Genomic DNA, 144,179 nt, shown 5'->3' with positions numbered 1-144,179 from the left:
TTTGCTGGACTGCAACTGCTGGACCAGCCCTACAAATGTCTTTACATGACTGATTGATGGTCTAAATGAGTAGCTGAGTGATGAAGTTACACCATTGGTTGGCTGACGAAATGCTGGAGATTCCACGTTGGCTGTCCTCTTTCAAAATGTATTGGCCCGCACATTATTTACAGCATTTCCACTCATTGATTGCAACTCATTAAAAATGTATCACACACTAAAAGAGGAATGAAATCAAACATCTGGTTACATAGTGTAACAGTCCAGCATAGAGCAGAGCTGTAGAGAAAATGGCTCTCCATGCGCCAAGAGGGAGAACACACAGTTATATCCCACATAATGCTGCTTCACATACAGTAGATTCAGGAAGGCGGTAGACGTCAAACCGGATATCATTTTTGTCGAAGAGAGCAGGACAGTAAAATTAGGTGAGGCCAAAAGAAAATTCCAGTAGCAGTAACAGTAGATGACATTGCAGGTCAAAGGTTAAAATATTGAAACTTTTTGCAGACCTCTGCGAGAGAATTTACAACCAGATGTTACCTAACTCCCGCACAAAAGAAGAAAACATGGGCAATCTGGAAAACGAGATGCTAGTAATTTTGGTACAACAACACTCCGAATTATGCGATCAGACCTTGAAATCCCACCAAGATATAGTTGTTGTGTTGTAAAAGTCCTTTATAGAGCAGAGTAGGAAACAAAATAGCTGTCCATGAGCCAAAATGCATGAGGGAGAATGCACAGTTGAAGCTAATAACAATCACTCTGACAAAACACTCTGGGGCAAATTCACAAAGGATGGATTGTGGCCGTCAATAGCACAATGGACTGTGCACCATTTGCAGTCGCTATCTACCCTGTCTCAGGTGTGATTCAGAAAAGATACTGCTCTAATGATATGCTAGCTGGACAAACCCATAAAGTTTTGCAGCTGAGTGCAATTTGCCCTTGTTTTATGTCTGATTGACTGAGTGGAGTGGGTTCCATGTAGTGTTTCAGGCTTTTCTTTACATTTCGTCCATAATGAATGTCGACTGGTCCATAATGAAAACTGCAGAGAGCATAATCCTCAAATTGCGTTTCTTTTATGAATAGAGATGTGCACACAGCTCTCCACAATCACCAACCAACTGTCATGAATGCAGAGCTGTATTTTGACATTGGAAATCAAAATGTGCCTGAATCACATTAATAGCTCTATTAATGTGATTGTCTGAATCTTACAATAATGTTGTACAGGTGTCACTGAATATATCCAGGATTTCACAGAAACATCAGTCTACTGTTGCTCACAGCTGGCTGCCGCATCACGCAGCATCTAAAATGATAAGTACATCGCCAGACTAAGAAAGAAGCTGTGCGCATTTACGCACGTGGCACAACAGCCCTATCTTCATTAACACTGGATCAGTCGGTAACTGACAGTAATTAATATACTGTGTTCTGCTGCACAGTTACACAGGTCAGCTGTTACACACAGATTCCAGGTTTATACAGTGCGATTGTTTGTAATAAAGCAGCCATTATGCATGAATCTTGAGCTTCATCAACGCTGTCAGGACATGTCAGAGAGAGAGAGAGTATATATTTGCTTCAGTTACCACCAACTCACTGAAGATGCTAATAATTTCACTCTAACTGTGTGTGGCTATTAGTGTTACCCCTAAATTCCACCAGATGCGTCTGTGATCCATCTCCACTCCGGCACGGATCCGTTCTAGTCAATGTGTGTACTTACACTGGCTGCGGAACGGCTCCGGCAGTCCGGAGGCCTCCGGAGGACATACGCAGAGCTTCTATTTTTGCTGGATGCCGGATCACGGCGCAGCACAGAGCAGATCGTGCGGAACAGGAAGTCGAGCACAAATACAAAATAGAAACATCCAGTTTTCAAAATGAAATACACCGTGTTCATGGCGGATCATATTTCCCAGCACTATACCTTGAAAACGACAAGGCAGATCAACAGGTCAGCACCCCTACTATTTCTCCGAATGGATGTGTTGGTTTTGTGGTTATCTATATAGAAAGTGCATCCCGCTATACCGCGCGATTATCCGTGAACACGGGAGATCTCGTGGGTACTCACGGCTCCCACTGCCCACCGGAGCCGCAACACAGACGGAGGCAGTGGGTGTTGACAGACGGTGGAGGACGGATCCGGAGGAATTTAGGGGTTAGTCGTGCATTTCACCCTTTGCGGCTGCTTTGTGAATTACAGGGTTACTTTTTTAGTCTGTGTTCATCTGCAGAACGTCAAAGTTTTGAACATTAACCATACTGTACATGGTCCAGCTATATATTAGGTGTTGACTTGGTTTTGTTTCTCCTGCCACTGGCTCAGAAAACATTAAAAAAAATGAATTGTTTTGCTTGATGCATTTTACCTGTGTACATGCGATTGCTGTTTATTTTATTTACAGAAAAGCAACATGGGTGTTTTTTCCAAGAGCCTTTAAATTCGCATTTACTTAAGAAAAAATATCTATATCTGCTATCCTGTTACATAATAATTAACAAAGAAAAGTAACTCATTACTCCTTTTTAAGGAAATGGCACAGACAACACAAACACTGCAACAAGCAAATATTTATAACCTACTACACGTCTACTCTTGTTGGGAAGACCATATTGTATTCAACTGAGAATGAACTGTATTCAATCACAGTTGGCTGTATCTATTCATATACATGATCCAGTCTTTTTATAAACTATCTAGAATTGTCCAGCTTACAGACATGCAAGACTGATTAATCCTCTGCCATAGCTTAATCCTCACTCCCACCTCAACCAGGCATTAATTTCCCCTGGAAATGGGGGAATAAGAGCTGAATATATGGCTATTTAGGAGGGAGTGTGTGTTGCGAGAGAGACAGAGAGTGAGGGAAAGGAGATAAATGAAAAAAGAAAAAAAATGTTGAAGCTGGGGTAGATTAATTGCTTTGGACACCCAGCTTTTCTCATCTGTACCTCTCTGAATCCCCTACTAGCTGAACAGATTTCAGAACCAGTCAGCTTTGTTAGATTATCAGTACAACAAGATGGTTTTTTAAAAAGTATTAACTCTGCTCTCAGGGGTCACCCAATCAGGAACATAGACCCCCACCAGCCAGGTGATGGGTTTCCCCTGCAAGGATTTGGGGCCTGAAATCCGAAATTAGACTTTCAACTGAACCTACTGTACATGTGAAAAAGGTTTGGAGGGAGAAAAAAGAACATATCTACCATTTTCTTATCGAAACAAGAACTAAATGTTCAAATAGCATTGGATTAAAATAGATATAGATATATGGTTTGCTATATTTAGCTTAATAGAGTCAAACAATTGTATTATTATTTGTCAGTTACTTTGGCAAAAACATTTGACCAGTCCAAGAAGAAGGAAATGATTAGGTAATGATTTTTTGTCAATCATCTCTTTTTTCACACATTGTTTTCCTTTGGTATTTGGATCAGAGATGAAACTTGCAAAAGAGCGGCAGAAGATACATTTGAATTTTAATGACAGGTAGAGAGTGTTATTGTGCAATCACAACTTCTTTGCTTTAGAAGTAGATTTAATAGTGTGCTTTGTAGAAAGTCAATTACCGTCATGGAGGGGAGGAGGTTTGACACGGATGCCTCAACAGTAAACCTTAGTCCTCCACCCACATGTATAATTACTCTTCACAAGACTCCTTACAAACCTCTGAAACCTCTCTATTCGTACTTGTTGTTAATGTTAAGAATGGACATGTGGGCATTCATTAATAATTCAGCACTAGTGCTGAGCCATCAACCTCTGCACCTCTCTCTGTTACTGGTGAACAATTTGTTCAGATTTAAGAAGGAACACAGGCAATTAAAACAAGATACCTTTTTTAAATCCTGTGAAGAAAGGATGGATTCATTATTACATTTATGCTGTAGCTGCATTACCTTTGATATGGTTGAGTTTTTGTAGTTAGAAGTATGGGTGTGCGATATGATGATATCAGATCATGAACGATTGAAATGTCTCTACGATCTACTTTCACAGAGATCGTTTGGATCGTTCTACCATGCACATTTTATCAGTTCAACTCATAGACTGTATAAAAGAAATGGATGTAATGTCCGGTACGTCACCCATTGGTTTGTGGACTGCTGCTCGGAAGCCAATATTCTCGAATATAGGCAGCGCCATCTTGAAAATTTGAGGTTGGTGAATTCTCCATTGACTTGTATTGAGATGGAAGTCCTTTTGACACCAAAATGGTCGCCCCCTGGTGGTCTTTTGCTAGAATGCAGTTCTAAGTTACTTCCGCATTGGCCTCATTTCAGAGGACCTGAACTCCCCGCCTGGTTCAGCTCCATGATGCAGCGCAGTCTGCTAGCAGGAGGCTAACGGATAACAGCGCCGACATGGCGAAAGCCTCATACTGCATATCCAGTTTGGTGGTGAAATCCACAGCAGTTTTAATGTCCTGCTAGGGAGCTCAACTACTGCACATGATGTTAATCTGACAGCTGGGCTGCAGTTAAATACCACCGTTTAACTGTTAGCTTGCCTGCTAACTGGTAGCACTAACTTCTGTCATGGTGCTAGCTAGCTGTGCTGTGTTGGGCAAATTGTCAACTTCTACACAACATCAACTGTTTTACTTCAGCTATGAAATAAGTTTGTTTTTTATTGTTTCACTGCAATATCCATGTTAAACCGAGTTATTTCTTTCGTTCTCAGAATTGTTTTATGCTGTGTTGTTTAATGCTGCTCCAATCCGCTAACATTAGCCTTTGAGTGCCGGTGTAGAAAATATTCACAATACACATCACATTATTTCTCCCAGCTAATCATTTAGTCTTACATCAAAAAATGCTTGCAAACGCTACCTTTTGAGAAGATGAATTCAAGGGTGTGCTCACTGTAGACTGTCCGGGTGGTGTACTGCCCTTGCAGTTGAGGTCTGCCTTTTCATTTCCGTGAAAAATCATGTTATTAACTAACTTTTATAAAAAAATGTGCGTTTTGAAAATCAATTAGAAATTGTTGACGGTTGCGTTGTGATGCAACTAAGAATCTATTCCCGCACCCCCACCCCTAGGCTCCCTGTACATATGGAATATGTAGGGTAGCAAGAGTCAGAGAGAGCCTGGCCACTCAGAGAATCTGGGTTACACATGTAACCCTTACGTTCCTCATTCTGTTAGGTCTGTTAGTTGAGTTTGTTTTGTTAGCCTTATATTTTATTAGAGTTATGCTTTGTTGAACTTTTAAGGGCCCTTAAACCTGTTTCCTTGCGCCTTAACTGCTTGGTTCATACCAGCACACAGACTTGTGAAACACACATGTGATGTGAAGAACTTGTATTAAGCCTCAAGTTCCAATTTAATACAAAACACTCTATGACTTTGCAATGCTTTAAAACACGTTTGTTAGAATTAATACCAAGAGTCTGTTATATGAATACAAGTATGTTGACATTGAAAATCTTAATAAATTATTGAGCTTAGTATTGATGAATTCTTGAATAGACTTACAGTTACAGTGGAAATGTTGCTGCTGCCAAGACTAGTTTTATGAAATGAATGAAAGACATGTTTAGTGATATTGCCACAATAAAAAAGCAACCACAACTCAGGAAGGATGGACGATGTAACAACATCCCTAACTGGGGATGGTGTATTTGCTTGGCACAAGTCACAGACTACTGACCCACATGAACAGACACAACAGTTCTAATATTATGTTTATGACAAAATTCCTATGATAAAAAATTGTTTGCTGGTTTTTTTGTACTTCCTTCCATCTGTCATTGGGTAATGTCCCCTTGTCCTCTGTCTACCCTTGCCTCTGGGTTTGGTATGCAAGAAGCTTTGCTAAAGCGAGTTTGACTTCACCGTTACTGTCGGACAATGTCTCCTCCTCTGCTGGCTCTGTGTTTGGGTGTGTGTATGTGGATGTAGGTGTCTGAGTTTTTGTGTTATGATCAGACTATTGTGTGTGTGTGTGTGTGTGTGTGTGTGTGTGTGTGTGTGTGTGTGTGTGTGTGTGTGTTTCCATTAGTCTTATGGCTTATGGCTGTCCTTGGGGAGTTAGATGAAGCTCTCCATCACTATTGGAACAAGGACTGAGAGGAGAGAAAAAGGGAAACAGCAAAGGAGAGAGAGGATATATGAGAGGAAAATGGGAAGGGATGATGAGGCCCTCATATTGCCTGATTTCCCACTGGTGATTGCATGAGTCACAATATGATTTTCAACACATAAGTTAGAGAGATTTTTTTGTTTTTTTGTCTCTATGTAAAGACTATGTGAAGACACATTAATCTACTATGAATTTCTGGGATGTTCTTTTCAATTCATTAAATTGTTTTCTTAATGAAAGGATTAGTCATTTAGTTGATAACATTTCCAAAAATAGTGAAAAGCAAACAAATACCAAAGGCCCAAGGTGAAATCTCCAAATATTTTGGTTTGTCTAATAGTCCCAACCACAAAGGTTCAGTTTACAATGGTGTAAGACAGACATTTTTTTGTATTTAAAATATTTTTATTATTAAATTATTTATTAATTATCACAACCGTCAGCAATAGATTTGCTGTCAACAAAGTGAACAACAATTAATTATTGCAGCTTTACAATATTCACCAAAACTAATAATTTTAAGATATCACCTTCAGGTCAGGGATATTGTGATGACCATTTTATAGGCCAAACAACTCATTTATCATCAAATAATCAGCCGATGAATCAATGATAACAAGACTGTTTATTGCCACTCTAAAATATTGACATTGCCATTATATAAATTAATGGGAGACCCCTGTGTCATCATAAAAAGTAATGTTTTCTTATAGCTGTAATCTGGAAGTGGTTTGGTGGTGCTATGGTAGATAATAGGGGTGCAACGGTACAGGTAACCCACAGGTAACCGTACCTCGGTTTTTGGGCCACAGTTTCAGTTTGGTTCCGTGAGTGTTTTGTACATAAACAGAGCAACTTTTTTCTCTCCCAAAATGATCTCTTTATTTTGCTTGTCAGCAAAAACTGCATTTCACAGTAACAATTCCAGTATCAATGGTGTACTGAATAACACTTTCAAATGGTAAACTGCCTCTTATTCCTTGACTACTTGTATACACTATACAGTAGTATAAAATATGTAGAAAAACACTGGGTTGGGGAAGGGGGTGCGCGATCGGTGTTGGTCCGCAGGTCCAGTTGTGGGGGGGGGGTGTGATTGGTCTAATAAGCTGCAACACACAGCTATAAGGACGTTGTGCTCTCATACGCGCTGCATTGATAGTCACACAAACACAGACATGCGCGTAGTCACTCGCTAGCGCACACTCTTGCTTAATGTGACTAGATTAGTGATTTGTTTAGCTGAAATGCTGTACATCAGCAGTCCCCAACCACCAGGCCGCAAAGCATTTGCTACCAGACGGCAAGGAAACAATATGATCAGGCAAATAAATAAACATAAAATTATAGGATATTTGTGCAGTAATTGCATTGAACTCGGTCTGTCTGTGCTGCACCTTTCTTACCTAGAGTCACTGAAACTCACGGGCCAGGCCCAGAGTGCTGGGGGTTCCGGGTTTGGGTGAAATATTGTTCCCCACCCCCGCCGGGGACAGCACGTCCCTGCGTAGTGGGAGTTGCCACGGCTGTCTGCACAGCAGTTGATAAATCTCTGCCAGCCAGTGCATTGCCGGCCAGTGCAGGGCTATTAGAATCAGCGTGTAGCGGTGCTCCCTTACTCTGGACAGAGTAGGTGGTATCAGAGCCAAAGGAGGAAATGTGTACAGGAGGATGGGTGGCCAGATGCAAGAGCGAGTCCACACTGAGAGGCGTGCCTAACTGTCACATTGACACGAACAGATCCACCTCAGCCTGGTCATAATGCATCTACACGTATTCCACAGTTGCTGGGTGCAGAGTCTATTCTCTGTATAGTGTCATGCCCCTGGACAGCAGATCCACCCCCAGGTTTAGAAGTGTGTATAATATCCTGATGTTACTTCAGTGTTATGATACCAATAAACTTACAAACCTAATCTATGTTCCAGTCGTGATTAAATTGGTCTGGAAAACAAAAGATTACATGGAAGTTAACCATATAAAGGAACATGCTATAAAGCTAAGATTAGCTGCTTTTCAGTTAAGTGAGACAATAACATCCACATTTGTTGAGTCTTTCAAAAACACCTTTTCAACACTCAGATTATGATTTTAGCATATTACTTAAGTCTTCAAAACTTTATGAGATTATTGCTACAAGGAAGTATAAACATGCAGCACGTGAGTTACATATTAGATAAGAAGGATGGTGTGTGATTGTGACCTCTCAGAGAAAGGTTAAAGACCTCTGGGAGTCATCTCATTCATGTCATGCTTGTGTGTGGATGCCCGCACACATCCAGTACATGGTCTTATATTACTACTGCTTTCAGGAGATGGTCTAAGTCTTCCGCAATTAATAAGGCTAATGGTTATTGGCTGGTGGCTAGTGATCAGGATATGAGATCTCTGATTGACCCGAGGTAAGCATGGCACTTCATGGGTTAACAGATCCCTTCTGGAAGGGAAATTGAGCTTTTACGAGAGGGAGCAAAGAGGCCATTTATAGACAGAAGGACAGAGAGGATGAGGAGCATCATACTAATGTGTCTAATAGGCTTCTTGAATGACTGGCATTTAATTAAGATGGATGGCATAAATTGCTCTTAAGCTAAATGTGTGTGTGTGTGTGTGTGTGTGCGTGTGTGTGTGTGTGTTTTCTTTGGTGCTAACGGGTACCTGAAGAATTTGTTAAAAATTAGCCTACCTGCAGTATTATAATTTCCAGTAAAAACAGAGATGTGGCATTGTACGTTTTTAGCAAGAGGGCTGTGCAACAGAATCTCTGTGAACATATGAGGGAGTTACCAAACTGCCTCAGTTTTTATTTAAGCATTGGCTTAAATAATTGTAGAGGTGAGGTCAAGGAGGAGAGCCAAACAAGGGGCGATGTCATGATGTGTGAGGATTCATGTGGGCAGCGCAGGACAGTGAGAGGTTGTGTGGATGGACTGGTGTATATGACTGGTACCTCCAGGCTTTGGCTGCTTGTGAAGCTATTGTCCTCTTTCTTACAGGTTTTGGTGCACTGCAGCCCTGAATTATCTCAGACATGCTGCATTGATATTCAAGGCCTGTTTCTGATCCCCATCACTGCTCTCTCTCGTTCACTCTCTCTGTATGGCTTCCTCCCTTACAAAATCTCCCTTTCTCTGCCTTGTCTAAGATAAATGGTCTTAAGTTATTCTTTAAAACTTATATTTTATACACCTCATCATTGGCTACCTCACTAAATGAACTAATCGCATACAAATGAATGCTCGATGCTCAAACTAATAATACTCAAAGTTAGTGAGAAATTATCGAGCCACCACAAATAGCATAAAGGTTTCATACAATTTTTGGCACTGGCAGTCCTGTTAAACAGCTGCACTTCTATCTGTGTTTACCTGCATTGCTGCAGCTGCTGTAGAATCCTCCTGTTCATGCTGGAGTCAATGTGTCACTTGATGACTAATCTCCTTTTTATCCAGCCTCCCTAAACTGATCCTAATTTGAATTTGTATCTTATCAGATTAGATCACAAATGTGCACAGTGTCCTTAATTAACCAAATCGACCTACACAGTATATATGCAGAATATATAGAGGATTTAACCATTAGCAAACATCCAAAAAGCAACATCAACAGCAGGTAAGCTACAGTAGTTTCAGTTAACAACTCTGGTCAGTTAGTTGAAGTACAGGTTTCTTTGAAATGAGCCCCTGCAGTAGTCCAGTGCAAGACATGGTCTCTCATATCAATGCCAGCCATAGCGGGATGTTTGCAGTAGTTGAGGTTTGCTCAGCAACTGAACCAAGCCTGATCACTTGACATTAACCTTGACAAAGCCAAACATTAGACCTCCCCTCCTTTTTTCTTTTTTGAAAGCATTATCCCGAAGGCTTCATTTAGTGTTACTGTACAGCAAGCAGTAACATCTTAGTGCTGTTTATTGTATGAACTGTCCCTTTATGTGCAGAGAGAGAGAGAGAGAGAGAGAGACCAATGTGCGAAACTGTGGCCAATTTGTTACAGGGATAGTCAGTGGTAATGTCTGTGAATTCCTGGACATTAAATGTTCATCATTCATTTTCTGTTGTGGTCCCAGTGATATCTATTGTTAAAGTACAGTGCGGTAGCACATCACTTGACATGGTTAACCATGTAGCGCAGAGCTTTGACATATAAATGAATGTCCTTTGCCAAACAATTTCACACAGTGAAGTTTAAGCTTATCACTGCCAGACAAATCTCTCGATTTGACCAGAGTTTTTAATCTGGTGTTGGGTTTGACAGTCCTTTGCTGGCTGGATGAATACATGAATGCAGACTTCTGCTGGTTAAGCTAGCTAATTTCCAATTAACTCTCTGCTAACTTGAAGGGTGATAAAATAATAATAATAATAATAATACTGTAATCATGCAGCTCTCGTAGACTGAATGTATCAAATTGATTGATATAAAAACAAGTAATTTTACAGGGGTCGTGTAAAGCTTAAAACTATTTATCCACCATTTTACAGCTGCAACAGTAGTGACAGAGCAGTTCATGATGTACAATAATTGAGGAGCATGTTGACTGCGTTTTTCAAATAACTCTCTCTGCCAAAAGGGGGAGACAAAAGTCCTGCACTCCAGTTTTAAGAATTTGATTAGAAAAAAGATACAAATGCAGTTACGAGAACAATACTTTCCACTCATATCTTGAGATGGTTGATCTGATGTGAACAACTTTTTTCATTATAACAGTTCTAATTATCTGTTAACTCCCCCTGCTCTTTCATGTTTCTATCTGCGGATGTTTGTAAACATCTGATTTCATCCATACGTTACATAGGATTAGCTTGCTAGGCTAACAGTCTGTCATGTGTTTGACTTAGTTTCTATCCTGTGTCTTTCAGAGCAACAAAACACTGTAAACACATCTACCCTGCACTGTTGCTATGGTGGGCTATGGGCCACACACAGCATGGCACGACTATACTGACAAGCCATGCTAGCTATGCTAACTAGCTGCTAGCTGCCATGCAGGTTGGTAAAATGGATCCCTCACATTTGTATCTACAGGTTGGTGCTCCTGTCAGTGTTGGAGCCTCCATGTGAGACACTTCAGTAGGTAAATGTGTGTTTTAAGACTTATTTCGGGACAGTGCACACTCTGAGAGCTGGCCGTGTTCTGGGCTCCGCTGTAAACGCCCCCTATGAACTTAATGGAAACGGCACCAATTAATTTTGAAAGAGCAATGGCCAATGGGGAAACTCCAACACTGGGCCAGCTGACCAACGGTGTAACTTCAGCACTTAGTGAATCAGTCAGTCAGTCAGTGATGGACAGACATTGGGGGTTTTGGGGCTGGTCCGTGGCTGGTCCAGCCAAAAATAGATACTGACAAAACAGAGAAAAATAACATGAAGAGAAATAAGAGAGAGCGAAGGGTAGCAATTTGACACACTGAAGCTCTCCCGGCCCTCCTCCTCCCCTTCTCTCTCTGCAAGATGTGACAGGATGAGATGTGGGATACTGACGTGACAGCAACACGACACAAAGCTGTTATCCTCTCCTGTCGTGGCTGGCTGGCTGGCTGACTGGATAGCTGGATGACTGGAACAGAACAGGTGTGTTTGTGTGAATGTGTGTGTCAGTGGTGGCTGACACACACAAACACACACATGCACACAAAAGCATTATGTCCTGCAGCCTCCATGTCCAGTGGAGTGAGCTGTATGCATGTTTATGTGTGTTGTACTGTATGGATATCCGGATCTGCTGAAAACAAGAATGAGCCTGACAACAATGTATGTCCTTGAAAGTTACTCTTCCCTCCTCCTCTTCCTTCTCTTCCCTCTCTGTTTTCCACTCAAGTACTCACTCTTTCTTCTGCTGCTGCTTTCTTTCCTTTGTACTGCCATCACTGCCTGTACTGTTCTCTAGAATCACTCTTTTCTCTCCTTTTTCTTGCTCCTTTCTCCACTCTTGCACTCCAGTGCTTCCCTTCATCTTCTCCTTTAAATATATCTATTCCTTCTGTCTCCTTTGGTCTTTTTGCCCCTCTCTTCCTTCTACAGTCATTTCCATTTGAGGTTGTGTGCGTGTGTACAGTGGACTTCCTGCTCTGCTCTGGGGGCAAAATGTCAAAGGGAGGGAATAAGAGAGTCATAAAGAGAGAGAGGAGAGAGAGATGTAGGGAAAAGATAGACACTGATTTGTTCTTCTCTTTTCTTTTTCCAGGTTGCCAACCTTTACTGTCTTTCTATCTTGATTTTTCCATCCATTTATTTTCTTATCTATATATCTTGATCTCTGTAACGAGTCAGGAAAAAACCTTGTCAAGTGAAGAGCAGCCTTTCTGCTATGCAGCACTGTTTACACACACACGGACACACACACACACACACACACGCCCACCCCTGCCGCCTGCCGACATGGTACAGGCTGTGCATTGAGACAGCCCCAGCTGAGGCAGTAACAGTGAGAGTGCAGCTTAGCAAGTCTCCACACACACATACACACACACACACACACCTACACTCACTCACACACACATACTGCACACCGCTGTGGTGGTTAGTCCACTGCTGCATGTGCTATTGCAATATAATTTCTAGGTGGGAGGATTTTCACATCACGGTGATGGTGGTAATAACCTTGCTAGCATGTAAGTATACACTGCCCTTGCGTAAAATGTGAATGAATGAACAGCTTAACTGTGTTTTCTAGTGTTGTTTCTTATGATTCTGTTGGCGTAAATCATCTGCATGTCAGAAGGCTGTGATGTGAGAATTAATCTGTATGTAGATTTTTCCATGTGAGTCTGAGGTTTATGGGTGTACAGAACATGGATAGTATTGTATCACTGTATCGGTAGGCAAGGTGGTTAAGAAGCAGGTGTTCTGTTAGAGAAGAGGGGAAGGAGGATGAACAGTACTCTTTGCTAGAAATAAGTCTCCTGCAATGTGCAGTCATGTTTGAGGATCTTGATCCTATATGTGTTTATTCTATATAAATATATATGTGCATGTGGATGTATATTTATAGATATTTACATGCACATACTGTATATACAGTATATCATGCATGTTGAGTAGGTGGCTGCACTATGTCAAATTCTGACTTTTACAATAAATCAAATCCTCTTGTCTTGTCATTTGTCAAGATGAAGATGTTTTATTACACACCTCTTCACTCAGTCAGGCCATCTGTTGGCAGCATGAAGTCTGCAGTTTCTCTTCTTTGTCACACTTACTGACTGCTTCTGTCATAGCAGGAGGTTTCGCTGCTGTAACTGATCATGTGTGTTTGCTGGCTTGCTGTCTCCACCGCATTAGCTAACTATCTGGCATGGGTACTGAATTAATAGGGAACATTGTCACCTCTCCTCCTTTATCTGTTGGCTGACTGCTTTTCTAGATGACTGGTTGCCTGACTGGCTCTGTGGATGACTACTGTTGCTGGCAGATGAATTGGTAATTTAAGTATCCGGTTACTTGAATGTTTTGTTTCATGTCTGATCAACTGAGTGGGGTGGGGGGTTGGAGGGGTGTCACTGGCTTATCTGGTTGACTGACTTTTCAGTTGGTTAGTGGACAGCCAGTTTGTCAGTGTGTACACTAAAACATTTTTGAGAAACGTCAGTTGTTAGATAAGTCAGTCAGACAACCAGTCAGCCATTTGCTTAGACACCAATTTATTCATTCAAGTCATTCATGTATTCATTTAGTCAACCAGTCATTTGTCAGTTCATTCAGTCATTCAGTAAGTCAGCCACACTGTTAGACAGGCTGTCATAGGAAATTGATTGTGCCTCTGTTGGGGCTGGGATGACTGTGTGACCTCAACCATCAGCTCCACTGCACCAAGACAGTCAGACAGCTCAGAAGTAGCGTGTCTGTCCTCTTTCAGCACAATTTTTCCTCTGCCTTTCTCTTCTACCTGTCATTCTATGTCTTTATGTCCCTTTCTAAAGCACACAAAATATACAGTTGATGAGACTTTCATGAACAACAGCGCTAATAAATATTCACAGCGCACAGTTTGAAAATGGAAGACAGAAGGACTTGTAGCAAAAAAGAGAAGAAAAATATATGTGCCCGCTGTTTTCTTATATACTGAACCTTTATGTCCTTACATACTTTTTCTTAGTAGATCGAGTGAAGTTTGCATTTCCAAATCAGCCGAGGGGTAAACCTAATATATATTGTGCAAGTAACTTTGCAGTCTTATTATTCCCTCTATGAAGGCCCATTTTGCATACTCCTACTCAGAAATGCATATATTTATTATACATTTATGCTCCTGAATTCATCATGACATTTTACATGTGATTTAAGTAAAATGAAAAAGTACATTTTTATAAGAAAAAACAGCCAGCAGTGGAAATCCATATGTTGCCCGGCCGTGTCATATCTTATATAGTCCAGAGAGAATCATTCTGTTCACGTCGCAGTGCGTTCAGTTTTGCTGTGTCATCACCACCTCTGTGTCACATAGCGACAAACATAGAACTAAAGCAGACTTGACTGTCATTTTTCTACAAATTACTTCTGGATAGAAGACTTGAGCCAAGGACAGGTACACTAAATATTAATGTACAGTATCTCTCCTTGTCTTGTTGGTACAGTAATAAGAAATGACAGAAAATGATAGATGACAAGCATTATAAATAGGTCATTTTGATTTTGTAAGCTTGTCTGCCAGTGAAAAATTTCTTAGAGAGCAGATGAGAGGGAATAAAAGGAGAGGAGGGTGAGTATAGCAGTCAGCTAAGAGGGAGGCAGGGAAGTCATTAAATCTGAAGGCAGTTTAATACAACTCTTATTCCTTTAAGTCAGCCCAATATTGAAATGCAGTGAGGTGGGCCTCAGTTCTGCGTGAAAGTATTCCAAGTCTTGAATAATGTGGTCCTTAAAACTGATCAGCATTTTTAATAATCATGTATGCTGTGTTAATTCACCTACACGTCTACAAATCAAATCAATGACCTATGATTTGGCAGAGTTAAGGCAGTTAATGTTAATAATTCCTCACAAATTTGGTAACCAGTTATCCAAATATGGTATGTACCAAATTTGGTAATGATTTAATTTTCAACATTTCTAGTCAATGTCGGTAGTGGTTTATACTATGCTCTCTATCTTGATTCAAGGAATACCCAGAAAAAAAATAATAAAAGTTGTTTTCTCCTACACTGTATTGTTTCAGAGTAATAAAAATGGCCTTTAACTGGCTACATTGGGACACTAATGGGGCCATTTTTAATAGACTGAGAGCAAAATTATAGAACTTTGTGTATGATGTCTTTAGTTATTGTAGTTTTTAGATATATTGGACAGGAAAGGCCTACATATTTGCATTTTCTGTTGTTACTTGTTTTTATAGCACACAGATCTCCATTGCAGCCACCAATTTTAGAGAGTTTCTGTGTAACTAGTCCAACATATCCTCATAATTAAACAAAAGTATAGGTCTGAAATTCATCCAGGAAAAAGCGATCCATAGTTACATTTACGTCATCTTGTGACCTGAGTAATGCACTCCAGAGTGACCCATTGGACTGCAATGTGCCACTCTGTGCACAAAAGTGACAACTCTGTGGTAAACTTCTGGTTAGGTTTAGGCACAAAAACCACTTGGTTATTTGGTTTAAAAATGACCACTCGAAATTACCCAACTGTTGTCATGGCAACAGTAAACACCACTATGTTGCGCTTCTTTAAAAAAATGTCCCGACTTGCAGTTCGAAACATGACTATTCTGGTTGGAAACAGGCAGCGAACATTTGCCATCAATTCCATCCATCCAACCTGAAAATCATCTTATCAAGTAAACTTATATTGATGTCCCTTCCCTGGATCATAATTACTAAGGCCACTAGATGACATTAAGGTCAGCCTGAATTTTAGCCTATACTAATGTTTTTCTTGTGAGGACGGGCTTGATTAGTCACACATTAAGGCTACAGCCAAGCGGATGGCTCTGTGACACTGTACTTCACAGCATCTCTTTGGGCTAAATGCAAATCTCAGCATGCTATCATGCTCACAGTGATATTGCTAATATGCTGTTAATTAGCAGGTGTTATATTTACCATGTTCAACATATTATTTTAGTGTTTTAGTATGCTAACATTTGCTAATTAACAATACACAAACACAACACAAAGTACAGTTGAAGCTCATGGCAATGTGATTAGTATTTTAAGTATTCAGTCATAAAACAAAATGTAAGACAAATTAAAATTTTGACCTGATGGTGGTGCTTGATGAAAATTGAGGGAATCCACAAAGTGATTACAAGTCATCTTGAGGATGTCTGAACCAAAGCTCTTGGATATCTATCCAATAGTTATTTCACTAAATCACACAAATATCAACCTCATGGTCGCACAAGAAGAAAATGTCAATGAATCACCAAAGTTGGAGGGTCTCATCATCTGGAGACCACGAATGGTTGTACTAAATGTCACCCCAATCCATCTACCTACTTTTGAGATATTTCAGTCTGGACCCAAAATGGTATTCTGACTAATCAACCGATCAACATTTCTCTCCCTAAAGCCGGGAGGTTATCATGGCTAAAATTTGGTGGAAGAGTAGTTATGAGGAGAAGTATGCATGATTACAATAATCATGTTTTTACAACTGTGGTGTAAGCACCCTTAATTACCTCTTAGTGCCACCTGGAGCATGAAACATGGTTTTAAAGAGAAATTCTGTTGCATATTTAATTAATCAATCTTTTGAAAAATGGAAGCTAAAAGTTTCTTATTACCCCAATTTTCAGTGTTTCTAAGGAAGAAACATTTTAATATATCTAAATTAGAAAGTGTCTATAGCACAGGTTTGCATTGCAGGATTTAAGCGGCTGCATGCATGCACTCGCTTTCAGTGTAATGTCACATCTTCGGGTCCAGAAATAAGCTTGTGCTTTTCTGATTGATTGTATCCAGGTGAAAAGGCTTCAAGCTCCAGTCACCTAGTGTGTGAGAATCTGACAGCATGAAGCATGTTTGTGCACATATTCATTTGTGTGATACAGTGAGTCAGTGACTAAGAGCTTCTATCTGTCTCTATCCTGACCTGACAGTCATTTTTGATGTGTTGTCTAGTGATTGGTTGGAACTATTCACAGTTTATATGATTAGATACTTAAAATGTACTTTTTGTCTTTTTAAAGTTGAGCAAGGACGAAGCTAAAACAGTAATTTTCATTGAGTACACATTTTAATACACATCATAATACAGTTTTTAATGAGATCAAGTCGGAGATTACTGGTTGCATTGCTTTTTTAATGCACCCAGCTGGAAATATACAAATGCTGCAATGCCGTACTCACAAACACATATTTATGTGTTCAGTAAAATGTATTTTTACATGCATAATGATGTGATGTCACTGCACAAATTGCTACTGAATGGCATGAACTTACTTTTTGTATGTCTCCCCTCTCCTCTCCTCTTTCTGTCTTTCGTCCCCCTCTAGACACTTAGCCTGCATGTGTTGAATTTAATTAGACCAATAATTCCCCCATGATTTCAACAGGCTCATCTGGAGCAAGGAGAGGGCCACAGCAGTGTTTTTTTCTTTGTACCTTCCAGTGACCTTGCAGTAGGAAGTTCATTTTTGTATGTGTGCACAGGAATGTGCACACATACAACCTCAGAATACATAAATATACATTTTCAAATATGGATATTTCTATCCCTACATCCCAAAAAATAGACAACATCAAGTTTATGTGGTCTTTAAGTCACCAAAATCATAAAGTCAAAATCAAGACAAACAAACTACAGTATGTGTGTCACATTGAAATTCTCCCATTGAGTTTTGGTTCTATAGCATCAACGACAGAATGCAGCTGGGGCTAATTCAAGCTAAAAATGTGATAAATGTGTGTGAGCTGGTGGACTAAAATGGCTACTGGTGAATCTTTTGTAAGCCCTCTCTTTTGTTCTTTTTGTTCAGTTAGATAGATGTGCTCTACTGCGTGCATACTGCAGCCAATATAACACTGTTTCAATTCCTCCTTATCTCCCTGTAGACAACTGAATTCAAAGCTAGAATAACAGACCTGTGTCTCTATCTTCTATTTCTAGTCTATCTTTCTAGGCCTTATGCCTGTTGTCCTATTTTTCAGTGAAACCTGGATATCGGTTCTTTTCTCCTTGCCCCTGAACTAACAATCATTTAATTATTTAAAACAATTAATTGATTTAAAACAATGGCACACCTCACCAAGACCAGGTGTTTTGCTAGCTAGTATTTTTTAGATGTTAGTAATGCACGCTTGGTGTCACCATTAGACATTAGATTGTTTACAGAAACCAATTCCTCACATGCGCATGTAAACCCCTATCCAGCCCCCATCCAGATCATAACAGATTCCAAATGTCCCCCTGTAGGCAGAGGCTGGCATTATATAATGAACCACTTGCAGGCAAAGAGGCAGGCAGACATGCAGCAGGCAAGCAGGCAAAGCAAAAGTTCAAAGAGAAAACAGGCAGACAGACGGACAGACAGACAGGACGGTTTAACTAAACAGACATTCAAATCCTTAAATGTGTGCCGTGTTTGTGCGCGTGTGTGAAAGATGGAAGAAAAAATGTCAGCATCATTATGTGTGTGAGATTGTGTGTCATCCAGTCTTTTCATAATAATAACAATAATAATAATAATAATAATGATAATAATAATAATAATAATAATGCTTATATTATTATTATTATTAATTATCCTCATTATTATTGTTACTGTAGCCAATCCTATCGTGTTTTATTCTATTGTGTTTTATCCCTTGAAATGACAAAGTAATTAAGAGCCTTGCCGCCTCAAATGTTAGTTGAACATACACATTCTCATTTAGCTGCACAGGAAGGACTTCTGTAAGAAGCAGTATCATGCATTTTGATCCCCGGGTGTTTTCTGGACACAGATTAAGCTGCTTGTCATGGTGAAAAGCAGCAGAGTGCTTCCATGAAAAAAGGCTTATTATAAATCCAGGAACAGATGAGTATTGTGAGGTCAGGATCGCGGCCCACAGAGGAAAACAAATGAGAGAACAGCGGGGTCAAACTCATTTAGTTTTTAACAACTGGGCTCTGTTTTTGTTGACGCAGATAATTGCTCTTACTAATTAGTTTACATAAAGGTAAAACCATGATGAGCAATGTGCTATTTGTGCTTGATTTGAAATGTTCACCCCACTACAAATGTTATCACCATCATTACTATAAATCTTGACTGTTGACATCTGTAATTTCTCCTGAAACACACACACACACACACACACACACACCTTGTGTTTCTGTATATGAATACATGTTTCTGTGCTAATTTATAACTATATACATTTTAGATTTACAGAGTGAAAGGGTTTTCCATACTCTTCTCAACAACACATACTGTAAACAACCTCTTCTGAAATGCTTTCTTTGCAGTTGTATAACAAGCAAAGACTGAAACAAAGTCAACTTCTTTTGGCCTAAACCTCTTTTCATCTGAACCCCTACATACACTCGAGGCTTAGTCTAAGCCTTATTGTCATTATTCATTAGGCAACACAGATTTTTAGCACTTCTCCAAATTCCCACTTGCTCACATTAGTTATCAGAACCACAAAAAAGTACCATTATGTCGTGTACCTCAAGAACAGCAATGGCTCATTATGTTTTGGATGACATTTCTTAGGTTAGAGACCCTTTCGAGCAAACATCAGACTCAGTGCCATTACTAGTCTGTTAGCCATATTACATGTTGACTGCACCATGTGTCATACTGAGAGGCACTGGATGAGTGCCTACCCGCAGGCCACTAGGATCCTAAATAAGGATTCTGTCTAAGACCTCACCCCCATCCAATCATATACATAAACACATTATTACAATTTTTTTATTTATTACTAATCATTACTTGTTTTGTCTATTTTTATTGCACAATTTGAAGGAACTTACAGGATTACATTTCACTGTGATTGCACCTGAATGATTGCATCTGACAAATAAACCAGGAGCACATTCGTCATCCACTTGTTTGATGCATTATTCTCCGATAGTGGCACAGATTAAAACAGACTCATTCTAGGTTCAATTAGGTTCAAGTGGGTAACATTATGATAGCTGGATGTGAGTTTGACTCAAGGCGGGAAAGTTATAATTGTTAGCAAAAGTGAAAAGTTTGATTCTACATTTATCATGTTCTTTGTACTTAGTTTTTTAACAGAGTCTACCAGGCATTGTGTTGACACTGTTCTCTAAATGTTCATAGATTGTTTATTTGATAATGTTTTTTTTATTTGGCACCTGGGATTACAAGACGTAGGTTACAGCCGGGCTAGCGGCTCTGTTGTAAATGCTAATATTAGTGTAAATGTGCAAATGTTGACCATATTCACCGTCTTAGTTTAGATTGTTTAGCAGGTTAAATTCAAGGTGGAGCTTAGGCGGATGGGACAAGGGTAATGATGGTAGACAAGATGCTGACATTGCCATCTCGCGAAAAACATTGATGTAGCTTCTCCGCAATAAGTATTTTGATATTTGTTTTATCACATTGCGTTCTGTTTTGTCGCACAGGTGCTCATTCATTTATCCTTATTTGCACAAAAAGTCTATCTTTCTTTTGATTTGGTGAGCACTGTGTTGTACACATCATTTCCCTGCACATGTCACATGTTTGGCTTCGTTTCATGAATGCTTAAGTGGGCTCTGTGTGATTGTCTCATTGTTCGTAGTTCTAGGAGTTACTGGAAAGGCAGCACCTAGCAGGGTGATATCATCTTCCCAGAAATGAACGCAGCATTATATTGTTTCTCCAAATAGATCAAGTCATCTTTTTGCACCAGAAAATCCTTTTCTTAAACTGTTCATGCCATTTTGTCACCATCTACAATTTTATTCCTTAATTATAAATCAAACTACACAATATCAGCAATCAACTTAAGCAAGGTTTATACAAAAAATATTAAAAATGAGGTGTGTGTGTGTGGGGAGGGGGGGGGGGGGCGTTGGAGATGGTGAATCATTCCAATTCCCTCCTCCTATCTCATAATTTCCCAAAGTTTCACTCCCCTGAGTTCCGGTACAAGATGATTGACAGCAGCATCAGCAGATAGCAAAACTGCTCCTCATTTAGGGGATTGATCGCCAAAAGAGACAAAACCTCAGCCTGTTTAAGCACTAGAGCATCTTCTGCCAGTGCATCCTTCCACTAATACTATACCACAGTTCATCATTAGATCAATTTGTACTTATAATGTTTGGGTTAGTTACTTACTTCAATAATAATACAAATAAAACCATAAGTGTCTTTTCATGCTACATTTGTTTGTTATAGTTTAATATGCTTGGCAATGAAATGCCAGTGTTGATTTGGTTGCTGCACCAGGCAAGATTATACTCTGTATCTCTATATTTCCCTACCTGACAATGTTGCTTGCATTGTATGAAATTTATTTACAAAGTCCACACAGGAGAAGATATTCAGGAGTCCAGGAATACAGTTGAACTCCTTACAACAGGAATAAGGAAAGAGAAAAGAAGGCAGGTATTTGTTGCAAATGATCAAAGAATGAAGTAATATCGATGAAAGGATGTTCTGTTGAAAGAAGACAAGAGTGAGTGCGAGCAAGCAGACTGCAGGTTATGAAAGCAAATCGAGAGGAAAGGTGACATCCGTACAGCAGCCAGGATTGGACTTCAACACCTCAGAAAAAGCAAAGCAAAGGAGGCAGGTAGACATCAGGAAGAGAGTGATGACAAGATGGCACAAATCGACATATGATTGAGGAGTAGAACTAGTTTTAGGAGTGGATATTTCATAGATGTGAAAGACAGGGTCCATTAGGGTTTCTCAATTTAGAGCAAAAGCTTATATCGTTCAGTATCACGTTTTCTGTCTTCTAACCCAGTCATCTCACGGCTTTCGTGTATCATCACCAGTCCTCACTCTCTCGCTTCTAAATCTCACTCAGCAGTGAGACACAGCAAATCATGCAGCTATCAGGGTTGCCTGGCCGACTGCTTTTTTCTTCAAAAGCCCATCTATAAGCCGGCATAGACTAAGCACACATATACGCATGGACGTATTGTATGTATTCGTACGTGTGTGTGTGTGTGTGTGTATGTGTGTGTGTATTTCTCTCTCCCCTACTCTCTGACTCATCCTGCTCTGCCTCTCTTATTTTTTCCTCTCTGCTTTATCTTCTCTTCAGACTCATATGGGTTAGAGCTGCAGTCCTTTTTGAGCATTAGTTTCAAAAATAACCTTTTTCATCATCAGACTCTGTCTGCTGCATTTAGTTAGCATGACAGCTGCTTTTTCAACCCAATTAGAAAGCACTGATGGTGGCTGAAAAGAGGAGCTCCGTGAGACAATGTCACTTAATGTCGCTAGCTCTTTCTGGTTGTGTGTGTGCGCATTGAACTGTAAGAGTTTGTCTGCATGAGAGCGCATGGTTCAGCTGCTTTCTAATGTGTGTGTACAGTACTCGTATGTTTGGGGATTCCCTGAACATTGTGCTGTTGCTTTTGCACTGTACATTTTTTATTCCCCCCATTTTCTTTGTAACTTTAGACAAATTATATTTTATAAATCGTTTTGCTACAGAAAGTGCAGTTTACCCACATCACTAATATACACAGCAAACTACTTTTCCTTTAGAGGTCACTGAGTTTATTTAAATTTTCAAACTTCTGACTCATGATCATTTCCTTTCCAGCTGAGAAAGCAAGAACCAATCAACTAATTCACCTACTAAACCAAAAACTCCTCCTTTGTAGGTTGTAGGAGTGGAGACACTGGCATCAATACATACAATTGTTTTTGTGAAGCTTATTTTGTTGCCCTTTGGTCAAAACTGTTAGTGAGGTGTTATGCAATCATTTTTTAAAGGCTGTACTGTATTTAGTGGTGGCGTTGTGGTGACTGCATTGCATTGTAAGGTATTCACGTTTTTAGTTCATTCCACACAAACACCATGTGTTGTAAAGACTTCATTTGATCAGTGCCTTTGAAATGAAAGTGTCCATGTCATGATTCAAAACACATAAATATTTGTGAATTCTGACATTACAATGTAATACGTTAAAACACGCAGGCATGCAGAGAAGCTTTATCATTAGTGAAGTCTTGTGCACTATTTTTTGTCACAGGCAGGGGGGGCTGTGCGCCAATGCTGCTGCTACTGCTGCTGGTGGTGCAGTGGGCACCGCTCATACCTCAGCCCTGCCTCACCGATCTCAAGGACATTTTGAGACAAACACATAGAGAATGCTCACAGTTTCACTTTAGAGGACAGTAAACTACCCACTGCTCATGAGACCAAGCTCATCTTAGAGAAAGCAGCAGTTATTTTAGAGCACTGTTTCATCATTAACACTTGTTCTTTCTAATTGCAGAGCAGAGCAGAGAGACTTAGCAGACGAAGCAGTTGGCACAATACAGAGAGGAATCCAAAATTAATTATTGATGCTTGGATACAATACACAATACTGCAAATGATAATTTGAATGTGTGAATGAACGTCTCTCCTCAAGATGAATAGAGAAAGAGAGACTGTAGTGATGATAATGATGATGTCATCAAGGCACAATTACATAAAATTGCTTAATGGGATTTGTGCTTAACAGCACAAATTAACTACCGCCTCAAAACTAAAGATGAAGTTGAATTCCCCAAAATCAAATCTTCAGGTCTTTAAAGCCTCAAATACCATCAGACAGTAATTAATTATGAGATAGGATGAACCTGTTACGTAATACAATAAAATATAAATGGAGTGCACATAGGAAAATACAGTGCAAAGTAACAACACTGTAATAATGCTGCAAGGTCGCTTAGTGGGATTTCTGTTGTTGAGCACTAACTATGTATTTTTGCCATTTGAATGAAAAACCTGAAAAAGGTAAAGAAACTAAACGGTGGTTGGATACATTAAGTCAAATAAAAAGACAGAAAAAGATACTTATTATCACAAAACATCACCACTAGTTAGACATTATTCTATGTTGTGCTCCAGATGATTGGCTGTGAAGAGTGATGGAGCTATCTTAGCAATAGGATATTATGCTGTGGTTTTTTCAGTCGTTCATCATGAGGCAAACACCATACAGTATGGTGGTCAGATGGTCTTAGCATCTGGTCACGTTTTAATGTGTATCTCATATGGTGTTCAACTTCACAAAGCTCAATTAATTGTTCTCCCACTTTAGGTAAAAAGCTGTTAATTATTGCAAAATCTGCAGTTTCTCTTTGAGTGTTTGATCATATGCTACTCATTACTCGCTGTCAAGCCATGGGGAGCACGCTGACAATTATGCAGTCAGACTGGCAAGTTGGCAGGCAGGAATAGCACAGTAGGGAAGTGTTTCAGTCAGGTGCAGATAGACAGGTAAGCAAAGAAGACAACACCAAAGATTTTGGTGGTGTGGTATGCAGACAGAAAGACAAGATTGGGAGTGGTAGTCTGTAAATGGAAGTCCTCAAGGCAGAAGGTTTCTGCAAGATGCTAACAAAGTCATGAAATGGCTCCATAACCTCAGCACTTGAGGAAATTCAAGTTGTTCAGTCTTTGATGTTCAAATTATTTAACAGGGAGGAAGAACCGTTCTGACACACTGCCTTCATCAGGGTTTCATCACTGAATGCATATAAAACACCAACAATAGCTCTATTTACAGCTGCCCTCCTTTTCCAAGGATAGAGGAAATCAATTCTTTGTACATATATGCATGGTGCTGTGTCTGTGTTGACATTTAACAAAAATGAGAACATCATTTTCTTTGAAGTTACTCTGCACAGGCATCAGCAGTGCAATTTACTCCTACTTCACACTCTCCCTTCATTTCTCAGTGTTTTTAACCTCGAATCCATCATTCTGCATTGCACTTTCAAACCATTTTCCTCATCTCTGCCTTGCTCCATCTTTCAACTTTTGTCTTCTGCTATCTACGCCCCCCTCCCCCTCTCTTTTATTCTCATTTCTCTCCCTCCCACATCTCAATCCCTCCCACTCTCACACATGTCATCGTAATTTAAAGATAGGCAGCTGCATGCCAGCAGAATATAACACCACCACCACCAGTCACTTACATCACCGACATGATAATGTGAAGCTAGAAATACACAGCCTTACATGGCCGGTGATAAACAGATGTTGTGGAGGGAGCTGCACAGATATTCTGCATTAAATTAGTCAGGAAATACTGCATTGCTATACACAATTTTTTTTCAAAAAAATATTGCAGAGGATGAGAGATTTTTTTTTATTAGCATAAAGGAAGTGATAAAAAAGAAAGTATATAAAAAACTAACATCGCATTGTACAGGACAGGTTCATAAGAAACCCCAAACGTCTTATAGTTAACCTGCCCTCAAGGATTTACAATTCATCCTGATATAGTATTCATAATAATTTAAAAAAGATATACAGAAAAGGTTATCAACTGATTTTACTGCTTTCCCTTTTATATGTTATTATTATGTATTATACAGGTTACTATTGACATATTTTACATTGTTTTGCGGTTGGAACAAAGGTGATCAATGCTCAATACATTTATTTAATTCTGTGTTTGTGATCATCAGCATTACTGGTTTGCACATATGCTGCCAATCTGAAACAGTCAGTGCTTCCTGGCCTCGCCAGCACAGATATTCAACAGCCACAGGCAACTTGGTAGTGATTTTTGATCCAGGATCTACAGGACCCAGAGCCCTGCTGGTTTCCATTTTACCTAGTTATCTGACTGATTAACCGGTTAACTGCGAAAGACAAGCTTGTAGGATAGAAAACCAGCAACACTTCTGATGCCAAGAAAACAGTGAACTTATAACACTGGTATACGTTCTGATGGTGGCAGTGTCTCTTTTTCTGGTAACGAAGAATCCATCTGGTACAATCGAAAATTACCTGTGTGATGTAGTTTCTCTCCTCAGCCAGCCACTTGATTAACCATTCAGGCATATAAACAAATACACGCACACGCACACATGCACACATGCACATATCATTTCCTGGGAGAGCATTTGTTTGCTTTCATTTGACGGTTTTGGAGGATCTGGCCGGCACAGATGTCTGCCTTGGCATGCGGAGAGTACCGCCAACATTGATTGGACCTGATTGGCTGGCGAAGGAGGGGGACAGTAAAAGGTTGGAGAAAAAACAGAGAGAAAGATGCAGTCCTACTTCTTGCTGCCCTTCTTTGTTTCAAAACTGGTAAAACTATATAAAACTAAAGTTAGAATATTAAGTTCTATTAATCTGTGTTACAACACCAAAACATTGCAGAAACATGTTAAGCAGGTTTAATCTGTCCAGGTGACATTGCCAATACTGTCTAACCTTGTCATTTCAGTAAGGGTGGACACTCATTAACAGACAGGACTGGTTCCTGTGGACTTACAGATGTGTATTCACATGTTGGCAGGGTCTCTCAACACTCTGCGACAAGGTCAGGGTTGCGCTGTTCCTGAGAACTATGTCTGGAACTAATCTCATCTGTGTCATCATGCTTGATATTTGCGGCTTGGCACCTTGCTGATTGTGTCACCAGTCTCGACAATTTGAGCAGTTTGCCACCACCACCAAGAATTATTATTATCATTATTATTATAGGTTATTTCCCAACCTGATGTGTTGGGAATGTGAGGTCTATGCTAATTCCCATGCCCATGCGCTAGTTAAAAAGCTGGCAAATAGCTGCATCATGTAAAGCACTGCCCTGTTTTGTTAACTTATCTTTCAGTGTGCCGACCATTTCAGCATCAAGATTTGCTTACAGGTGTAAGCTATGGTCCATTTAATAGAAGCACTGAGAGAATTCAGATTATTATATCGGATTTTATTTGTAAATTTCAGTTCAGCATTAAACACTGCACAGCCACATCTATTAATTAGGAACCTGGATGAACTGTATGTCCACCCTCTCATTATTAGATGGCACCACTTGTTTTTGACCAAACATAAACAGCAGGTCAGTGTAAATGGTATTCTTTTAGTACCCCAAACCTTGAACACAGTGCCCCCCCAAGGTTTGTTAGTTCACCTGTCCTTTTTACTTTATACTTTAGTGAGTGTAGAAACCATAACCCTGATAACTACAGCATTAAATTCTCATATGATACTGCCATCTTAGGTTTAATGAAGAAATACAAATATTTGTAGAGTGGTGTGATGATAACCACCTGGCATTGAATGTTAAAAAGACAGAAGAGATGGTGTTTGATCTCTTGTACCAATACCTTGGTGTTTTTATTGATAGCTCGCTAACCTGGGGCATGCATGTTGACGATCTGTGTAAAAGACTAAAACTACATCTGTGCTTCTTGCAGTAACATAGAGTTAATAGTATTGATCAGTACATTTATGGTAGCATGTTATCAGGCAGTCTAATTAAATATGGAATCATAGCTTGGTTTGGTAACATATCTGTGCAATGAAAGTCCAAACTAGTCCGACTCATGCAGACTGCATGGAAGATAATAGGTGTAATACACCATCTATCCCTGCAGTCTACCAACGAACAGGCTGTTCTGAGGCACGCCAACAAGATAATTACCAACCCATCCAATGTACAAAACACAGAGTACCAGCTACTGCCATCAGGGAGGAGGTTTAGAGTACTCAGATGAAATAAAGATGAAATTTATATACAAACCAGCTGTACTTTATTTTTAATAAAAAAATGCTGGTTGACAATTTTCCAGTTGTGGCACCTTCTGCATTTTTTCCTGTACATTTTTATGTATATGGAATGTCTTTTTATGGATGCAACATGGGTGGAAGCTCGATCCCAAATTTCCTACAATGTGAGACATTAAAGTGTATATTGAATCTGTTGGACAATTCACTGAATGTATTGAGTGTCTTCTGGAGCCTCAAGGATGTCTCTGCAGTATTAATACTCTGTCTCGCACATAGTTGGGAGACAGTATAGACACTCCAGTTTTTGTACTTCAGTGTTGATCAGCATAATACAATACAGTGGCACTTTGATTCTAGGTCTCCCCTCTTAGTGGATGGGTATGGATGACGGGCAACTCTGAGCCAGAGCTTTACTTTGGATAATTATATTAATGATGACTCTCATTTTTGTATATCTAGTTAGGGGGATCAATGTGAGACGTACTGGGGCACCAGTGTCATTGATTGATAATGGAGGTACTCATTTAAGAAGTAGTGATAGATAAATAGTGTTTTGTGCATTGTGTATTGATATTACATGTTTGTGTTTGTGTGGAGGTGACTGGTGACTTTAGAGGGATACAAATGCTGATGTTTTTCTTATTTTTCAACAAATTCCATGAAATTACCAAAACCAGCAATGATCTGATTCTACTACTACTACTGTCAATGAAGCCAAAGCCAGTGTACTGTAGCTTATTTCCCCAGGCCACAGATGTCCATTGTTGTCCAAAAACTATTAAAAACACATGAGTAAGCCTCACATCGTTGCACTGGGTGTATTTATTTTCAGTCCTTGTGCTGTAAAATACTCAGTCAAGCACCAAATGTCTATTAGTTATCTAAGTAATTTTTGCTGGTGTTGCAGCCCTTTTAGAATTAAACTATGTTTTTCAATTTGACATCTTCAGTGGGAACAAACAGGGCTGACAGTGCCACAGACAACATGGGGAAGCCAAAAATATTGAGAGATGCAAAAACAAATAGTCTGTTTTATTCTTTTCCTGGTATCTTATTAACACTAACATGTTTTTTTTTGTTCCATGGTGTTGCTTCACTTGTAATTGCAGTCTGCAGTCTACTGCTCTGACACTGCAGAAGTCACTTCTCTGAGCTTTGTGTAGTTCAAAGGTGAGCGGGTGGGAGACATGGAGCAAAATCATTACTGCCAGATATTTTAAAGACAACAGGCAGAGAGGTATTTATCACTGAGATAGAGTGACTGCAAAGGAGAGGTGACTTACTGTAGAATGAGAAAGAACTAGTGGTGAGACAGCAGAAGCAGCTTTCCAGCTCAGCCCATCCTCCCTGTGACAGTGCAGCGTTACGTGCTGCTTCTCCGCTTTGTCGTCAGAGCAGCCCCAGCCTCCCGCCCGCACACAACTCCTCTCCGCTCTGCACCAGAAAGGAGCATCCTCTTCTCTCCACCCTCCCTCTCTTCCACTCTTCTCTCTCCCTCTCTCTCTTTCTCTCTCTCTCTCTCTCTCTCTCTCTCTCTCTCTCTCTCTCTCTCTCTCTTTCTCTCTCTCTCTCTCTCTGTCAGTCGGCGTGTCCTCAGAATGAGGTTAGCAGCACCAGTAGCAGCAGCAGTAGATAGAGACAGCAGAGCCACAGTTACTGCAGCAGCCAGGAAAGGCTGTCCTTCAGCCGTGCAACATCTACCGCTGCATTCACCCCTGCCCTGAGAACGCCACGCTCATCCTTGTGCTCTCTTCTGTGTCTCCTCTCTCCTCCTCCCTCACCTTCTTTGAATTCATCTCTCGAATTCGTTTCTCTCTCTCTCTCTTCCTCCCTCTCTCTCTCTCTCTTTCTCCCTCCCTCCCTCCGTCTCTCTCTCCCTGTAGCAGTGATGGGGAAGACCACCATGTAGAGACAGAGAGGCAGCGGAGGCAACAGCAGAATAGCAGCAATGGGAAGCCACGCATGGAGCGGGTCTGGACTGCAGCCGTGGTGAGCCTGAGACCTACAGGACTTGCAACCACCATCATTGCACTTCTCAGGACCTGACCACTGGGGCTGTCCAACGCTCACCTGGATGCTCCCAATTTGTGTTTCGTCATCCCCTCCTCTCCTTGTTCTCTGCTGCTCTTTTTCCTCTTCTTCTGTTTCTTCACTTCTCTGATGGTTTTTGGTCTGCTTATATCTGACAATCTCTTCTGAAACAGAGAAGCTGTTCATCAATTAATCCCCCTGGACCCCCCTCCCCTTTTTTTAGTATCTCCATCTGTCCACTTAACCTACAAGTGGCATTCTTTTTCCTTTTTTGGTTGTTGTTGCCTGCTTGATTCCTATTTTGGATTTTTATTTTGGATGAGACTAAGCTCATCTCTCTGTTGTGCAAGCTTTTTGATTGATCTATAAGCAATAACAAACACTAATCTAACTGACCTGACTAGCTGACATCATGGGGGACATGTCGAACAGCGATTTTTATGCCAAGAACCAAAGAAACGAGGGCAACCATGCGGCGGGCTTCGGCTGCTCGGTCATGGATCTGCGCTCGCTCATGGAGCTGCGTGGCACAGAGGCGGTGGTCAAGCTCCAGGAGGACTACGGGGGCGTAGAGGGACTGTGCAAACGACTGAAAACCTCACCCACAGAAGGTGAGTCCCTCTGCTTCTCCGTGTGTGTATGTGCATGGCTGTGTATGTGTATGTGTATGTGAAATGTGTGTGCATTGGTGTGTTTCGTATGCAGGATCTCATCTTGAGGAATGTGTCTTACTATTTTGTACTGTAAATGATATTGATAACAGATTTTTAATGGATTCACTATTGATTTGGGTTTGTTGGATTTACTGCTTTATTTGATAATAAAATCATTGTTAAGAGCACAGACATACACAAAACCTTGTAAAGCACCTGGAGAAATGCGTAAGCACAGCATCCAAACAGCAGACAAGGGAGGGAGTCCCGTTTGAAGCGACTAATGAAAATTCTGCTCAGCCAGCTAGTGTTTGACCTGCTTAGTATGCATAGAAATCTCTCTGGACAGTTTAGCCCCCCCTCACTCTCCCTCCCCCACTCAAGCTCGCCCCCCCCCCCCCCCCCCATCTCCACCCACCTCACCATTCTCCCTTGTCACTCTCCTGTCCCGTCAGCCAATCAGCCATAGCTTTATTAAGGAGCAGGTCTCTGGGGCAACACGGTTGAAGGTTTTGCCCACGTGGGATGTGCTGTGGCATCTGCAAATATGTACTGGGCACAAGTGGAATGAGAAAGCAAAAAATCCAATGTCAAACCTGTTGTTTTTCTAAAATGTATTTTTATTTTGATATATATGGTATATTTTTCCTTTCTGCTGTATGAATGACAAATATCTATATCTACTTTTTCTTCCTAACAATTGTAGGTTAGTTCAGATGATTTGTGCATTTTTATTCATAAAAAATATTTTTGATAGAAATATGTGACAATTACATGACAACATATCATGTAGTGGTGTCAACCCATTCATTTACTACAATACCTTGAATAATCTTTTATCACATACTTACCTTAGCTTTATCATAATATCCTCTTTAGGCAATTCAAACACTTGCACATACATTTATAATTTAAATGCTCCAATCTATCCTATCTACAAATTGCATTTTCTGTTGCCTCATCGCCAGCTGCTATTAAAGGGAGAGCACCTGTGAAGCAGCAGTACCGCAAACATACAAAAACTGGACCTCTCTGATGGTTTCATCTTTTTATTGGAATATTTATAATAGTGTTGAAATCATATCACCTGTATGACATCAGACGTAACCTGTAATCTTATTGGCTGATAGTCACAGAAGATTGTGTTTCCAGGTCTTCACATAAAATAGCACCACTTCTAAATGTTACTTGTTATGCGACATCATCACAGAAATCTAGATGAATTTAGAATAAAGAGTGATTAAAGAACAAATCAAAATGGGATGAAATAGAATAAAATTACTGATGAACACGGACATCTACTGTATAGGGGATACAGTGCCTATTGCTCATCACCACATTTGCAACATCAGAGTGAAACAATGCCTGCAGTGTTACAGCAATACTGAAATGAAACTGAGTGTGAACTAGCAATAAAATTATCATGATGAACATAAAATTATAATTAAATTTTTCTATTGTCATGACCATTCTGATTAGATACATGAATGTTACATTTTATCCACTATACGCTAACAGAGAATCACAGCCTCCAGACTGGCAATAAAACAAAAAATTGAAGTAATTAAACTTTTAAAATATAAACAGGATCATTATAATTATTCACCGGCTTTCAATTACTGGTAAAATTTTACTTTCAGTTACTGATTCATAATTACACGATGCAACTCATTTCAAACATTTAAAATACTTATATTCTGAAAACAATCATTTTTCTATTGCAGATTAGGACTACCATGCTTAAATTATTCTGGATTACAGATTTAAAAAATATTCCTTTTTCTTATGCCCAATGGGAAAAATAATAATAGTAAAAGAAGACATAAGTCAAGCAGGCAAACATAGTTTTAAGGAGCAGTTAAGAAATAAGTAACTTTAATTATATAGCACCTTTCAAGAGCAGAGATGTCATAGAGTGCTTCACAGAGGAAATAAAGCATAAACATTCATAAAGACATAAAACACAAGAAAGCATAAATAGAAAAAAGAAAAATTACACAAAAGGAAGTCTAAATGTATCTTGAGCTGAAAGTTTAGGAACCACAACCTCAAAAGTACATTCTAGGAACAACCAGCAAACCCTTATCAGAAGATGAGTAGACCATGCTCTTCCAGCTGGATTTTAGACATATACAAATTGTGTTCCATTAATTATGTTCAGATATGTGACATTTGTTGAATTAGAAGGTTTTGACCTTAACAAGTCTCTATGTTTTGTCAAGATATTTCTCCACTTCTAACCAGCAGGATGCTCCTCTTCTCTCATCCCTGGTTATAACTATTAATTGTTAGAATTAATTATTTTATCTTTCACTGGAACCTGCACTAAGTGGAAACTGAGTAATGTTATCTGGTGCCATTTGCATTAGTGATCCCAGGTGTTTCAATCTTTATGCTGTGTGGGTCCCCTTGTGTGCTGTGTGGTTGCTCCACGGAACATATGTTACCTCAGAAATATGATCATGGTAATTATCCTTGAAGGTATTCTGTATTGCTTGCTGTCATCATGTGTGTTGTGTGTAATGTGTATGTGTCCCAGGGGCTTGCGTTTGATGGTAAGAGGCCATGAGCACGGTTGACCTATTAGCCCCACATAGTGTAGCCTATACCAGCCCTTTCACTTGATACTAGCAGTTCATGCATGGCTATAGTTCATTATGCAGCATAAATACATAATGGCTGTGTAAGTATAGAAATGCAGCCAGTGAAGAGGTTGCGTTCTTGACTATATGCATGTAGGCGCACCAGGCACAGTACTTGTATATTTTTATTTAATAAGAAATTGAAGTTATTAGTATTTTAATACTTATACTCTTAGATTCCTGCCTTGGGATTCAAGTATACATTGCTCAGTATATTTCAAGGCAGATCAGTAAGAGAATACATGAAAAATTGAGGACTGCTACAGCACAATAGCTCCCACACATGACACCTACTGAAATATGTACATGATAATTAGAAAGAAAACAGCATAGCACATACAATGTAAATGCCATGGTTTGGGTTGGGGAAACATGTCTCTATCGTTAATGGTTTAAACCTTTTAATGGTTTGAACTAAAAGAAGCTTCCTGCTACAAAGGGGTATAATGATGTGAATAGATGTACAATTTCTTCAAACCCAAAGAGGAAAAATGTCATACATAAATTAAGATTAAAAAGAAGTAAAATTCCTTTTTTCATGAGTTATCGTGATACATCCTGATGATGCAGCATGCATGGATTCTCTGTGTCTTACCCTTCAACTTTCTCTGTAGTTCCTTGTACTGTCTACCTGCACCCAGGATGTAGTTACCTATGTGTTGCCTTGTAGGTGACTGCAGGGTGAAGAAGGTAGCATTTCCTTCAGGCAGCCAGCGGGTGAATGGTATGAGTCATTCAGGGGCCAGATGGGATGTCAAGCTAAAGCTTAGTTTCCGAGAAGAGACGCCAAGAAGCTGCTCATGGTTTGACCTGCTTCTTGTGAGATAGGAGAAAAAAGACATTTGGTGCTGACAGTACAATTATTTTCTGAAGAGACAGTAGAAAGCTAGAAAGCTTCAGCACATCAGTAGGTCTTCTTGGGTGGGGAGCAAGGAATTATGTGCTATGGACGTTCCTTGAGGGCTGGGAGGATAAAGAGGTGCTTAGGGCATTGATAGTCTGATGTTGTGAGAACGAAAGGGTAGTAGAGTACTTACTGAGATGTTGCAAGAAAGGATAAATAAATATAGGTAGCACATTAGGAACCACATTACAGACAAGGAGTCTGTCTACCTCAAAGCACCTGCAAATTTCACTAAAATAGTTACAATATGCGTTAATACAACATGTATATTCTGTATAATGGATGCAGAGAATTTTTTTTCTCATAAAGGAATATTGATAGTTCTGTGAATTTCTGGCTGTATATAGAATGTCTTATATCATCATTCAAAGTAGACACCCACATACACCCCTACAAGATCAAACTCATAACTATCATACCTTTTTATAATTTCAGTTCACATCTGCAGAGCTGTACTGTATATGCAACCTCTCACACCAAGGTGATGGGATGAAGTGCTATCTTATGATAACTAAATACTAACCGTACAGCAGTATCTTTGAATGGCCAATATGAGTTATGAGTTTTTCTTTTTTAATAACTTTTTATTATAGCCCACCTGGGACTGAGCTATTTTACCTCCAACCAACCAAGATCTCTTAGTTTCATATTTTCATCCTTGCACATTTTCCTTCTAATGTTTTTCTTTGGCCTCTATAAAATCACCAGGCATTGAACAGAACAGCACTGTGAATGCCGTTAATAACTTAAACTTGAAGTGGACCTATTATGCTCATTTCCAGCTCTATAAAATGTATTCTAGGACTCCACTGGTGTAGCTTTGCATGATTTGTAGTTCAAAGCTCCTTATTCATCTAATACTGGACCTTTATGCAGCCCCTAAGTTGAGTCTTTGTCTCTTAACAGGCAGTCTCAGCTTCTGTCTCTTTAAAAGCCCCTCTTCAAATGAGTGCACTCTGTTTCGACTGGCCAACTTTCTGGATGCCTGTTGAGGGACAGCTGTATCAGAGTCTTGTTAAGCTACCGTCAATGCAAACCCAACATTTCCTGCTTAAGTGCTTTGAATTAAAAGCTTTTGGATTACTAAATAACCGGATATTGAAACTAATCAAATAAACATAACGTACAAACAGACATAAACTAATAAAATGAACATACATACAGGCAACATAAGTCTTAAGCATGGTTAAATTACCCAGGAGACTTATGTAGTTTTGTGTAGGAAACATTGGAGATATCATCAAAAGAAAATTTCAAAATGGGAATTTACAGTAGAGGGAATATATTTTCAGAACCAGTAGCTCCTCCCACTTGACAACTCTATTCCTGATGTTTTACTTAAAGCTGGCTAGTAAAGTTTTCTTGTAAATTAACAAAAAATATGTTTACATTGAGTGTTACTCATTAAAGGAGATTTTTGTTAAAAGTTTAAAACTTGCATTGTTTACATCCACATTTACTAGCTTGTAGTCTTTTTCTTCCCTGCCTTTTTGGTGCATTGCTGTATTTCTTGGCACATTAAAGCCACCTACAGATCACTGGAATAGTGTGAAACCATAGGCAGTACTGTGTATCATGTGTACGGAAGACAAACAAAGCAGGGGCCCACTTTTAAATGAACTGCTCCACAGGGTATCTTTAAATTTCTCTCACTTCTTCCTTTCCTTTGTCCCCCTATAACTCTATGTCCTATCCCCTTAAGACCTCCTCCTCATCAACGCTTCCACCTCCCATTTTTCTCTCCCACCACACCTTACTTCTTATCCTACCTCTCTCTCCTCTCCGTCCTCTGCTCCCATTTCTATTTCTGTGTGCTGGTCGGCTGCTGGTATCCCAATGGGCCAGTGTACAGCGTAGCCTAAATAGAACTGCTCTACATCTATAACCTTCATCTTTCTCTTCTACACTCACTTCTAATACACAGTTAGTAACACTGTGAAAAAGTAGCACACCATTTTAAAAGATTGGTGTGTCTTAACTTGTTTGTACCAAAACTGGTGGAAAATGCTATTATCAATATCAATATTAACGACATTTTCTTTGTTGAAATAGAAAACAGAATACTTAAGGATTACTTTATTAAAGATGCAAAAGATATACAAAATACATTTAAATACTTCAATACCTTTTTCTTTTTTTCCTTTTACAATTATTAATGATCTAATTGCAGTAATATTTGGCGCACAGTAGATTTTGACAGGTGGAAAAAGTAGCTTGCAGAAATGCAGGTGACTGTGAGTTGATTGAAGACAGTTGTGTTCATAGCAAGTCCCAGAGGGGAAGGCCCCTGCATTGCCTTTTGTGGCAGTAATGACAGTGGTGGATGGTGGCCAGATGATGCATCATACACAATACTTGTATTTCTCATGGGAGAAGCTTGTCGATGGTACTTGTGTAAACAGTCCACTCACTGAGGTTAACACTTGACTTGTTTATCAGAATTTGATTCAAAACCACACACTCACCAATCCCCAAATGCCTCCGCACTCAAACACACTTACAGCACAACATCATGCCTCACACATAAATCTATTGATCTGTTACCGGTTATTTGGATGTTTACATGTGATAGCTGCCTCTCACAGATGCAGTTCTCCATCTAGTATCATTTTTGTAGTTCCGCTCTTAAATATCTGTACAGTGCTATGCTGCTATTACTCTTCTTATTCCTCCTACATATCTCACTCAGAGTGTTTTGTATTGGTCCCATGACGAGACCTTTATGAGTTCTATACATAACTCAGGAAACTGTTTGTCCCACTCATTTTATCCACCTCTTCTTACCTTCTCCTTTCGAGTTTGGTTTGAACACCCCTGCTGCGCTGTACTTTTCCTTCATTTACACCCATCTTTACCTTTTTAATTTTCTTTCATCCCCCAATTGAAATAAAGTGTGCATTTCAATCTACATGCTTCTGCATTTCTATACGTTATATTCTCAACCTTGTTATTCCTCCTCTACCTTTTGTCCAATCTTCTAGTCTGTTTATCACTCATCCTACCTCTCCTCCTTGCTCCCTTTCTTTTCCTCCCTGATGATCATACTAATCGCATCCTCCAGTCGCAGCACCACGAGCCTGTTCCCCTCTGATGCAGTCTATTTAATCTCTGTCCCACAAGGGATCTCTCACATGGAGCCGCCATCTCTTTAATAAGGACTATTTCTCTTGCTCTGCAACTCCTCTCCTCCTTTCCTCTTCTCCTCCACTTGTTTCTGCCCTCCTCTCTCCTCCCCTCCCCCAGTGATTCTGTAAAAGGGATAGAAGAGGTAGAAAAACAGAGAATGAAATAGGAGGCAATGAAGAAGAGAGGGAGCGATGGCTCTCAGAGGACAGATTATAAATGATACACAGCCATTTTGCTCTGTGAGGGAGCAAAACCACATCGAAGATGGACACACACACACTGACACAAATACACACCACTACTCACACAGGTGTTCTTCTGCAGTGTAGTAGTAGTGACCTTGAGGCAGGCTGAAGCAGTATTATGGCTCATCGGTCAATCACTGTAATGGCACTCTACCGATCAGCCACAGCATTAAAACCACTGACAGGTGAAGTGAATAACATCGATTACATCGTCAAAATTGCAGCTGTCAAAGGATGGGATTTATAAGGAAGCAAGTGATCAGTCAGTTTTTGAAGTTTATGTTTTGGAAATAGGAATAGTAGGCAAGCACCTTAGACAAGAACTAAATTTTAATTGCTGGACAACTGTGTCAGACAATCTCCAAAATGACAGGTGTTGAGGGGTGTTCTTGGTATGTAGTGATCAGTAAATACTAAAAGTGGTCAAATGAAGGACAAGTAAACCAGCAACAGGATCATGGACACCCAAGGCTCTTTATTACACGTCCCTGTCTGGTCCGATCTCACAGATGAGCTTCTATAGCACAAATTGCTGAAAAATTTCATGTTGGCTAAAATAGGCAGGTGTCAGAACACAGTGCATCGCAGCTTGCTGTGTATGAGCTGCAAAGCTGCAGAAAGGTCAGAGTACCCATACTGACTCCTGTCCACTGGCAGAAGCGGCTACAATGGGCACGTGAGCATCAGAATTAGACTGTGGAGCAATGAAAGAAGGTGGCCTGGTCTGATGAATCACGTTTTCCTTTACATGATGTGAACGGCTGGGTGCTTGTACGTTGTTCACCTGGGGAAAAATTGGCACCAGGATGCGCTATGAGAAAAAGGCATTTCTGTGGAGGCAGTGTGATGCTCTTAATGATGTTCTGCTGGGAAACCTTGGATCCTGGCATTCATGTGGATGTTACTTTGATATGAACCACCTTCCTAAACATTGTTACTGACCAAGTACATCCCTTCATGGCAACAGTATTCCAGGATGGCAGTGGCCTCTTTCAGCAGGATAATGTGCCCTGCTATACTGCAGAAAATGTTCATGAATGGTTTGCAGCACATGACAAAGAGTTCAAGGTGTTGCCTTAGCCTCCAAATTCCCTAGATCTCAATCTGATCTGTGGGATGTGCTGAAAGAACAAGTCTAATCCATGGAGGCCCCACCTTTCAACTTACAGGAGTAAAAGGATCTGTTGCTAACGTCTTGGGGCCAGATACCAGAGGACACCTTCAGAGATCTTGTGGTGTTCATGTCTTGCTGGGTCCAAGTTTTTTTAGCGGCATGAGGGGGACTCACACAATATAGAGCAGGTGGTTTTAATGTTGTGACTAATCTGTAATGCAACATGGAAGATATATTGGGGAAAGGAAGTCTTAAGGAGCAGTTCAGTTGATACATTTATTTGGTATGACTTTCCAATACAATGTTAATGCTGTTAATGTTTCTGTACCAGTTACTATAATTCTTAAATGAAAATAATTTATATAAGTGGGTTACCAAAATGTCAGACTCTCTGGTTGGTGTTTATCCTCTGCCAAGACTTTACCTTGTCTTTGTAGTTTGATCTTTAAAGCTGTGGTCCACAACTGTCTGCAGGTTCAAAGTACATAAAGCAAAGATGACAAAGTGTCTAGTGTAGTTTTTTTGGTGTGCAGAAACAACACTTACATGAAAAAAAGAAGATAGTTTGTCATCTTGAAGTTGACAGGTACAAGCAAACAAACCTCATTTTATTTATGCTGACGGTCTTGTAGACTTGTAAACCATAAAACAATGTATTGATTCACATGCATTACAGATTTTAGCTTTAATTATTCACAAAGAACACATCCTACAGAGTACTTCTACCTGCTATCAAAATATGAGTAAATATAACCGTTTTGTGTATGAATGATTACTGTATTATCTGAAAGCTTAATAGCTTGCCTTAAGTTGAAAAGCCTTTCATCCCTAATCAATGATTTTCCAACAATTAAAACTGCAGCATCCACGGCTTGATATAAAACAGAAAACCAAGAAAGCTTTTTCAACCTGTCAACCCCCAAACCCAACCCAACAAACAGGCTTTACCAACCTGTTTATGCATCATTGATAAAGAATGTATTCACTTTTGATGATATTGTTAGTGACAACCTTTGAATCCTGTACATACCTAATGGAAAACACCAATGCCTTTCGGCAAACCTGTGTCAGTGTTTTTTAATGTGGGATATTACAAAAAGATGAGCAGGTGTAGGGAAAAAATAATAATGGCTTGTGAACATTTCCGCTGGGACGTGTTGTGAAGTGCAGTCACTTCTCAGATGCTTAGGCTTTCATATCAGGGTTTGATTACTGTCTCTGGAGAAGTACATTGTGGGCTGGTTTCCCAGATAGGGATTGAACAAAATCTTGGACTAAAAGAAAATCAATTTTTCACTGAAATGCATTTTTAGTCTAGAACTTGGCCTAATCCATGTTCGAGAAAGCCCTGAATATGCAAAATATGAGGAAAGTGTGCCTCTTTTTTTTGAATACTGGTTCATGTCCCCTGAAAAGCCTTATGACAAATACAGATGGAGAATCGGACAGAGCTACAGAGCTTTTACAGGTTGTAAAAGGTAAGTTTTCATATTGGCCAAGGTCAAACAGCAACACAAAGCAAGCAACAATATTATTAATGTACTGCATGTTTTGTGTAGTATAGTAGTTGTTTTATTGAGGCAGTGAGAACTTTCGCCTAATAAATCCCAGCTTGTCAGAGGGACTGTTAGACAGACAGACACACACAAATGCTAGGCATGGCCGGTAGTGAAGTCAGCTGTCCCAAGAGATGCCTGACTGAATTAAGAGGACAGATGCCAAAAACCAGACTCTACTGGCCTGTTCCCATGGAGCCCGCTGCTGACTCACAGCAGTATACAGTATGTCTGCCTGTGTGCGATGCAGACATACTGCATCTCTAGTGTACAGACTGCTATACAGTAGACATGAGTGAAAATGTAAAAATACATGTGGTTGTCTTGGTAAAGTAAGCCAGTGCTGACAAAACAACATACTGCATGTGCCCTGTAAACTTTCCTTGTGTGAATCTTTAACCTATACTTGAATTTTCATTTTATTAGGTCATTAGAGATATTAAACATGGCTTATTCCATGTAAAACAATCCGTTATCACTTCACTTTACACATGAAATTACAGATTATTGTGATGCGACAGGCATTTCACATCTGGTCTGATTGTTTTAAAATCTCATCGTGTTGTTTTGATCATACTTTAAGCATTCAGGAACAGTGACTGACAGTGTAGTGAAATACAGCATTTTTCTCATGGCTGCCCTGGCTTTGTGATAATTGGTGATGTAATGCTAAAAATATTATGTTACCAAGGCCAGAAATTAAATCTGCCCTTTTCACATTTTCTCTGAATTTGCTGTCATTCTTTCTCCATAATAATCATACTTTAAAGTAATTTTAACTCAATTTTAGTTGGAAGTCAGAGCAATTGTGTCTTGCTCAAGGGCACTTGAGGGACAGGTGACTGATGAACCTGTGACCCCCCAGTTCCAAAAAAATGGTTTTCACCATCAGGCAAACCAGACCACCTTATTACTTTTTACCAGCCTGTCTGGAAAATGTCTCATTAGTTAAGTGAGTCACACAAACACTTGGTGCCAGAGTCTGACATCTCAAAATGCTTCTTCGTCCCTGGTTGCTGTCATACATTGAAACTCAGCCCTTGTCCTATGAAATGTCCTGAATCTGAACTGGCTTCTGGATGCAAGCAGTATGGATAGCGAGTTGACAGGCATGGCGATACTTTTAGCTGGATATGCAGAGTCCCAGGCTATAACCGGCTTGTTTCTCTCCGTGTCAGCTCTTTTCCTGAGTTGACCTCTCTCCTCTCTCTTCTCCCGCTGTGGGGCAGAACAAGGGTGGTACCACTGCTGCCAAAACTGACAGACAGTGTTTCCTTCTCAAGGGCACATGAATAGATACAGTCTTGGACCAGGTTCAACCCTGCCTTGCTCAAGGGCAGAGAGCAACTATCTTTCAGCTTTGAGTTTAAACATGCTGTATAGCAGAAGAAATGATCAGGAACATAGATATTGACTTGCTCTTACTTTATCATTTCTGAACCTTTAAAAATCATCCTTGGCAAAGAAATACTCAACACTTGAGGGAAATCTTCCATGCCCTGCCTGATGGCGTCAAGGAAACACAAAATATAAACCTACAGGGATACTGCTACAGAAATAGTTACTCTTACCTAAGGGCACAGGATCAAAGCACCAAAATCAGACACTTCCCAGTATGCCAACACACCATTTCAGCTTCTGCAGTCTCTTGTGACAGTATTATTCAGCTATTGCAGTTTTATCCAGTAAACACATGTGGTGCAACAGGTTAGACTTTAAAGAAGATAGTATAGGGGAATTTAGTACATAACCTTCAGCTTAACACTGTAATTTGGGATGAAAATAATGATGATTTTAATCACAGACAATTGCATAATGCACTTAGGAGTGATAGTTAATTATACATTTTTGTATGCATAGGATAAGTTGAATTTGTGTAATACTGCTGAAGCAAATAATTGGTTAATTGATCGATTAATTTTGGGGGGTTTTGACTATTGAAAAAAAAAATCAAATAAATAATAATAAAAATATCTGTCAAAAAGACTAGTATTTTCAGTTTACTGTACATAAATATAACCATGCCAATACCAAATGACTAGCCTTACATTATTGGCATGTGGAAAAATCCATTGTGTTGAATACTGGGTAAGTACATCTGTTATATGTCAGGAGTATTAAAGGAGATGCATCCATTTGTGCAGTAGATGGAACTTTTTGGATGGGGTTTCATGGGCTCAGTCACATTACAGTTCAATCAATATGCTACTGCATAGCACAAGCACAGTTCAATACTCTTTCAGCTTGCCACTGTAATTTCCGTACAGTGTTGTGCTTGTGAGCTTCTATAGCAAGAGAGTGTTACCAAAATAATTCTAACGTGCTTTTATCCACCATACAATGTGTTTTTTAATACTTTATCGAATAGTAAAAAAAATAAAGACAGACATCATTATCAGTGTTGTTGTTGTTAAATATATGATTCATTATTTAAAAGCATTGTTTTAATTCAGTTGACTGTTCTCTTGACTCCAGTGTATTTTCTCTTCAGCTCCAAACAGTGCAGACAATAAGGGGCACAATAGAGTGTGTAGATTTCCCTTACCTGTCATGACTATTTCATGACTCTCTCAGGTAGTCTGAATTTAAATAGCTGGCCCTATTGTGTCCAGAGCTTATCTGAGCCCCTGGGTGAAACCAGAGACTGACACCCAGATGGAAGACAGGAGATAGACCACTGTCACTCTCCCTTTCACCCTCTTGGCCCTGGTTGCTCTCCCTTTTCACTCCTAAGGGTGAAGGGAGGGGCATCAGTTTGTGTGAGTATGCATATTATTGGCAAGGAAGACTAAAGCCACACAGACGGAATTACAGGGTTAGGGTAATTTTAAAAAGCACTCTTCAAATCTTGATTTGACTCCATGTTATAGAATAGAAAACCATTACAGTCTCCTCAAAAGAATTATTTAGGAGTGGTTAATAACTTGTAATTCTGACAGTCTGACTGGCAAATGCACAGGAATTCATAAGCTCTAAATCCTTATTAATGTTAAAGCTGTCAAAATGTTATATTCCTGCAGCCATGCATACATTACAACAACTCCTGTATAACTCTAGTAACAGCCGGGTCATAAATGAGAGGAGTAGGGATCAGGTGTGTTTTCTGGATGTATGTGTGTGTTTGTAAAAGAGAAAGTGAGATACAGACAAATGAGGAAAGGAAGGTATGAGTTGTTACAGCTACTGGACGATGACAACTCTTTATTGTCTTTGATGATCCTCTTCAGACATTTTTAGGACATATAAAAATCATATCTGTATGCCCCTATGAGTCAGATTCAAGGTAAGAACAGAGACACGTTCTACTCACCAGATGAATGTGAAAGCTTAAACAACCAACTGTAGGATCAAGAAGAAAAACACATTTTTGAATGGAGGGGAAAATAAAGATTCAATACCAATCACATTTTTTATCAATAGATAGGAAGACTGAATTGACAAATTGACTGATTTATTATTAAGCTGACAATTAGTTTTTAAAATAGATGGATGGATGAATAACAGGCAGACTGATGATGGATGGACTCAATGAATGTTTGAACAGTCATTGCAGGATGAAGTTACTGACCCCATTACACCTTGACCTTATCACTAAGCAGTTGTGTCTAAACACGCTTGCACACTGTCCCTTTCTCTTTCATTCTTTCACACACACACACACACACACACACACACACACACACACACACACACACACACACACACACACACGCACACACACACAGACGCACACACACACACACAGACGCACACACACAAACGCACATCTAGCCACACACAGAGGCTGTAAACAGATGTCTCATTAATGTTGTGTCCACATCTAGGGCAGCCGAGCCAGCTAATGTTATAGTGTTTGAGGCTCAGATGGTGGAACTAAATGACTTATGAATTCATATGTTTTTCCTCTTTTAACCACTGACAGTTGATTGAATAAGCACATTTCTACATGTACATGGATGTATGCACACACATTTTGTTTGACTTTGGGTCACACCCAGGACAGAACAGACCAACAGATGTATGGTTGAACTACAGTAGACCTCAATTATAAGTTTCACATAATAAACTGTTACAAGGACCATATGCACTAAAGCACATGAGTCCACATGAGTCACCAAAGCTTGTTTTTCCCCTGCCATGCTGCTCTTTATTACTCGGCAGGCCTGGAAAAAATATTTCAAGGAGGTATAAATTAAACCTTTTGGGTTTTCTGTGTTATGAATTCTGTGATATGAGCAGCATACACCAACCACATCTCCGGGTTTTATGTTGTTGGTTTGTAATTGTGGAGGCCTTTTTTCCCTTGCATAACATTACATAATCAGCTTTTTTCACACCATTTAACTGAAAAAAAACCCCCGGCAAGAAGTATCGTCATAGAAACCAAAGAACCTGTGTACATTGGGTCAGGGCATTTAGCTTATAAAATTATTGTGGGATGCATTATTCAGTCAGTTTTCAGACCAGACGATTTTGTTCATATGACCATTACCATCCAACTATCACTGTACTGTACGAAGTCCCTTGTAACTTTTATGCTGACATGTAATGTAAAGAAGGATTATTAAGTAAAAATCAGTTACATTGTGGAGTGTGTGTGTGTGTGTGTGTGTGTGTGTGTGTGTGTGTGCGTGCGTGTGTGCGTGTGTGTTTGTGTGTGCACATGTCTGCATAAGAGAGAGAGAGAGCGCTGAGTTGTGTTAGCTCACTCCACTCTGCCATTTCTTGCATGAGTCACAATCACGGAGCACAGTGCCTGACAGCTAAACTCACCCACTTGTACATCTGCCCCCACAGACGCACGCATGCATGCATGCAAACACACATACAGTTGCTTTTTTTCATCATCGCAACATACTGTGCATTTAATGTAAAACCTGCTCTGACATATGAGCCCTCTTATAGAAAACACACATATATAGCATCAAAAAAACAAGTTTAGATGCACTAGCTTCTTAGTCTTGATAATAAAATGCCTGAAGAGCATTGAGATGTGCTGAAAGTGTTTTAAAATGACAAATAATTCAGTTTTGGCTGATGTGCACCACATTTTGGCCACTTGTAAAAGCAGCAACCATAACTGCAGCTTGTCTTAGCATGTTTGCTGCTTCAAAAACATCAAACATCCAATCCATTTCATCAAAATCCACCACTGGTCCTGCTCACAGAGTTTGGTTCTCTCAGGTGTAGCACACACTGCCTTATTAGACTGATCTGTTGCACAAGCAGAAGTATACCATAATAGGTAGTAGAATGGTGTCACACAAAATACACACACATACAGTACATACAGTGCCCTCATGATGGAAAAGACATGGTGTCAGAAATTGCTCAGTGTCACTTTCCAGTCCATTACCTTTTAGATGGGGCTGTCCGTAGGGGAATGAATGATAGATCTGCCTCTATCTATGTGTATGTTTGCGTGTGCAAGCAATGTATTCGTGATCGTGTGACCTTGTGACTCCTCATGAAATGAGAGAATGTATTTTCTCAGCTGTTTGTTTACATACAGTACAGTATGCCTGCTTACATGTTTGGCCTGTGAGAATGTGACTGCTCAATGGTCTGTACATAAAAGTGCAAGATTGCATGTGTGTTACTACACTGAGGATATGCCACATCAAGTCGTCCTCACAGAGAGAGCTTGCCTCCTGCCGTGCCCTCTCTCACACTCAATCCTGAAAGCGTGTGGAGCAAACAAAGAGTCAGTGCACGCAAAAACTGCTTTGCAAGAGGAGCAAGGAGGCCAGTCTGTGAAGATAATATAACACCATATTAAACAATGCTAAGAAAAAACTGTTCTTTAAACCCTCCCTGAATATGGGACGGAAGTTGAAAAAACTCATTTCCACTGCTTTAAATATGCAAAGTGCCAATCTAATTACAATTGAATTTAGTTAAAAAAACTAAACTATAGTCTTTGTATAGGTGTTTGGATTTCAATCAACATTTCCTTCAGACATTGACACATTGACATGTGTTTTTTGCTTTACAGTATAGATAATATAGATTTGGGGTAAATCAATAGGAGAGCAGTGGCGATGTGGCATGGAGCTGAAGTTCTCCTTTGCAGTTTACAATGTTGTGTGTAAATCAGGTTTTTACTTAAAGTATTATTAATATATTTATTTGGTTAGTTGAGGGCAGCAGAACAAGCTGCACAGCACACAGCACTAACTTAGTTACCCAGTCACACATCCAGTAACAAGCAGCAACATTAGCGTAAGGTAGCATACGATGGTGTATCAGCTGAGTGCTGCTGCTGGAAACAGGGTTGATAAGACCAATGACAGTGAACAGAAAGGTGGTAGGTTGTTGGCTACAAAACCAAAAAAAGAAAGAAAAAAAGAGCTGTATAGTGCTGAATGACATTAATTAGAATGAATGAATGAGAAGAATTGCAGAGTTTCAAGATAATCATCCTGGTTTTCATCACTACAAGCCACACCTTTCATAATACATGATGATGATTGCTTAATATTAATACATTGAATAGTGCAGCTTTAATTCTGTCTTTTCCCTAATTTGCTTGTGATTGTTTACAGCTAATTATTTTGTGTTCTTTATTTGATAGAATTTAGGTTATAATGCCTATTTCTGCAGAGTAAACTGTTGAAAATGTATCACTTTGGAAACTGTAGTTTGGGTTAATACACAGTAGCCTATAGTAAACATGTTCAGTAAACTGTGAGATATTTAGCAACAATGTTACACTTGTATTGCTATGAAATAGAAACAGATGCAACTTAATGGTCTTAGGGCCTGATTTACTAAAATCCCAGAAAAAGGTTACTAAATTGCTTGTTCTTAGTGATCTACTAAGAATAACTGCACACACGACAGCAAGTGCAGACAGCAGTATTTAAATTAAGGTTTTGCGTTTCATAATGGAGAACTTGAAATGAAACCTGATCACATGGAATTAGACGTTCTAGTGGAAGAGGTTAACAAATATATTGAGTTATAGTAAAGAAATATTACCAGAAAAAACAACATATGGGAGAATATTTGTGACAAAGTCAATGCTGTTAGTAAAACCAAAATATTCCACTCCAAAAATAAATATTAACACGGGTGTATTCTGTCATTGTGCATCCGTCTCCTCCTCACCACAGTGACAGCAATCACAGTGCTAATACCTCTTCTTCAAAGGTATTATTAATAGGCACAGTTACCGTCAACAAAATTACCTTCAGGTTTGGTAAATCACAATGCGTGTGCTAAATGACATATTTGCATTTTCTCCTCCCTGTATTTTACACACTGGGGTAAAAAATTGTATATCCATTATGGCAAACGTACTAAATGGACAGCGCGCATTATCTTTCACATTTGAAAGACGGAAGCCTCAGTGCACTGCGTTAGTAGATCAGCTTGCATATTCTTTGCGGGTGATGTCAAGTTTGCACACGTTTTTACACATGCAGACCTTTAATAAATCAGGCCCATATATTTACACATAATAGGAACTTGACTCCAATTTATAGTGGCTGTCAATGCCACACACAGTACAGTGTCAGCAACAAAAGTGCATAGACATGTAGAACAAGGACAACAAGTGAATCCTTAATTTAAAAGCTTTATACATCACCTGACCTAGCACCACAGTTATTTAAAAAATGCCTTTCTATGTAAGAAGTTGTAATCTTCCACCTTGTCCTACATAATGGACACAAGCCCACCATCTTCTTAGGATGATCCAAGAAGGAGTAAACGGTTTCTCTGTTTGCATTTTCTTTTCTTGTCTTTGAGTGCATCTTCCTGTTATTGTCTGAACCTTTTCACCCTCCTTTCCATCCCACTCCCTCCTCCTATTTATGTCTTTCACTTTACACATACCATTATTTTTTAATTCTAGCTTTAGCAACATCTGCCCTTTTAGACTGTTTCTCATATTTTCTGCCTTTGTACGTACATTAACCAACCTCTCCTCTTTTATGGCATAAAATGGTGTCATTATTATGGAGGTCATTCTCAAGGACATTGTGACACATTTCTCCATCACTCCATCTTCTAATAAGAGGATGATAATTATCCACCTTTTAGCCGCTGATGGGTTATTATTCATAGAGTTACTCTACATCCAGCCTACTCTCATTCTCTGTCTCTCTCTCTTGTGCTCTGTGAGTCACACTTCAGCCCTCTGTCTTCCCTCTTTATTCCTCCTCTCTCTTTTTAAAATGGTGAAAGCTGAGAATACATGTTGAAACTATTGATCTGCTGCAGAAAAAAAAGCATCAATATTTTGCATCGTTATTATGATGATCATCATCGTACAACCCTGTTGCCATGGTGACTTGTTTTGGACACTGTGGCAGACAGTATTGTCAGGGGGGAAAGTTTAGATATAACAGGCAGGAAAATGTAAAACCAGAATGGGGGTGAAATGGATATTGCTAGGACTCAACAACTATACACATTCAAAATTGATGTTGTTCCATCCGTCATGTAAGATTTAAAAACATTACTTGCTAGTCTACTAAGACGTTTTTTTTGTGTTTTTTTTTACAAGGACATTTAGAGGTCATCACATTTTTTCATTCTTCAGGGTCTTTTCTTTGATGGAAAATACCTGTGCACACACATACATATGCATGCATGCTCTTGTACACAAACGCTCATCAAAAAAAGGCACACACAGACACACACATACACACACACATACACACACACACACACACACACACAGACACACACTTTATTCACACATTCTCCAAGGTTCAGAGTCGCGGGTATTTCCGCACAACGAGTGGGATGCATAGTGTTTCCATGGAGATCTATTTTTAGCCACTGACAAAAAAAGGGCCAACTGTTAAAATATGCCATCATGTTCCCTTTGAGTGAAAAAAAAAATCCCATTTCCTCTCACACAGAAAGGATGGAATAAAGTTTTTTTTCTTTTTTTCTTTTTCTATGTCCTTGTCTTCTTGTCTATCTGGAAACTGGATTTTAGGCAGGTACCATTTGTTGAAGCAGATTTGAATCATAGACCCTCCTGCATTTGACTGATCAGTGCCTTACTAGCCAAAGAGTAAGAACAGCACAGAAGAAGGAGAGACACATTAAAAGTTGTATCCTTATCATGCTTATAAAAATCTTTGGTTATTCTGTAATATTTTTGTAATCAGTAATCAAAACTTTTGAGCTGTCAGTCATGCAACGCAAGCAAAAAGTCTCAATTTTTCACTTTTTCCTGACATTTTATAGACTAAATGCTAATTTGGAAAAATAATTAACAGATGAATCGATTGAAAAAACTAGCATTAGTTTCATCATAAATGTAATATTTATCTTTATAATGAAATAGTATCTTATTATGATTACATAAGATTAGATTGTTGTCAATATGCCAAATTTTATGGTCAGTTTCATAAATGATCAAAGAGTATAGAGGCTGCTTTTAGGTTCATTACATTACAGAGGCTGGGGCAGCTTTTCTTGGCTCTGAACCCAGAGGGCCAAAGAAGCCCATGTTGATCATTTATGTCACAGTCTTCTTCATTATTAATAGCGTAATCATATTGTTTCTCATAGGCATTAAATGATAACTGTAACCCCCTAATGTACACAATGTGAGAAGGCCAAATGTGGTTTATTATGAAGCATGCTTACTTAATTTTCCAGTATTTAGTGGAAAGTGGCCGAAAATAGTGTAGAGTGATTTGATGGCATGCAACCAAATTCATAAATAAGATTAAAACACTAGATGCATTGCTGGTACAATAAATGGCTTTTGCCTTAATCAGCTGAGTCATCAGGATGTCCACTGTTTGATTTTAAGTCCATCAGTTGACAATCTAAAAAGAAACTTCAGACCATCGCTAATGATTGTTAGTGCTCATTTCTCATTTTTTATTGGTGGACTCAAATTCCCTTTAAACCTTCATTACAATAAGTGCAATGCCCTTTACTAAAATAAACTACCCATTATACCAGGAGTTCCATATCCATTCTCATCTGTTGTTGATTTACCTTCGGTGTGTATTACTATAGATCTGCCCAGACTACACTTCTTGGTAATGAACCCCAGCAGAAAGAATCATCTTTACTCCTTTTTGAGATTACTGTGACTCATCTGTGTATCACCCCAGTTTTCTGCCCTCACTGCCTCCTCAAAATCCACTACCAGAGCATTTAGGTGGGCTGACAGTATTTAGCCTACAATATTTCATAATCGGTCAAATGAATCTTTTGCAGTAAGCAGCCATCAGTGATCCAGGAAGGAATTATAATCTGGCATAGGATTTTCCAGGAAGCAATAAGTATTTAATGATTAGGGAGATTGATTACAGCATAGCTCACATCTCAAGGGCATTTAAGGAGAACACAGTTAAAACATTTAACACGGTTAAATGTCATTCTGTACTGATGCTCCATCTCATGCAGTCGTGTCTATCACATAGCAGTAAGAGTATGCAGTATGTTGTCTTTAACGTGAAATTATTGCTGACCTTATGCAGAATTGTGCATTTGCATGCTATAACTAGCTCTCTGCCTCTGGACGGATTCAAGCAATGTGGAGTAGAAATGTTAGAATATGTAGTTGTTGTTCTTACCATAACAGAAAAAAAAAATCTATGGAGATGTAGATATGTAAAAATATGTGCATCTGTGCTTGTGTGTATATATATATATACATATATATATATGTATATATATATATACATACATATATGTGTGTGTGTGTGTGTGTGTGTGTGTGTGTGTATATCTAATCACCTGGAATAAAGCTAAAGCCTCATTATATTAACTCTACTTTTACCGTGTGATGGTGCAAGCCAATGCAGGCATGCTTGGCCAGCCTTCTTACACACATAAACACACACACAAAGCACGTGCCAGTGGTTACGGCTCATGGAGAAATGCACACACAAACACACATATGTGCACACAGATATGTTTGTGTGTGATGTGCTGTGGAGATCAGTGGGAGAGCATGCTAGGTCCTCTCGCAGAGACAATTAAAAGTGAATGGATAATGAGGCTATTTATAGACTGATGAGATCTATTTGTAACCAGGGCATTCTCTTGCGTAGGAGCTGGGAATTGTTCTCTTTTCAGCCTGCCCTTCCTCTGTCCTCTTCTTCTCCCTCTCTGTTGCTCCCTCTCCCTTTCTCAAGCACTCAACGGTTGTTTTTACACAGCAGAACTGTAATCCTCCTCCTTTGTTCTTCTTTCTCCAAAGTCAGATTCAGATGCATTCAAAAGTGCATTATCAGTTATTTTCTGCAGATGTTAACAAATCATCACATGTGCAACATACGCATCCACATGTGAAACAGTGTCATGCAGCCGTGATGCTATCAGGTGCAATCCAGGGCCACTCCTGGGAGACCCAGTGACGCACCATGCATGACATAATGCTGTGGTAATGTCTGTGGTTGTGAGACACAGGGGAGTGAGAGAGAGAGACACACACACAGAGAGAGAGAGAGAGAGACACACACAGAGAGAGAGAGAGAGAGAGAGAGAGATGGTGAATACACACTGTGCTTGCGTTTGTGTGCTCCGCAACCAGAAAATGGTGCTACACTGAGAAGGAGCCACATAGAAACCAGTAATGTGGCTTAAAATAGATGTTTATGAATAATTCGAAGCAAGGATAAAGAGCATACGTTTGCAATGCAGTTAGTGCGTATGATATATAGAAATATATATTTATAATATAAAGAACAGACACAAACCTAAATGAAGCCCATATTCAGCATTATGTTGACTATAATGCACAAAGCACAATGTTCTGTGAATCTAATTAGTCCATAATTTAAATATTAAAAAAACCCATCTAAAAGGAAAACACATTAAATATAAAAAGGAAAGGGAAAGAAAAAAGTTAACAGGAACTAGTTATTTATTTTAGTTATTTGCTTCTGTGTGAGAATCATTTTGAGCAGTATTCTAACTGTAAATTGTGCCTCAAGCCAGTACAAAGTTCTCCAGATAAAAGAGCGAAAGATATTTATGTACAGTTTTTCATGGTGTTTGAGGAGGTGGATGAGGTCAAAGCACAAGGCCTGCATCTCTCGAGCAGAATTATATAAGGATCGCAGAGCCGTGGCCCACCATGACTCAAACTGGTAATTAGAGACGGCTTGTGTGTGGTTTCAGAGTGTGAACGACAGAAGAAGAAAGCGTAACAACAAGATGGGCTGCAAAGCTGAGTTCAAAAGACTGCTGATTCCAGCTGTTAAGGTTAAAAATTATTGTGGTTTTCTTGCTGTTCTTTACCACTTGGATCAAATGAAAGCTTGATGTAAAAATAAAGTTTGATGTTTTTAGATGTTTGTTACTATCATATGAACCATTTATATAAGCAATGTAATGGCAATACATCAATAAGAATGTCCTACACACATACTGTAGATGATTGTTTCATAGTACTGAGATCTGCACTGGACTATAATCTGCTACCAAAAATTTGCTAATTATATCTTCCCCCTCTGTATGTTTCCCTCTCTCAGGTCTCGCAGGTACCGAAACTGACCTAGACAAGAGAAAAGAAACATTTGGGCAAAACCTGATACCTCCAAAGAAGCCAAAAACCTTCCTGCAGCTGGTATGGGAGGCCCTGCAGGACGTCACCCTCATCATCCTGGAGATCGCTGCCCTGATCTCCCTGGGCCTCTCCTTCTACCACCCTCCCGGAGACAGCACCGGAGAGTGTGAGTGAGGCAGTTCCTGTGACATCACTTCTTGTGAAATGCTCTCTGTTATTCGTTTTGAGGTCTTGAAACGGACAGACAAGCACAAATACACACACACAGACACACACTATGACAGCTATCTGTGCCATCTCCACTACTGTAGGAGGACAGTAAAGGGCTATAATTGTGTTGGCCCACTGACATCACTTCCTCTGACATTACTGGCACTAGCTGACACACTTGCACCTACATGTATGCACACACACTTTTTAATTGGTGAGCCAGGTCACACTTTGTTTGTGACCTGCCGCAAGAGGTTAGGTGACTCATCCGGCACAGGGGCAATTTTTTTATATGTGTGTGTGTATGTGCATGCACGTTATGAATGTGTTAAATGAGGTACTGGGAAGGTTAATGAAGTGTTGAGTAGAGAAATAACCTTGAGCTCCCAGTGCCTATATATCAGCCCTGTGAACTGTGTAACCAGGAATGAAGACAGAGACGAGGTGCTGAGTCAGCAACATCAGTCATTGCACACAGCATTATCACAGTAATGGAATTCAGTTACCCTGCCAAAGGGACTAGTCATCATTTTAAGGAGTCTAAAAAGTCTTATGAAGGTAGAAATACCTCTACCACTGTACCACTTACATGCATGGTTAGTTATTCAAATTAATTCTGAGTTAATACATTTTGCAGCTGGTTGGTTAAAATTAAGTAGGAAGAGGGTGATTGAATAGATAGATGATTTATTAAGCTAGCCAAATTATTGCTTCATTTGAATGTGATCATCAATTAACAGTTCATTTCCCTATACACTTTGCTTCCTTTTTTGCATCTTTTGAGCTATGCCTTTTTCTAAATTCACTTTCTGCATCACCAAGTTCAAATAAAGCAGTGAAATGCCAAAGGAAACATTATGCTAATAATTGCATCCATCTGCAGAAACATGAACAGGCTTCCCTTTAACTTGCGGCAAAAAAGGTGCCAATATGCAATTGTCCTCTCAGATCTGAATGATATGAATAGATATGAATCTAAATCAGTGCATAAACTCCTGTGGGTATGAGTAGATATGAATAGCTGTGATTCTGAAAGATATGAATGCATATCACTTTGAATCACCTTATTCAGAAAAACACCAAATGTGTATGTGTACATGTGCTACAGAGTAGAAGTGCAGATAGAGAGATGGACATAAGGATGTAAGGATTAAAAACAAGAATGATACTGAAACCCTTTTTTACACAAATAATTTGATAATATAATCAAACATTTCTGGGCACTGATCCCTCAAATTTGATTGTTAAAGAATGGTGACAAAGATGTGAACTATACATTTTACTGTCTTGAGACCCCCTTAAAAATATGACAACACATTTTTAGTAAATTTGACTACTATATATAATATGTAATTTAAGAACAGTACACTTGTAAATTAGCTAAACTGTACATTGATTAAATAATTATAAATTAATATGAATATAATACAAATAATTTCACAGGAAAAATAAAAATTATCAGCTTCTGATTTATTGGTTCAACTCTACCAACTCCACCCCCCCACCCCCACCCACCACCACCATGCACACACACATTGCTTGTTGTCTATTAATAGGTCAGATAAAGCTCAACAGTCCAGAAATAGAAGGTGGTGGGATGACTTTAATCTAATTTACATATGAAACGGCCTGGCTGCACTTGATTGAGGAGGGTCTTAATTGCATCTGTATCCAACGCACAACATGTGACAACACAAAACCCTCAATAAATGCAAAGAAAAAACTATTAATAGACACAAAATCCAACATGGTCTGGCAAGGTGACAAAAGCAATCAGTTAAACTGTTTTTAAAGCTCATACAACTATTTACATGCCATGCAGTCTAAGAATTATTATCTATTTTATGGCTTGTCTGGCTGTACAATGTCTTATTTGGCACTCCAGCACCACGGACAGCTACACATTTGCTGCATGATGGTGTGTGTGTGTGTGTCTTTTAATGAGAGAGAGAAGCACACAGTTAGTGCACACAGCTGCATTTACTTGTCTGTATACGAAAAGGAATCAGAACCATGGACAGCTACTACACTCACTGTATTACTGTCAGTGCAATGCAGTGACGGACCGAACACATCCAGTTAAACATCCAGTACTGCACTTCTCTATTATGTCTAAATTACTAGATTGTAGTTCTTTTGCTTACAGAGAAACATTGTAATGATTTATTTTACATAAAATCGGTTGTTTTACATTTTCATCTACTTAAGAGGCATTGTTATCCATGATTAAGAGCAAAGTAGTAAAATGGTTTCACATAAAATACACTGCCAGCCTGAATGTAGCATAATCTTTCAAGAGATGTAATTACACAGCTGAATTTGCCAAAATCTCAAAACATAAGTAACTGCAGAAACTTTTAATACAATAATAAATACATACAGACAGATTGGCAAATAGAATTAAATTAATAATTTAACTTGAATGTTCTTTAAAGTATGTCTTTCTTTTAGCTAAAACAAACAAATGCATTTGTATATGTGTACACTGTATACACTGCAACCTGTTAATAATCATTATATTGATTGGAACACATCTGCACTGCACCAGCAGGTCCAAATTGCTTTTTGGAGTCTAGTTTTCATTATATCACTGCGTATAAAGTGTCTCTAATACGGGGTCTGCACAAGTTTCCATTTGGGCCTCAACTGTTGTATAGTCCAAAGCAAGTCACCCAGTCCAGGGGCTTTTGAAGTCAGGAGTGTGTAGCACAATGGCACCCAGAGTCTTACATGAAGCAGCATGAGGGGGACGTGGAATAGGCCTTGTTTCATTCCCAAATATAACACAGTCTGTCAGACTGCAGGGCATTCATCTGAAGTAAAGCAAATGAATGAAGAGGTGAGGAGAAGTGAATATTATGAAGGTCATTTCAGCCAGAGTTCATTTCATTTCAGAGTGTTCTTTTATATAGCACACATTGCACTTATGGATATATTATTACACACACAGTCACAGCTGTCTTTGTTCAAATCTTTTCAGTCCCCTGTGTGAGCGTCAGCTTTGATTATAATTTTTTCCATGTATCTGTTTTATTACAAAGTGTTCTCACTCTAAGTGTACATGCACCGGTTTATGAAATATGTGAGTGTGTCTCTATCCATTTACTCTTTACAGCACAGTATACTGTACAGTAAACATCTATATGAGTCTCCTCTTCTCCTTCCCTTCATTTTTTTACCAAACTATAGCCTGTGGCGCAGCGGCAGGTGGGGTGGAGGATGAGGGCGAGTCAGAGGCTGGCTGGATCGAAGGTGCAGCCATCCTGTTGTCTGTGGTGTGTGTGGTGCTGGTGACGGCCTTCAATGACTGGTCGAAGGAGAAGCAGTTCCGCGGGCTACAGAGCCGCATTGAGCAGGAGCAGAAGTTCCAGGTGGTTCGCGGCAGCCAGGTCATACAGCTGCCTGTGGCTGACATAGTTGCCGGGGATATCGCGCAAATCAAATACGGTATGTGTTAGATTGTCAAACTGTGTGTGTGTGTTAGGCTTATCTCACTTTAAGGCTTACAGGAAGGGAAGTAAACTCAAATGGCAAATATCTTCATGGTGTAAATTCATAGGTCTCTCTTTGTTGCTGTTTGCATACATTCACCCCTCAAAATATACTAACATATACCAATCTCTCAAAACACACGCAAACATTAACCAACACCTTTTTAAAGTTATTAATTAAGGAGAGGATCTTCTGGATACATTCAGTTATCTGTCCTACATTTTATCTACATCTTATTTTATAATGGTTTAACTGGCACTATTTCCTTTCTGTGTGGTTCATCTTGCATTTCAAAGATTACCTGTTCTTTCATAGCGATGTTCAAAATATCTTTAGTTGTGGCAATTCTATGAGGTTGACTTTAAATTTTATGTCAATGGATTAGACTTTTTCATTTCTTGCTCTTTGACATGAATTGTAACCAAAATTGACCAAACTTCCAAGCACATCTTGAGAAGTTTAGTTTGGCTCTACATGCCAGCTGACTATTGGCCTTAATTGGCTTGTCCATTGTTCTGTGTAAAGTAATTTTCATGGTTCGGTAGCTTGAAATAGACTTCCACCTCCATTTCCAGAGGGGGATTTAAGTTATGACGTCCATCTTAAGCAATTAAATATATTTAAGCTACAGTATGTTAATGTTAAGAAATTAATTAGCTGCAGCAGGCCTACATACAGAGCAACAGACGCACATCCTCTTTCAGTGCCATCTAGTGACAAGAACATAGTATACCACTGTGGTTGACCTCTATCTTGTCTAACATTGACTGTATCCTGATCTATCTGGCTACATCTGTAGACAACCAGGTCACAGGCCAAATGACTCTTTTGAGTTTTCTGAACTGCTCTATTGTGCAAGGTAATTACCAGGAATGTAAATAAAATCCACAGCAGATAGCAACTTCAGCATTTCTATTGTTGCAGGTGATCTGCTTCCTGCTGACGGAGTGTTGATCCAGGGCAATGACCTGAAGATTGATGAGTCATCACTGACTGGAGAGTCCGACCATGTCAAGAAGAATGTAGAAAAGGACCCCATGCTGTTGTCTGGTATGTTTCCAACTGATGCTGTCTGGCTGTGTCCTGTTAGCTGCATGGAGCCGTTTCATGAGTGAATGCCGTGTGTCACTGTCATGCTTTCCTGTGCATAATGTTGTGATGTAAAGAAGAAAGTGACAAATAAAACCAGAGATGGGGACTTGACTTTGAAATGGAGGACTATATTTTTTCTCGTACATGTAAAAGTCAATCTCCTTATCAAAATGCCTTTCTGCTATTCCCCTAAACTACAAAATAACATTGTATATCATGGTTTTGTTGATATTTTAGGCAATGAATGTCAATGTATCTTTTCTTTTTGCATTTTGGAATTAATGAATCTCTCAAACAAACCTAGAAATGCATTTCTGGCATGTTTCCACCAGTGGGCTGTTGTAGATTCATCATCCCACAACAGATGAACATGAGTAAATAAAGTGGGCTGCTTTGTTACACCTACTAACCCAATGTCACAACCTTTTTTTCTATCCATTGTGTTGTTGGCTTCAAATATATTATGGATACAAATAAACCCCTAAACAACATAAACAAAGGGTTTCATATCAGCAGCATTATTCTAATAATTGCTTCTGTAGCAACTGTATAATTTTGATAGCCAATTTAAAAGCCTCAACAAGATGTTTCAAGTTGTTGTTATATCAAGGTTTGCCTTTCATTCTTTATCAGTCCTAGGTTCGCTGCCTAGTTCCCTTTTTGCAATCTATTGTAAATACAATCTATTGTATTTAATTTAGCATTACCTCAGGCAGAAGTCGAAAGGTTGTTAATTATAATCTGAAAGTACAATGCAGAAGGAAGCCATCATTGTTTTTCCCTCTTTATTGGTTTAGTATTTGCTGCAGCAGAGACACCAGAATTCGCAGTTGTAGGATTCTTAGAAAGGAGAATATCACAGATAACAGAAACGTGGGTTAATTTGATCTCACATGTTAGTGTTTTTTTCCCCGCGGATAATTAGCTGTGTGCCTTTTTGCTGCCTTCTTTAATTAGCCTCATATTCACCCGCATTGACTCGTTCTCCCAAAGATTAATCATTTTCTGTGAATGCTGTACATATACATACATACGCACAGGATATATAGTGCAGTCCAAAGTATTTACTCACATTGGACTTTTAGCGTTAGTAGTGTTCAATTGTGTTCTCATCCATATTGGTATAAATGTTGGAACTGTAGAGCTTTTGATTCATACAGTAGTTTGGTTTTAGGACAATAAAACAGGACAGTGATCCTAAATATAAAACCTAAGCAAACTGTGCAGGGGAGTGTTTATGTAACCTAGAGGTGTTTGTATAATAGGGTGTATAGTTTTAATAGTGATATGAAATTGGGACACATTGTAAGCCAATGGATTCAAGGACAAATTGTGTTAAGTAGGGAAATAAAATCAGGACTAATACTGTCATATATGTCTAATGTCTGCCATGCTCACCATCTTAGTTTAGTGCATTAGTGTAATAACGTTTTTTAATAGGCACTAAAAACAAAATGCAGCTGGCTGAAGGGAATGTCATTAGTTTTGCAGATATTTGGTCATAACCAAACTATTAGAAAAATCTAAGTTTTTGGCTAATTTAATGGCCTGATAAAATCACTAGAAGACAAAAAGCTCAGGGATCAATAAAATCTTTTTCAACCTTCACTGAATACATGTAATCTAACTAGAATGTCACACTCTAACACTCTACTTTTCTCTCCCCAGGGACCCATGTGATGGAGGGGTCAGGGCGCATGGTGGTGACTGCAGTGGGTGTCAACTCTCAGACTGGAATAATCTTCACTCTGCTGGGGGCCGGTGTAGAGGAAGAAGAGAAGAAAGAAAAGAAAGGTAAGATCAGTACACCATTAACTAATATTTTTTACAAACATGACCAATAATATTTTTCTGCAGTTGCTTCAGGAGTATTGAGATACATTTTTTGTCAGTGTTGCCCAGCAACAGACCTTTGAAAAACATTTTCTCATTTCATTACCTTATGTGCTTAAAGTCTACTCTGTATGTTGCATAATATCTGTGTTTCATATGAGTTCTTGTTATTAGAAGGCTTATAAATAATAAAGTCTCAAATGAACAAATGTCCACCTGTTGAACCTCATGTGTCTTTACCTTTTTATAAGTATTGGTAGAATAGTGCCTCACAATAAGCCTCTGTGCACAGTTGTCTTTGCTGAATGTGTAACTAGTGTATGAAATAAGTATTGGTGGTACAGATGTGAGCTGCAGTGTCCAGGTTCTGTGGGTTGAGGTGCATTATTGTCATTAATCTCTTATCGTTCCAAATTCGCCTTGAAGGAGGGGCAGTGGAAGATGGACACCAGAATACAGGTAGAGTATCACCTTTCTCTGACCCCTGGGAGTGGTACTTGATCCTTTTGACCTTTAACCCCTGATAATCCCCAATAAATCACCGTTGCCCTTCACCCCTTTCAGTAGCCGAGCACCCTTGCCCCAGTTTAATTCCTCACTTAAAAAGAGAAGCCTCATCATCAAAACACTGCATCTTTTTAAGTGTTGACGGGTGACACATTTCACAATGCATAATCCTCTCCCGCTCTTACAGGCACTGTACTCATCAAACTAACTAGCAAGCATTCAACATCAATCCTGTTTTAGATGTGTTGAATGCCATAAAGACAGGCTGTCAGACTCATCTCATTGCTGTATTACAGAACAATGACATGAGAGCAATAGCCTTGCAGGTGTACAGCACATGTACCAGCAGTAGAGAGTAAAGTAGACTGTATAAGGTTTTGTTATTTTTACAGCTCTCATATTTACACACATCAGTATTGATCTTTACCACTCTTAACAGCGCCACTGCAGGCAGCTTTTTGGTCTCAGTGAGCACGTACCCCAGTAGCCTGTGTGAGTCGCATACTGTTATGTGAGGAAGCATTTTGACTCAGTGCTGTCTCAGAATTATTAAATTATGAAAGACAACAGAAAACATGTCTTTCCTTGTGGATATTACTATCCTGCTTTGATCTGAAAGCTAACAAATAGTTCAATATGTGATCTTATTTTAAACTCTAATTGTAGTGCTTAGACAAGATGATTTTGATCTGGTTGTAGTTCCCTCTAAGACACATTATTTTCCCAAGTTTTATCAAACTGATCAGATTTATTAAACCTGTGAAAATAATATGAGGTGTCTGATCAACCAACAAAAACTTTGTTACACATAACTACATCAAGGGGGTAGTCCACAAATTATTTACATTCACTATTTGAAGCCCTTTATTTTAATAAATCCTTTGTCATTATTGATTCCTTGATTTAGAGTTGCTAGTTTTATCAAAATTGTTATTATCAAAAAATGGATTTGTATCAAATGTCTGAATTGCCTTATGTGCTCCATACTCATGTATGGCCAGCCAAGCTACATACATATGATTGAGGTTCTTTGAAAACTACATAAATAATATAAATATAAGTTGTTAATAAATATAAGAAGAAGAAAACAACTGAATACAGGAAAACAGTATACTACTCTACTGTAAAAGTACTTTTTCCAGTATTTATAGTTGGTGTGACTGCTGTACTACAAACCACCAATCAGGGATTTCCAATTTCATACTTAAACAAATTAAATTTACTTTCCCGATCATGTAACTGGTTGGCACATGTGTTTCCCCCCCAGTGAATATGTGGATCATTTTAATCTTTATTTACTTATTATATTTATTCAATTTTTGATTGGCTATGCAACACTTTTTATATCCTTTTTCACTTTTTCTGCTGAAATTATGATTTTGTTATGCTAATAATATTACATGAATAACATGGTTTAAAGTAACCTCACATTGCTACTGAAAAGTGCAAAGATTACTGTGAATGCAGTAAATATATATATAATAATAATAATAAGTATTAAAAGGTTTTTAAAAAATCATTATTGCTATTCTTAATTATACACGCAAGATTATATACAGCACACAGGTAAAACAAATAGGTGTTTTGTTAATTAATCATACAGTAGGTTTACTTTTTGTAGCTCTGGTTTCAAAATGTATTATGTTCTTTTTTATATATGTTAAAATTTCATGTTTTATGTCTGTCCAGTGTTACACTTGTTTGTAATATTGACATAACATTTACTGTAGTAAATCACTGTAGCGACATACATACACATGAATAATAGACACAACATAAATGTATAATCCTCTCAGATCACAACACCAGACTTTAGTCTACAGATGCTGAATCTCTTAAATGTGCTATAACCATGTTATTTCTGTTCATTGTCTTGTGTGTGCACATGCGTGCGTGTGTGTGTGTGTGTGTGTGTGTGTGTTTACGTGTGGGTGCGTGCATGTGTGTTTTTGTTAATTCATGTTCGGCCCTCATTGTTACTGGCTAGACTGCTCCCATCCTATCCACCCCATCGCCACTATAGCCACGGATGGGGCTGCAGGCATTAATGCCCCTGGCAGTGCCAGCCTAATTAATGGTAGGTTGACAAAACCTCTGATCTCTTTCTGTTGTGACCTTTGACTCCTCCAATCATTTCCATTCCTCCACTGCCTCCTACCATGAGTCCAACCTTCCACTCTGCTCTGTCTTCTTTTATAGTTGTTTTTATCAATGCATGTCTCCTTTGGGTATAGAAATTGGTCTCTTGTTACTTTTTTGTCTCTGTATGTTATATTTGTCTTGTATTGCTTTAAATGTAAACACTACAATTTAGCAAACAAAACATGCCATCATTAGGTCTCTGTAAAGTTTACAGATAGAGGAAACCTTTTTGATTATTTTTATATTCCTATTAATAAGATTTTATGGAGGATAACTGTTGTGAGGTTTTTCATTTGAAAATGGACTGCAGGAATATTATTTGCTCTGGTTGTGTAGTGAAACAATAGCAAGCATATTAATTCATTAATTCACACCAGACAGGACTCTGGCTAGAATAGTGGTGGCAAAATCTTACTGTGGGGCCATCTCCTCTAGTTGGGTGTCCTCTGAGATCACTTAGCATAAATCCTCTATTTCTGTATTCACTGGGCAAGATGTGAAAAGATTAACTTCGTTTGTCGTGGCACTGGACTCGCTCTTATCTTCATCTCCTTGGAGAACAGCCCCAAAGTTTTTTTACTCAAGGCAGATGCACTGTAATGGTGACTTTGTGCTGTTCTGGGCTGGAACAGAGCGATTTGTCATCTTCAGCTTTATTGTGACTCCAGGGAACTGGCAAATGTGGACGTGGAGGTGAAACAAGCCTTTTTCTTCACATACAGTACATGCAGAAGATCCTCAGGATATCTGGTCTTCTAGCTCAACCCTAGTCATTTTCTCAGTGACTTTTGTGTACAAGGTACTGAAAGACAGATTTTGTTACATTTATAGTCTTCCTCCCACTGAGACAAACAGCACATGTCTCTATAATTACATCCTGGGATCAACACCGCATATAATAAATCATTTCTTATTATTGTCTTTTAAACATGGTGTGTACATTTGGTTTGAAATCACACGTTGACTTTATGCTTCAAAAAGATATACTGTATATGTGCTTCTAAGAAAAAGGCTCTATTACACTAGCAGCAGGATGATTCTATGATTTAAAACAAGACTGTTGACTGAAATGCGCATTTAAATTAAGTTCTTTCCTTGCGTAAGCAGAATCCAACAGCATAATAAATTCACCATCCCCGAACTTAGGTTTCGATTTTCCTCCAGTTGGTCTTATGTAACTTCATCGTGTGGGAGGCTTTCCCTTCAGGCTCTTGCTCTCTCTCTCTCTCTCTCTCTCTCTCTCTCTCTCTCTCTCTCTCTCTTACTCTGTGTATTGTTTCCATCTCCAGTCTGCTTCACTCCAAGTGCGTGATCTTGCATGTGCTTTTTGAATTTTTCCCTTATGCATGCTGTCTCTTGTTTGTGTGTACAGTACGTTTGTGTGTGATATGTGTGTTTTGGAGGTTTACTCTCCATCATCGTCACTGTTCAATGTAAATGCTGTATCTATGTGTTGATATCCCATTTTATACAGTAGCCTGATGGTTTGACTTGTATTGTTGATAATATGTTTCTGTGTGTAAAAAAATCATTATTATTCAAAACAAGAGTGTGAAAAATGTTCACCATAATGTCACACTCGATATATTCTGATGTCAAAACATTTTCATTTCAGGATGGCCCATCAAGCATTTTTAATTACCTGATTATTTGCTTATGCAATAAAATAATGTCTATTAAAACCTAATTTCCTCCCATTTCATTACAAGAAGATTTGCACACTGCAGTACGTGTCTCTGATTAGTGTTAGAATAACTCAATTAAATCTTGTTTTATTAACCCCCTGCCAGTAGGTGTAGCTACCAGTTACATTACATCACTTACATATCACAAGCCTTTCTATGTGACTGTCGCAGAGACGTTGTAATAAAAATCATTTTCCTGTCTCCCTGTTTGTGATTTTTTGGTTTTCACTGTGTGTGTTTTGTCTCTGTGGTGATTACTTGTTGACTCGTCTGCCTTGGTTATTTTTGTTGTTACTGTCTTGTATGTCTCCATCATAGGTAAAATGCAAGATGGCAATATGGAGAGCAACCAGATTAAAGGTAACCAAACCATATCTCTCACTCTCTCTCCTCCCCTGCCTCCTATCATCCTTGTCCACCTCCACCTCCTCTTCCTTCTTCTTCTCATCTGTTCCCTTCTTTGGTGTGCAGTGTAAGCTCTGGGTCAAATGCAGGTGGAAAAATCTTTCATTACTTTTTTCAGTCTACATTATATTCTACAGTCTTAATACCTCACTCTCCCTCAGAGAATTGTGCTGAATTCAGAGTGGATTCCCATTGACTTTTAAAGAAGTCTACCGCTGACTAAGTCGTTCCCAAGCAATTTAAGTGCTAGACAAAATCAGACATTACGTGATATTTGACCCTGGTTTGACCTGCAGTCGTATTAGGTTAGAAAATCCCTCCCCTCCACTCTGTCTGTCACTGATGTGTTGTCCCTGGTCTGTTGTTCTGACGTTGTTCTTGTTGTGTTGTTGACTTGTCTTGTTCTCTCTGAGAGAACAGCAACCTGTCCCTAAACTACTGTATCTGCGACACTCTGGCTGCCCCTTTTCACCAAAAACACCCCAAACTGCCCTGTTAGTACAGTTAGTAAGTTGTATATTGTACCACAACCTTTCCCCCCTTTTTTTCATCTTTCATGAAATTTCTATATTTCAGCATTTCACAATCGGACATAAATTGGTCTGGGAATAAATGGATACTGCAATGTATTTGATGTTTTTAGGGAATAACAAATGCATTTTAATTTTTTCTAATCTATCAATTTAGTCTATAAAAACTAAAAGGAATGACAAGTTACCAGAGAAATAGTTCATTGTGTCTGACCAACACTCACAAACCCAAAAGATTTGGGTACATTTTTTCTAATATAAAACAAATTGTTGTGTTTTATAAGCTTTAATCAGAAGAAAAGTATTCTTTGTTCTTACAAACAGGAAGATGTGGATTGTGATTAATCACAAAAAATGAAAAATGATATTTCATTAAATATACATTTAATTTTGTCAACTAATTGATTAGTTGAATCACTAAGTTTTAACTATACTATACTAATGAAGTGGTATGATGATTACAGTGTACATTAGCATTACTAGAATATTGAACTAAATTCAGGTTTCAGAAGATGAACCTTTGTAATGAGTGTGTATTTAATTCTGGTGATGTTTCTCTTGTGCTGCATACAGTTGGATATAAATGATGACACGCTCTGTCTTTTGTCATGAAGGTGGAAAAACTAAAAGCACAACCAGAGAGTATGACAAATGTTCAGCATTAATAAGGTTTTTCGTGAGCATCAAGCACATGCCTCATTGTGATTAGGAAACTGGGCTGCAATGATTCTTGGTAATGGATTACATTAATACAGAAGCTTTGTAAAGTTTGTGTGAGTGTGAGAGGGACAGAGACATTGAGACAGAGTGAGGTCATTGAGGATTTATTTTACAGCCTGAATAGTATTTTTACAGAGGATATATTAAGAATATGAAATATTGTTTTTGCTGGACCAAAAACCACTCCCAGCTACAGATAAAAGATCAGTTCATCTTAAAGTGTGAAGATATATTCTTGAAATATGCAGTACATATTTGATTATGTACCTCAGTAAATGCTTTGGTTTTGGCTGTTTCAACAAGTGGAACCCATTTTATTATATTTACTTTTTTTTGGTACAGGACAAAGACAGTGATTCAAAATCAAGTTAAAGACTCTAAGATGTTTGTTTCAGTAAAATGTATAACATTAGTATACAAGGTTTTACCATTTTGGGAGTTCATGTCATTATGATTAAACAAGAGAGATTTTCAACAATGTGAAGATGTTTTTTAATTCTATTGACTTGGAAGTTTAATGATGTTATTATCGTCAGTGTATCAGTTAAGCTTCATTCTATGTTTCTGGATTGTCTTCCAGTTTGGTATAACATTTCAAAGCATTGCTGCTTGTCTATGCATTTGTACATCATGTCCCATAAATCAGTCAAGACTAAAAGACTCAAATATATTTTGGCTCATTTTTAGAATATGAACCCTTCATTCCTCCAAGATCATCTGAAACTGGTCTTCAAAGTGTTTCCAGAGTAAAAACTAAACAAATAACAAAACATCAAGGTTTAGTTATTATACTACGCACTTACTTTTTTAGTTTCTTTTTTGGCTGTTTTGTATATATATATATATATATATATATATATATATATATACTTTTTTTTGTAAAGCACAGTGAGTTTCCTTGTGAGTGTGAAATGTGATATGTACTATAAGGTTTCCTTTTCCTCACTTTCTGCGAATGCTTAGCGAGTTTCTAAATAATTGGTGAATATAGCCTGGACATCAGTTGTAGGACCACTGAATTATTCATGACTTACTATAAATATGTGTTTGTGATGAAAAGATAGCAAGAATGATAGGACAATGTTTCCCTCGCTGTAGCAAATGAAGGCCTACAGTATCATACAATTTTTGTTTTTTTATTCCACACAGTAAGATGGCTCACAGGCCCTTTGATCTTATCAAGAGGACAATGCAGGGACAAACATAAGCAATCCTTATTATGGTATAGGAACAATTTATACATAGCAATTAGCTCTCATCTTGTCATGGGACGACACAATGATGTCTCCTTGGATTTAAATCTCAACTTTATGTCCTCGAGCTAGTGTAACACTTGGGTGTTAAATCCTGACTCCCTCTTCCTCATCATTTCCTTGTTCTAATCTCCATGTATAACACTGCTGCTGTCTGTTTTCTTGTGGTGTTTACAGTAAAGAAGCAGGATGGAGCAGCTGCCATGGAGATGCAGCCTTTAAAGAGTGCTGAGGGTGGAGAGGCCGATGAGAAAGAGAAGAAGAAAGTGTCCGTTTCAAAAAAGGAGAAGTCTGTGCTGCAAGGGAAGCTGACCAAACTGGCTGTCCAGATTGGCAAAGCAGGTACAGCAAATTGCACATGGACAAGTCCATCACTCAGTCACACAGACAGCTAAATTGGGGACAAGAAGGTACTGAACCATCATCCTGTCAATCAAAGCGAAATGTGGCACTGTTAAGGTTCACTTATCAGTTGCTTAAAGCAATCAAAGCAGTTCTAAAGAATGCTATAGTGTCTGCATTATGGGACTGTGGAAGAGCCGTTGCAACTTTGTGAATTCTTTAGAGACTGTATGACCCTCACTTTTGCAGTTTTGCAATCATCAGTCGATGCAGATATATGTGAAATCAGAAAACTTGTTTCTTTTGGTTGTGATTTTCAGCCAGACTGTACATTTAAAGACATATAGATAAACAATTATCCGAACTATCTGACATTTCTGTTTTGCTTATTTTATGTCCTGTGTTGCTTTGCTAGTGTCTTTGATAAACCAAATCCAGCCAACAGCAGTGATCAGTGGACAAATTATAAACCTACTGTTACATTTTTGTTTTATATCAATAGCTTAGCTTGACAATATTTCTATGCTTGAACAATTAATCAGCTCAATGGGTGGCAACTAGCTATTGTTAGCATTCAGTGTTTCCTACAAGTTGAGAATTTACATGGTGGTGTTGGGTGGCACGGTGTCGACAGGTCTTAATCTAACTGGGAGAGCCTATGGTTGAGTTCTTGTGAACCATCCACTTAATGTAAAAGATTGGTCCCATGGCAACACAGTAGTTTTAACATTATCTTATTGTCTTGATAGCTACTTAGCTAATGTAATATGCAAGTAAATACTTGCTGTAAATATGCTCCAATAATGGATTAATGCTTGAAATATAAATAAGTTATTTCAATTAAATACTCTCCAACCAAAATCAGCACAGAACACATGTTTAATGTGGTTAAAGCATCTGTATTGATTCGTAAATGAATCTATTTGATTCTTACAGTATCTGTTGTCCCCAGCTGCTTCATACTGTATGAGAAGCTTTTCTTTCCATTCATTAAGCCCCTGAGGCATCTGAAGGCAGCAGGATATGTTGATAAATCTGCAGCCTCTGAGAAGTGCCGCCCCAGAGCGCAGTGCTGTTACGCACGGCTGTTTGCTGTGTTTACTTTCAGTAAATCGGCTGTAAGCGATACCAGGCTTCTGCAGAATACACATCCACACACATCAGACTGGTCGGTAATAACTGACTACCTTTTTATGAATGACAGCCTCTTTGCCAACTTTCTTTTCAGCAAAAATTGAGTCTCATGTTTTATTCTAGAGACATATTGCTGTGCAAATGCTGTTGAGTAACATTTATTACTAAACTATTATGGGGCTGGTCATGATCGGGCTGACACTATTTCAGCCCGATCATGACTATTACATCATGCAAATCTGGATGTCCCCCGACTTTAAAACTCATTCCAGTGCTGCTGGCTGCAGACGACCAGAACACCTCCAACAGGTGCTTATTTTACTTTGCTGTGCTGTGTAATGGAAAAACACTCACAGCATGCCAGCTTGACTCAAGTTATGGCTTGGCGTGACTACCCCAAAAACAATGGAAAAATGCCATGTTAGAGGAGTGGAGCAGTGCACTAAAGACATCTGTCACAAACCAATATCCACTCAGGCTAAAAGTAGAAAAGTGATTCATTCTACATACGTTTACCTTATAATTTCACATTGGTCACATTTAATATGAACACCCGACACTGTAAAATGATTTGACTTAAATTTAGGAAAAGCATAATAGGTCCCCTTTAAACAGTAATTGCATTATTTGTAGGGGTCTAGCTTAATAATCACTCTTTTAGATCTTCATCAGTGACAGCCTATAAACAGTCCCCCCTCCCCCAGACTATACAATGATAGAAAGGCATAGTAGGTATAGTTTAGAAGAATAAACAGTGTATGTATATCAGCATCTTCTTACTGCCTGTTGCTACTCAAGCAATTATGCCTTCTATGTTGATGTCAGTCAGAGGGCCAGGTAAGAGTTGGGCTGGTTAGCATGTGAAGTCCTTCCAGGCCTCTAACATCCTCTGCACGTCCCTGTGATGATGTGGTGTCAGAACAATGAAATACTGTGGATGGATTAGCAGTACAAGCAGCACTGTAAGATCATATGGCATTCCTGCGAGTCTGGTAGAACATGTTTGGACTTTGTTCACTCCAGAGCCTGAGACCATCTAGCGGGTTTTTATGTTGCTATTGCTTATCTGTTCTCTATGCACTTTACCTGACACCAGGTATTATCAAAGAAGACTTCAAATATACTTGTTAAAATTAATATAGTTAATTGTGACTGAACTGAGTAACTGTTGGCCGAGTTTGAATCTGTCTATAGCCTTCTTGGGCTTTTTATTTTGCATTTGTTTACTTCCTTGGCCTGGACCAAGGCCAATTGTTGCTCATCAGGTGCTGCACTAATACTGTTGGTCAAAGCAGAGGGCAAATTTCTCCTTATAGATCAATAAAGTGTAACATGAAGTGATATTCCACCCCACTGTTTCAAACACTCCCCCTCCTCCTAACCCTCAGTGTCCAGTGACAACATTTACTTTTTAAATATGTGTTCAATTTCAGCTCATACCTTCTGTACCTTTTTCAGGTTTGCTCATGTCGGCCGTCACAGTCATCATCCTGGTCCTGTACTTTGCCATTGACAACTTTGTGATGCAGAGGAACCCATGGAAGCCAGAGTGCACTCCGATCTACGTCCAGTACTTTGTCAAGTTCTTCATCATTGGTGTGACTGTGTTAGTGGTGGCTGTGCCGGAGGGGCTGCCGCTGGCTGTCACCATCTCCCTGGCCTATTCTGTCAAGGTGAGGATGAACAACAGAGTTACTTCTCCTAGTACCGTACATCGTAGAGCCACTGTACGTGTTGTAAAGATTGTCCACCCTATACACAGTTTGCATTGTAACCTGATTCTTACCTTTACAGCATATCTTTTGGTCTTTTTTATTGTTTTCATTTGAGCTTGAGTGTACAAACTTCTGCACCTCACACAGTGTGATTTGCATGCGTACACAAGGATTGTGTGTAGTTAATGTTTGCACTGTGCTCAAACACTTATTCATAGAGAAGTGAATTCTGACTAACGATATATTCAGAGAGCATGTTTTTCTTTAACTGTTGTTGTGAATTATATAAGAATTTTAACATATTGTGTGAGTGAAGACATCCCTCTTTTTGTAGTCATAAGCATAGCAACAGACGTTTACGCCGTGCAAGTGCATGATGAGCTAATTTAGGCATCCATCTAGTTCTTAAATTATTTACATTTTCCATGCGCATTGCAACATGTCGTGATCATCATGTTGTTTCCTACCAACAGAAAATGATGAAAGACAATAACTTGGTTCGTCATCTGGATGCATGTGAAACAATGGGCAACGCTACAGCCATCTGCTCTGACAAGACAGGCACACTAACAACCAACCGCATGACGGCTGTGCAGTGTTATGTTGGAGATGTGCACTACAAAGAAATTCCTGATCCCGGAGCTCTGTCACCCAAATCACTGGAATTACTGGTCAATTCCATCTCCCTGAACAGCGCCTATACTACCAAGATACTGGTAAGACACTTGTAATAGTAGCCGTAGTAGAAATCTCTCTACACCCAGCAACATGCGCATCATGAATGTAAATAAAGAGACACACTATTACTGCATAATATTATGTCATGTGAATTTTAAATACTATGTACACCCTTTTTTATATAATGTAAATCAATCATAGCACTTTGTATGGTGGCTGAGACGGGTCACTGCACTGCAAACACCATAACGCAAATAAAAAAAACTGTGATGCAAATAAAAAAAGCTACAATGCAAATAAATAAGCCAGAAGTGAGCAGTCTGCTTCTATAATTGGTCCCGGTTACTGGAGACTATTATTGCTGATGGACAAAGATTTTGTCAAAGAAGAAGAAGAAGGACAAGAAAGAAGAAGGAGCCCGAGGAAAAAAAAGTAAGTTAAACTGTTGTTAATGTTGCTATGTGGCTGTACTTTTCAATGTGTTATATTTATATAGTTAGGCCATTCAGCGTCAAGGTGTTTCTTTTTTATAATTACTATATTAGGCTATCATTATTATTCTGACAAACATAGCTCACAGTTAAAGGAAATGATCCTTGTTTGGCAGATGACTTGACTGATCTCTGTCATCTCTGCAGGGAGCTGGATGGTGACAGTCATTGGGTAACTGCTGATGTTTTACTTGTCCTTCTTAAGTCTGGCTGAAATTAAAAAGAACCCTAAACATTATTTCAAATTCCACGAGACATGAAGACACAAAGCAAAATGTATTTTAGTGTTTAATATTATAGTTGTCAAATAATTTAATCATCAATTTTTGGTTTCCTGTTTTCAGATTTGCTGTGTACCACAAGAGCTGCGCCAAGAGGCCATGAACAAGCAGCAGGGCATTCATTTGTGTGGCATGTAGTGTAGTTACTATATAGTTTTATCTTGTTAGCGTGTTGTTCAGACAGTTAACGATTATTGTGTTTACGTATATTTGTAGTGTGTATACAGTAAAATAATTGTATTGTATTTTGTGTCAAAATCTATAAAGTGGCTTAATTCTTATAAAGTGGTATCTCTATGGTCATGAGGTAGGAACATTGTTCTAATTAATGAAGACATTCAACAAGGTCTTGTCTTTAAAATGTAGATCATTTCATTACATTAGTCATTTTGAGACAGAAAAAACGTTTCAGTCCTAAATGTCTTTAGGACATATATAAGCCAGACATAAACCATGTCTATTTAACAAGGATATTACATACCATAACCTACCAAACACACAAACATAAAAAATAACATTATTGACTATAATCACATTAATATGATGCTTGATTATGCTATAAACAGCAAACACGTATTTGGCCGCAAATGCTGTTAAAAGAAACATTGTTGCTTCACAAATACATACCATCACTATTAGCTCGGACATACAGTAACTTTATTTGTTTCGTAATGACTGTTTGATCCAGATGAAAGCAGCTGTGAAGGTTTATAAACTGCACTTTTCAGCTTGAACAGGCAGTGCTCACTTTTCAGCAGGCAAACACTTTTTTGGCACAACACCTGTCTTCTTCTTTCTTCTTCTTGTTCTTCTTCTTTGACAAAAAAACCAGCCTGTCCGTTGGCAAATAGTCCCCTGTAAACCGGACCAATGATAAAATCGGACTGCTCACTTCCATTGCGGTTTTGTATTTGCATTGTGCATGGCAGTTTTTTTTATTTGTGTTGTGGTGTTTGCAGTGCAATGATCTTATCATAAAATGTAAGCTATTCTACTTGATTATACTAAAGCCTATTTTACTAAAACTTAAATATCTGGGCTGAGCTGCATAGATTTCAGTTCCCTCTATGTGAGTGGTGAAACCATACGATGAGAGCTGCCCTGAAACAAGGAGACAGTTCTGCAGTGCCTTCTTCTCAGCAAAGCAGGCAGTCAGTGTCCTTGGCTGCTGCTTTAGATTCATCAGGCATTCACTCAACTTGTCACCTTGAGAACGGTTGTGTAATTTTGTCTTATCTGATATTCAGAGCGTAGCAGACTGTAATTGAATCCAATCTGTCTAAGTGCTGGAGATGGTCTCTTGTTTACAGTGAATGCAGCGAAGAGAGATTTTCTCTAAGCCAATTAGACTTGCATGCAGAAAGAAATAGATAAATATAGCGACAGATAGACTACAGAGACAGAATCTGAAACCTGTTGGCATGGATTCTTCATCTCTGAAACATTATTTCCATCATGAAGCAAAAATATCCTAAAAGCAAAGATTGCCAAGATCAGGATGTCTTTAGACTGTCAGAACAACATGCCTGAGTAATCATTTTCCTGGCATGGCCACGTACACTTACCTGCACACACACACACACACATTGTCTGTGTCACTATCCCTGTAAACCCCTGTAGAGAATATTCATTGATGACTGACCAACTGACAAATGCCCTTATGGAGTTTGCATGAGGAATGAGCTGAACAGGCGGGACATCTGCGATAGAAGGATCACACAGATTTCACTTCCTACCCCTCAAGGCATGATCACAGTCTTGGTGAAAACAAGAGTGTTGGTCAGTGGGTTTCCAAGATGGAGTGCCACAAATCTGTGGTACTCCCTTTTTAACTTTGGTTCATTTGGTGCACAGTAGATACACTTGAGACATGCAGGTACTTCTTAGTTGTTCCCAATCATTATGCCAATATGCTCAATTAAATTTGGTAATTTTAATGTTAATGTACACAGCTCACATGTAAATATGTCCGTGCTTAACTTTTTATTGTAATTACCTGTTAATTACAAAGAGTAAAGTAACAGGTACATTTCACTCCTCACTAATGTACATGATGTAAATATACCCATTTAGCCCTATCATCCCCGGTGTCGTCTTTAATGCTCCTGCATAACTAAAGGTTTCATTGTCACAGCTTGGTCAAATTGGACTGTCACACCACACATGCTGCAGTTCCTGTCTGCAGTCTACATACAAATATACTTCAATTTGCACAGCTCCATCGTTCCCTCCACTCGCAAATAATGTCTAGGTGTGATCTAAGTCATGTGACACAGTTTTTGAAATTATGAATCAGTTTTGTTGTTGGGACTACTTTTTATGAGGTTGCCTCAGTTTCCCTTTTCCCAATGTATTTACCTACCAAGATGTGCCACAGTAACAAGATGTTATCCTTTTGAAAAACCTGGAGGAATGCTTTGCAGCATTACATCAGACTGTTGTACCTCCATAGCTGCTTAGCTCAGCGGAATTAAACACCAGTAGAGTGCAGCTTAGACTTGGTGGATTAAATGGCACATTTAGTCACATTTTTAATCTTTTCATTCATGAAAGAGGTTACCTCATACACCAAGGTAAGCACCCTTGAAGTTAAACTTATGGTAAACTTGAAATGATACCATTTTACATATCTATGGTATACTGTCTGTTACCTTACCTCCATAGTAATAACATATAGCATGTGTACGTACTGTATGTAGCTAACTAACTGCTTAGCTACCCACCTATTCAAAAAGGCGTATATTACATGCATATACTGTATGAATACATCCTTATGAACACAGATTAGCTCATCCATGCATGCACCGACCATATATGCATAAATATAGTACGGAACATAAAACCTTGTACAGTACATAAATAGTATGTCCGCATGGATGTGTTTATTTACTGAGAGCTCTTGAATTGAAGAGAGGAACAAAGGGACAGCAAGATGAAGAAGGATGGACGTAATTAAGGAAGGAAGTGAACTCAGAAACAGACATTTCTGAGGAATATTTAGATCATCCCTCCCTCCCTCCCTCCCCCGACCGCCCCCACTCCCTCAGCACCACTCCAGCCCTGCAGTATATTGGCTGGTGTGTTCTTATATAAGAGGCCAATCCTGTGGGATGCCAGGATGGCTATGGAAGTCTTTGATGGCCACCACACAAAGGCACAAAGGCAAAGAGGCAGGCTTTGATACCCGTATCATTCCCCCTACTGCCTCTCTGGCTTCATAATATAGCTACTGGTATGGCTCTGCTTCCTCTGTCAGCATATACAGACTCTAAAGTGAAGAAGCCTCATCCTTGAGGGAGATATTCACACACTTTTACACAATGAACCCATGCACACATACAGTATACGTGCACTCATACTGTGCATGCACATGCTCATAGATGTTGTATCCATGTGTGCATGTATTCATATATTCTGCAAAGGAAATGTGTACACAAGAATACAACAAGCTCCCAAGAAGATTCTTAACACTCAAGTTTGTAGCATGCACACAAGTCATGCATTCTACATAGCAATTTTTGAATGGCATTCACTGACGTAAATATGTTGAGGTTTTTTTCAAAGGAACATGCGTCATCCCTAACATCAAAAGCCCCATAGCAAATATTAGCCGCACAGAATTAGCCTTGCTTTTATTTTTGTCTTTTCCCTTAACTTCACATTCTTGGTTTGTTCATAATGTATGTGACATTTCAACATTGTTCATAAAGAATATTCTGAGTGTGTATATAATGTAGGATTAGTCAAGTCCAGATGCACACACAGGCGCACACAAATATACACACATCTGCCATATCGGACATACTGACACTGTAGGAAGTATTCAGATCACAGGTGCGTGTTCTTGCGGCACAGTGGCATGTGTTTAGCATGACTGTGTGAGTGTCCTGGGAGCTCAACCTCATGTTGCTTCAACCACCTGCTCAGGTCATTATTATGGTCAGGACAGGAGTGGTAGATAACACACATACTTCAATTGTAAGGTATAGGTGGTTGTGTAAAAGGGAAGGACAGTTACAGTACAGTAGTCCACTATGTGACAAAAACTAGACTAAACAGAATGAGTATGATGTTGAAATGGAGATGATATTTAAAACAGGATTCAGTTTGTGTTTAGTAGGAAAAATCCCATGTGTTGCTCTATGATGAGCAATTAATGGTTTGTAATTCAAATGAACTGCCTCATTATCGTTCAGTAGTGAGTAGTGAAGCCCTAATATAATTGGGTTTGGCTCACAGTGCTTTTGTCATCTGGACGTTGTGTGCTTGTTTGCACAATGTTGGAGGAGGGATGAGGGTGTCTTGGATGTCTGTAGCTTGAAGCATCCAGTGTCCCCATGTTTGGAAAAGCTTTGGCTGCTGTGAATGAGAAAGAGACAGACATGGATTGATGAAGCAGGGACAGAAAAATCCACAGCAGAATTACGTCCACTCTTCTCCTCTCTCTTCTGTTTTTGTGTTCAGCACTTGCTTGACAGACTTGACAGTGCTGCTGAGATAGCAGTGAAGGAGAAGGCGTCATCACATTAGAATGACAATGCTTTGATGTTTCAGACACAAAGCCTATTGGGTTCCCTGCATTTACTTCACAGGACATCATAGATGTTAAGCTTTCATTGGCCATGTTTTGTGGTTGACTCGAGAGACCAGTAACACTTTACACTTACATTTTATTGGGAGGATTTGGTAGTAAAACTCTGAAAGACCATTATGTTATAAAAATGTCATTGATATCCATGTTTTTTGTCACAATAACCAGTTAAGCCTACATTATAGTAACCAGACATCTCAATTAAATTGGGACAGTGCAGATTTTGAAGCATTTTTTATACCATCTTGACGGAGATGCTCTAAAAATGACCCTAGAGTGAATTTAATCTTTTTAAATACATTTTTAAAGTGAAACACTTTGCCAAAATTAAAGAGAAGCTTAATATAGAATTTTTTTTGTACTAAAAAGATGGATATACAAATGTGATCTACTAAGCAGAGCTTCTAAAGTTATGCAAAATATCAAATACCTGTTCAAATCAGTAGTTTTTAATCACGCAAATCCAGACGCCAGAATAACAGGGAAGTTTCTGTTACATTATGTGAATGAAATCAAGAAAGTCATGCAAACAACCCTAACTCTACCACAAAAATAAAACTATGTGGCTGAGGTTTGTATGGTAAACCATTAAAGTAAAACAAATCCCACAGCCATGAAACAAATGAGCCTTTAAATACACGGCCTGCAACTTACAGAGCATTGAAGTCAAAAAGTACATGAGTAGAACATTTATTTATGCTCAATGAAGATGGAGAATGAACAGAGTAAAGTTACCTTAGGTTATGAGTGACTTGCACACATATCAATCTAACATTCACTGTTATCTCATAAGTAGCTAATTAATAATTTTTCACATGAAGGTGATGCCCAGGTTAAAGCAATATTCCATATTTGGAGCTTTGTATCGATTCACAACTGCTTAAAAGTAACATGCAGGGAAGCAATGACATGATGTTGAGAGCACCAACAAAATGTAGATACAAATTCATGATTGTATCTTTATTAGTAGTACTTATTGGACATGTTAGCTCATCAGACAAGCACAGAATTCATAATAGTTGTAATAGTATTAATGTATTTAACAAATATTTGTATTAAGTTAGTTGTGTATTGGTATTTATATATAGGTACAAGTAATTTTCACTGTTACATGGTGTTATTGAAACTTGTTATTGAAAGGTGTTGCTGTTGAATATGTCCTCCACACGTATCATAGACAGATTTAAAACTATAAGTTTTGAAATGTGATTTGGTTTGAATTTGAGACATTCTTGACCTATTGTTATCAGGTAAATCCAATGTTTGAGAGGCCAGAGGTGGAAGATGAAAGCAAATGGAAAGGGAAGAGAGAGAGGGAAGCAAAGCAAGAATTAGTGCAAAAAATGAGGGTGAAAGTTGATTGGGAAATTATACAAGAGGAGAGGAGAGAGAAACCATACTCTCGTGACAAGTGTCCTCATCATGGACTGGAAGACTGTATCCCTGCCCTCCAGCACGCCTCCAGACCTTAGCCCAGTTGGCTGGTACAGTCATGTGAAGAGCTAGAATATCATCCACTCCTACATGCAAAGAGGAAATGAGAGGGAAGGCAGAGGCAGGGGGGTGATGGAGCGCCTTGTAAGATACTGAGGACACTGATAGCGAAGAAGAGAAGAAATCATCTAAAGTGAAGGAGGATAGGGATAGAGGAGAAAGAGAGAAAGAGAGTGAAAGACAGTAGAAAAATGTCAAATCAGTGACATAACAAAAAAGAAAGAGGAATAAAAGTGTGGGTGAGTGTGAAGAAAAAGAGGAAGAAAAATGAAATATGCAGACGAGAGAGAGAAGGAACAGGAGGGTTGGATTAAGGAGAGCCCCAGGTGGAATAGGAAGTAAATTTGCCAGCTCTCCCTCTGGCATATGTCCTCGCCTGCGGGAGCACCCAAGGACCAGGGAGAGGGCAGCTGGTCCTCAGCCACGTCCAGGCCAATGCATGCCAGCCGTAGCCTAGTCATGCCAATGCTGGGCATCCCATGCCAGCAACTGTCCTTGTGCGTAGAAACCCACGTCAAGCTGAACCTCTGCGGAATCTCTAGAATAAAAGGCAGTGGTGTTGCTGTCTGTCTTTTGTTTATTCTCTGCTTGTTCACTGCTCTTTCTCCCGTCTCGTTTTGTTTGTGCAGGAGCTACAGTATCTGACTGGGTTTTTCTACAAAGTTCTCTGATTACAGCAGTTGTTCCATCCACCAAATTAATTTTGCTCATGTGTTCAGAATTCAAAATGTGTTTTGTGTGATCTGATTAGGGTAGTTAGTTGTTTGATTTTGAAATTTGGCTCATAGAGCATCATAGTGCTGTTTAACATGGTGGCCTCAGTGGAAGAGGAAACACTCTATATGTAGACAAAAACGGGTTCATTTTAAGGTATGAAAATACGAGTCGGATTTAAACTCGATTATATACTAATAGTTATCAATATGATCTTTAATTTCCACGCAGTCCATTCTGCTAGATGCCGTTAAATTCTACATACTACACCCTTAAGAAAAATTAAGATTAAGATTAATGGACTGAAATGAGAGTTGACATATGTTCTTTTCAGCACACTGTGGAACTACTGAATCATCACTATTTAAGGAAATAAAATCATGCAAGGCTGAGGATTGTGCTCAGGATCTTTTTTATGTATGCTGTGACGCAGGAACTGCTTTCAATGTAAGAGTCATCATTTAAAAACTATGATACATCCTGTATGGTATTTTAGCCGGTCATTTACTTTAAGTTGTTTAGTTGGGTGTTTTTCTGTTGCTGGGAGCCTATTCTCCCAAACACTTAGCAGACAGTGCAGATGAGACCATTTGTTCCATCCCCTCATTAGCCAATGACAGGCAGTGTCTCCCTGATGTAATCATTGGTCATTAGGAAAAGGCATTAATTCTGTTATTTACCGCAAACTGAGTATAAAGTATTTATTCTCCAGTCTGCATCTGCGAGACACACAGCTGAACATTAACCAGATATGTCCAATTACTAGGTGAACATGGGCCAGCACTCTGATTGGGTTTTAATGATTAATGAGATTTTAGATTACTTTCTCTCTAACCCTCTCAACTGGAACCCCTGGCTCAAAGCAGCTTCAGTTAAATGGACATGTAAATATGTTTGAGTCGAAATGAATCAATTTTCATTGTTCCTACTAAAATTCAAAATGTTGAGCTATTCAAACAAACATTAAAAGCAGATGAAGTATTCCTCCAGGGTATTGGAGATATAACTGAATACAGGATTTACTGAAACCAGAACTATAAAACACCCAACAAAATTTGAAATTGTTCATCTCAACCTATTCAAGTCAGTTTTATTAAATTGCCCCAAATTGCACATTTGCCTCACAGGGCTTTACAATCTGGACAGCATAAGACACTGTCTATCTTTAGACCTTTGTTCAGAAAAGAAAAAACCCCAAAAAAGAACCTTTAATGAGGGACAGAGGAGGAAAAAGAAGTGAGTTAGAGGATTGATCCCACTTCGAGGACAGACATGAAACTGTTGTTGTTGTGTTTGAGTAGACAGATATAAATGAAGTAGTTCCGTTATATTCCAATGCATGGAAATACATTTTAGGATAGTGTAAGTAACTTTAAATAGGCACATTAGTACAGTTTATTAGCATTCTATGTCAAACCGTCGTTAGCAGGTGGACACGCGCAGTCATTAGAGCGTACCAATTCCGACAAGCCATTAATATGATTAACTATTCAGCCAATACAGAATCATTCTCAACACATTTGAGCAAGTGCAAAGAGTGAAAACAACAAACAAGAAAGTAAAATTCAACATGTCAATATGTCAAGCTATCCTTTTTAAATCTTATCTTGGTTTAGATGCAGAACAGCAAGACTGCAGTCAACCTATTTTGGGGCAAATGGCACAGACTGAAAGTGTCTGCTTTGCAGCAAGTCAGAAGCATTATGTTCAGTGTGCTTTTGGCATGCTGTGTGTGTGTGCGTGTGTGTGTGTGTGTGTGTATGTGTGTTAGTAAAGTGTGTGTACCTGACAAGCTGTTCTTTAGATGTGAGTGTAGGTGTTAAGTGTACTGTAGGCACTATATAGCAAGACCCCAGGGAGACTAGCTGTCGCTTCAGTGCCAGCTAACAGGGACCCAAATGAACCGAATGAAACATGTTTTAGAATCAGGACTGTGTTCTATAATCCTGCCATTGCAACATAGACAAAAGTTTGCAGTTTAAAATGTGGTTATTTTTCCAAGCCTTTAGGTTCAGGACTGACTTAGGCATGTTATGAATAATGACAGTACAGACTGCGCAATATCAGATGTGCCCAGACTTATAAGCATTAGTGTTGTTACAATGGTCAGTGTATGTAAGTGTGTGTGTGTGTGTAGGATATTGATGATAATGAAATGTGTTCTATAACACAGGCTGAGTTAGAAAGTGGTACATACTGTAATCAAAGAAAAACAATTGATAGCCACGCTTCATTGCTTGTATTTCTGTGATAGTGACAATTTATTGTGGGGAACAGAGTGAGTAAATAGAATGAGGCTCCAAAAATACTAATAAATGAGGATGGTGGAAGATGAAAAGGATGAAGAGATGTGTGAAATGAGATGAGTGAGATTCCTGTTAGAGAATCAGTGCCAAAGAGTAAGAATCCCCGAGTGGCAGAGAGCACCCTCTGTTTTCCCAAGTCTCTCCTCAAAGTATGCTTTGCCCAGTGTTACCATGGCAATGCTGAGTCTTCCACAAGCTGACCACATGCACGGCAGTCAAACGCATGCACATGCACGTAAGTGTGTGCACACATACTGTATAGCACCTCAGTAGCCTCATGCAAAGATTTGAACAGTTATCACAGACACACAAACACACACACACATAACCTGCAATAAAAGGCTCTACTATAATAAACACACCCCAACCCTGAGAGGCAAAGAAATTGATCCTCTGACTTCACACACAGTATAATATTTTGAAAACACGAGAGCTTAGCTGATTATTAAAATACTTGATTGCCATAAAACATTAAATCATAACAAAAATACTTTTGACACTCAAGCAATTGTTATTTCTATCAGTTATTATCTTTATCTGTATGAATAGTTTGGGGTGTTGGACTGTTGCTCGGGCAAAACAACAATTTGAAGATGTCACTTTGGGCTCTGGAAAATCATTTTTCACTGTTTTCGGTTATTTTATAGATCAAACAATGAATCATTTAACTAAGTGAGTAATCAATAATGAAAATTATAGTTGGTTGCAGCCCTAAATGTCAGACCCACACTTTATACCAATAAAATGTATACAAAAAATTACATCACATGCTGTGTCTGTCATTTACAATCCATGAAGTCACGTAGAAATGTGGAGCCTGAGATATTTGCTGAACCAGAGAAAAAACATGGTTCCAGTGTGTAATTACAGATTGCGACATGTTGAGCTGCATGCCTGAAATAAGAGCATCCAAATTTGATTCCATCTATCTCATCTCCTGCCCTCCCACACAGAGCAATCCTTTCACCTGCTAGCTAGTTAATTATCACTAGCAGCTATTTCAAGCTGTACATCAGTTGCACAGCATAGAAGAAAAGAAAATCTTCTTCATTGAATAAAATATATCTCAAAACAATCATTATATTTGTTCTTTGAATGTGTTTAACTAAAGACTTGAGAATCTCTATTGCAAGATTATTTTTATTTCACATATTAGAAAACACAATTATATATGGACTACAAACATACAATTAGAGTAAAGTGATGTCATAGGTTGAAATAATATAAAATAAACTAAGTGAAAAACATACAACCATGGGTAGAAAATGTATTGCAGCAAATATTAGGTTGAAAACAGAACTGAAATTGAACATCTGAAAATCTCTTTTTCTCTCTCTCTCTCTCTAGCCCCCAGATAAGGAAGGCGGTCTGCCAAAACAGGTGGGCAACAAGACAGAGTGCGGCCTGCTGGGATTGGTCCTGGAACTAAAGCGAGATTACCAGCCAATAAGAAACCAGATCCCAGAGGAGAAGCTTTACAAAGTCTACACCTTCAACTCTGTCAGGAAGTCCATGAGCACTGTCATCAAAATGCCTGATGGGAGCTTCCGCATGTACAGCAAGGGAGCGTCTGAGATTGTCTTGAAAAAGTGAGTCTTGATTTGTGACTAAAATGAGACAAATGATAATAATAGTATCACACAGTTGTTAACTGGTGGAAAAACTATATAGTAGGAAGTACTGCATTTTTACCAAATGTGCAGTGAATTAAATAGAAGTGCAAAATGTACTTGAGGCTAGAGCACATTGTGCATGGTGTGGTTTGTGACTCCAAGGTCATGCAACCGTATTACCTTTCTATCTGGGAAAAGACCTGAGCCTCATTTATGAATCTCTTACTTACAGTAATAGCTGAAATTGTCTTGTAAGAATTAGTAACATTATTAACAATTAGTAAAATTATAACATTAAACTGAAATTAAATAATGATGTTTTGTAGTTTTCTTAGTAATTATGCTGTAGACAACACATTTCAGATAAATACAGCTACGAAGAGCTTCATTTGAAAGTACAATAAAGTACAAATAATGTTATATGCACATTTTTGTCTAAAAATGTAAAAAAAAGAAAAAAAAGAAGAAAAATCCTGAAATTGAAAAAAAAAGAAAATTTGACTTACATCAGTCAAAATCCAGCTCTTTGTGTTTGGCTGTATGCAAGTACACCTGTTGTTTGTACACCTGTTCCCCATTTGTATGTTCATTTATTTAGCTAATGAGAAATTAATTTACTGTAGATCAAACATGGACATCCTTTGGCGGCAGTTCATGTGTAGACTATGGTTTCTCTTGAGATAAAATAAAATAGTGAGAAATAATATAATATTCTAAAAAGAGCCCATGGCCTTTAAAGATAGCTTATTTCCTCAAATAGTAATTGGGGCCTTTATCTACCTTGAATGCAGAAGGTAACAAACCTTTATTTGAAGCATGCTTGTATTATAAGGCAGGCCTTTATTTCTAATTCCCTTGTACAATTTCTGTTTTTCTCAAATTGTTTTGGGCTATTTTTTGGGACAAGGGGCCCTCAGGGGGTCCAGTAATAAAGTTATGAACCACTGATGTAGAATCAGTACATCTGGAACTCCTGAGCTGGTTGACCACAGCATCAAGGAACATGCATCCATAAGCAATTACATGTGTTGAAACTGTCATGGAGTTTCTTGACCTTGGAAACAGCAGTCGACAACATTATATCAACTCACCGTTAGTTTCCTCTACCTTTAGTTTTCCGTGTTGGCTCTTCTTGGCTTTGCATAAAAACTGAAAATACGAAAGTTACAATACATAATTCTGAAAACTTCCACTCCACATCCCATCCTTAACTACAGATGCAGCCATGTTCTGAACGAGGTGGGGGAGGCGAGGGTTTTCCGTCCACGGGACAAGGACGAGATGGTGAAGAAGGTGATTGAGCCCATGGCATGTGATGGCCTGAGGACCATCTGTGTCGGGTACCGTGACTTTCCCAGCAATCCTGAGCCCAACTGGGAAGATGAGAACAACATCCTTACTGACCTCACAGCCATCTGTGTTGTTGGGATAGAGGACCCTGTCAGGCCTGAGGTAGGGGAGTGTTTTATACTGTGAGGAGTGGATGTTGGGCTTGTTTGTCTATATGTATCAGCTACAGTGTGTGTCCTCACCAAGTAGTGTCAAGATCTTCTGTCATAACACTTGATTGTTTTTACTACCCTCCAGATAAAAAAAAAGCTATTCTTCCACCAAGTACTAATTATCTATCAATCAATCACCAAACACCAACTTTTGTAAAGATATCTGTTTTGTATCTTTATGTACAGTTCTTTAATATCTGAGAAAGCTGGGTCAGAGACAACACAGACATGATTGACAGCGAAGACAATTAAATCCTGTGTGTTGACATCATGTTAAAAAATCAAATGATGTATGATTGTGAGTGCAAAGATAGTCTCTGTGTATATACTTATACCTAATCAAGGTGACAAGACTGATAATAAATGATGTTATGGTGGTATAGCAGAACGGGAGACTATGTAGAAACCGTTCACAACAGTGTTTTTTTTTCTTTTTTGGAGTAATAGCATGGAAGATATCTTGTTACAACAGGAGAAAAAACTGTTCTGTATGATATAAATAAATTGTTTGAAATTAAATGTTACAGATACAGATAGATAAACATTATAATGTCATAAAATTAGATTTTCTTTCATGGAATTTAGGAGTGGAATTAATGTTAGAACTGTCTCAACTGACTATGTAGGATACAATGTCACAATATGATTGATATTGATATTGATATTGATACTTTATGTGTTAAGCTACCTTCTACTACTCTGTTGAAAATAAGTTTTCAACATGATGTTCTGGACCAGCCTTCTTCTGGACCTCATTTATATGGGATTTTAAATCCAGGGATTGTTAATAAGGCTTTATTCACTTCGTCAAGTCAATCAATTTTTTCATCTAGAAAGCCAGGTAACGTTACTGAACAACTTTGTGTATTTTAGTTAGATCAGCCCATCTCCTGTTGTACGATCACATGACACATACAGTATGATTAATGACATCCTTGTTTACATCAGATGTGAAGACATGTCTGAACTGAAATGTTTGAATCTGATCTTATTTCAGTGAGGAAAACGCAAGTATTTATAGTTTCACATTTATTAATGGCTACGCTAGAATATGATAATTTTCTCATGTTTACTCGCTTGTATTACACTTTGCTTTGACCTGTAATGAAAAAGCCAGTGACTTCTGTATTACTATAATATCAGATACAAACAGGTGGAGCTTGTGTAGCAGTGGAAACAAAGGGTGAACAAAGCAGCAGGAGTCCCTTAACAGTAGGAGCCTGCACAGTAAGCTATCAGAGAGGGATCATGTGTCATTTGAAAGGCTTGACATTAGGGTGTATGCATGATCAATTGCTTCACCAATGATTGCTTCACTAAATGATTATTGATTCATGAAATGCACACTTCAGACTGGGCCAATAAGCTTTGGCCAACTGTAGATTTCAGACTGAACTTGTGTTATTCAGTTTTTGTATGTTGCTGATATTTTTGTAACATGCAGTTGTTATTAACTGTGTTAAATTTATGTTATCCAGTGTAATTATTGTTCATTCATTCATTCAATCAGTCATCAATATATTACATTGGGTCCAGAAATGTACAGTTACTGGATGAGAGTCCTGGACCAACACTGTGTAGATGTCTAGTGAGATACTGGACAGGCTAATGAATATCCAAGTACTACACTTTAGTTAAATTTTGAGAGTACACATGCCCATCTTATACATTTACTGTTATAACACAGAGACCATTATTACTCTACACAAATGACAATTTTCCATTCAACATAAAATCATCTCAAAAAATCAACCTGTTGGCGAATAAAAATCTCACAACTCCAATATGTGAAAATCGTCACTTGAAGTGATGAACTCACAATTATCACCTGACTCAACAGTTCCGCTCTGCTCTACAGAGCAAATTTTAGCTTCATGTTGACTTTACTCTTTTACACTCACTGCACTCAGCACCAAATGGCAGACAAAATAGTGATTAGTTGCCATTGGTGGGGCATCAGTATGAAGCATCTTAGAGATAAAAGAGCCAAATACTTCCTCTGTAACCTACTTTGTGGCTGTAAAACGGTGGATGAATTGTTTTGAACGTCTCTCACCATGGCAAAATTAATTAATTATCAGAATTTGGTCTTTTGAGTCCGATATCATTTGGAAAGTCTAAAAGAGCTACATGATTAAATTGTTTTATCCTCATATAAGTTAGCAGAGGGCTTACCGGAAGTCTGCTGCTTGGCTGGCAGACATCCCTGGTATGCATACTCTGTCTGTAGAGCATGTGCAGTGGCTTATATTGTGTGAACTCATTTGGCAAGGGCTTTAATGTAATGTATGTGAATACTTTATAGTGAAGTAGTTATGTTAATGGTATGTGCACCGGAGGCTATGAGTTTCAACATCACTCTTGTGTAAATTGAATATTGGACGAGGAATGGCTTCCAAACTCACAAATCCTGCTCATAGACCCAACCCTTAAAACTGAATTTTCAGCCAAGGCAGAAAACAGCTTTCCAATGTCAAATTCTGCTAATACACCATTCTACACAGTGAAGCTCAAACATCTTCAAGAAATAAGTGATGCATCATTTCTTATGCTGTACTTCATTTTTATGATGATTTCACTTAAAGGAAAGGAGGAGCTATAATGAGGAGAACGTCAGGTGGAAAAAGGTATCTGTGTACAGCAGGAAAACTGACCTCACAGTACAGCTCCTGTGCAGGCAGGGAAGCAGGCAACTGACTCACTACTGCATTATTCAACCTCTTCCTTCTATCATTTTTTCCATCCCCCTCCTCACCCTACAACAATTTCTCCCATTCAACTCCTTCCCATCATGTTTTTTCCCTTTCACCTCTCTCTGTGTTGTCAGCTTGACTTTCACCTTTCTCTGGTTGCTCTCATTTTCTTTTGACTTTCACTACATCTAACTTTCTCTTGCTCAGTGCCTTTCTCTCTCTTTCTGTCTAAAGCTGTTATGTAAGCATCTAAACAGACCTAGATAAGAAAAATAAGTACAGGGACAAGAAGGAGAAAACAGAAACTATTGTCTTCAAAATGAATTAGCAAGAGGAGTTAACAATCCCCTTTTGTATCGCATTGTTGTTTAAGTTTGTATTTTTGAGCAAACTGCAGAAAGTCGTTGTGATGAAAATACAGACTAAAAACTCCTCAGTAGTAATGAATGACAAATATTGTGCATTGGACATGGAATAAAGAGGATTTCTGAAGATGCTTCAACATTTCTGATCTAATAATTGAAATTTTGCATATCAATACAGTCTCTTGTATTGTTCCAAGCCTGGTGGTGGTGGAATTTCCCTTTTATTCCACCATAGTAGTCACTTAACATTTAACATTTTTAATAATCAATGTGGAAGAGCAGTGCACTGAACAGTCACGTCTTTCCAGGCATTGTAAGTAAGGCTGGCTAATATTGGAAACAAGATGACTTTCTCCTTTGCTAAAAAGGTCACATCAAGTAGTAAACATGTTTTTGGTTTGTTTATTAGTCTCTAAATTCATCTTCCAGAATGCAATGTTCTTTTAATAACTGGCAGCTCTGTAGGGTTGCCCCAGAGAGACAAGAGAGGAAGGAAGGAGAGAGAGAAAGAAAAGGAAAAAAGAGATTGAAACCAAGACACATAAACAGATTCAAAATCAGATTCATGTCAGGGGAGGATGACAGACTGCAGGAGGAGAAAGACAGGTAAGGAGGGCAATGGAGGAAAACGAGAGTGTAACCAGATGCGTATTAGAGACACCAGAGGCTTGTTTTTCAGTCTCACCTACTAGCCTCCTACCCTCTTCCTCTGGCGGGCCAGACTGTATTTTTAATAAGCCTCCACTCTTCTCTTCTCTTCTCTTCTCTTCTCTTCTCTTCTCTTCTCTTCTCTTCTCTTCTCTTCTCTTCTCTTCTCCTCTTCTCTCCACCTCTTCTTTCAGCTGACCAGTCAACTAGAGCAGTGAGAATCCAAAGGAAAAAGAGCATAAAGCAGACAGCTGAAATGACAGGCAGATGGGAACTTGATATTTTGATAATAATGAGTCGGTGAGAGAAGAGAAAGCAGAGTGTAAATACTTGCCACAATATTTACTGTATATTTTCTGTGAAAGCCTCTTTATCTTGTCAAATCCTGATCAACTACTAAACTAATGTATTTTGTGCTTTTTGTTCTATCTGGAAGTGATTACTGTTCACACATTGCCTAATCAGAACATGTACTGTATGAATACTGATTATAATGGGCCTCTTAAGTGCATATTGGTGAATAATATTGTTATTTTCAGGATATATTCAACCTCCTTGAACCTTTTCTCATTAGGAAGCTGATGTTTAAAGCAGAATATTTTGCTTAGTATTTTATTTCATATAAATTGAGGAACAAAATCAACAAATCGCCTTTATTATCTAAATTAAGGCTAATTGTTTTCTCTCTAATTAATTCTACAATTTCACGGGTGTTGATTTAAAAACAAATGCAAGACTTAAAAGTGATTAATTTCATTTGATTAGTTTGTAGTACTTGTAGTAAGATGTGAAATTAGTAGGATAGAATTATATCTCTTCTGTATGTTTAACCTCTAGCTTATTAAAACATGCCCTTCTCTGCTGTACATATTTACTTTGTAAACAGATTCCTTCAATTTAGTTGAATTTTTAGTGTTTACATCCATGAGCAGCTCGATTTGGCAGTTTAATATACATTACAGTATGTGAACTCATTGTGGTGGTGGAATAATTTGTTTTTCACATTATGCCATATGTTTGTGAGTACAAGCATGCTCCCATGTGTACTGTAAGTGCAATATGTTTATGAGTGGAAAGTATACATATTTGTGTGTGGTGTGTGTGCAGGACCGGTGTCTGCGTGAGTGGATGTGAGTTCCTGTTACTGTATGTGCACACTTTTGTTTATGTGTGGGTTTTCAGAGAAGTGCTCGCCCACACTGACCTTTGTGAGGAAGAAGATGTGTTTCTGAATTAAAACTCTGCTTTTGCTAGCTGGTTCTACCATAGGTCTCCATACAGTTAATGTTAAGGGGATTATATATCTCAGCATTACAAAACAGACAAGGGCAGCAGTTAGATTTTTCTATATTTGTGTGTTGTCTATCAGGGATTGCAATACTGTTGCTATTGGTATGTTCATAAGTAACTTGTGTATGCACTAATTTGTCCTGCTGTAGGTGCCCGATGCCATCCAGAAGTGCCAGCGTGCAGGCATCACAGTGCGCATGGTGACGGGAGACAACATAAACACAGCCAGGGCCATAGCCATCAAGTGTGGTATCATCCATCCCGGAGAGGACTTTCTCTGCATCGATGGCAAAGAGTTCAACAGGAGGATCCGAAATGAGAAGGGAGAGGTAACAACTGTCAGAGAGTGAGAAAGGCTTGAATAGAAAAGGAAATCTTTCTCAACCTAAACCACAACTACGTGTCCTTCTGTTTCCCTTTTGTGTGTGTTTGTGTGTGTGTGTCCAGGTGGAACAGGAGCGTATTGACAAGGTTTGGCCTAAACTCCGAGTCCTGGCAAGATCTTCCCCGACCGACAAACACACACTCGTTAAAGGTAAACATTTTTCACTATTTAATCTTTGTCGATCTAAATGAACTGAACTTGTTTTGACATACTGCATACTTTTTGACATAAATACCAAGTGGGGTTATGTTGCCTTTCTTTTTCCAGATGCTGTATTCATTGTACACTATGTGCACTTCTGATATGCTGCTTTCTTCATGTGTGCGTTTGCTTGTGTGTGCGTTTGACAGGCATTATTGACAGTACCATGACAGACCAGAGGCAGGTGGTAGCTGTGACAGGAGATGGAACCAATGATGGACCTGCGCTAAAGAAAGCTGATGTCGGCTTTGCCATGGTTAGAAACTCCTTTTTTCTGTTTGCCTTTTCCCCTTGAGCTGGCTTTCTTGTGAGATCGATCTCACTCACCATCTGCAGATATCTTTTTCACCTCTGCAGTATTTAGGGTTCCTTCTGTTTCTGCCATCAGCTCTGTAGATTATGAGCAACCCCTAGTGGATGTATGGTCACACAATTTCCCTACAGTAGACTGCTCAGACATTTTGGACCACAGACTATTAACTAATAAACAAAACACTACTTCTGTTCCCACTGTAAGTCATTCCTTTATATTCATTTGGTCTTTGGGTCTTTGGCTTCCCTCACCAGTTAATTAATTTGGCTCATCCGCAGCACAGTTTCCTCCCCGCTCCAATAACTTAAATGAACATAAATTAGTCCCACTTTTTTGTCTGATGTGGTCCCATAGCTCTATCAGATTAACTCAAGTAGCTCTTTCACAGCGCAGTACCGCAAATCATGTTCTAAACGTGTTCATCTAAAGTGATTTTAATCTGGTTGTAATTTAACACTATTAATACTGCACACTTGCCAACTACTTTTCGCACACTCTTAATCACAGTATGTGGTGTTACAACTGACCAAGAGTTGTGCGTGCTGTGCAGCCACACACCAAATTATATATTTTTTCTTTAACCAAATCCACATACCCATCCACAACAGCAAGAGCGTTTACAGTAAAAAGGCTGACCATGCTCTTAATGTATCTTAACATACAGTGTCAAATTTCTCTAGTTTGTCTGAATGTGGACACTTTTTACAAGGTGCTGTGCTCTGCCACAAGAGCTTTTACTTAGAAAACATGATGGAGTATTGGAAAAGATGCCCTGCTCCTCCCATAAGTATCTTTCTTCATCTTCTTCTTCATTCTTCTCCTTTATGAACTTGAAGTTTTTACTGGCAGCTTCCTGTCATCAAACCCCCTACACACATTGATTCCTTCATTAGACTGCATCATTGTCCTTCATCAATGTTTACCATCAGAGCTGACTACAATTTTGTGTGGTTGCTGCAGAGTTGATTTAGATGTTTTTATGAGATTTTATGCGTTATGTAAAGAAATTATGTAATGCAATGCAAAAGATGATCAGTAACTTTAGAATTAGCATGGCTGTGTAATGGAAAACCTTATTTCTGACTTCACCTTGTCTACACCCCTCCAGGGTATTGCTGGTACAGATGTGGCCAAGGAAGCATCAGATATCATTCTGACTGATGATAACTTCAGCAGCATTGTCAAGGCAGTGATGTGGGGCCGGAACGTTTACGACAGCATCTCCAAGTTTCTTCAATTCCAGCTTACTGTCAATGTTGTGGCCGTCATCGTGGCTTTCACTGGTGCCTGCATCACACAGGTCAGAGAGTTGTGTGTGTGTGCATGTTAGTGAATGTGGGCATGTGATTTTGTGGTTTGATGCCTTTCTACTGAAGTTGTCTTGGCTTGAGGAGTTGTACCTGTTCTGACTGACAGTATGTGATATTGTGATACTTTTAACACCAGGTTTGCATTTTCTGGTCTCAAAATTAACCCTAAACCCAAAAGTATCATTCTTGCATATTTTCCAAGTTTTGAAATGATACAAATTAATTGATTGACTGATTGTTACAAATTATTGTAAGAGCAGGATTCTACACAACCACAACAACTTCACCATCTTTGATGCTACAATACAGAGCATGTTGAAATGGAAAGTCCTCTTAAATTGGGTTATGTCAGTATAACTGTAGTCTACTCAGTGTGTGAAACAGGTGTGTGAAAACATGAATATACTAATCTAAACATTTGTAATTAGTTATCATACACCCCCGGTTGTGTTGAAAGTCATTTTAAATGCGGTGGTCTTTTCTTTAGGACTCTCCCTTGAAGGCAGTACAGATGTTGTGGGTGAACCTGATCATGGATACATTTGCATCTCTGGCCCTGGCGACAGAGCCTCCCACAGAGTCTTTGCTGAAGAGGAAGCCATACGGTCGCAACAAGCCTCTCATCTCTAGCACTATGACCAAAAACATCCTCGGACACGGAGTCTACCAGCTGGTTATCATCTTCACACTGCTCTTTGTTGGTACGGACTGTAATTTTGCTTTAATGTTGTGACACAATATGGGTTCATCGTTAATAGCATCAAACTAATAGTCTGTTTTATTCTCCCCTGCAGGTGAGCAGATCTTTGACATTGACAGTGGCCGTAACGCCCCTCTCCACTCTCCTCCATCTGAGCACTACACCATCATCTTCAACACATTCGTCATGATGCAGCTCTTCAATGAGATAAACGCCCGCAAAATCCACGGAGAGAGGAATGTTTTCGATGGTATCTTCAGGAACCCCATCTTCTGCTCTATTGTTTTTGGCACCTTTGCAATGCAGGTAAACATTTCTATAATGAATTATTTCTTTTTTTATTATCATTCTCTTTGTTTTTTCCTTTGTATTTTCTCTGTATTTTGTCTGACTTGTGTTTTGGTTTGTGTACCACCAGATTGTGATTGTGCAGTTTGGAGGGAAGCCATTCAGCTGTCAACCTCTGGATCTGGAAAAGTGGATGTGGTGTGTTTTCCTTGGGCTGGGAGAGCTTGTCTGGGGACAGGTAACGTGCAAACTCATCTGTTTCTGTCTTTATATTTCCCCATCTTGCTTGTGTTATTGCTTTCATTCTAGTTTCAAATTTTGTTTTACTCTAGCTCTGTGTATCTCTACTGTATCATTTTTCTTTTTGACCCAGTTCACTGTGTTCTCTATGGGTTAGGTGATAGCCAGCATACCAAATAGCAGGCTGCGCTTCTTGCGGAGGGCAGGCCAATTAAGTCAGAAAGATGAATTACCAGAGGAGGACGTGAATGAAGACAACGAGGAAATCGATCACGCAGAGAGGGAGCTGAGGAGAGGTCAGATCCTCTGGTTCAGAGGACTCAACCGCATTCAGACTCAGGTGAGAACCCAAGTTCAGTAGTAATGTCACAGAGAGATTCTAAAAAAATAATTTGTGTATCATTCATAACTGTTTCATTACTTTCATGACTTTATTACTGTTTAATGTCTTTGTCATGTAATTAATTTCCAATAGGAAGTCACTCCACCTCAGACATTATCTGAGAAGCTAACCACTAAGAAGAAAAGCTAGACTATGTTATATGTTGTTCATGTTAGTCAGTAACCGTCTTAAAATGATTTTATCTCAAGATGACTTACATAGGTACATGGAAATGCGGCTCTTGGTCAGTGGAGTGATGTGAACACCAGTGTGGAGCTGTGGAAGATCAACGCTCAATCCTCGGAGTTAAAAACAACTGGAAACAGTTCTCACTGTGACAAACTCTGCAGACCGTTATCACTGTGACATTTCAGACAGTTTTGCCTGTTTGTGTAATGATCTCATTTTGCCGATGTGTCACTGATGGTCCAGGATGAAGTTATCCCACAACGTGGTAACATAGACCAGCATCCCACAGAGGCAGCCAAACGTGGTTAAAAGACAGTAGAGATTATTTGAGACCAGAGTTCTGCTGGGGTTGGCTAAGGTTCAACATGGCAACAAGCAGGAGAAGTAAGATGAACAGGTTTTAAACAAACCCAAACAAACAAAAAGGTTATCAAATTTAGAGCAAATAAAGCAACCCAAACTGTCAGCTGTAAACATCCACCACATCTTTCAGGCTGACTTCCTGGCTCACCTTTGACCTAACATACTCGGCTGGCATGGTTAGTTCATGTGGTCGCTAATCTGGCAAAGCTGTCTGTCACATGTAAACATTTAACCACTCCTGTGTATTGTTTTGTTGGACCTTTTTTGGGGATGCCACTGTGATCATGTCTTAATTAAAACACTAAATACTTCAATTAGTACAATATTATCATAGTCAATAGATCTGCTGACTGGAGCAACAAAAATAATATCCATCTAGACTAACTTGGATGATGAACCATTTTACTAAAAAAAACATTTCTCACTGACCTCTCATGGTATCTTGTCATACAATTTTTTGTTCTATTTGCCCTGGTTCCGTCTCTGAGAAAACTCAACTCTATCTACATAACTAGCTACAACTAGAGGTGGATAGATTTTTTTGTAATTTGGGTGAACCAGCCATTAAAGCTAAAGCCACCATTTTGTTGAGGGGATACTACATCCTGACCTTTAGCTGTCCCCCCATTGAGACATTTTGTACTCCTTTTACCACCAAAGTCACCCAGTCAGTCAACCTGTGTTGTCATTTGGTCTTTGTCACTCTGAGCAGCCATTTGTCCTCTCCTGTCCCGCTCTCCTCCCACAGATTGATGTAGTCAACACCTTCAAGAGTGGTACCTCCTTTCAGGGGGTGGGAGCTCTGAGACGCCAATCATCCACCACCAGCCAGACCCAGGATGTAACCAATGTTTCTAGTCCTAGTCACGTGTCCTTGTCCAATGCCCTTTCCTCTCCTACAAGCACTACTGCTGCTACTGCTACTTCCACTACTGGCCGTGAGTCAGATCTCTGTCAGTCTGCTTCTCTGCTCTCTTTGCTTCAGGGATGCCATCCTGTCTTAAACAAAAAAGTGATTTTATTTTCCTCACATTGTGTGTCTTTTTTATTCGTAAAATAAATAACTGTGCTACTCTCCAATTTTTGGGTTGGCATCTCTGAAGATGTGTCTTTTTCTCTCTTGCTATCTGCTTTTTTTCATTTATTTTCTTTCTTCTGTCTTTTTGTTGTTCATACTGGATTTCAAATTCATCTTGATATCTCCTCCCATGTTTGGGTGTACTGTCCTCTCATTGGTGAATGTGTGTTTGTTTCCTCAGAGTGCTAGGAGCGCAGGACTAAGGGTGATACCCACGGCGTGACATTTCAGGTTGTGAGTTTGTCTCCCTCTGCTCATCCCCCCACATCCCATCTTCCAACCCTCCCATTGTTATGTCTTGACGGACATTAATGTGAACTAATCCCTATCAACTCACCAAGGACTGGGTAAACATTCAAGTATAAGTTGCAGTGTTTTCCTATTTTATGTGTGAGTTTGCTGCTGATGAGGCAGAGCACACTGAATTGAGCCGAAGCAAATTTTACAGGCTGTTTCATGTATTCTCCAGCTGACAGATCATTTGCAATGACAAAAACACAGAAATAAAGCTACAGTATGTGTGGAAGTGAGGTTTTATTAACTTCAAATGGGGATCCCAAATGGTGCAAATAAAATCTACCATGGGCTATCTCTACTGCATTTGTCCACCTCCATCTTCTCTTCTTTCTTTCTTTCTCTCTCGCTTACACACGTACAAACACACACGCTTACACATTTTACCTCTCTCAATTCAATCTTTATCTGCTTGACAAAAATCAAATGTAAAGATCTGCTTAGGGTGTGTCGACAGGAATGGAGGGGACAGGAGAGCCACCATAAAGCAATGCTGTACCAATAATTCATTCCGTCTTGTTGCTTCATACTGTCGGTGTAGTTGACTGTCATGTTGCCATAGTTACAGACATACAGTAGATTCTCTGCAGCAGCAGCAGCAGCAGCAGCAGCAACGTAAATTCAACCCCCACCCTTTCTCTGACACTCCATCAGTGTTACTTGTCAGACATCCTGTCACATGCACTCATCCAGACAGGCCCGTCTTATTTTTATTTCTGTATGTTTCGTCTCCTTATACCCTCTCTTATTAGAGCAGCAGTTTTACAATGTTTTGTTCTCCTTAGACAAATTTGATAGTTTTCACATTTCAGTTTTTACTATAAGAAAAAAATCATGCATAATAGTGCTTGATATCTGATTTAGTACTTCAGGGGTTTGGATCAGACAAGACAAGCAATTTGTCACAAACAATGAAATCTATCTCTAAAATATCCACCAATGAAAACAATTAGTTGCAGGTATTCGATTTAGTGTGCTAACATAATGCAATTTCTTGTAAAAATTTTAAAGATAATATCCTTTTAAACATGAAATGATTTTTGAAGTTCCTAAATGTTGATGACATTGCACATACAGACAATGCCCTTCCTGATTTTACAAACTAAAGCAAGGGACTATTCCAAAGTTTCACATAGTTGTTTGGGGCCTATACTTGAGTGTTTACTTAGCGGTGCATGGAGTTGAGAACGTGCTTTGACCGTCAGACCTCTGATAATAAAACTATTATTTTCATTATTCACTCCCATGTGTTTTGTGTCAACAGTCTTTGTGCCGGTGTCCATTTCTTCACCGTCCTGTTGTCTTGTTGCATGTAGTTTGTTTTTACCTCTTGTTTACTTCCTGATATCAGAATATCTCAACCTGCTGTGTTTGACGGTTGTCTAAATGCCACTTTGTCATTTTTTTGGATGTGTTTTGAGTTTTACACTGCAATGCTTGTGTTGAACCAGCCTCATGCAGATTTGAGTTTGACTTCCTCCATTGCCCTGTTTGGGACCATGCTTTACCCACCCTGTGCTATATTTGTGCATTTGTGTGTCTTATCCAGAGTCTGTGTGGATATTGTCCCAGACAGTGCTCTGGTACCCTCAGAAGTTTTCAAACCACCTGATTGGATCTCTCAGATCTAACCTCCTTCCTTCTTACTGACCTCGTCCACCAGATTTCTTCAAACTTGCATGTGATATTCTCCTTTAATTTTTTCTGTGAGCATTCCATTTATTAACGTGGCTTGTTTCTAGGTATACAGCACATTGGACTAGCGTATACTTACAACGAGCATTTGTGTTACTTTGATTTTCTTGAAATGTATGATTTTGTTCTGTTTTTTTATGATTGTGTTCTTCACGGTTTTCCTTAGTGCACGCCAAACTTGAGTGACTTGTAAACTGTAGTTATCTTGTGAAAGCAGAACACAGACTGCAGTTGCCCTCTCTCTTGCTGCTCCTTCACCTTCTCCTCCTCCTTTGCCTCCTTTTATCAACCTCCCTCCTCACATGAGAGGTTCCCTCCTTCCCCTCTGTCCCTTTTTTCCTCCACTTCCTACCTTTCTCTCATCCCAAGGGTCCCTCCAACCCTTCCGTTTCATCCCGGATGTCACACCTCTCATCGATGTTTCCTCTCTTTTCCTCCCTTTCACGACAGATCCGCGTTGTGAATGCATTCCGTAGTTCCCTCTATGAAGGCCTGGAAAAACCAGACTCCAGAACATCCATCCACAACTTCATGACACACCCCGAGTTTAGGATAGAAGACTCCACGCCCAACATCCCCCTGATTGATGACACGGACGATGACTCTGCTCGGAGGAGGAAGTACTCCAGCCAGCCCTCATCCCCTAACAAGAATAACAACGCCATCGACAGTGGCATCAATCTCACCATCGACACCAGTAAATCAGCCGCTTCCTCCAGCCCCGCCAGCCCTCTGCACAGCCTGGAGACCAGCCTCTAACCCTGATCCTAACCTCAGCTCTAACCTTTAATGTTGATTCCTCGCAGTCTGGAGGGGGAGGGGGGTCCCCTCCTCCAATCCCCCCAGACCTTTAACTGTAACCTTGTCACCCCACAATTTCACCCAGCGAAGCTCAATTCCCATCCGTCAGCTCCATAAACACCCATTTACCCCTCCCACACACACACAGAACAGGTCCTGCTGCAAAATGCCCCTCCCCCATGCCCCCCGTCCCTTTCCCCTCTCCTTTACCTTCAGCTCTTAAAGCTTTCCGCTCCTTCAAAATGGAGAAAATCTAAAACTAAGGTGAAAAGAAAAACAAACTTACATACAATCAAAAAAGCGCAACAAAGCCACAAAACCTACACAGCCATCCTGCTTTTGTGGTTGTATGTGTACGGTAGCGGCAGCGGTGTGGTGTGTATGACCATATGCGTGTTAGCATGTACTGTATAAGCGTGCCGCTGACTGCACATAAGTATGAACTGTGTCTTTAGTGGCACCAGGAGGAGGACGATAAGGAGGGAGGGACACTGCTGAGGAGTGAAAAATTGCAAAACAGGACAGACTTTAAACTCCCCTCCTCAACAATAACATTGTCAATACTGATAATAGTTTAAATTAAATTGAAAAACATTGTTATTATTCTGATTCTGATTCTGATTATTATTGTTATTATTATTATTATTATTATTATTATTATTATTATTATTGTTGCTCCTGCATGAATGTACATTACCCAAGTTTTATTTAAAAGGGTTTTAATTTTATTGGAATTCTTTCGTTCTGATAGGCCTCGCCGCGGACTACTATTTTAAAGACAGCTTCTCTGAGTTCCCGGCCTGCAAGTTCCCTCTTCTGTGTGGCATGAACATGTACCCGACTGTAAACATTTATTTCATCCATAAAAAGGAAATGTGTAACGAGGTGGTAGGGCTCAACTTGCACAGTAGTTTTGCACCTGTCGGAAAGGAGGAACGCAAAATAATAATGATGATGATAGCATTTATGGGATATATTCTATAAATATAAATACATATAAATATATTTAGAGAGAGTTTATCTTTGTTTGTCGGCATGTTGCCTTGTTCCTGCTTCAATGGCTCAAAATACTTTGACTTATTTATGTCTTAAAGAGAATGTAATTTGTTTACAACCTCGTAGAGATAACTTCCTGGTTTCTAGAAGGAGGGAGGCAAAGCTGAAGCTCAGATGTACCTTGATGGATCAGAGCTGTGTCGGTGTGTTATTACTGAAAAACCATGTGCTGGAATTTGCCTGCTATCTTGTCAAATATTGTAGATATTTTTAGAGGATTAACAAACAAAAAGAAACCAAAATATAATGGGATACCTAGTTAATGTGGAATCTTAGTATTATTCTATATGATTGTTGGGATCAAGTTGGAGTGGCTTGCCTTTGGTTTTCTAAACGGAGGCCTCCTTTTTGTGGCAGAGGGGGAATATTTAATTCTTTTTTTCACTACTTCTTCTTCTCTTTTTTTTATTGTGTTATTTTTCTGTGCTTCAGCGCTGGCCTGGGGTCAGGGCTCGAGTCAAAGGCTGATATCAGGACCTTTACAGTGAACTGTCTTCTAGATAAACCTGCTTGTTGAAAAGGACTTGATGTTTTAAAAATATGTGTGACCATCAAAAGGCTGCAATCGAGTCATATTAGAAATTTGCATCGTTATATTTGGCTTATCTTTACCGTACAGAAATCAGACTTTTTTTTTTTGTTGGTTTAAAATCTGGGATATATTGTGTTGTTTTTATTTTATTTTATTTAAACTCTGATTTATTTTGGTTCAAAGGATTTTACTTTTCCTCTAACAGAGAGACACACGCAGCCCCAAAAAGCTGTTGGCATTTTTAACATCTAACAAAAAAAAAAGGAAAAGCTGAAAAAAAAACAACAAATTACAACAAAAATGGAATGTTGCTTTGACTCTTTTTCTATATATAAAAAAGACGATCCTTTTCTGCACTATCTGGTTATGAATGAAAACTTCTGTGGTGTAATTCTAGATGTGCTTTTGTGTGTTTTAACCAAGCTTGTCTTCCTGCTGTCACAGAATATACAATACTCTAGCATCTCAACTGTACTCACTAGTTGTAAACTATTTATTGTGCTTTGACCAATCAGACATTACCAGAGAGAAGTTACATACAGAAGGCACATTTACCCAGTCTTATTGCACTCAGAAGGACAAGGCTACTTAACTAGCCTGTACTATTGTTATTTCTATTACTAACCGAAGTAATTGGCAAGCATGACATGATAGGTTCATTATGCAACTTGAAAAAATTTATGATTTTTCTACTCTAAAAAAATCCTATACACTACTACAGTATATACAATCATTTATCTGAGCAGTTCTAGCTTTTTATTTTTTATATCCTCCTCCTCTGTCATTTCCCAGTCGATTTGTCCATCTGGAGAGGGTGCACAAGCTTTACCAGTAAGCTCAGGCGTGTTGAAAAAGTAACATGGACCATTTGAATAAATCTGTCCTATTTAAGTTGGGAAAAAACAGTCTGGATTCTGATATTCTGCTTAGAAGCTGTTGATTTTTTTTTCCCTTTCCAATGTTTTACTTAACTTGACAATTTATTTGTTTATTTGTCTGTAAAAAAAATTAAAACAATAAACAAAACAACAAAAAAAGAACATAATATCAGTAACAGCAGCATTTTCAATAAATACAAAACAAAAAACTTTTACATCCAGGAGGACATTCAGCTTTAAAAGGATGCAAAGACACCAAGTTTTAAAATAATCTTTGTAAATAAAGCAATGAGTCCACAGAGGACAGAAACTGCTCCATGAGGACTGGTGTGAAAAACAGGAACTCTTTCCTGACTACGTCTACCATCATGCACCACTGCAAGTCATACTGCCGACGCAGCTGTTGGGCTGTATGTAATCGATCACTGCTCCTGTCAGAAACACTTCAAAAACATTGTGATTACATCCAAAATGATAACACGTGTTGTAACAACCAATAATTATGTTGATGATGACAACGACACTGATGATGATGATGATGATGATGATGATGATGATAATGCTGATGATAATGATAATGATGATATCAATGATACTTCTTGCAATATACTCTCACCTGCCTCGATGTACTGTATTTAGCAGCATGCAGTTTGTGGAACAAAGAAAAAGAGAAATGCCAACAGATAACTTTTTGGCATACTTAGCCATTTATGGGTAAGTGATTTAAGTGTTCATCTTGTTTTTATGATATTTTTTTTATCTATACAATAATTGTAAATAAAGAACTCAATGTCTTTGTTCATTTAATACTATGCAAAAAGTCATGCTTTTCTGATTGTTACCCACCCTTAATCCTAGAGTGTGTTGCTGGAATGTTTGTGGTCTCAAAAGTCAGTAAAACAATGTGATGTAAATTATTTTCTAGCTTGAGGAAAAAGTTACATGATGATGAAAATTATTATTACTATGATACCATGAGGAGGAGGATAAAAATGGTGGTGACAGTGATGATGCTGATGATGACAATGATGATGATGATGATGATAATGATGATGAACTGTGACTCTTGCTGCTTGACTGTCCCATTTACCACACTCCTGACAGGAGCGCAAGTGAAAAACATAATAAAAACAAAAAATGAAAAATCACTAAATAAATCTCCCAGAGCAGCATGACCCAGCATGGTGTGTCCTGGCCCCGTGTCACATGTCCTGTTCTGATTCGTTCTGCTTCACCAACCAGTGTCAGCTATTACTTTGATTATTTTTCCATCTTCATTTGTTTTTAATTGGCTCTGCTCAGAGCAATGTTTAAGGTTTGATTTTTAAATGAAAGTGCTAATGTGACTATCATCTCAAACTAGTGATTCCCAGCGTTTTTACCTTGTAACCCATTTAAGATGATCCACTTTGTCTACTTTTGACTTGGTCCACCAAAGACTGGTGCTCAGATCGTTACAGTTTAATCAGTTATAGAGGCCTGAAGAGGTTTATTTGAGAGGGGTCCTGAACCTCAGCTGGGAACCATTGCCTTAGAGGATAAAGGTGCAATCAGACCAAAATTTACTCTCCATTTTTTCTATGAAAAATGGACAGACATATTTGCTTCCGGCTGAAAAGTGACAGGCCTCTTTCGTTGAGCATGACATCAATAAACTGTCCAGCCAGTTCAAAGAGATCTGAGCTCCCCTAGAAGTTCCAATCTAGGGGTCTTGAAAAACCGCTCAATTATCAGCCATTCTGAAAATGATGGAAGATTTGTAGCTTTAAAAGTGTTAGGTCGGTCAGCTATTATTACATTTTGTCTATAGTAGAATGCATATAACATGATTAGTCTGGACATGTGCAGGGTGTTGTCTCTATATGTGGGCTGCTTTTGTGTGTTATTGTATTTTGCGCCTAAGCATAAATTGTGTGTGGATTTGATCTCCAATGGATCAGTTATTCACAGTGACTGGGCTGCAAACCAGTACCAGTCTATGCAAGCATGGCTACCAGTTCTTACAGATGTCATGAGAGAAGATCAGACTCCCTGCTTCATAACCACCTCCTGTCAACATGAAAATTTATTGAGAACCTTAGTCTTCCTGGTCAGCCACAAAAAACTTTTTTGGAATAGGCAATCAATACTTAATGATTCCGACACACCTAACGAGCAGGATTATTAGATTGTTGTTGCATTTCAATCAGTTTTGGATGGCTGTAAAACGAAGCACATTTAGAATTTCATAAGTGAAAGGGGGGGAAAGCACATCAGAAGTAAATTTTATAATTTTGTGTTAAAACCATGTTTTTACTTATTTCATCCATGTTCAGAGCCACTGAGTTAAACTACAAAATGTTCTTTTTATAAGTTGCTACAGCGTGCTGGGCATCTCACTGCAGTGATTACATTGTAGGTGTTACAGTCATTACACTCTTAAAGTTGGCACATACTGCACTAAGCTCATCATAGCTTACAATCATACAGTCTCAAGCTTCTCTGAGACTTTCCATGAGCTGTGGTTGGATAAACTGCATCCTATGACTTAACATTGCTGATGCCTGCAGCACACTAAAGTCGGTTCGAACAGGATTGATCCCATCCAGTCCCTCCTCCCAGATGGGGAGGAGGGTGATGGTGTCTTGAGAACATCATAGCACTGACTTAATCTTCTTTTCCATTTAATTTAAAATGCCTGCCAGTATCAGTTTTGATTTCAAACTCTGCAGCTGAGCATCATCTGTAACAGTAAGGTATTGCACAAATCTACTGAGCACTTTGAGCTGACTGTATATGTTCCAAAAATGATGACCAGCCTAAAGAGAGAGAGAGAGAGAGAGAGAGAGAGAGAGAGAGAGAGAGAGATGTATACATGTATATATATATATACTGTATATACAGTATTATATGTATATATTCTATACACTACCAGTCAAAAGTTTTAGAACACCCCAATTTTTCCAGTTTTTTATTGAAAAAATGTTTTCAAGCTTACCATCTTGGTCTTTATTCCTAAAGTAGTTCTGGCATAGCTTGGACTTTTGTTTTGGGTCATTATCTTGATGTAGGATGAACCCCTGACCAACTACGTGCATACCAGAGGGTACTGCACAGAACGCTGCAGAATGCTGTGGTAGCCAACCCTGGATCCAGAAAAACAGCCCCAGAACCATCATGCTTCCTCCTCCATATTTGACAGTTAATGTCACACACTGAGGAACTATCCTATCGCCTACTCGACGGCGTACAAAAGTCCTACGTGATGAACAGAATATTTTAAATTTTGATTCATCAGTCATAACACCTTCTTTCAGTCTTCAGTAGTCCATTGGCGGTGTTTCATGGCCCAATTTGACCTGTCAAACCTGCAACTCGAAGTCTTCTCTTCACAGTTGAAACTGAGGCTTGCTTACTACGACCACTATGAAGCTGTGCTTGAAGCTGTTGTCCTGGGAGCCGCCTATCACGCGAGCTGTTGACTCTCAGAAACTTGTCTTCTGACTCTGTTGTGGCTTTGGGTCTGCCAGACCTCTTCCTTTCAGAGTTTCCCCCAGTTTCTGAGTGCTTTTTGATGGTTAAGGAAACTGTACTCACTGACACCTTGACTTTCTTCGCAATTTCTCTGTAGGAAAGACCTACATTTTTAAGTGTTTTGGGTAAACTTACCTTCTTTTTTTTAACCTCTGGCAGTTCAAGCTATTCATTGGACTTGAACTGCTTGAATTTCAATAAAAAAATGGAAAAATTGGGCTGTTCTAAAACTTTTGACCGGTAGTGTATATAGAAACCAAGAGCCATGTTTATACAAGCAGTATAATGCAGTGATGAAATGTTCACTATAAGGGTGACAGATGAGACAGATGAGATGAAGTCCACTGGAGGGCAGTATTTCACTGGAGATAACAGAAGACACCATTACACACCTGTTCATCCATGTGATAAAGTGTCACCTCTGCATCAGTGCTTTTATCAGGAGGCAAAACCAACCATGATTCAGTCTTCCTGAAGAACTTCTTGGCAAATGTATCTTGAGTGTGTACTTCATTGTAGTTTGAAACATAGATTTAATACAGATTCTGCATACAATTTATAAATGATTAAATCCACAGCTGGGGATTTTTTTGCCACTTAGGGTGGTGCAAAGACCTGTAAATGCAACACTGAACTACTGTATAAAGTTAATATGACCAATTTTTCAGCAAACAATTGCTTATTTATGCATACTGACAGGGACATTGGCATATGCGTCTGTCCATTTGATGAACGTACTGTACTATTTATCCAGCATTCACTCTTATTAGTTTTGTTTTGGTCTTCATCAACTCCTGAGGGAAATATCTGGCTTTAGCAGCTAAACGCTCCACTGTGTTCATTCACTCACTTCCTAACTTTGTCTCTCTGTAGTTCAACACTGGACATCAGAGCCTTTTTCATTTTTTATTTTTATTTCATGTCACATACTACAAAACACAATCTGAGAAAATAATAACAGAATTGCTTTAGAAAAGAAATCTTTAAATTCAGGCATGGGTGTTCATTCTTGAAACTGTATGTGAAAATACAGTAAAACTGAGCTTATATCTCTATAACCAAAAGCCCTGAAGTGTTGCTGTCTACAGTTGTTAATTGCTAATGAAGGAGCTACAATCAGTGCACACTACTACTACTACTACTACTACTACTACTTCAGATAAAGTGTATGGGTCAAATAAATTCTTATGTACTGATTTACAGTTATCATCATATACATTATATTAATAAGGGTTAAAAACTGAGAATGATGAAAGTCTCAATACTATGATGTATCTTAATGTTTGAATTAGCTGTCCTGTATGCTTGATAAATTGTGATCAAGGTTGCAGTTCCCATTATAAAGATACAGTTGCAGTGCCTACCACCAGTGCAAAATAAGATGTGGATTATTAATTAACCACCGCTTGGTTAAATGCTGAGCAGAAATAGATTCAGGCTCAGAACATTGTTAATGAGGCAGTGAAAACAGGGTCAGTGTTATGAATGGTGTTGCAGGTCGATGGATGGTGAATATCAATCCATATAGTTACAGTGACCTCCAACATTAAACTTGATCTATATGTGTGTGTGTGTGTGTGTGTGTGCTGTAATGATTGTGTATTGTCTATGTGATTATAATATCTAATTAAAAAAAGTATTCTGATAACTAATTGAGACAATAACACTGAAAAATGGTGTGCATGTGTGTCTTGCCTTCAGGCCCTGTGCATTTTAAGTACTACCACTAGGGGAAACCAGAGTCAGGAAATTTTCAAATTCTACCGACTTTGAATAAATGATGTAGACCAGTGGCTATACCAGCTAGACTAAATGTTTCAAAAAGTAACTTTTGGTGGCTACTTAACAACAGCTTTCACTTAAAAATCATCTCCACAGTATCACAATGATACAGTGGAGAATATGACAATTGAGTAAAATATAAGGAAAACGTCAACACACGACAAACCATTTTTTCCTGACATAATCCATCCTAAAGCTGCCCAATCTGGCAACATTTCTTGGGCTTAAAATTTTACACCAAACGATCCAGTTATTTTTAGCAGTGCCAACCAATCAGGGACCACCAGAAAAGTCATTGAGCGGATAGAAAAGTACGCCTTTCATCACACAGACTAGGATTGTAGTGCTGAACTCCACTGTCCTTTCCAAGAAACTTTTTTTTTTTTATGTGGGTGAGCCTTTAAACCAGCTGTGTGAAAGCAGAGGTTGCCCAACATTATATAAACAAACATTATTATATGAAATGTTAATGTTGCAGGTTCAACTACATGAATACTGCCTCAGACATTCAGTGTGAGAATTAAAGCGAAGGAAATCCCACAATCAGATGGACAAATCCAGAGATTTCAGTAGCTCTGTTAGCATTAACCCTGTGTTAGCCTTAGCATTAGCCTGGTAGTGTGTGTAATAGCATCAGCATGCGTGACTGTGGCTGCTGCGGTGGCACAGCCTGTGAATATAGAGTGGGCTCCCACAGCTCGGAAGATTAGCACCCGAGTGCATTCAAGTCCATGTGCGAGGGCAGATTTCCAGGAAGAATGGCCCTTTATTGGGCCCCAAGTTGAATCCTGCTGCTTCCCTTTGGCCCAATTGAAAGCTGCAGTAACTGACAGTCCTTTACAATCAGCCAACACTGGTGGAGGTTTTGGGGCTCTCATTCTTCTTTTTTCACTCTTTTTCTCCGAAAGGATTGATTTTGAAATTACTCTTTCTCTGCCCAGTGTGTGTATGGGTTGGTATATTTGTGTGCATTCGTCCGTATATGTGTCTGCCTTTGTGTGAGTGTGTGTGTGTGTGAGTGAGCTTTTGTGCATATAAGGCCTACACACACATACACACATGCACATTTGAATGCCAGTCTTGGCAATTGTCTTAATGGGATAAGGGGAGACTATGGTTCCTGTTGGGAGGATGAGACTGTGAGAATGACATGGGAAAACACACACACATTGCATTCATGGCACTAACAGCTACGTTGTCAGTTGATTCAAAGCAAAGGTGATATGTGGTGACTTGTTATCTCCCAAATACACCTCTGGGTGTAAATACTCACACTCGCACACTAGCCAAAAACATATACAACACACCTTTGTGGAGGGCAGAAACAGTTTTTTTTGTTAAAGAACAAGACAGCTGTGACCAAAAAATGGAATGAGTCATGTGGCTAGTTTTAGAGTGCACACACACATCTTTTTGTTTCCTCATTATTTCACACAACTGAGGGTCATTTAAGGGGAATGAAAGAAGTGACATTATAGATTACTGAAGGAGGGGTTAGTGGGGGGCTACAATGGAGAATTCTGACCAGTAGGGGTCATCTGTGGCATAATGTTCCCAAAGGCCATCATGCTAACAAGCCTGCTACTATGTCTCAGTTGTTCCCTTAAAACAAATCAATATCTACTTTCAAAGCCTTACGCAAGTTACGACCTTATTGAGCACACAAGACCACAAGAGAGCAGTTCATTCAATGAAGGGTTATTCCTTTTCACATTGTTTCATTTGAGAGATTTTTAGAGGCCTGGAGAGACAAAACCATCCAGTATTTCACAAGAAATCAGAGGCCAGTCTAATAAAACTATGTAACAGAAATATATATGTTTCCTTTATACCTTTAATTGTGACCCCAGGTTAGAAACCACTGTGCTATCTCCTTTCATCAACTCAAATCATAGCTTGAGCACACAATTTGACAAAATTGCTGAATTTGTCCATCTGATTGTGGGATTTCCCTTGCTCTTAATCAATGGTTTCAATGATTGAGTTGAATCTGCTTTCTTTTAGGGTGGAAAAACCTATAAACACAACATAGACTATTATTATCTTTAACTTGATATTGTGAAATTGTTAGCAATCGGTTGTTAACAGTATTTATGCATTCAGCAGACATGGTGCAACATAAGCATTCATTTAGGGTTGTGTCTGCCTGATAAATAAAAGTCCAATATTTGCTCTTCTTTTAGCTCTGTTTTGCTCTTCATTAAATCCTGAAGGAACATGTGGCTCCTTGCTACTAAAGACTCTGCTGTGTTCACCAAGTAACTGCTAACTTTGTCTGTCTGTCGTTTGGTGCTGCACAATGCAGTGTATAGTTAAGGTAGGGTCATGACCTCCATCTATGACCACCTGTTATCATATTTCCATCTCCACCAGCTCTGAAGGGAACCTTGTGATGCAAAAACTTTAATCAGAGTTGCAGCTACTTCTGAAGCAGCAAAGCAAATCCTCTCATCTGAGAATCAGAAACTTGTAAATATTTGTGACCTTTGCCTGATAAATGAACCCTTTAACTGATTATCAAAATCATTTAACAATCCACTTATTGATCATTTAATCACCATGCGTTTTGCTCACTCATCCATCATTTTAACCAGGCACTCCATCTTCTGATTTCAGTTATATCACACTTCTGACCAGACGGGGAGAAATTAATTAACAAGAAAGTGGTGAAATGATATATTGAAATGAAAACCACTTGGGCTTGGATTGACACATGATTAAAACAGCAGTGCTCTAAAAAAAAAGAAGAAGATTTTTGCCCCCTTAAACCTCTGGTTTCTCCCCTGGAATAAAGATGTATAGCCTCATAATACACACAAGCTCAAACTCTCTTTCTAACTCTCGCACCAAGAGACATAATCACACTCAATTCTCTCATGACAGCAGATGGACAGGCCTGTGATTACCGTCCCACCTCTAAACCTCACAGGTATTATAGTACCATTCCCCCACTCATTGTGTCAATGCTGAGATGTCTGCTGGCGATAAGTGGAATGACAGATTCACAAGAAGATGTGGGGGGTCATATTTCCCAGACTGATCAACAATTCATCTTGAGGTAAGGATGAGCTGAGGAAGGGGAGGTGGATTGATGACAGTTAGAGAGAGTGAAGGAGAGACCACCTGACATTTTTTGTATATCTCCAGTTTGTCTTCATTACTCATGGTCCACTGCACTCCAGGATGCACTAATAGCATCAAAAGCCTGACTGGCAGGTGAGCATTGAGACAAATAAAACTAAGAATAGCTGAATGTATAATTGCAGGTCAGGTTTCATATTATCAGTCTCCCATGAGAAATATGCCAGGTGAAGGGCTTGAATGTACGGAGCCCCTCTGGTGACATTTGAAAAAAATAAAAAAATAAAAAATATATATCAATTATGTATTTCGTGGCTAGGAGATACTAATGCGTGGCCACGCATTAGTGGTAAACTGCATGGCTGCATTTGAGTGTAATACATGAGGGATCCAGCAGCTTTGAGCACCATTAAAGGACACCCTCATTCATTCATTAGCCTGACCGATTGAATGATGTTTGTCTTATCTCGTCTTTCACTGAAAAGTCCCTCATAACAATGGTTAATATTTACAAGTGTGTTGGGTGAATGTAAACGTATATGTGCTTACGGACCTATTTGTTATGGTATCACTCCAGCTGGTGAATGATGAAATCTATGACATCCCTAAGATCAACGTATTCTTTGCATTTAAGCCAATGCATTTTGAGCAGCCAAATTAAATGTCTCTTGCTAAGAACTGCTCCATGTCTAACCACAAGTGACCTGAGTATGTCATTGTAATTCATTCCCATTTTAAAATGAAAGGAAATCAATTCAAAGTTCTCCATGTTTACAGAGCCTCAGCAACAATCAACAGTATCTTCCTGGAAATGACAACAATAATTAACTCGTGGCCACGTATTCGTATCTCATGGCCAAGAGATAATTAACACGTGGCCACGCGTTGATTATCTTGTGGCCACGCATTAGTATCCCGTGTCCACAAGTTATTTCATTTTTTTCAAATGTCACCAGAGGGACTCCGTATGAATGAAATTATTATCTTGATGTTCATCAAGCTCTGAGGCTGGAATCATTGACTGTGTGTGTGTTTGAGAGAGAGAATCACAGTTTAAGTATGGACAGAAGAGTCAACTTTCTGCATTTTCATGATAAAAATGAACTCAAAAACACAATCTTTTCAGAAAAGTTGTAAACTGTTTGTGATTGAATGCCAATTTGCTGTGACTCTGGAGAGCTGAATACCCACTTCACCACTTGTGTAAATTTAATATAAATCAACCTCTGTTTCCAGTGTGTTTCCAATTTTCTTTATTTCTTTACAGCTCTAATGATTGAATTGGAAAGTTTTATCCATTCATCTGCCAGTCCACACAACTGTGAAATAAAATGTGATAGTCAACATCCTCAGAGGATAAATTCTAATAATGTTATTGAAAAGATCCTCAATAATGACAGAAAAGACCTTTTGACAGATATCACAGGTAGTAACAACATTAATAATGGAAGGCTATATATTATGGAAGGCTATATTACCAGGCCAGACATCTCTCACAGTAGGCATTTTTATTTCTCAAATCATGTGGAAAGGTGCAGTTAATAACATTGATTCTGTCCCTGTGTTACAATATTTAGGTGTTCCAGTAAATATATCAGTGAGCCAGCAATAATAGCAGGAACTGGCACACTTGAATAAAACGCAGCAATTATGAATGTCAAACACAGTGTGTCGGTAATAACAAGTTAAAAGAATGATCTGTTGTGCGTGTTGAATTATTTTGCATATCTAAAGAAATGAAGCCAGTGTTGATTCTTTACCTGCTGTTACAACTCAGCTAAACTCAGCACTGCAAGAATATTCTAATGGACAGAACAGGACAAGTGATCTGAATGACCCTCTGTTCAACTCAATAAATTCACAAAAATGGAAATGACAACAAGTCCCAAGAATGGGTGGCTGCTATTGCGCTACTTGTCTATCATATTTCTCTGCCTATATATTTATACAATACTGCCTTTGAAGAGACGTAGTTGTCTTTCATGATGGTGCTCATGTTGAGCTGTGCAATCTTCCACACAACTTAATCCACTTGATTGCAAACTCTTCTCTTTTTTTATTTCGGCTTTGGAAATTAAATTAAACCCACACAACACCCACATCATCAGGATACCAAGTGTCATTGTTACATTTCCTCTGCACATATATATTTAGCTATCTTCAAAATGTGTGATGTACAAATGTAGATGCTAGACCGTTAAAACAGTCGAGCGGAAAGATGGCCAAGGTTGTGGAGGATTGTGTTTGGTTTGGTTTCAAATGCACAGCTTTTATGCAGTACAGTAATGTCATATATTATGATTAGACTTTTATTTTGCTTTGTTTACTATCTCTGAGAGTTTTTGTTGATGTAACCTGTCAGTTATTAGTCAGACAGATTCAATAACTCAGCAGAACAACTGCCTCTCTGTTTGAATTGTCTCCCAGTGCCTGCGTGGGTTTCCTCTCTCAATCCAAACACATGCCGGTTAGGTTAATTGGCAAATCTAAATTGCCTGTAGTTGTGAAAGTGAGTGTGAATAGTTGTCTTCTTCTATGTGTCAACCCCTTGATAGACTGACAACCTGTCAAGGGAATATACCTCCTTTTTCCCGATGTCATCTGGGATAGGCTTCAGCTCCCTATGACTCGCAAAGGATAAGCAGTATCTATAGAAAATGGATGGAAAATATCAGCCTCCTCAGCTCTATTGGCATGTGCTCGGGGGTGTTGCTGGCAGGTTTCACTCACTACTGGGTGGCCCTGGTTGGTAGCTACTCAATGCTCCTCTCTTGCCAAGCAGAGAACGCTATTGGACTGTTCAAGGAAAGCAGTAAGGTTGGGTCAGTGTGTGTGTGTGTAAGTGTGTGTGTGTATATGTATGCATGCCCACGCGTATGTTTGTGACTCAAGCTAAATTATCACACACTCATTGTTTTGTACTGCTATCTGATACTGTCACACTATTGTTGTGAATGTAAATATTACCTTTTGTTGGACACCAGACTAATTGTCGCAAGGGGTATAAAGGAAACACTGAATTCAAGTGGACTGAATGGCTGCTGTGGATTGGCTGCAGCTAGTTTGTTGAACCTGAGTTTGGGATCTGTTGCGCTGGGCTCTTTGTCTTGCATTTCCCCTAGCTTCTTTTCTCTTCACTTTCCCTCGCAGTTTCTCTTTGTTGTTGGTGAAAATTGTGCATCAATGTGGTCTAAAGCTTTCTCAGTGAAGTGACCCGTGTTTAAATGTTCTGGGGGCGTCTTGTTGAATTGCTCAAACAAATTGCTGTTGATATGAAGATGTGGGGTGGTGTCTCTATTGAGCAGGAGGTTTATACACTTGGCAAAGCATTAGCATTGCAGGGCACTGAATGGCAGATCTGGCTGAAGTTATGACTTTGTCTTTTGTCAGTCAATTTGGGTCCTTCCTCTGAGTGGGCCCAATTCCAAAAATGTCAAACTTATCAAATGGAGATTTTCAGAGGAATGCTTTCAAGTTATTTTCATTCAAATGTCCTTCTATACAATCATTTTAAAACCATTACGTCACATTTTTAACTTGTAGTAAGTGAGTAAATGTCACTCAAAAAGTGACCGTCATTGCTATGCTGACGATACTCACCTAAACCTCAAACCCCTGGACAACCTCCCATTCAACTTTCTGAAATCAAAAGCTCCTCTCCTCCTACATTTGAAGACTGACAGTAGTGGACACGTGACCCCTAATGTCCACTTGATGCTTGCTGCTCTAATCTTTTCTCAGCTATCTTTACACAGCAGATATATTTTAGTCTTTGAAGCAAGATTCAGGATTCAAGAGCTTTTGTGGTGTCTGTTCTGCCTTTTTTCCTGTGACATTCTGTGACATTCGAACACATCTTTTTATTAGGTTAAAGGTTAAAAGTCAGGTATAGTTTATGGGCCAGAGGCTGTTTTTTTCCTGACTGGTGGAGTTTTTAAAGATAGGAAACTATATATAGTGTTGCCAAAACTGGAGTAGAGAGAGAGAGACTATAATGGCTGATATTAAAACGAGAGATTTAATGTATGAAAACCAGACTTTTAACATTTCCATGTTTTGCAAAAATGTACTATGCCAACATTTTATTCTGGTGACGGGTTAAAATAAGAGAGTGACAAATTAAAATATATACAAATATTGCACATTGATGCTTAGGTGCAGTATTGCACATGCATGATAAATAGATTAAGGCTGATTTATGTTTCTGCGACAGACCGACGGCGTAGCTACGTGTAGCCCTCTGCATCGACGCGGACCCCTACGCCGTAACCTGACATGCACCTCCAAAAAATCCTAACTACGCATCACGGCAACGCGGACCGCAAGGGCTGTGATTGGTCCGGCCAAAATGTCAGTTCCTCCGGCAGTTGCTTTATTTATTAATAATGAACAAAAGGTATGTGTTTTCTGTTATTAGCGCACATAGCGCAATGCTACATGCTACTGTGACCAGAAGATAAACAAGGATACAGATAGAGACTCCTCTGAAACCACACACATACACAGACACACCCCCAGCAACACGTTCCCTCGACGCAGAACTTCGAAAGGACAACGACGGCGTCGGAGCGACGGCGTCATAGCAACGGCGTCCTTTTTACTTCTTCACACTTGCATCTGTTTTTCAATGTATACCAGCACAGTGTTCCTGTTACCCTATGGATCTATGTATTAAAAGGGGTAAAGGATTCTGGCTAGTGCAGAAGGTGTCTCTAGTATGAAAACGTGCAGGGAAGTCAATGAGTTCTTTTTTTCTGCTTTGTAGCCAACAATTAAAAAACAATGCAATACGCTGCTAAACTTTTGTCACAGTTTGCTGTGAAAAGAGCAAATGCATCAAGGTATCCTCTTGAGACAAAATGAATTTGCTCTAGAGTGAGCATGCAGCATCTTGTAAAAGTCTGCAGATAGGTTTCCCAGCAACAAGTCTTTTTTCAGTGTCCTAACTGGACAGAAAAGTGTCTGTCCCTTTTGACTCCAACAACCAAGAGAACAACTTTGCAATCCCTTAGGAGCGAGGCGGCCAGTCACTTTGAAGCATCTTGTTTGGTCTAGAGTTAGTGGGCCAAAAGGATAATGATGGAGAAGAATGACCTGCAGATGTCTTGTCAACAGACCATCAGCTGCTGGAGTGAAGTTATTTATTTTTAATACAAGTCCTCTTGAGGCAATCTCTCTCACATTGTAATCCAAATTGACTCTTGACCCCTCCTAAAATTTGAGAATGGGTTTTGTCAATTAACTGGAAAACTGGTCTAAACGTATTGTTTGTACTGGACATTCACAAGACTGCAGCATCATGTAGCAATTTTCAGAAATAGATCTGACATTTCTTACCAAGCAAAAAAAAAAGGGATTATTCCAAAGTACCTGCGAGAAATTATCAAAGTTTGATCCTCATCCAGTACTCGTACTCTGATAATGTTGTACAGGGCAACATAAATAAAGGATTTGACTCTGCCTGAAAAGCACAGTGAGGGTTTGCCAGCCGCTTTGGGTGGCCATACTTTTTATGCAGGGCACTTCCTTTAAGCTTCTAACGATGAGTGACCCCTGCGTGAAGGGATTCTTAGAGACTAGGTCAGGCTTTTAGAGTCAGGGGAGTTCCCAGTGCAGTGAGTCTATCACGCCTGGAAACCAGACAATCAAATTGTGTATGAACGAACTCTACAAACTCTGTTTTAAAGCCCACGAGGAAACAATTGTTTATCAAGCAGCATGGCTTAGTAAGACTTTATGACAAGCTGGTCATTCATCATTAGCTGGTGACAACTACAATCCAATGTTTTAAATAAGGTGGTATTGTATGCTTGGGTGCAGAGTGACTCCTAAAGGGGACAAAGAGGTGTGAGTTGGTATGCTGTGAGCAAAGCGGGAGCAACTGCTGGACAAAGGGAACAAGACTACTGACATCAATTCATAAATCAAATGGGGTCACTGCATCTTTGAAGATTAGGACTTGACTTCCCACAGGCCTTCAACTAACAGCTCAGGTGTTGTTCGTACAGTTTTTTAAAGTAATGTCTGTGTTGTCAGTAACATGTTAATACAGACCAGTGCCCATCTGATATGACACTTTTGAAGCCGAATATGAATAATGATATTTGAGAGTAGCCTATATTTGCGAATTTATTTTCACAACTGCAGATAGCATGAACAATAATTTCCCAAAAAGAACTGTGACCAATTTTTGACTGCGTGGGACATTTTACAATTGAAAAATGAACTTGTCAGTGCTATCTGGTGGACAAACTATGTAATGGTGACACCTCAAATATCTTGATCTACTGGCAATGGTTGTATATCGGTCTGGAATGCAGACTTGATATCAGCTTTATCATATCGTGTTTTAACACATTAATGATTTTCTCTTTGAAAACTCATTATTTTTCTGATATCAAGATCAAAACTTAAATTGTAAACACACTGCGTCATTAATGTGATTTTGCTAAAAATGTTGTCATTGGTGTTGTAAGTCTTACTGATTTGCATGTTGGATTTAATTCAAATCAGGTCAGTTTTATATAGCCCATAAAATCATAACTTTGCCTCAAGTTGCTTTACAAGCTGTACAGCACAACCCATCACCTAAGCTTAGACCCTCAATTAAGGAAGTTACACTAAAGTGTGCATACATATTATTCTGATAACTGCACATAAGAGATTAAAAACTCACATATTGGAAAACAGGTTTGAAAATGCATCCAGAAATTTAAAAACATGTCCCCCCTCTGAGGCTTCGTTATTAATTCCCTGCTATAGCCTGATGGAGTAGCCCAAACATGCTAGAAAAAAAACTCTGTGATATTACAGGGAAAAAATGATATTAAAGAAAATGATCCATGAGTAGGATGTGAAACAATACAAAATCAAGTACCAGGCAGTGAAGTGGCTGCTAAATAGTGTTTCTGTGGTTTTAACTCCATATAAAAATAAATCAGTGTGCAGTGGTGCACATTGCTGCTGCATGAAGCCTTTTTTTACCTTCCTATTACACATTTTATGAATTTAGACATATTTAAAGCTGGTGGGGCAGCTGTAACAAAATGTAAACCTGATGCTTAAAGTTACAAAAACTAAACTTTTTTCTTGTGTTTTGCAAGTCTCTCCATGCCAGCCTGCTCTCTCTGTGTCGTGGTAACGCTGATGTGAGAGCTAGACTGGTTACCACATGGCTTTTATCCAAGTAGAGGCGCTTGAGAGTGGACCGCTTGGAGAGTGGGAGCGCAGTCGCACGTTATCCACCGCTTGGTGCAAGATAGACCGTCACTCTGCCACTTCTGGGATCTTCCTTTATATAGACGAGAGACTCAACAAAACTATTTCACTCAGCGCGGATCAAGATTGTTCTCCTTCCTCTTTTGCCCCCTCTCTCCTTTTTTTTCACCCCCCTGATCAGGCTTAACCATCCTGCGTTTTGTAAAGGCAATTGTTGGTGCGCATCATCGCGGGAGCCAAAAGGAGGTTTGCCACTGTTCCATAGGAGACTGGTGAGTAGTGCAACTCAAGTTACATGTCTTTGTTTTCTATTAGACTCATCGTTTCTGCTTCATACTTGCATGCAAGTTTCTTCCACATGATTTATTGATTGGCACGTCTTTGTAATTACTCATTAGCCTGCTAACTTGCATCCAGTGAGCAGATAATGATTTAATTAAACGGGCTGATTGATTTTCTGTTGCACTGTGGTTGTGTTTCAACAAGTTAGCAATCTTATGCTAAACGACAATAATGGCAGCAAACAGCAGTATTAGTGGTTTAGTTGCATGTTGCTCAAAGCTAGTTTTCTATCTATTTTTTATAGTTGGACTTTAGTTGTCTATTCTATTTCTTTTTAGTTTTCTTTCAGTTAAATGAATAGTTAACACGGTATTACACTTGACTCCATTCTGCTGTAATTTTATTGAAGTCTGGCTGTTTAAAGGGCTATGCATATGCATAATCAGTGGAAATTAATTGGATTTGAACTTTGGCATAAATCAAGACTATTATACAGTAGATGGGCGTGGTTTTGCATTAATGTGACAGTCCCATTCAGATATCTCAGCAAAAGATTTCAGAATAGAGGTTATTCAGTGCATTTAAAAGTTTTGGCTTTGATGTCACCTTTTTAAATCTACTGTGCATGTGGGTGTTTTTTCTCTCTCAGCGGGCTGCTGGAACGTCATGACAGCTGAGAAGAGCGGCCCCGTTATAAACGGTAAACCAGAGGATGGCAGAGACCCGGAAGGGTCCAACTCCAGCCTAGACAACAGGGAGTACAATGAGAGAGGCCAGTGGAACAACAAGATCGAGTTTTTCCTGTCTGTGGCTGGAGAGATCATTGGGCTAGGCAATGTCTGGAGGTTTCCTTACCTCTGCTACAAGAATGGAGGAGGTAAGGATATTTCCCTTACTGTACCTGTGGATGTAAATGAGCTGCTTACTAAAGTGTGAGGGAGGTAAGACAGGTATCCTCATTAGAAAAGATTCGGCAAGTGCTATATCATAACCATATTAAAATGTATGTATCCTTATTAAAAAGTTTCTTATGTAAAAGAGTCAAGACAACTTCTTTCATTCTATCACAACAAGAGAGTTGCCACTATAACAAAAATATCCTTTATTATTTCATCCATTATGCACAATCATAGTCAATAAAAGAAGCAGGACCTCTCATTAGCCTCCATTAGATTGCACAGTATGGATCCTCCTCATAATCTGTAAAGGCCGCCTTACAGTACAAGTGTGCCATCATAGTGAGCATCTCAATTTCCTCAATAAGATTTTTTTGTGAATTGCTCCTAAGATAAGAATAGAAAAGACTATGTTTTGATGTTTTGTCATTTAGGTTAAGATGACTGTAACTGTTCTATCAAGTGGTGTTCATGTTCTCTGTGTATTTTCTTCTGTGTGCATAAAGGTGCATTCTTTGTTCCGTATGTCATCTTCTTCGTGTGCTGCGGCATCCCTGTGTTTTTCTTGGAGACTGCCCTGGGTCAGTTCACCACTGAGGGAGGCATCACCTGCTGGAGGAAAGTCTGCCCGCTGTTCGAGGGTAAGAACACGCTCACCTCATATCTTTTGTCAGGGGGTACTCATGAGTTTTTTTATACAGAATATGGGAAATAAATTGGGCAGATAAGGCTTGATTCTTGCACACACACAATAGATCATTCACATGTATTGAGACAGATTCAAGATATTACTTGTACAGGTGTTTGTCCTAGTAGTAGTCACTTCCAGTAGCTTCCAGTAATTTGAAAAAGTTCTCATGCTGTTTCTGTAACTCTTTGCCCTTTCAGGTATTGGATATGCAACCCAGGTGATTGAAGCTCATCTAAATGTGTACTATGTAGTGATCCTATCCTGGGCCATCTTCTACCTCTTTAACTGCTTCACCACTGAGCTGCCGTGGGCTGGCTGCGGGCACTACTGGAATACAGGTAGGGGGAAGGGACATTGATTAGAGAGGAGGTTCTTTGTGCAATGATCACGATGATCAAGATGGACAATATCTCTCAGGTTTTTAATGTGCAATGCCTCAAAAATAATAACACGTCATTGTGTATCCACAGAGAACTGTGTTGACTTCTATGGAGAGAATGCCACCAACATTACGAACCCCAACGCAACTTCTCCAGTCATTGAGTTCTGGGAGTGAGTATTTTTTCATTCTTCATTTAACATCATCTTCATGGTCTGTCACATTCACCATTCTTCATATGTGGCTTCTTCTCTGTGGGTATGACATATTAATGGAATCATCATTTGTCTTCAAACATCTCCAGTCCTAACTAAGTTCCATAATGTGTCATATTGCCAACATTATGAGCTCTTTAAAGCTCCAAATTGTTTCACTGGCCCCCCTAAATATTCCCCCAATAATTAGTCAGCCCTTTTCATATTTGGTGTGTCAGCAGGCCCTGGTAGGCCAGCTGTCTCCCAGCTAGAGCCATGTGTGTGGCAACAGATCAGGCTTTGTCAGTGTGCAACGCTGACCACAGTTCCTGTCTTGCTGCCAGTGGCTATGTTTACACTGCTGGGTCAAATCTTACTTTCAACCTGCCTACTAACCATTTTAAAATATATACTACAATCACAACAGTTCAATTTAAATTGTTATCTGTATTGTTGTCTATAAATCAGAATTAAGTGAGATGATAACTGTAACAGTGATGAAAATGTCAGATTTGAGCCAGCACCCCAGAGGAAGACTACCCGAAGGAAATGGCCAAAAAACCAACCACCATGTTGTTGGCAAAAATAGTAACTGACCAAGCCTCGTTTAATCTATGCCAAGAGAGACTGCCGTGTTTTGTACTGTATATACAGCATAAACAAATATCTGAGCAGGAAGGTGAAAAAGCACTATTTTGTATGGATATTTCATTTGGTGCTTCAAAGTCATTTTGCATTATGTCGTTCATTTTCTATGCTTTGAAATACAAAGCTTAATTGTGGGCAAGATGGCACTATATCAACTGCAAGTAGTGTCTGGAAAAAGTGTCTGGAAAAACAGTGTTTAATAGAAGGTGTGCAGAGATGTGTGATTAATTTTGTACATATATGCAAAATTGTTAATTTCCCCATCGTGGGACTTACAAAATAATATCTTATCTTATTTTAATAACATTATCACTGCATCATTAAACAAGCGATATGTCTTGACAGAAGTCTTTTAACTGAACCGAAAACCTACTGAACAGAAGATATTAATGTCTTGTAAGAGCTTTTTAGATTTGAAATAAAGGCTACAGAATTGATGCAATAATTTACGGACTATTGACACAGAAAGGGATTCTGTGCCAGTAGTCCACAGGCTGTTGGTCCAGACTGGTTTTCTGTGCCGATAGTAGTTTGTTCTATGGCCTCTTGCCTCTTGTAGACCATGCAATAACAGGACATTACTTCAACCAAGTGGTTCTTGTGCCTAAAACAAACCATTTGAACCCAAGCCATGGGAAGGATTGGTGCATCACCTGCAAGCAAAAACATTCCTCCTTTCAACAATTTAAATTTGATGCAGAACTTGAGCAATCTATACCAAATGCATGTGCATAATAATTCTGTATTAATTAATACCAATAGCCACTTCCTTTAAAAATATAATTAGTAAAGTCTATATGAATATTAGATATGTTTCTTTGGTAACACTAACAAACCCAAATACTGTTTAAGTTAGTTAAATAGTATTTATGTGAACAAGTAGAAGAGACTTGGCTTCTGTCAGCTTACCTCTACTTTGAACCATATCCTCCACCCTTAAAAACTACTGAATATTACTGTTTACTTAAGAAACTTGCACACCTCTATCATGCTCACATAAACACTACATGCAGGTCACACTCTAGAAATATCCTGCGCTATGTATCCATATAAAACCAATTCTTAGCACTCAAGAGTATGCCCAGGTATATTTACACACATAGTGTTCACATCTTGCCCTTTCGGCTGACCAGGAGGGACGGGGGGGCTGTGTTGGACCTAGCCTGTGGCTGACAACCAAGAACATGTCATGATGATCAATGGCTGGTCAGGAGCTCCGGGGGTGAACTCGGTGGCAAAGATTTGGCAAAACGATGTAGGTCTGTGGCTCCGACTCTCGCTTCTCATCCTCCATCAATGCTGTTGCCTGGCTCTGCTTCAAAAAACAGGAAGTGCACTGTTTATTCACCCCACCAACTACCTATGATGTCATTATCGTTGATTACGTGACCTGAACCAGGGTCACACATGTAGGTATATCAAAGTGAAAGGATACAGGGATAATGAATTAATAAGACTACACCATTACAATGACATACATCACAAAATATTTAAATTGCAAGTGTTCAGGGTTGAAGGTTTTGCATTGTAATGCCAGGTCTATCAGAAAAAGTTGTCCTGTCAGATTCTATCATCTTGCAAAGGAATGCACTGAAATGTATCACTTGCCTTTCTTGGGTACCCAGCTGTATGTATGGCAGCCATGAGCTTGCTGAGTATCCATCATGCTTGAATCTTTAGGACAGACAGGTTGGCAGTATTGGAATCTCGTTGGTCTAAGTGTTGGTGCTATGCCCATAGATAAATTGTCAAACTGATTCAAGGTGAACCACAGCAGGCAGTGGGTGTTTAGTTCTGAGTGTCATAGTTGACTGGTCTGCTGGTGGACACCCTTAGACATTATTTTGCCCCAACATTTGAAGAACATAGAGGGTAAAGTTTCCATTCCTTAATTGCTCATTTCGGTATGGGCAATGGTTCTCCATGGTCATAATAGTGGAGCTGACTGGACTGTTCCCTCCTTGCTGATGTAGGCCACCACAGTGCTGTCAGACTACCAGCATATCCTTGTTGCTCAGTAGTGTTGGAGGACATGTCACCTTCAGTAGGGTTCCATGATGTCTGTCTTCCAGAGCTGACATATTGCCTACAGTGATATACAGTACAGTTACCTCTCCATTTGTGAAGGATGGGTGTCCTCCTCCTGCTAAACCCAACTTGACCAACATGGCCAGGTTGGGGCAATGACTGAAGTCAGGGTACGAGGAGGCTAATGTGATTTAACCCTTTACTTTCTATCTTGAGTTATTCATTTAGCAGATATCTCATAAAAAGTGTAGGGGCAGATGAGCCACAAGTAGGCGAGAGTTGCCATATCACCTTCACCTTTTCATCTTCAAGATTGGATTGCTCCGCAATGCATAAATTAAATTGCTGCTGGTGAATCTGCATTATTCACAACCTGGCCCTGCATACTCAACTGCCAGTTTGTAGAAGGATGAGTTACCATCAAGAATGGAAGGAAGAAATGATAATGTGAATCACAGAAGATAGATTTGATTATCCTGAAATGCTGGTCAGTCTCCTCAAGGCAGTGTTGCTCTTTGAGTCACAGACAGAAAGTGGATTAATAGATTGGCTTCATAAATATGACAGACTCTGAAATATGCTGCACTCATTCTGACTGACTGAGCAAGCACATGTGAACTTCAGTGTGCTGCTCTGCAATGGAGAACCAATACTGTACAAATCAGTAAAGCTCTTTAGAGGGAAGTCTTTTCTGTTAAAAAAACATCTTTTGAGAGATAAATATGAGTTATGTGCCATTTCATTACACATTATAATTAGAAGTTTTCAAAATGTGATCTGAATGACAGAGTTTTGAAGTTGAGGAAAAGAGGAAGTGCATTACTAATATCCTGTGGCGATATGGTTAACCAGCAGGAATTATACAATTCATTTTACTATTTGTATGCAGCAAAACCAATCTTTATTTTTCATCATCATCTCTCTGTGTTGTAACTTATTTAGTTTGCACTTAATCGTTTTTAGGTAGAGCTACAACTAAGTGCCAAAAGACTGATCTCAGAGAGTCTGCAGAGTATGTTCTAAATACAAGTATCTACAATTGATTATGCTTATGTCACACAAGATCATGAACTAAATGCCCAAAAATAAAATTGTAAATCTGTGTTCTCTTGGCCATAACAGACGCAGAGTACTGAAGATATCCGATGGTATTGAGCACATGGGGGGACTGCGTTGGGAGTTGGCCATGTGTCTTGCCCTGGCCTGGTTCATCTGCTACTTCTGCATCTGGAAGGGACCCAAGTCAACTGGCAAGGTGAGACACAGTTATGCACCTTTACTGTCATGTGTGTCCATGTCATGATGAAAGACTTTGTTCATGAATATGTGTGTGCATGTTCCTTTGCTGTCACTGCCTGTTTTTATTACCTGGAGCAGGTTTAATTTTTGTCTTATGCACTTAAAAACATCCACATGCTAAAGCACTTTCACTTCTTGTCCTCCTCAAAACAACTCAAACACAGGAGGTAACATATAATTTCCCCTAGAGAGCAAAAAGGGTGTACACCACCCACATCTACCTTTCTTTCCATCACCATTTCCATTTTAATGCTTTCCTCAGGACACCTCTAGCTGCCCTGGCGAGGATAGTAAGTACCCTTGGGTGCTCAGAAGCCCTTAAGAAACTCCTCTCAGATTCAGAGAGCCAGAATGGGTTGGGATATGGATATAGAGATAGAGTGAGGAAAAGAGAGGGAAGAAAGAGAGCAAAGAGAAAAAAGAGAGGTGTGTGAGGAAAAATTAATGGGTTCACATTCTACATGACGGGAGAAAAAAACAACTAGGCAGCAATGCCTATATCTCCCTGAAGTGTCTTTTGTCTAGCTGTGAAGTAAGAGGGGAGAATGCTTCTTCATGGCTGGGCTTTAGCAGCCGGTCCAAGATTGATTTCTGTATTCACTGGACGAAAGGAGAGCGTTCATGAGGAGCATGCAGAGTATATCCTCATCCTCCGCCTTTGCTGCCACTCTCTCTCCTGCTACGAGAAATTAACCACAGCTAGCTCATTGCAAGAGAGAGGTGCTTTCTTCTCCACCGACCCTACAGCCTATTCAGTTCCGACTCTGCTAAGCTGTTTGCTTTGTTGGCCGTGTTTGCCAGCCATTCTCACGTTTAAGCCCTCCTGTTAGATTTACGGCGAGGCAGGGGCAAGTTTGACCAGTAAATTTGTGGTGGCTTAAATGTTTACCCGTGGTGGAGCATGTGGAGCATCAGGAGTTCATGGAGAGATTGAATATTGTCCTTTTCATCTCCAGAGAGATGGAGAGAAAGAGTAAGAGAAGGGTTTAGTATGTGTAATCGTTTTATTTGTCAAATTAAAGGAGGGATCTGCAAGGCAGGAGACACATTTTCCCACACTTTCGCTGCAGGCCATGTTAGGATTAACAGAGCTTAAATTGGACAGACTCATTAAGACTCATGGATCTTACTGTTCAAATGCTACCTTGATTAGGAATTAATTCATTCTCAAGCATTTTGATGCAGGTGTTGAAGGTTAAGGAGGTTCAAGATATTTCAGTAAAGCAATGTAATGTCAACTTCCCTTGAGTTTAATTATGAAGTTACTTGAAATACTGCATCAAAATAAACAAAAAGTCCTCTAGAAGCCCATTCATCAAACAGTAATGTGAGAAGTGTATGGGGAACTGGAGTGTGCATGTGTTTAGACAGTATGTGTGAGTGATCCATTTTATTTGTGTCTGTAGAATCCGCACACATATTTCTATGTTGTGAATGAAGTTGTGTGTTTGTCTATTTGTGTGAGTACTCATGCACGGAAGTAAGAGAGGCACATTTTCCCACACTGCCAGCATCACTCCTCTGGGCTTCTGCTGTTTAAGAGACGGGGCCAGAGGAGCCTTCTTTTCTTTTCAGTCTCCTGGCCTGGCTCTGTTCTCTCCTGTTCTGTCCTCAATTGGACTTTGACTGCATGCCAGCTAGTCAGGGGATGTATGTTGCCCGCCTCTGCCTTCCAAGAGGCCAGGGTCTTTGTTCAAGGGGTTTCTAAGAGTCTTGAGATGTTGAGCACAATTCTGCAAAACCTGAATAGTTCAATAAAAAAGAATGCTGGTTTGATGGTTAGCAAGTGCTAGTCACTGCATGGAAGATATGTGTGATGTTTACTGCTGTGGCATTGATGTGATGATGCTGTGTGTTATACCTCACTAGATATATGCTTACAAAACAGTTCTATTGAACCCCGTTATTTTAACAGTAAAAAACAATATGTGGTATACAATATTATGCAGTTGTGACTACTGTTGCCAGGTTTTTTGTTTTGCATAATTCACTACTTCACTTTGACTGTATGCATGCATTTTGTATGCATGATATCAGATGATGTAAGTAACTGCTGCTGCAAGTTCTGACAGTGACTTGGTGTTAACTGTGTTTTCTGTGTAATGTGTACTTGAATTGTCATAAATATTTGCATATTTATTCCTGTAGGTTGTGTATGTGACAGCTACATTTCCTTACGTCATGTTGTTGGTTCTGCTGATCAGAGGAGTAACGCTGCCTGGAGCATACGATGGAATCAAGTTCTACCTCTACCCAGACATTTCACGTCTCTCGGACCCTCAGGTAGGCATGGAACCACTGCATGTTTCTTCTACTGATAAACGAGTAGATAGAGAATAGAAAATAAGTGCTAAATAGATGATGCCACCTATGTACAAGTAATAACTGTTGGCATTTTAACATGTGTGCCACCTGCAGGGAATCAGAATTATAGTAATCAGTATATACTGAAGTAGCTTTATACAGGTGCTACTGTTTTTCTTGCTTGTGTGTTAATATCTCGTCTCTTCCTTTTTTGAAAGTAACCAGAAAGACAATCATGTAGGATAGAGAACAGACACTGTGTCACACACAGCTGTGTAAATGTTGCTCTCTTCTCAGTGTTCAGCAGAAAATATGCACATCTAAGCAAAACTCTTTTAGTTTAAGTTTTAAATGTGAAACCCAAAACATTCATGTGCACTGCAGCTAAAAAAAGAAAAATACTGTACATCACACAATCATCATAGAAAATCATTATTCTCCCCATATTTCTGTTGTTTATGTGGCTGTGTTTGTCAGAAAGGTAGGACGTACCAAAATGAAGAGACTAGACTCAACGGATAGGAATTTATACCCCTACCTCACACCCACCTGTGTGGAGCTGAGTAGGTGCCAGACGACAGGTGGTGTTATTGTTAATGCTATGGGGGATCAGTCCCACCAAAACACTTACATGTATGACCATTTCATGCAGAAAGAAACTAAATGGTACCCAGGGCAAAAGACTGGAAATAGTCACCCATTCCATGTAGCTGTAAACATTTGGCTGCATTTTGCATCCCACTCAACTGGCACTGATACTACTGTGGCTTCATATGGAGCCAAGATTATCATACCAGGACCTACTCTTCCTGCTGATGAAAAGATGATCAAAGGTCAGTTAAACAGTGAGCTTTGAGAACCCACTTGGTCGACAGATCAGGATTTCAGGCTAATAGAGGCGGTGCATTAACATATAACTCATACGCACAGTGCAATGGTGCAGACTTCTTGACCTCGTCTGGAAAAGGCAGACAGCTCAGGTCGCTAGGCAACAGTGCACCAGAAAATGTCAGTGGATGGGGTGTCATGACAACATGAATCAAGATAGATGAAGAGTCTAAGCAAAGGAGCGAGAGAACAGATAGATGAGATTATGTTACAATATCACAGATTAATGACAAGCATCATGTAAAAAGAATTACCTGCAGTTTGGACCTATTGTTTAAAAAATGACAATTAATTTCAAGTGGTAAATCTACAACCATTAGCACAGGATATTTTTCTGTGCAAGAACAGATATCTTGACAGACATAACAATAATAACTAATGCAGGGCTTAATTGAACGCTGGCTGTCAAAGTTGAGGGCTACCTATAGCAATACGACTACAATTAGGTGTGATAAAGATTTGTCTTTTACGTAAATCTGCACATTTGACAACATCTTATAACATTTCAGGAAACTATAGGCTCAAAATTGAGTGCTTTCTCCTCTTCAGATGTGTATCCTGTCTGAACACTTCTCTTGCACTGTTTACAGCAACAGCCGGTCCATGGGTTGAGATGTGGATGTGATAATAAGCAATGTTGTTGCCACAGAAATAACTAGAAATTCAGTCAGTCCCTAACTGCAAAGACAGACAAGCCAGCATGTTTCACAGGTTAGACAGAGCAGCTTCTCAAGTGGTGAGAAAAGTGTTAAGAACATACAGTATCATGCTATAATCCTCCTCATCCGGCTCCTTGGATAATGTATTGTTATATAAAGACATTTTAGTAACTAAAACATTCACTCCTGAAAACTGCCTACTACTTATCACATTTAAGTGATTTTTGAAGTATTTTGAACTAGTTTGATATTCCCATATTAATGAAATGTACATTGTGAAAACTATGTACATTTCAAGAAAACTATTTGTAAAACTACAATAAGAAAAGAAGCCAACTAAATAAAACAAAAAATAAAACAGTTGTTTTGGACTTTAGAGGCTCTACAGCTATTTTACAGTGCATTCAAAGATGCAGTTGTACATTGAAATAAGAGGAGTGATACAGATAGGCGGTGAAGGAGGGAAAAAGGAGCGGCAAACAAACAAAAACAGAGGCACAGAGAGAATGAAGGAGGGTGATAAAGAAGGACTGCTGTTTGGCAGAGGAAGACATTACTTCTGACACTGATGTTAAATTAGCTTCCTCACAGACAATTGGGGCTCTGTTCTGTTCACTGTGTGTGTGTGTGTGTGGCTGTGTGTTACCCGCTCTTTTTACACCCTTGAGATTCATCATGCCTCCCCCATTCTCTTCTTTACTATATCTTACTCTCCTCGGCTCTCTCTCCCTCCCTTTCACCCTCCACCTTGCACTGTGCACCCCTCCTCTTTACACCTCTCACACTCTAATGCTCCCCAAACTTCGTTGTTATCTTTCCAGGCATTTTCAACTGGAAATGTGCTGCTATTTGCATCTTTTCCCTAGCCTCTCTAATACCTATTATCTCACTAGTCAAATCTATCTTCAAACTTCATCTTTTCTTCAGCATCAGAATACTTTCCCCTTAAAATTCCAATCAAATGTGAATGAATAGTACCCTTCTTTGTCCATCAAGGACATAAGCAATGCAATCACACATAATTAGCCTACTCAAGGTAGGCCCAGGGGATGATAACTAATAGCCAACATTTTGTGCAGATATGATGTCACAGTCTTTGAATGTGATCTTACTATTTGCAGAAAACAATCTGGACTATATGCAGTGTTAAGCTGTCCATATATTACACCTTAATTAAAGTGTAGTAGAATTAAGTCATGTTGAGTTTGACACTAGAAGGTTGTTTTCATATTAATTTGTTTAAATATGAGCATGACTTGTGATTATTAATGTGGTTGGATGAAAATGTGTGTCTTCTTAATGTAAGATTTGCAGATAGCATACCTTATCCTGTTTCAAACCCTCCAGTAAATATTATTATTTACCAGATTTTAAGAGCATCCTTCACTGACTTATTGTTAGAGGTGCACCATTTGCATAATGTGATATTATGTGATGACTATAGATACAATTACATTAATTATTAGGTGGCTTAGAAGTAGTGAAATCTATTTGATTCATTTAAGTGAAATGCCTTAATGCTGCACTTCTAGAATGAATAGCTAACACCTATGCATCTCATTCATAAAAAGAGGAGAACGTGAGGAGCACGGAGAGTGGTACATTAACATTACAAGAACACTATCTTACAGCCAATGTCATCCAGCTTTCACACAGTACACAAGTTTCCAGGAGCCACAGTCTCAACATAGCCAAACACAAGCCGGCTAAATTAGGCACAACATCAACAAGTGATTCTCTTCGAGCCTGGGCCTTTAAGGCTTCCCTGCACTGTGCGGCCATCAGCCGAGGGTGAACTAAAGGGAACATTAATGAACATTAGAAGAGAAAGGCCTGTTCTTCCACAGGAACAGTCCTGTGTTTGTGAGGTCACAGAAGTTACCGTGGTTACTCCCAGGAGGGAGCAAAGACTGTGCGTTTGTTAATTGTTTCTCGGTGGGGAAATGAGATTAGTGGTTGAATGGTTATGTGAGAGAGTTTTCAAAGAGCTATGCTGCATTAAGTTTGAATTTGGTAGCACCCCATGCTATCCTGTGGGTTCTAGGGTCCAGGTCTGCACTACAAACTAGTTTCATAATGGACATTATAAAGCTGTTTCAGTTAAAAATCTAAACATGTGTAAATCCACATGTAGTCCATGAGTTAAATACTGTGATTGATTTCCACAAAAGACATGAAAAATACAACTGACCAAACTTAGTGATAGAAAGTACTCAGTACTTTTCACAGTAAAAGTATATCACACTGTTAAAATACTCCATTACAAGTAAAAGTCTTGCATTTAAAATCTGACATATCATCTTAATGTTATCAAATTGTTGACGTACTCAATATGCATCAAATTAGCTACTTTCGACTATTTTATATACAGTCTTTCACATCATTGGTTCCCATCATGTGTATGGAATAAATCTGTGTGGTTGTTAGATCATGAATGGGTTAAGAACGAAGAAAACACCAATTCCTGCTACATTAATATGTATCCAATTTTTTTCCTTTTTGTGAAGTATTAGAGAGGTTTATTTCTGTGGTCCTTGTGTTTAAATGAAACCATAATTTAAGTTTAGAGAGGAAAAGGTGAGGAAAAGCTGATAACAAGTCACAGATATCCAAAATATGAAAAGAGAACCACATTGCTTTTTGAGATGATGAAGTAAAAGAAGTTGGGAGCCACTGATTAAATATGTTTTATTATATAAAATCTTAATCTGTAAAGTAATTAGTAACTATAGCTGGCAGTGTAGAAGTGTGAACATATTTTCCCAATTAAATGTTGTGAAGTTCAAGTGGCATAATATGAAAATACAAACTTAACTTACTTACTGTAAGGACAGTGCTTGAGTAAATGTACTTAAAAGGTTAAAGAAGGCTTTCCTTCATGGTTGGAAGAAACAAACATTGACTTTTGGTAGGAGACAGGATGCAAACTATCATCTCCAATGTCAAAATATTGTTCTGTGCTACCAGTATTTATCCACATGATCCCCAAGACATTGCTTGTCAGGAAAATATAAACGTATAGCCTTTTTGAGTGCAAGTAAAAAACAACTCTGGTACAGATAATTAAATGCTTTGGTCTCAACAAATAAAATCCCATTCCACCTTCATTGTACTGGTGGTGGCAGAAATCAAAATATGATCACATGGAAGCAACAGTTTTGCTTGGCTAGATACCGCTAGAGCTAAGCAATACTAATTTGGGTAATTTATTTAATTTGGGTAAAGTTGAATGAAAAGTCTACTGCCCAAAGTACTTTGAGTAAGAAAGATATATATATTGAATTCTTATGTAAACCTTATATAAAACTGTAGCTTGTCACTTTTCATCCCAATTCTATGAATTGTGGATGACCACCAGAAACAGTGTGATATACCTGGACGTGTATTGCATATGTGCACAGGAGGTCAAGACATAATACCAACAAGGACAACCTTGTGACCTCAATGATGCAAGCAACCTAGTAAAAGGGATTGGCATCTATCAGTCATCTGCTACAGAATCGCCTGAGTGTCAAAGAATTCTTCTGTCAGAGATGGCCTGAATACCTGGATGACCCATACCAACAAGGTCACCAGGAATCTGTATTCACCAATCCTCAGGTGCAGTTGCAGTTGCAGTTGTCTTTAATGGTGGAGCACACAAGACCACTGTTGCTGCAGCATGGGGGATGGCCATGTTAACCCTGGAGCATGTTAACTTTGTAACTTTGAATTGTCTATTTTTGTATGTAATGTATGTTTATGCCTACTTTTACCACACATAGGTATGGGTGGACGCTGGAACCCAAATTTTCTTCTCCTATGCTATCTGCTTGGGCTGTCTCACTGCTCTTGGGAGTTACAATTCCTACAACAATAACTGCTACAGGTAAGGATGTGGATACCAGTAGATTTATAGGTCATGGTGGTCATATCATGAACATTTCTAGGTATTTATATTCTGGGGCTCTGCTGGAATATCTTTTGTTGACTCAGTTCAAAAACCTTCCTTTCTTACCCTGATCCTTTACAAAGCCCCTAAGTTATAGTATGGTTAGCCATTTGAGGGCCTCCACATTATTTCACATCATTTCACATATATTCGCCTATACCTATGTTTGACCATGCCCAACATAGGTATCTGATATCATCAACGGTATAAAAATAACAGAAAATCAGATAGATGGATCAGCACATACTGTATCTTGATTTCTCATTCATCAGACAGAATTATTGTGCATGAGACTGGATCAGGCAGAATATTTGTGTCGCTTTTGGTGTAAGGTCTTACAGTAAGTGTGATCCCTTTCTTTCTTGCTCCTCAGGGATTGCATCATGCTGTGTTGTCTGAACAGTGGCACCAGCTTTCTCGCAGGTTTCGCCATCTTCTCTGTGCTGGGCTTCATGGCCTACGAACAGAACGTTCCCATCGAGGCTGTTGCAGAATCTGGTGAATGATTAACAGACAGTGTTTCTGAATCAAAATCTTAATAAAAAGCACATTTCAGAATTGCAATGTGGACATATGCTATATCAAAAGCAAATCTTATAGACTAGGGAAAGCCTGTCTTTATCTTTGTGTGCCCATCCTTCATATTGGGATAAAATAGATAAACATAACCAGTTATATAACTCCTCTCTTCACCGAGGCTCTTAGACCACCGTATTATGATTTATTCAAGTCAGTATGAATGATTTAGTGAATATCACAGAGCAATAGACTTGAAATGTTTGTCTCAGAGCATGGTGAGGACAGACCTTAATGTTTTAGATAATGTGATACTAAGTCTGAGTCTAGATGTAGGTGCTACATAACACAATGACATGCCACATCTTATCTTGAACTAATCAGTCTTATTTCAAAACAGCATTGCATCTTATCTCTTCTCATTTGATCCAATCCAATCTGATCTCTTTAATCTGATCTGATCTTCAATTCCCACATTTAAACCCTTCATAAGAATGATACATGTGAAATATATCAAAACCTAGTAAACTCCCCTTCACTTTGCCCAGTGGAGGATTACTAGCTTCCATTTTGTCACCATATGACACAGTCATTAACCAGTGATAAAAGAAGACATTACATAATAAAACAAACAATTATCAGGTCAAGCTCTAATGATTAATCCCACAGTAATTGATTTCCCAGCCACTTGGGGTCATTGTGGGTAAGGCATGCTGTGAACACAACATTGATATCATACAATTAATATGGTGAATGTGTTAGCAAACAGTGGCTTATTTATACTCCAAGTAAACACAGAGCAACATTTTCATTTATTTGGAGTTTTTTGTGTTTTGGTCCAACCAGTTCTTGAGGGATAAAAATATCGGTTTCTTTTTCTTGTTTCTTGTTTCTAAATGCTCCACAGTGTTACCAGTTAAGCAATAAATCTGTTTTGCTGTTTGATGCTAGACATATAGTGGGTTGATAGACTTACAAACTGCCTGCTGTGACTGGAAACCTAAGTAATGATGTAGGCTGGAAACAAAAACAAACATCTTAAAATATGCTAAAACATAGAGGTGATGAGAATGGAAGACTTTTTACATCGCATCTAGAAATGTCATCCTTTGTTAATATAAAAATATTGATAAGTGCAACATCCTATTAAAACAAGCAAATAAAACAGTCAAGGCTAGACTTAACTAACTATATAAAAAACATTAAAAGAAGGGAATCTAAAGCTTAACTCTATAGCTTTTACTGTGGTTATTGCCATTGATTTGCCCCTGTGACTTCTGTCAGAAGAATTCTCACCAAACCATGACAATGCTGTAATAGTAAACTTAATGTTTCTGTCTTTTCTGTGATGTAGGTCCTGGTCTTGCATTCATTGCATACCCCAAAGCTGTTACTATGATGCCTCTGTCTCCACTTTGGGCCTGTCTTTTCTTCATGATGCTTATCTTTCTCGGACTGGACAGTCAGGTGAGAGTCACCAGTGTCAGAATACAGAGAAGAATAAGTAAAGTGTGATTTGATGTCAAAAAGTGAGAGAGAGTGAGTAACATTTAGGCTTTATTCCTACCATCAGGAAGAAAGTATGATTATGTACTGATGTCATTTCACTGATTTTAGTTTTAATTCTGTCAACCTTTTTGTGCAACTGATTGATGGTATAAACAATAGATCCATCACATGGACATGAAAAAGACCTTTTTGTGTATATGTTTGTGTTTAATATTAGATTATAATCATAATTTAGAAAACTGAAGTTTAATATATCATATAGCATATAAGGTATAGGATATTCTTGGCAACTTTTTGCACATTCATCACTAAATCAGACTAAAATGTTTTTTACATTGTTATATTGCTTTTCCCATTTATGTAAATAATGCATTTCTTTTATTTCCCAGTTTGTGTGTGTGGAAAGCTTAGTGACAGCTGTGGTGGACATGTACCCAGAGACCTTCAGAAGAGGCTACCGCAGAGAGCTGCTGATTCTTGGCATGTCTATCGTCTCCTTCTTCATAGGACTCATCATGTGTACAGAGGTAAGACTCAGCTATGGTCAGATCGTGAGGTACCACCTGTCAAGTTTTGAAATATGAATAGTATACTGAAACAGTGTTGCAAGAGAGGCTTTCATAACCATTTTCATACAAAACAGTAATTCACAGGGTTGCCAGGAAGAAATATTTACATATTCATGAGTGTCAAGAGAGATTGTATTGTACTGTACAAATATTTGGACAAATTGTCTTTTAATGCTTTGGCAATATTGTTCTCATAACTTTCATGCCCATAAAGCCCATTGAATTGAAATTGAAATTGAAATTGAAATTGAAATTGAAATTGAAAGTAGAGGAAGCACAACAAACTACAACAGGGAAAAAATTAAAATGTTTTCGTGGGTACTACTGCAACAAAGGTCAGCAAAGGTTCATATATTTTATTACTATTAAATCACTGATTTTACTGTGGGACCTAAATGTAGTGTAATGTTATGTAAATACCAATATCATCACCATCATCATCATCATCATCATCATCATCATCATCATCATCATCATCATCAACGTGATCCCCATCATCATGTCACATGTTTGAGATGAAGCCCTGTTGGGTACTTTATAGATGAATGATCACCAATCCATATGACAGAAGACTTTTTCAGTCTTGTAGATTAAAATGATTGAATCCTTTAATCCAATCATGTGTTTATGATGTGACCGTAAGGTCTCTTACACTGGGCAGGCTGTTAAAGGTCTGCGGCCAAGTTATCTGTCTGGAGCAGCATCTACTGTATGTGACCAGAGGCCTGTACTACGAAGCTGGATTTTCTCTTATCGAGGTAACTTCAGGGTTAACCCTGGGTTTTCTGTCCTACAACACTGGTTTACTTCTTACCGGGGTAAATCACCATGGTAACTTAAGCTGAACAGCTAACCTGCTCCGGATCAGGTTATGTTCTGGATAAGAGATCAATGAGTATAAAACCACTTCCTGACCAATCAGTTCTCTTGGAAAATGGCCTGCCCATTCTTAGAAGATCCTGTCGACATTGGTGCGTGGATTGTGAGAGGAACGCTTAGGAGAGAAAGAGTTTTTAGGGTTAGATGCAATCCTTTTGATGTCCCAGAGGACATCCTATACGAAAGGCACAGATTTTCATCAGATGGACTGTGCTACATTTGTCAACTGATGGAGCCATGTGTCAGCTGTAGAGAAAATGCATGTTAGCCTAGGCTACTTACTCACACAGTAAATGGTATATTGAATAATTGTGTTTTATAAGCAAACCAGTGTTTTAACATGGACTCACTGAAACATACCCTGACCAAATGAGGTGCTGTGAGTGCAGCTACCTCCACCGAGGTCTGATTGAATTTGACTTTTTTATCTCATAATTGACTTTTTATTTCATAATTATTACTTTTTATCTCATAATTACAACTTATCTCATAATTACAACTTTTTATCTCATAGTTGTGACTTTTTATCTCATCATTTTGACTTTTTTATCTCATCATTTTGACTTTTTATCTCATAATTTCAACTTACTTGGAGGATATTTTTATTAGCAAAGTTAAGTTTTATCTTTTTTTGTTTTCTGGCGGAAATGGGCTTCCATAAATGTATGCATTAACAGAGTCTGCAATTTTCTGCCAGCATTCTTTCCTGGCTTTTTCTGCGGCAACGGTGTTGCTTTTGGCCTGGATAATGTGTTTGAATTCTTAATATTGTGGAAGAATAATCCTCCATGGTAAAGTAGTCTGCTCTGCAGGGTTTCTCCATGTTTGCGATTGGTCAGACACTGCAACCACCACCCCTTGTATGTGAGCGTGCAGTGATCAAGATTGGAAAACCCTGGGTTCAATTACTGAGTTGATAACCAGCTTCATAGTACTGTTTATCAGGATTGTGAATGTCTGGGTAAGTCAACCCAGGTAACAGAGAGGTATCCCAGGTATGTTAATCCAGCTTCGTAGTACAGGCCTCAGCTCAGCTCTGCTTTTAAGACCTTTCATCTTCATATTGTAATAATGGATGACAGTCTGGTTCCTAACAATATCAGGACTTTCATCCACTAAAAGCTTTTCTTCTCCCCATATGGACTGCATGGCATCCTCCCCCACTTACATACTGTGCTGTTCTCTAGTGGCCCATAAGGGCTAAGAAACAGAGAAAAAGAATTTAATGCAATATTGAAGTGAATCTTTGTGAATAATTACAACCAACAGTATTTCCATTCCTGTGTGTTATAGACAGCTGCACTTTCCAATTATTTGACATAATTTTTTGTTACTGACCATCCTCATTCTTGCTGACTTGTCACCACCATGTTAAAATGTCCACCTGCTTTTACTCTTCTTTCACAACTAACTGCACTGTAGACACTTTATTCTTCTCTGCCACTAAAGCACCATCATGAATAAAATGTCACAAGAAGCCCGGAGAAAGATTTAGTCACAGTTCAAAAGGTCTTCTGGGAGTGTAGTTCAATACTTGGCTTAAGTGTGAAGACAGTCAGTGAGACATTTTGATGATATTCTTAGCAGTTTACTGGAGGTTTTGGAGTTGTGATGTTACCCTGCTCTCAGATTCATGTGAGGTTTTATTTATGATGGCCCTTTTAGTGGAAGCAGAAAGAGAAAGAGATGAGTTGTCTTGAGTGGAGGTATAGTAGATAAGGTAGTGAGTAACACCACTTGTACTGTAACATGCACAACCTTTAATGTCCAGGGATGGGCCACAGTGACTGGAAAAGCATTAAGAAACATACTATAGGTAATAACACAGTAAGCCTTTAAACTCAAAGTTTTTTTTGGGGAGGGGGGCACTTGTGACTGTTTCTGATACAGTCTGTTATGTGCTTGTATGGTTGACTGGTTATGTTGATTGTGGACCTTACACTATATCTGTTATTATTATTTTTAAATAGATCTTGATCCCAATGAAATTGCCCAATGAAAAGAAGGTTATGTGTGTAGTATAGTACTGTAGCCAACAATAAATAAAAAGATAATACTTTTGGCTTAAATAACTCATGAAACTTGACTTTGTTCTGAATGTGTAAAAAGCATTTGAACCACAAAGGAACAAAGTGTGTATTTGGGGTTTAGGTAGCCCTCTAAAGAAGTAAACTAACCACAATAAAAACAAATAGCCCAGCAGACCACATATTTTAACACCATTTTTGGCTTAGTACTGGGAACCTCATTAGAAGCAGTTGATTGTGGTAATTTGAGGACAGATCCTCATTTTCAGTAAAGTACAAAAAAACAAGTAAGTGTTGGGTTACTGTTTATATTATTACTGTATACTGCTCTATGCCATCAGTCACTGAAAAGCTAATCACACAGACCTGATTCACTTCATATTCAATGCAGTCCAACCCATATACTGGCTTTGACAGAAAACTGACACCTGTCTTTTCCCATCAGGGAGGGATGTACGTCTTCCAACTGTTTGATTCATATGCTGCCAGTGGGATGTGCTTGCTGTTTGTGGCCATATTTGAGTCCATATGTATCGGCTGGGTGTACGGTAAGACAAGATTCTCAACTTGAAACACAGCTTGAGATCTCAAAGAAATGTCATTTTTTAAATTTCTCACCCATGTCACTTCAGATAACAGTAGGCTCATTCACACACAGTAATCTAACTACACATATGCAGTGCGCACAACCCACAGCACAGTAAAGCAAGCTGTTTCATGATTGTACCCTCCTTGCTGCAATAATATTTCTTCTCTGCCCTCTGCTGGAGAACTTAGTGTTTTACAATGTACAGTATATGAAGCCTTCTACTGATATATTTAAAGTCATACTGTAGCAGTCTGACAGGTTGTTTTGGTATTTTTTTATGCTTCCACGCTGGCGACAGCTGTGACTGAAGTGATTATGTTTTCGGGTTGTCTGTCTGTCCCATTCCTGTGAACAGGATATTTTAGGAATGTCTTGAGGGAATTTCTTCAAATTTGGAAAAAACATCTACTTGGACTCAAGGATAAACTGATTATTTTTTGGTTGTCAAAGGCCAAAGGTCACTGTGACCTCATCAAACCAAAATATTTTTGGTCATAACTCACAAATTCATGCGCTAATTATGACAAAGGTTCACACAAATGGCTAACAGGATGAAATGATAAAGTGATGATGACATTTTATATCCAAAAGGTTAAAGGTTAATTTTAATGATCATAAAAACAATAATCTGGCCATTATCAAATGCCATAATTCAGGATCTGAAGGGGAGATTGCGACCACATTTCACATTTGTTCAGATGCTAAATTAGTGACACTTATCTTCGGTGCCTCCTTTGAAACAGTGGTGATTGTATAGATCTTCTATGCTGCTGGCTTCAAGATGTGTGTGAATCATCCACATTTTAGAATTTGTAGTTTCTTTGCAGCAACATCCATATCCAATGCATTGTCTACTGCCACAGCTACAAATGTGTGCTTTATCAGAATCAGCTTTATTGGTCAAGTACATTATACAAATATTACACGAGTCTGAATGGACATGGATGTAAACTGGTTGGTGAAGGCATATGATTGTGAGGTGCTATTTCGGTCTTTTCTAGACCGAATTAGCACCTTTTTTCTATTTACTTAATTTCGAAACTTAAAATAAAGAGAAAGAGTACATTGCTTATGGCTAATTGTTGGGTTTAAATATCAGTACATTCACATTATTGTCTGCCTAATGTAAGTACACAATTTGCCAACAAACCCAATTATCTTAAGTATATATTGTGCGTGCAGCAATGTAGAATGAGTTTGCCAACTAAATAGAAAGTTTCCAACTATATTTTATCATCATTCAGTCAGCAGCTCTGTTTAGACAGCCATATTCTTCCACAAGGCATCTGTCACATCATTAGTTTGATGACAAATACTGCAGAGACACTCTGAATGACACATATTTGCATTTCAGGTAGTGACAGATTCTACCTAAATATTGAGGACATGATTGGCTACAAACCTGTCTTCTTCATCAAATGGTGCTGGATGATCCTGACCCCGGGCATCTGTGCTGTGAGTCCACCGCCGATACTGCAACAAACAAAACAACAAAATCAAGAGTAGGAATAGCTTAAAAAAGAGCAAACAGGATGTCATTTAGATGAGCAAGATGACGCTGAAGGACAGACAGAAGCAGGGAGATTCAAGTTTTTGTATAGATGTCTTATATAGATTCTGAATTTCAAGGTGAGTCCAGATTTATTTATAGAATGAAGTTGATAAAAAGAAATTCCATAAAGTCCACAAGTTGACAGTTTGTTTTTGATTCATACTGCAGGGTCATTTCTTACTTTGTGTCAACAGTTAAGCATATTGTTTTGTGAATGATGTTTTCAGTGTTCTTAAAGCAAGTAAAACATAGGAAGAAACTGTGTGTTACATACAGTATGTAGCTTGGAATGATACACAGCTTTAGTAGGAAGTGTTAACATGTTACACATTTATTCATAAACAGCTGGTTTTCATTGTTTTCATATGAATAATGAATAAAGGCTCTATTGTGTGTGGCCCTTAGCCTTACATACAAGACCACAACATACCACCAAACTGACCCTGAATTGAAATGATTTGACCTTTATTCATCAGAAGAGTCTAGGCATTTCTTTCTCACAATGTAAATAACAGTATTTCCAAACAGCATGTCTTTTTTTGTTTGCTTGCAGGCAATTTTCTTGTTTTTCCTGATTAAATACAAACCTCTCAAGTACAACAACGTGTACACCTACCCTGACTGGGGCTATGGTATCGGCTGGTTCATGGCCATGTCCTCGATGGTCTGCATTCCTCTGGGGATGATCTGGAAGATCTGGCAGACTCCCGGCACCTTCTCTGAGGTATTAACACACATGGAGACATCGTACAGTCTCTATATTCATTGCAGGGAACTGCACACTGAATACAGAATCTGAAATTGTAGAACTTACAGAGTATTTGAATTGAGTTTGGTATGATACTTGCTGGACCTTCAATTATAGTTAGTTACTCAACTCTCTTTTTGCCCTTGCAGCCCAGCTCAAATTTATTGTAACATGTTTGAAAACCTGTAATATATTAAGCCATGTTCTCAATAATAGGTAGCCTCCTGTTTTAATAAGTAAAACTGTCCACTTCTATCCTTACCTGACATTTGATGTCTGTGATAAATGAAATAAATCTTTTCTCTTCCTTTTCATTGTGAATAAACAGGCTGGAACTTGTTTTTTCATCAGCCTGTCACCCATTCAATATGTCATGTTGCCCATCTAGATAATTTCCAAAACCTGACTCAATCACAATTCAGTGTTTCTGCATTAGTGACTAAATTTGATGCCATTCAGGCTAATAAGCATCATTCACAGAACTCTTATCTGGGTTTGACTCCCAAACAAATAATAGGAAGATAATTAAATGCTGATATCTTCTAAATCAAAATAACAATGTGTGAACATTCCTTTCCGACAATGTGAACACATATTGTAATATTATTAATATACTTTATTTCGATACAACTTTAATTTCCTGCAGTAAAGGCAATACAAGTAGAACATTAGTGGCCATATTGCTATGCAGAGTGTGTCTGGCACTAGAGAAAAGTTACATCAGTCTCCTTGTTATGAAGTAAAAACAAAGAATCTAGATATTGTATCTTTCCTATCTGAATTTCTTAAAGGCATTGTGACACAGTTGGATGATCTCCTGTCATCGCTTCAGGGAGGATAAAATAACAAACTTTGTGACTTTAGATAAGTTATGGTCTTTGACCTGAGGTTGTTGATGGAGTGATATCACTGTTTATTTTGGTCTTGTCTTGAGCGAGTCTTGAGCGAGATGCATATTTTTAAAAGAAACTGTAGACTAAAGGCTAAAACCTATATCTGTAGTGTAGAATTATTATTATATATAGGTGACTAAAAATAAGATGCATTACATTGGCTCTGCAATTTATCCATGTTTTTGAATGTAAATATATTGTGTAACAAAATATAGATATTGGCACAGCTTTTATATTTTTTAGTAAGATAAGGTAAGCTCAAATCAGTGTTATTCATCATCTATGTCAAATGTTTGAAGTACAGTACTATCAGTCTGTATTTGTAGTGTCTCAATACTCTTGATGAACATATTGATGAAGCGTGGAAAAGATTAAATAAATATTTAGTTAAATGTCAAATGTAATGGTTAGTTGATGTATAATGAAATATACAGTGCAGTAAAGTTGATGAGTTGTCAAATTATCTCCAGACAGAGACAGACATTTCAGTTTTGGGTTGAGATCTATTATTTGTTGTTCGTCACCTTATGTTTTTATTCCCTTTAGTGAATATGATTATGTGCCCATACTGCTGTTTGTTAGAAGTAGCTTGGTGAATGAGCAACGAGATATGACCTCTTTCCCCTCTTTCTGTCTGGCTCTCTGCAGAGAATGAAGAAGCTGACAACTCCCAGCCCGGACCTGAAAATGAGAGGGAAAATCGGCGCCCTCAGTCCTTATGCCGCCAACGATGCAAAACTTAAGGCTGATGGGAAAATATCCACCATCTCAGAGAAGGAGACGCATTTCTAACCGACCTGCCTGACTAACCGACCAAGCTGCCTGCCGTTCTAAAGAAAAAAAGAAAAAAAAACCTACAGCAAGCAACAACCATTACACAAAACAGGAAATGAAACAAATGACTCGGAGTGTTATTTTTGTTTTGGAGAAAAAAAAAGGGGGAAAAAAAGGAAACGCTATCACATAATTATGTAGTCTGCTTCTGTTTTGCACAAACTTTGATAACACATTTGTTGTTTTCAGTTAACATTGTGACTAAAGCAGCAGTTTCTTTATTTTCTAACTATAATAATAATATTTTAAAATCTGTTTGACAATATATGGTTAAAACTTGTCCTGGTACCATGTCAGTACTGGTCACACGAGTGTCTGTGCCTTTAGAACAATACCATTGTGTTGTGTTGTAAAAGGCTTACACTGTACATGTATTGGTAAAGTGCTGTGCCTCTCTTTTAGGTACTAGGTACCCAAATGTGACTATCTAAGATGTAGCAGCTTGGGGACCACTCTACATAGTTTTGTGTGTAAAAAGAGGATACTGCAGTGTGTCTTAGTACTATAGGAGGGCACTGAATACCCCTGCAAGTAAAATTGTGAATTGTATATCCGATCCAGCTGTGACTGTGAGGGCTTTAAAACATTTTGAGGCCTTCTGCGATTCTTATTTACTTGAATTCAATGCTGTTGCTAAGCAACATAGGCAAAAACTCTCCAGCTTACTGGATGTAATTGAATGACATTTTGAGGTTATTGAGCATCGTATTAGGATATATTGGGTCCTTAAGGGTTTTGCTGATTTCTATGGCACTGCTCTTCCTAAATAGATACCTCTGCTTGGGAGGGTTACATTAATATTGACGGTCAAATAAAAATAGGTCCAGGGTTTAAAGACTCCCCTCAGTTTTAGAGATCTTTAATTTTACATTTCTAGATTTGAGCTGAAAATCTTCACGTCTACAAATAGCTGTGATTTAGACTCGCAGGCCGAGTCTGAAAAACACACCTCTCCCTCCTCTAGCTGCCCTCCTATAAGTCGTGGATATCTGTCATTTCACAGTAATTACACTGAGCCTAACACAGAGTGACAGACAGATGTGCTTCCACCCCTGCATTTTTATTCCCTGTTCTGCCTGTAGAGGAGAGGATGGACACCCATCAGATGAGCATTTCAAAACCCATCTGTCTTCTTATCCTCTCGCTTTATTTTCTTTCCCCTCGTCCCCTTCTCTCTTTTCTCCAACATGTCCTTCCCCCTCATCTTCAACCTCTGCTTGTCCCCTTCTTTCATTTTTTTCCACTTCACTCTTTGACTTCTCTTCATCATGTGGAAGAAACCTTGCTGCCACCGAATGCTTTGTATTTTGTAAGCCAATCTATGCATTGGTGATGGTGTTGCTATTGGTTACAATTTTATGGTGCGTTTCTGTGACCTTTCTTTTAATACTTTCAATCCTTAAACCTCTCTGAAAGAAATACACCTTTTTATTTTGCCTTCTGAGCCACCACAGGGGTGACAGCACAGCCTTTCCTTTGTCACTCATTTAATTGTGGTAAGAGTGAATGAGCTAGTCTCATTGTTCAGATCAATCCCAGTCCATTACAGCATCTTCCAATCAGGACTCAAATGACTCTGAGTCGTCCTTCCTCCCTTCCTTGCTTTGTCCAACTTTCTCACTTCCCTTCCTTTCTTTCCTCTTGTCCTTGTTTCCTGATGAAAATGCAATCAGAGGAGAACATCTGAGGGGATGAAACTCAAATTTCTCTCTATACAGTTTTTCAGGAGGAGGCAAAGAAAGCAGGGGAAGAAATAAGGAATTGATGAGTTGAGGAAGTGTGTGATCGAGTAGGTAATGAGGGAAATTGAGGAAGTGTTTTACAATTGAAGCCCCTCCTGTGTAAGCTGTGACATCCTCTAAACATGTGATTGGTCCCTCTGGTGTGGTTGCATTATGACATTATCACCTCTTCACTGATGTTTGTGCAAGTTAATAGTTGTGTGCATCGGAAATTATAGCCTGTTGTTTTAACACTGATCATGTCGATGTATATTTTTACATCTCTTTCTAGAAATCTGTGGTTTATTTCTTGAGATGAAAAATGTTTAAAAAGAATTGCTGTAATAAAAAAGAATACGTCCTTTGTTTTGACTTTTGATATGCCGCTCAAAAGATCTTGTTATAGAAATATAATGAAAGGTGTTTTACTGTTCTGTACTATTCTACACACATTTTGGTATTCACAGGACACATGGACTGTCTGCTTACTCATTTTTAAGAATAAATATTATAAAGGAAAATGGAGTGTAGACTCTGGTCTTTTTATTTACCTATCTCACATTTTAGCTGTGTAGCCATGCAGTCGCACACAAGGGAAAGAAATTCTTAAATGACATTTCTTAAAGTTTTTAAAGTCCTTTGAAAAGGATTCAATGCCTTTATTTATGATTAAGGCTTTATAGATAAAGTGGTAGGATCAGATAAGATAAGATGACATTTCACCAAGTTGCTTACAGACTGGATCAAAGCAGACAAGATAATATTAAAAACAAACTATATATATATATATATATATATATATATATATATATATATATATATATATATATATATATGTATGCCTATCGCAAACAGCATGTTGGTAAGATAAACAATACCAAAAAGGAATGAAAGATTAAGTTTTTTGAAAAATCTTTTTTCATATGAAATTTGTTGTAGAGGAAATCTGATTTGTTTGACTGGTATGACTGAACTGCAGATGTATTTTGGCTAGAAGATGAATACTGCATAAGAAGTGTCAATAACAATAATCATTTAAAATTTGAATTACAGATAACATTTAAAGAATTTAAAGATATGTGTCAGTGCTAGCTACATTAAGCTGGTAGATACTGTGTATGTACAGACACAATTCCAGTGTTTGTTGTTATCACTACCATTGATCTGATCCTCTGAAGTCCTCTTTGCAACCCACAGCAGTATCCGGATTCGATGGAATCCCTCACTAGTGTGTTCATGTCCGTTTTAGTGTGTGTATTTGTGTGCACACTGTACACACTTTAGAAATCTGTTTCCATTTCTTTGATTTGGAAAATATGTTTTGACCTGATCCAGTAGATGATGTGAGGAAAATCTTTTTTTGTTGTTGTGTCACGTTGCAGCTGCATGGAAACTTCTAAGAACAGTTTCTGGACTCTACAGCAATGCAGAACCATTCAAAGAGTAATGTGAAGCATAAATGGCTGTCAGTGGGAAAATCAGTTTCTCTCAAATGCTGCAAAAGGCTTTTTGCTTTTCTTTTTCTTCTTTTTGGAGATTAGCTTTATCTAAAAACCTTTATCTAAAACTGTGCTGCTGGCTGACAGGCACATACAGTATATATTATGAATACATTTTCCTTAGGCAGGGTTCCTTATTCCAGTTCTTCAAATGATGGTTAGGAAAAAAGACAGGTGACAGATCCATAGTCACGTTAAATGGGAGTTTTCCTGGAAGGAACAAATCATAATGAGACACAGACAGTCAGGCAGAAAGATTTGAGATTAGGGAAACGTCCAACCTGCTGCTACTGATAGGATTTAGGATTATATCCTTAATTTGAATTTGTGAAAGCACTTTGAATATTTTTTGGCAGTTGAGAGGCAACATAAAAACTAGCTAGCAGTTACACAGTCATCACATATATGGCATTTGATTTATATGTAAACCTGTAATTGTGGCCACTTGCAGCAAATGCAGCAGAAACAAACTGTAAATACAACATTGATAAATCACCTTTTAAATTGATATGACAAATATGTCAACATGTTCAGTTGCTTTACCCATTTAACACTTACTTACACATTCAGCAGTTATAGAGCAACATTATTATTCAACTGGAGTCTTGTTTTTGAGCACCTAATGAGTGTATATTCAATATTCCTAATACTTCATAATGTTTAGAGATTATTGGCTAAAACTGCTGAAAAAACAAACAAAACTGCTGTCTGTTGTGGCTGATAACAATGCTATGAGAGCCATGAGATTGAACCAAAACAGTAAAGTTGTGGCCAAGACCTATTTCCCTTTGAGGACAATGAAGTGAATGTTCAAATTGTTGAAGTTGGAAGTATCCAGGGCTAATAAAGTTGTTACAGCTAAACCTTTTTCTACTCACTAACCAACAAACACAAAGCAATGTTATCATTTATCTTGTTCTGGCTACCTGACCAATGCAAATCAAATATTTGGTGTCATTTTAACTCAGCTTTATTTTCCATCAAGTGGGGAAAAAACAAACTTAACTCAAACTAAATTTGCAAGGTATTTCACTTTCTTCATCAGCTTGTGGCTAATCTTGCCTGCCTGCTGTTTGGCAGTGGGCAGATAGCATACAGAATGAGACTTTGCTAGGAATAGGGTTGATGAGAGTGGCTGCAAGACAACCATACAAATGAGAGTAAATGTCCTGGCCATAAAAACAAATGTAATCATTCTCAGTGACTGTGATACTATCAGTGACCCTTCCACAATTCACAGAGTTCTTTGATTGAATGGCGCTTGAAAAAAGTTTGATATATGCCGGTTCAACTCGTGAGACAAATAGAGGCAGACAGATAACGAACCACTCAGCCTGTGACAGTAGCATGAAGAGACAGGTTGGTGCACCAGGTGACCAACAGAAAAACAAGATGAGCGACAAGAAAATAGATACATGCCATCATATCAATAAAGTAACAATTATACTGTTATAAAGAACATAAATACAGATTTTACAGATGTGATGAAGAGGCAGACAGCGGTTGATACAGAAGACAGATGAGGAAACATGAGATAACAGATAGAAGAGCAGGCATAAAGACAGAAAATGAGAAGTAGCATTCTTCCCTGTGGTCATAGAGAAGGCATAACAGATTAGTTGACTCACGCACGGTGTTCTGGGGCAGTGCTTCAGGACAGAGCCAATATAGAAACACAATGCACCATGGCCAAAAGTCAGCCTTGCCTAAAGATCATGGCAACCTAGATTTTTATCCAAATCTTTTGAAAGGGAGCCATTAAAGAAAATACATGTGCAAGAATCACTTTTTTTTTGAAAATGTGTAGATGAAACAATTAGTTCTACATCAAATCCAATTACCCGTTTATTCACTCACATCTTTGGTTGTAAATGTCTTTTGATGTTAATCTTTTCAAACAATTAAACACAGTATTGTCTAAATGACTGCAGTTTATTTTTAGTTTTGCAGCATTAAAGTGAGTTCAGTTTTGTTTTCTTGGCAAATTTGTGGCAATTGAGACCAAAAAGCCTAAATGTCCTGCACTTGTATAGGTATAGTACTACTTCACATCTCTTCTGGCATGATGCTCATGGCTCTAATCCCATGCAAATGATATCTTGCTCTGCTGACAGCCAAATTATTATGGGAAAGAGGGATGGCAA

General features: G+C 38.8%; 2 protein-coding genes across 9 annotated transcripts; both read left to right on the top strand.

Annotated features, from left to right (window-relative positions):
- The first annotated feature begins 30,151 nt into the window (after positions 1 to 30,151).
- On the top strand, positions 30,152 to 96,483 carry atp2b2 (ATPase plasma membrane Ca2+ transporting 2). 8 transcript variants are annotated; one of them, XM_053315006.1, is made up of 22 exons: positions 30,152 to 30,350; positions 52,441 to 52,641; positions 55,875 to 56,132; positions 57,102 to 57,227; positions 58,938 to 59,063; positions 59,529 to 59,561; positions 61,597 to 61,686; positions 63,755 to 63,796; positions 66,522 to 66,686; positions 69,279 to 69,493; positions 70,009 to 70,251; positions 81,438 to 81,679; positions 82,921 to 83,155; positions 88,351 to 88,530; positions 88,649 to 88,736; positions 88,937 to 89,043; positions 90,209 to 90,400; positions 90,898 to 91,111; positions 91,205 to 91,416; positions 91,529 to 91,636; positions 91,796 to 91,978; positions 96,090 to 96,483. In XM_053315006.1, exons 1-22 carry the CDS (start codon positions 30,152 to 30,154, stop codon positions 96,396 to 96,398), a joined length of 3,768 nt encoding a protein of 1,255 aa, XP_053170981.1. In that variant the 3' UTR covers positions 96,399 to 96,483. The 8 variants fall into 8 exon arrangements, with proteins under 8 accessions (XP_053170981.1, XP_053170983.1, XP_053170982.1 ...); XM_053315008.1 differs by lacking the exon at positions 59,529 to 59,561; XM_053315007.1 differs by lacking the exons at positions 59,529 to 59,561; positions 61,597 to 61,686 and adding an exon at positions 93,321 to 93,413 and having other exon boundaries at positions 58,938 to 59,072.
- Positions 96,484 to 115,448: 18,965 nt separating this feature from the next.
- Positions 115,449 to 138,773, top strand: slc6a11b (solute carrier family 6 member 11b). Its single transcript, XM_053316813.1, has 14 exons — positions 115,449 to 115,659; positions 116,185 to 116,319; positions 116,567 to 116,707; positions 116,840 to 116,921; positions 120,741 to 120,873; positions 123,066 to 123,200; positions 128,533 to 128,636; positions 129,073 to 129,197; positions 130,570 to 130,682; positions 131,114 to 131,251; positions 134,645 to 134,747; positions 136,143 to 136,243; positions 136,894 to 137,064; positions 138,630 to 138,773. The coding sequence occupies exons 1-14, from the start codon at positions 115,449 to 115,451 to the stop codon at positions 138,771 to 138,773; spliced, it is 1,836 nt and encodes a 611-aa protein (XP_053172788.1).
- Positions 138,774 to 144,179: the final 5,406 nt, after the last annotated feature.

The sequence above is a fragment of the Scomber japonicus genome, chromosome 3 (assembly GCF_027409825.1).
Source record: "Scomber japonicus isolate fScoJap1 chromosome 3, fScoJap1.pri, whole genome shotgun sequence".
Taxonomy (NCBI): Eukaryota; Metazoa; Chordata; class Actinopteri; order Scombriformes; family Scombridae; genus Scomber; species Scomber japonicus.
This window is presented reverse-complemented; position numbering and strand designations above follow the sequence as displayed.

Coding starts and splice junctions, on each gene's coding strand:
- atp2b2 (XM_053315006.1), top strand. CDS start 30,152: ATGGGGGACATGTCGAACAGCGATTTTTATGCCAAGAACCAAAGAAAC. Junction 30,351..52,440: donor GAAAACCTCACCCACAGAAG/GTGAGTCCCTCT, acceptor TCCCTCTCTCAG/GTCTCGCAGGTACCGAAACT. Junction 57,228..58,937: donor GGACCCCATGCTGTTGTCTG/GTATGTTTCCAA, acceptor TTCTCTCCCCAG/GGACCCATGTGATGGAGGGG.
- slc6a11b (XM_053316813.1), top strand. CDS start 115,449: ATGACAGCTGAGAAGAGCGGCCCCGTTATAAACGGTAAACCAGAGGAT. Junction 116,320..116,566: donor AGTCTGCCCGCTGTTCGAGG/GTAAGAACACGC, acceptor TTGCCCTTTCAG/GTATTGGATATGCAACCCAG. Junction 116,922..120,740: donor CCAGTCATTGAGTTCTGGGA/GTGAGTATTTTT, acceptor TGGCCATAACAG/ACGCAGAGTACTGAAGATAT.